Source organism: Larimichthys crocea, chromosome III, assembly GCF_000972845.2.
Source record: "Larimichthys crocea isolate SSNF chromosome III, L_crocea_2.0, whole genome shotgun sequence".
Taxonomy (NCBI): Eukaryota; Metazoa; Chordata; class Actinopteri; family Sciaenidae; genus Larimichthys; species Larimichthys crocea.
In genome coordinates, this window is record NC_040013.1 from 43784032 (window position 1) to 43928210 (window position 144179).

General features: G+C 41.3%; 2 protein-coding genes across 4 annotated transcripts; one reads left to right on the plus strand and one right to left on the minus strand.

Annotated features, from left to right (window-relative positions):
* The first annotated feature begins 9082 nt into the window (after window positions 1-9082).
* LOC104928963 (serine/threonine-protein kinase VRK1) lies at window positions 9083-30036 on the plus strand. The gene is made up of 14 exons (XM_010743370.3): window positions 9083-9285; window positions 12387-12521; window positions 12886-12941; window positions 14232-14301; window positions 15113-15200; window positions 16021-16129; window positions 16313-16405; window positions 16549-16681; window positions 21808-21928; window positions 22713-22771; window positions 26959-27137; window positions 28208-28354; window positions 28893-29069; window positions 29324-30036. The coding sequence occupies exons 2-14, from the start codon at window positions 12392-12394 to the stop codon at window positions 29597-29599; spliced, it is 1638 nt and encodes a 545-aa protein (XP_010741672.2). The 5' UTR covers window positions 9083-9285; window positions 12387-12391; the 3' UTR covers window positions 29600-30036.
* Window positions 29592-56814, minus strand: fancl (FA complementation group L). Of its 3 annotated transcripts, none has more exons than XM_027277714.1 (14): window positions 56399-56773; window positions 55756-55814; window positions 55541-55601; window positions 55049-55105; window positions 54643-54740; window positions 46590-46686; window positions 44437-44505; window positions 37377-37527; window positions 37176-37259; window positions 34799-34844; window positions 32988-33069; window positions 32026-32142; window positions 30106-30177; window positions 29592-29726 (listed from the first exon to the last, which is right to left on the minus strand). In XM_027277714.1, exons 1-14 carry the CDS (start codon window positions 56498-56500, stop codon window positions 29691-29693), a joined length of 1131 nt encoding a protein of 376 aa, XP_027133515.1. In that variant the 5' UTR covers window positions 56501-56773; the 3' UTR covers window positions 29592-29690. The 3 variants fall into 3 exon arrangements, with proteins under 3 accessions (XP_027133515.1, XP_027133514.1, XP_027133513.1); XM_027277713.1 differs by lacking the exon at window positions 29592-29726 and having other exon boundaries at window positions 30041-30177; window positions 56399-56546; window positions 56691-56814; XM_027277712.1 differs by lacking the exon at window positions 29592-29726 and having other exon boundaries at window positions 30041-30177; window positions 56399-56774.
* Between the last annotated feature and the right edge of the window lie 87365 nt (window positions 56815-144179).

A 144179-nucleotide genomic window follows, 5' to 3' on the forward strand; every position in this document is an offset into this window, starting at 1 on the left:
TGATATTCACCACGATAGAATGACACTGTAAAACTACATGAAACCCAATGCTGTGAGAAACGGAGACGACTGTAAGAGTCGAGCAGAGAGCACAGTTACAGCAGCTCAAATGACAATCGGTCTGACAAAACACTCAATACAGTGAGTGACAGAAAAACCACAGACAGACAATAACAATATATGAAAGAGCAGGAGGACTTCAAAATTACAGTGGTTATAATTAGAATTAAAATAAGTGATACAGTATATGGCACTGAATTGTGTCTTTGAGCTTCTGATTTCAATAGAATTATTGTTTTTATCAGGCAGTAACAACTAATAAAAAATGTAACAGTGGCATAATTTACATGTCTGTTAATATATCCTGAATAATAGAAGAACAGTTCATGTTTATTACAATATTATTTCCACAGTGTCTTTAAAGGTTAACCAGGTAACTTGTGTTACTCAGTTAAGCACTGAAATCTATTTATATCTTGTAAACCTGCGTTGTGCTGAATAATATCTGAATCATGTCTTCTAAGACCCCCTTAGGAGCAATTAAAACACGAGTGATGACACATGGTTAAAATTACTTAAAGACAAAATTAGCCTTGCTTGATGTTGTTTACTGCTTGATTTATGGCTCTTAAATTCCCTGTGGACCAATAAAGGGTAATGTTAATAAGCTGCTTGAAGAGACTTTCAAACACAAGAAAAAATAGAAAGTTTTATGTTTAATGTTCTTCAACAACTGATATAATATTTCAAAATGTATAAACAAATACTGTGTCAGACTTGTGTCTGTTAACAGGATATTGACACTGCCTGTTTGCTTTAAACAAGTCAGCAGAAGGTAAACATCATCATACTAATGATCCACTAAAACTAAATAATTAGAGCCACTATAAATATTCTAACTGCTCACTACAAAACAAATGTGATATATTCTAACAGGGCTGTGAAAGAGGAATATTTATTTTTTATTATTATAATTTATTTATTTATTTTTTCAGTTTCATATTATAAGAGTTCTATTGCCTTTTGGAACAGTGTTAGTACAGTGTAATACATAAATGTTTGACACTACTGTCTGTTCAGTAGTAAGTAAGTCACTGTATCAAACTCACACAGAACCATGATTTTGTAATTACTCCAAAATACCTAAAGTACAGTTCAGATTGTTTTTTGCATTACGTGCTTCTAAATTCTTGTTCGTCTCAGAATGTCCTTGCAATGTCCTTTTATCTGCTGTTTGCAGATTTGATTGATATATTGTCTAGGTTTTTCTTTTGAAAAATTTCCTAATTCTCCCCCCTTTTCTATTCTTGTTTCATCAATACTAGAAATGCAACTGTATGAAATTTCTCAGTATCCTCTATTTGTATCAAAATATATACAAATCAAACTTCATACATCTCCTAAAAAGCCTGAAATGTCAGAGATAAGAACAAAAGTATAGAGAACTGTATGTCATCACTTTGTAGACTATATGAATTGAATATTTCAGTTTGTCTTGGAGCGATTCTTTGGTGGTCTGAACTAGCCTTAAAAATATATTGCACAGGTATATTGTAGTGTCAGTTCTACAGAGAAAAAGTAAACTTCAGGCCAAGATGAAGAAGCTTCAGTGTTAATACATAGTCATAAAACATTGGAATTTTCCTCAGTTTGATTACTTTAGTTAACTCTCAACTAAGACTCTGAAGGTACAAAGAGGGTATTGATGTTATGTATGAATGCTTTGTTGAATAAAATGCAGCGGTGACCACAGTCCATGAACTGACAGACAAAGCCACATAGAAGAGTGAAGAGAGGCATGGTCTAGCCATGGTTTTAAATCATATCCAGTCAATGTTGCTAAGGTGAGATAGGGTAGTGATCAATGAAAAATTACTTTCATATTTTCTTATCTTCTTTCTTTCGTTCTCTCTTTTTATTACTCCACTGGTTAACACTGGACATGGTGTTGCCTTGACCAAGGTCCTCCAAGTGAATGAATTGAGCTGTGTATCTGTCAAGTGATACAGCACTCTGCTTTTTATAACACGCAACAAAGGCAGCCAGGCCAGTACTCGGACCTCCTCATGCAACAAGACAATTATTAATTATTATATCATGATTAAATTTGTTCAGTCTTTTCAATTTCACTGTGGGCTTTCCATATGAACAAGAAGCGTCCCTTGAAGAGCCAGTGGTATTATATCAACCATTGTCAAAAAAGGTAATTATTGGGTGTTTAGCTGTTGGAGGGTACTGTAAGGAAGACCCTGAACAATAAGGCCATGAAGTGAAAATGCTTTAATTTCTGAAATGTCTATATCTGTCTAATAATGTGAATGAATAAAGTTAAAAATAACTTGCTGCTGAGAAAAAAAAAGAAAAGGTTAAACACAAGGTGAGTATAAGAAATTATTTTATCAACAGAATAACGCTAAAAGCTATGTTATTGTACACCATGTTCCCTTAGTTTATTTTGTTAGTGTATAGCAAATATATTGCAGCTTGAAGGTATTTTCTGAGAAACCAATGTTGGACAAATAAAATCTTTGACCTGAAGGTAGCGTTATGCGTCATGATGGGGCTAGAAGAAAAATAAATTTCACCAATCGAACTACAATCGTAGAAATTTTGATATTTCATGGGATAATTAAAAACTTTGACCTGGTGGGTGACACTGGAGGAAAGGTCAGGGGAAAGATAAGAGCATACATCACCTGGGAACTATGAGAGTCCATACAAAATTTCAAGGCAACCTTTCTAATAATTGTCAAGATATTTTATGTCCTGTGTCAATCTGGCTCTAGAGAAAAAGCCAGGGGACCGCCATGGTTGGTAGAATTCAACCCTTGGAACATGCCAGTCTATTTGTGGTTGAGCAATTTCATGCAGCATCATGTGGTCTATTTTTCAGACAAATGGCATTGACATGTTTCAGAGCTGCTGTGTGGTCTTCTACAATCAGCAACTATTGTGTCATGTGTGTGTTTGTGCCTGTACTGAAATTATCTGACTCATTCACTCCAATGACAGTTGCACTCCCAGCACACGCACTACAAAAACACTCAAACCAACCTCAGAAACTTTGAACTATAAGATATAATATACATAAGATTAGCACGTCAAGCCTGTAGAATGGTTTTACAAATAAGGCTGGTAGAACCACTGGACCACAGTCAACTGTAATCTATTGACCAGTGTATTGATTAGCTGATATGTTAGGCTAATAACATTGGTCTGATGTCTAGTCCAGTGTGAATTTTACACCTCTGATATGATGGATATGATGCATTATGATTTTAATGCAGAATTGATCCACACTTGTTGTTTATGACAAGCCTGGAAGCTAAATTGCAACATTGTAATTAATCGACACATATTACTATGATGACCACTATGCAGTGGTGGAAGAAATATGCACATATTTTACTGAGGCAAAACTAGGTAGCAGTGGATTCTGGAGGCAGACCCCTTCTCTTCTTCTCTTTCTCCATCCGTACACACTCATGTTCCAGCATTACATGTTACTAACCTAGCTTCTTTACCAGAGATTTTCTGCTTTCTCGTCTTGCAGGTTCTCATGGATCACAGCTTTGCTTAGATCAGCGATTCAGGCCTGCTGCTGTTCACTGCAGATGACTGCCCACCATGACCCAGGTTCTGCTCGAAGTTTCTGAGGAAGTTTTTTCCCTTTCCACTATACCAAATGCTTGCTCATGGGGGGCATTGTTATGTCTCTGTAAATTATATTATAAAGAGAGCAGCCTAGACCTGCTTTGCATTGAAAGTATCACGAGATAACCTTTATTATGATATGGCAATATATGAATAAAATTGAGCTGAATTGAATTGAACCTGTAATAATACATCACATTGATTATATTTTGTATTATTTGTCCAAACCTGTAACCTGTAACTAAAGTTATCACATACATGTAGTGGAGTAAAGTAGCAGAAAATGAAAACACTCAAGTAAAGAGTAAGTAAAGTAAGCTACCTCATATTTTTACTTAGGTACAGTACTGGAGTTAATGTACTAAAGAAATTAAGGAAAAATAATTCATTCAGAATCAGGTTTAGACTATTCACGTATTTTCAAACCTTCTTTGGGTCATTGGTCTAATGCACACCAGAGGAAAAAACTCACATGTGCTTGTACTGTTGAGTGGAAGGAGGTCTCTGAGAAATGCAGATTAACAGAAATAGCCAGTCATAGCATTGCAATGCAAATCCAGATGTGCGTCGTTCTTCTTGTAACACAGCCTCTTAAATGCAATGTTTGCACGAAAGAAAGCAAATTACAATTAAACAGCTACATGTCCAATTTCCTCTTACTGGGCCACATCAAGAAACGTAACGGACTAAATGATGTTTGGTTTGGGATTTTACATTTCAATTTAGCCCCAGGTCTGGAAGCCATTAAGGCCTAATCTGAATCCTGGTCAGTGCTTGCTCCCTGGAGCAGAAAGTATGGTTTTATTAGCATCAAATCATACACAGCATTGAAAATGCACACACACACACACACACACACACACACACACACACACTACTGGCATAGACCCAGCCCACGTCCAATAATGGCGAAACAGCATCTCATTACTGCCCATTAGATTTGTATTACTTTCATTTGAACTGGCAATACATCTCATATTCATAAACGGAACAAAGTCACAACATGAAATAGTGACACAGCTGCATGATGGGAGCTGAGAGACAAGGCCAGGAACAAATGATTCGTAAAATGAAACAGTTTGAAAATGTCATTTATGATACGAGGGCCAGAATGTTACTGACAAAATGTAACGCCCACTAATGTGCTGACAGGTATGACTACTGTAGGTAATTAAGCACATAAATACATCAGGGTTTTGAGTGTATTTCATCCAATCTTTTATTGGAGCCAAAATGTAAATGTATGTGTGTTTGAGTGAGCGAGAGGGAGGAAATAGAAAAGAGGGCAAAGAGAGTAAAACCTCCTCCATCTCTTTGGCACAACGTCCATACTGAGTATCTCTTACTGATGGACACAGCACATTAACTGGCTCATTATCAGCCTCCCACCATATGGACTCGGGTCGGGGTGGGTCAGAGCCGTGGCCGCCCGATCCGCACCCCCCTAATTAGGACAATTATGCCATCTCCATCATGAGGGCCAGTTACACAAAATGGTGTCACGCCCTCGCCGAGATTGGTGTCACCGAGCTCAGACTATGAGAGGCGGCAAGAGGAAACCGCGGTGTCATTCAGGCAGCCATCGCCGAGCTCACAGAGCAATTACCCCAGGTGAGAGGTGGCAGAGTCAGGGGGCGGGAGTGGGGGGAGAGAGAGGAGAGAGCAAGGGAGGTAGAGGGCAAGTGAAAAGAGAGAACAGAAGAGAGAGAAAATGGACGAGAGATGGAGGAAGGCGGGGGTTAAAACCTGGACCACAGCGAGAGGTTACAGTATCAATGAAGTTAACACTGGTGACTTTTGGATGGATTGGATGTGAGGCTGTACCACGGTTCCTGCTGGACAAGGACAATGACTTTATTTATTGGGTCATTTAACCTCTATTGATCCAATTGAAGTTAAATCTCTTTTAGTGGACTGCTAAAGGAATAGTTAAACATTTAGGAAGCTATGCTGCAGGACCAAACTGACTGGATAGCTGACAAAGTTCAAAAATACACCTACTAACAGCTTTAAAGCTCACTAATTAACACTTCATCATACACATAGGAGCCTCTTTTCAAAAGGGGGAATGCGCAGGATCAGCGTGCATATGGGAGCTAACAGTCATGCACATATTAATATTTAGAATTATTAACTGTCAGATGTTGTATCATGTTACAGTTAATCTGAAACTTCTGTGCAGCACCTCCAGCTACACTCAGGTTGCCAAATACAGTTAATGAGCACAACTTTCAGTAATGCACAGTTGTACACTTAATGGAATGTCTTACATTGGAATAGCTTTGGGAAGAGAGCTCTTCATGGCCAGTATGAACTGCAGGAACTCTTTCAATGTACAGATGGGCATGTGAGTATTGTCAAGGACAGCCTTAAAAAAATGGATCCTTCTGTGGTTTTATGTTCAATAATGATTGCAAGAGGTTAAAGTACTTTATTAATCTGTTACTTTTTGCACTGTGGTTGTTGTGTACAGCCCAATATTGTCAGCATTCCAAGCAGTTTGGAGTTCAGCCTCAAAGGCACCTTGACGGTACCCATAAGGTGACCTGCATCTCTCCAGCTACCAGTCTACATTCTGTGTCCATACTGGACTTGAGCAGACCACCCTCCATACAGTCTGAGCTACCCCAGGAGATGAGTAAACGTAAGAATACCTAAATCAAGCCATCAGACACCGAGATATCCTGAATTTCTTCTCTATCATCCAGTAATCTCCAAATTCCTGGATCATACATTTCCCATAAGGCATCAACTTGTGTTTGCTTCAGAGATGGAACTGTTACAAATAGAAAAAATAAGAAAAGGGGACTGACAATCCACCTCTTTACTAATTTCTGTAATCAGGATTGCCAAGATGGCAACGGCCTGTTGCCACAACAGTCACCACACTGAACTTCACAATGTTTCTTCACAAAACTCTGTGAGGACCATATTAAAAATGTATTAACACCACACTGAATTGATGATGCACACATTTGTAAAAACATGTTAGGAAAGGACGATGCAATTAAAATTATTCCTGAGCCAATTAGATATGAGCTCAGTTAATAGCAGGTATTCAGCCGCACCATAGGCTCTGTGCAATAATTAGGCCACATTCATTGTAAGTGTTGTCCCATTGATCTTCAGACAAACGGCACACATGACTTAGAGCTCATCTTCAATCCAAAGCAGACCCAGTTTCTCCCCAGTTTTCCTCATGACTACCTGACGTTCAACCAGTGATGTTTTATTTTCTTCCTTTCATAGCCAGAATCCTTGAGTCTTAAATTAGGCCCTGAGGATGCGTGTAGATCGATAGGCTCACTGCAGGTGCACGCCGACAGGAACAACAAGAGAAGGCATTTTCCCCTCTCCTTTCATCGGAATAAAACAAGCCTGATTAGGAGCGATGAGTGGAGGGAGAAATGTGTGAGTTTCTGTCCAGCAGTTCCAGCGTTACATTTGTTCCTGCAACCTGTGTTCATTAGCCAGGCGTGGTATTGACCATGTTGTACAGCAAAACGGAGATCAAGCTGGGTTACAACAGGGACGCCTGAATTCCTGAAAACAAACTGTTATTGATTTGTGAAAGTAAGTTGAATAAGCAGCGTACAAGAGGCTGCTTTGAAGGCCCAATCCCATGTCACAATCCAGCACCACCTCTTCTTCCATTTTACCCCATGTTGCTGCTAACACTGCCTGCCCTTATTGACCATTTGGAGTATTCATGAATAGGTGGAGTCCACTTTAGTACTGAGTGTAACAAGACCTGTGTGAAACTGGAATTTATGGATGACACCCTCAGCACCAGCTGCACTGACTGTTTTTTACACGCAGTGGGATGTCTTACCTATAACATCGATATCAGTACTCTCTAACCATTCCTCTGAGCAGAGTGGATTTCTTGGAATCATCTCCTCTGTAAAGCAGGATGACCCACAGCTGTTCAATAACAGTGATTCCTTCGAAAGCAGTTAGGCCTTTAAATGGAAATTTAATGTTGAATGCTCCGTGACTCCTTTCATGCAATGGCACACTTGCATCATATTGTAAGTGAAGGACACAGTCTGGCTAAATAAAAGCACAGACTCTGGAGCTTTGACTTGTTTAATATTCAAATGAGGTCATTTGAGATTTCTTTAAATGATTTATTTGTACTTGGTTGATATGTTTATGAAAATAATTTAATTGAATAGTGTTGAATCAATGTAAAGTCTTTTCAGAGCTGCCTTTGTGCTTTTGAAAACACTGTATAAAACAGAACCCAACACTTTACATGATACTTATTGAATTTAGGGATCATGACATTGGAAAAAAATATACTATTCCGATAATCTTCATGTTTGTAATAATGTTAGCAACAGTGTTCATATGACTTTACAGAAATAAAGGGGCAAAGAATGCTCACCACCCTCAACATAACTCCAGGTATTTAATTTATACAGAATAAAGTCGTATCTTATACTGTTAATTGCACAGTGAAACGCTGTCATATTTCATAGCAAACACATGATTTATACAGCATTCATATGGAATTTTTATGTCAATTAACACTGTTTCTTTCAATGAAAAAAAAGGTAAAATATATAATAAAATGTGAAATTAACAGTACTATTATCAGTAATAAAGTTATACTGTATCTATTATGGTAGAATTCTGGCAACCACAGCTGCTAGTGTCTTACCATGAAAACAACAAGTCTAGTTATATCTAGCTCATACTGTATGCTTGAGCTGGAACGATGTGGCAATATAGACAGAGAACTTCCAGCACACAAACGTCTGGACCGTCTTCATTTGTATTTACAAATCTGAGTGAACATTGCAGATTGCAGCAGGTCCACTGAGCACATGAGCAGCAACAGTGTGATGTGCCAATAATCAATAATCAAATACACACCACATGACCAAAAACACTGACAGTTCATCAGTTCGTCATACATTTCTCAATACATGATCCATATCTGACCCCTCAGATGAGTCAATGTCTACCAAAGGTTGGACAAGTTAGAAAAACATCACATGATCTTTTTTTTTTTTTACTTCTACCTTTAATAACCTGTGATTCATTTTGTAATAGCCTGGATGTCATGATTTTCCATACCATCACATGAATCCCCTTTGTTTCACAGTCTGCCTGCATATGCATGCTGATAAAATGAACGTTGTAAATCTATTATGAAACATATAGTTTATGACTCTTTGTGTAAACAGTTCTCAGGCTACAGATGTGTATGTTGCTCTTATACATAGATCATACGGTCTGTATAAGAATGTTCAACCTTTCAAGAGTTTGTACAAGTCAAACATCTGTATGTGTATGTGTATCTAATCTGTAGTGAGAGTTTTTGTTTCAGATTAGAAATGAAATGACATGTTCAGCGTCTATCCCCGCCTCCACTGCTTCTCTATTGGACGTTGTCTTTATGAGAAACTTTTCGTTGCACGCCATTGGCTGTTTGGCGTAAACGGGAGGGACAACTTTCAGGAAGCGCTTTGGTTTGTTTGTCGCCGGGTAGTCGAGGAACAGTTTATGAAAACAGGCTGAACATTTTAGCAAGTGAAATATTATTTACCACATCTCGGCGACATGTTTCCGTACGGGAAGCTCAACTGACGACGCACGTCTTGGACTCTCGACGAATATCTTGTGAGTCATATTAAACAGCTACTAGCTAGGTTAGCCGCTAGTCTGATGCTACATTGTCCAAACGCTTTTATTCAGGATGAATTTTAACTAGTGTTCGTCAGTAAACAGCGTGTTTGACGGACTCCGGATGATTTATATGATTTATCAACTGTCCCGTGTTTTAGTGTGTGTTGTGTTTCATGCCACTGTAACGGTTTCATATAACAGACTCACTTCCCTTCAGAGTTTCCCTAAAAGTCCCTAAACCAGCTGAAAATACACGAAGCCTGAGGAGCTAAGCTACAGCCAGGGTTATAACAAGTTATAACGTCCTTATTAGTGTGTGTCACACGGGACAGGAGCCTGACTTCTCCCCCAAAAGGCACTTCCATGTTTGAAAACGTTTCCTTTAACATGTCCGTGATAGTACAGTGTCACAGTAAGGCAGTGTATCAACACGCTGATGAACCTGGATGAATCAAAGTGTCACCAAACTGAAACTCACTGCAGTGTTGTATGAGTGTTGAGCAGCAGGGGCGTAGCCGTCGTTTTAGAAGTGAGGGGGACAAACTGTTCAGAGGTCTGTTGAGTGATTCGTCATCCTCTCGCTTTCAGTTGCATCTCTCCTTAGCAGCTAAAGAACCACATGACCACAAACAGCACAGCACCAGGGAACCGACTTTAGTTCTTTTAAAATGATATACTATCAAAATCTCAAATCTAAAGCTGCCAAACTCTGGCTGACACAGAATGACCCTGGAGCATCGACAGGGTGAGTAGCCACATAATTAAACGTGAAATGACAGCACTGAACACGAGGGATGGGCGATATGGACTAAAAGATGTATCCCGATAATTATTATCACGGTAACGATAGAAACGACGATAAATAAACACCAGTTCAGCCTAATCTTTTTGACTATAAATCTATCACCAAAATAATAATAATAAAGGCTAGGGGGAGCTGGTGGTGGGCGTGTCTATACCTGCTGAATGTGACCTGTGAAACAATCAGGAAATAACTTTTTATTTCTCTGATTAATAACAGCTTTATCAAGGCCGGTGCTCGCTCTCTGTTATTGTTGTCTGTCTGTCTGTCTGTCTGTCTGTCTGTCTGTCTGTCTGTCTGTCTCTCCAGCTCGATCACTGTCTAATCATCAAATCAAATTAAACTTCTTCGTGTCATTATATTTTGCTGCGTAAACTGTGAGTCGGATCAGATTTAGAAGTTGGTACATGAAATAAACAAAGTGAGAACACACACAGGTAGATGATCAGAGTTTAGTCCATGAGTCCACCTGGATAGTCTCTGCTTCAGAGACATTTCAGGCTGTCTGTGGAGGTTCGACCCAGTGTCTGATTGGCGGCCGGAGCGTGAGGAAAGAACTCACTGCCCGGCGTATCTGCTCCGCCTTCCACCATGTTTGTCAATATGCATGTTGGGCTGCGAGTGTGTCGAGCACATACATACGTCATTAATGGGAATTTATCGTTTTTATTGTGGCATGACATATTCTTACCGTGGGGAATGCTTTTGACGATATATCGTAAACGATGACATATCGCACATTCCTACTGAACACCAAAAGTTCTGTAAAACGCCATTCCTGTTTAAAATGATCAGCACCAAAATTGAATTGAAGTGACAAGCTAACAGGGTAATAAGCCACATCATTTAATTTAATGGCAAGAAGTGACAAGTGGAAGTGACACAACAATAGACATATCAACATTAAGATGTAGCTATTTTATCATCAACTATGACAGCACAGATGTTAAAAATTAATCAATTAAAAAAATGGTATGACCTATGCCTGAAATGACAAAGAAACAAAGTAATTCCCTTTTGAACTAAGGGTCTCAAAGGCTACAGGCTCTCCTGATGAACTATATTACAAAATAATATCATCACTTCTAGATTTCTTTTAGACCCAAGTAGAAACAATAATATAATCAAAATAAAATAACAGTTAATAAGTTAAAAGTTAATAAGTAAAAAGTAACTAAATCTCTTATCCTCTACAGTTAAATAACTATGATGTTAATGTTTGTGTGGGGGCTAGACCTACATGAATTTAAAAAAAAAAAGAATGAAATATACATATCATCTGTGATAGGCCAATGTATAACATTAATGCAATCATTCAATCAAAATTATAATCAGCAATCAGCAAATTCATGTACTTTAAACTTTAACTACCACAAAGATAAATCTTTACAAAAATAACAGTGAAAGGAATACAAATACATTTCTATTCTTATTTTCTACCCAGAAGTGAGTAATCTTAGAGTAACCAAAATAGTAACGTGACTCAAGTAAGAGTATTGGTACTTTAGAATAATATTACACATGTTTATACAGAATCACTGCTCATATCTGAATCACACCAAAGATACTCAATACAATATTTAATAAACCTTCTCTGATCACACAGACAGCAGCGTTTGTTCATGATGCCTTTAGAGGTGGCTCGGAAAAACACTTTTCCACACGTTATAAATAAATTTAGTGGTTGTAATGGCTGTAAAAAGTGCGGGGGACAGAGGGCACAGATATGTGAAGTGCCCCGTGTCTGCTACGCCCATGTTCAGTAGTGTTGTTGATTGATCCAGGTCAAATGTCATTGTGCTATAAACTTTCTGTAGTGACTGAAATCACTATAGGCTGATCTGGAGGAAGGTGGCAGCTTTCATCACCAACCGACTGCTCCATTCTTTCCCCCTCCTGTTAAATCAGTTCTTCCCACTGTGCAGATAGTAGCTGCACTGACACACTCTCTGAGCTGCTAGCTCAGCTAACGTTACAACACTGATACTGCACAGAAACTTTAAGAACGGCACTGAATAGGCCTATTCATAAAATAATAACAATTTTCACAACACTGATGATAAGATACCCATGAGTCCTTGTCAAGCTCCAGGCATAGTGCCGGTGTAGGTACCAGATGTGCTCAGGGTCCATGATTGGCTGTATGTTGGAAAAAAGATGAGAAGGAAACTAAGCGATCATCAGATTTGTAAAAAGTGATTCTTTTTTTAATGTAAAAGACTTGTCAGTGTAAGATAATGTTAATACCTTGTCTATATTTTGTATACTTTTTTCTGTACTTTCTAAAACTCAGTTACCATGGCGCCGCCTAAAAAGAGGGCATTACCCAAACCCCTCCCAGAGGGCTTCATACTGACCGACACAGACAAGAAGGAATGGAGGCTGGGAAAGATCATTGGTCAAGGCGGCTTTGGACTGATCTATCTTGGTACACACACACCCTGTACATTCACACTCTGTCACTGTGCAGCATGCATGCAGACTAGTAGAATGACTCCATGTGTTTTTCTGCTAGATACACACTGATCTGATCTTGTGGAAGTCGTTGGAACAGATCAGATTTATACAAGAATGTCAGATATTTAACTTGTCATGTTCTTTGTAACAGTTCCCGACTGTAATCTATGAAGACCTGTCAACATTTACAACACTATTAATGAACAATATTGTGTTTGGTTCATTTCTTCCTGAAAGAATCTAATCAGAGAGTACAGGGTTCACATCATGTATCACAACTCTGTAGGCTGCATTTTGTTCCTCATCTTTCCTCACTGTCTCCTGTTATCTCAAAGCCTCCCACAGTGTTGACAGACCTGTTGCAGGAGACACTGACTTTGTCATAAAATTGGTGAGTACACACATACACACAGACAGCCTATCCATCTTCAGAGTAATAATAAAACCTATTGAAATATTAGTATATACTTCGAGATGCCTTTACTCCCTATGTTTTGTTTTTCTTAATAATTTGCTGTCAGAATTTACAAGTCTGGAAAGTTATCAATAGCAGTTTTCTTTTTAATCACAACTACCAGACAACGAGTCACACATTTGAGTGAACTACCAGTAATGTGACCTTAAACGTATTTCACCTTGCTGGATGATGCTGTATTGCATTGTGAGCAAGCAACAACCTCCATGGCTGTGAAATGAAGCCAATGCAGAAGTGCCAAAAACTGTAATTCCTCGAGCGGCCACTGGAGGCTGGCTGCAGAACATTTCAACTTCACAGCAGAAATAAACATGTTTACAGCCTGGTACAAAAAACAGTTTTGGTCTCTATAGCTAATTTCCCCTTTCATGACAACTGTACTGAGGGTGAATCTTTATACAACACCTGTTCAAATGATATTAAATTACGCAGCATTAACAGCATGGCCACTTTGATTGACAGGTATGTGCTCTTACAGATGGTTTGTTTGAGCAACCAGGTGTAATTCAGCCCAGCTCAGGTCTGCTGATGATCCACGTTTTTGCCGATTGTTAGATTAGCCGGGTGGTGGAATAGGTAGGACAGCCAACATGGTGGCAGCATATTTCGAGCTTTTTGAAACCTGTGGGTGACGTCACTCATACTCTGTTCATTCTTTATACTGTCATTGGAATAAGGTAGCTGCATTTTTTTCAGTTGGAATGCAGCTTAAAATCTGACCTCAAACTCATAACTGTGAGCTACTGTAAATGACCTAAAAAACCATTGCATGTCAAGTTATTAATGGCCCCTAACTCACAGAATAACACATAAATGTACAAGTAGTTACATAATAGACGAAGAGATGTAAAAGAAAAGTTCCTCCATCTCATTCTCTTCTTCCTTTGTTCCCGGGCCTCTGTGTTCTCTCCTCTTTGTATGTGTTTGTCCACCAGTGTGCCAGTTTATCCTGTGGCCCATCTCGCCTGTTGTTAGACATTGTGATTAAAAGAATCAAAATGCAATAAAACTTATTTGTTTATCAAAGCGTGATGTTGTTTTTGTCATATTCCAATTTCCAAACCCTCCAAAAGGCTTCATTTGTGTATTAAAATCATTACAATTGCCTTCCCCGCCCTGCAGCCTAATTTTACTTTACTATGTCGCCACCCTCTTTGACTGCTCTCGAGTTTGCAGGTGTGTATTAATGTGCCCTTTCACGTGCAGGAGTACCACGAGAATGGCCCCCTGTTCTCTGAGCTCAAGTTCTACCAGAGGGCAGCCAAAGCGGAGAGCAGTGAGTAGCACCGCCCGTCCAGCATCCCGGCAGGTCGCTGGAGCATGAGTGTGTGTTTGACTGATGAAGTGGCCGCAGACACAGAGGCTTTGCTGCCTGCCGCACAGTAATTAATAATAAGCCAAAGCAAACATGCACCTCAGTGGCAGTTAGCCCCCTCTCCGCGCTTGTCTGAGCTCTCCAACGCCTTCGTTTGGAGAGGAGCAAGAGGGAGGAAGCCACTCACACGTAATGATAGCTGGGCCTCCGCTGAGCCCCTAACCACCTGCCAGCCTGGTTGAGCGCCAGTCAGGCCAGCCGCCATAGAGCTCTGAGCCAGACCCACTGCTTTGTCTGGAGCCTCTGTGTGTGTGTGTGTGTGTGTGTGTCTGTTTGCTGTTGTGTGTTTGTACCCTCAAAACACTAAGATTGATATTTGCATGCATGCATTATTACACTTACAAGGACAAATTGGAGTTGTGGATAAAACATTTGCTTACTTTTCATAGAGTTTTGGGGCCTTTGACCACATTCCTCTTTGAAAAGTATAGAGCTGTTAGACTGGGGTTTAGGTCAAGGTTAGGTAATCATTAGACTCTCATCAAAAGTTTTGTAGAAACCAACCATTCCCTTTAGACTCATTGTCGGTATAAATATGTGATCCAAGGCATCAGGGTTTCTGCTTTCTCAATACAGCCATTGTGGTTTTGAGTTTTAATTAAGTTGGTGGCTTGACTCCTGTAATTCCGTATTTTCAGACTGTAACTAGGTTTGTGAAAATAGCATTGTGCGTACACACATTGAAATAATTATTCCTTTGCTTTTGTTCCAGTGGAAAAATGGAAGAGTCGCAGGAAACTGGACTTCCTGGGCATTCCAACGTACTGGGGTTCAGGTCTTGCTGAATACAATGACCTCAGGTACTGATGTAACACTCATGACAACACGTTATCAGATCATTAGATGATGTCTATGTCACATGTCTCCTCCTTCTTACAGGCTAAAAACAGCATTTCCCTGCATTCTACTGTATTACTGTGGGTTAGATTCTAATATATTGCACCTGCAACAGATCCCACACCAGCTGCTCACAATACACAAGGTGGATCAGACAGATACTCATTAATAAATAAATAGGGGTGCCCTGGTGGCTCAACTGGTAGAGTGGGCTACCCACGTATGAAAGGCTGAGTCCTTCCTGCAGCGACCCGCTTCAGACTCCGGCCTGTGGTCCACTGACTTTTCCCTTACTGCGTGTCGTTTCCCGTAGCTCTTCCATCTTATTGATGAGAGATCTTACGTTCCCCATGATAACAGATGGTTTGTACCGTCTTATATCCATTATGCATATAAATTATTTCGATTTCTGCAATATTCTGTGTTTCTTATTAGCACAAGTTAGAATTTTATCCAAATCTCTTATTTGAGATTTTTTATTTTTTTATTGTTGCCTTCCAAATAGGTTCAAACTCCAGTATTTATTTCCAGTATACTATCCCCTCACTACAGTGTCTGACTTCTTCCATATCTTACTACTTACGGTGTTAGGAGTTGCAGTTTTTGGTGAAATTCCACCGTATAGTTTATTTCAATGTCATTTAAAGACCTGTCTGATCAGTCTGATTCAGACCTCCTTCTTCCGTTCAGTTTTTTATTTTTATAACTTTTTTTTCGAATTCAGAGATGGGATTTTATTCAGAATCAGGAACAAAGGTATTGATCTGCTCTTTTCCCACTCAGGTATCGCTTCATGGTCATGGACCGACTGGGCAGTGACCTTCAGAAAATCTGTGCGCACAAGGGAGGTCGAATGAAGAAGGCCACTGTGCTCCAGCTTGGTCAAACACTGGTGAGAAAAAGACAGACTCATGTTCATTGATTGTTGAAAACACGTAATGACTCATTTTAACCCTGAGATGAACAGAACATACCTCTGACGTTGTGCAGTTACTTCTATTTCATCACAGCCTGTTTATCATAACTTTCATTCTTGTTCTTGTTTGTACATGTTATGTTTTTGGCCTGTGTCCAGGTGTCTGTACTGGAGTATATTCATGAGAACGAGTATGTCCATGCAGACATTAAAGCTGCCAACCTCATGCTGGGTTACAGAAACTCTGAACAGGTTAGTAAGACGCTGCTCAATGTCTTTGTGAAGACGAGATAAATTAATTTGATTTGTTGAATGGCTTTGTAATTGGTAATGTGTGTGTGTCTGTGTGTCTGTGTGTCTGTGTGTCTTGTTGTGTGCCTTGTTGTGTGCTTTAGGTCTACCTAGCAGATTACGGGCTGTCCTACAGATACTGTCCTGACGGGGTCCACAAAGAGTACAAGGAGAACCCCAAGAAGGGCCACAATGGAACCATCGAATACACCAGCCTTGATGCACACAAAGGATGTGGTAAGCCTTTATCCATGAACATGAGGTAAAAAAAGCAGAAACTGTTCATGTCCATCAATCAGTGGCATAAATAAATGGCATCTACAAAACTTGTTTCTAGATTGTTACCATAGTAACCATAGCATTTGCATAAGCTTTTCTCTGACTTCACATAAAGCCGGGACCTGTGCGTCATGACGCGGCTCAAGGGGCTGACAGCTATATTTAAGAGCCAAGACGAGCAGTTTTACTTTTATTCTAGTATTTAAAACAATCTCCCAGATTCTCCACATTCACAACTACAACAAGCTGATACTGTTAAATATATCACAGTTATTTCATGCAGATTTAGACCGTACTCTTTATTAATTAATATTATCGACAGAGACTCAACAATACCACCATGAAAAAGCACTTGGCGACATTTAAGGGGCAGAAACCTTGAGTAGAACCAAGCTCATTGGTGTGGGCCATCGTAACAATGACAACCATAATAATAGTAAATGTAGTGGACATAATGCAGGACCACAGCAGCAGGCTCGACCAATCGCTGATCTCTGTGTAGGCACGATCCATGAGAACCTGCAAGAACGCTCTGGCTCCCAATCTACTTTTGGAGACTATAGGAACCACAAGGAACCCAGCGTCCTGAGAGCGTAGTGTTCTAAAGGGGTAGTAAGGTACTATGAGCTCTTTTAGATATGATGGTGCCTGACCATGAAGAGCTTTGTAGGTGAAGAGAAGGATTTTACAGCATGAAATGAAAAAATGTCAGGAACTTGTAGGGGTCCACCGTCCTTGTTCCGTCCTACATAAATGCGTTCTAAAGTTCAGCCAGAGAACATGTGAAACGTCAGCAGTCTGTTAGCCAAATCGAGTGGGTAACTTCCAAAGTTCATTTTTATCTCCACTTTCGTCCTTTGTTTTCTGGTACAGTGTTTCCTTGCTGTTGTGGCTGATGTTCTGCTTGGTGCATTGTTGGGACAAAACACCAGCAATAGACCTACACAAGACATAGATTCCCCTTGATTTACCTACCTCAGACTGTTCATGTTAGTGATTTTACTACTTTTTTATTGCTTGGTGTGGCAAGAATGTCAAATATTCAGGTATTTTTACAGTATCTATATTAACCCTACTATAAGCTCTGACCTTTTTGTTTGTAGTCTTTGCTTGTCAATACATGTAAAATAGTCTCTCCACCCCGCCACCCCCTGCCTCCCTCTGCTGATATTGGGAACACATTAACTGGCAAATTGCCTACATGCTCCCTCTCTTCATTGACCATCGATTCTCCATCCACGGCCCCCTCTGAATTCCCTGGTACCGTCTCTGTTTAACAATTCCCTAATTAGCTGAAGTCATAACCTGCATCGTGTATTCATCCCACATTAATTAAGGGCTTTGATGTTTGGTTAGAGCGAGGCCCGAGACACAAGATAACCTCTGCGAGCTCCACACCGACCAACTCCACTCCCCTCCAGTTCGATACTGTGAGTTAGCATGGCTCAGACTGCCTAATCGCTACAGGTACTGTTTCTATCAACGCGATCGATAAGTAAAAGAGGGCCAGAAAATGTCCTGTCAGCAATAACTATCAAATGGAAGTCGTGTCAATTTTAATCTGATTTGGAAAGGGGGAGGGAAAGAGTTGAGCTATAAAAAATGTGATGCACCTTTTTGCTATTCTACATGAAAGCACACAATGTAAAAGTAAGCATCCATTTCCACCAAGTGCTCTTGTTGGAGCTGCAAGAGTGCTGCAAGCCTGGCAGAGATAATCATTGTTTATATTGCCTATATTACACCAGTCATCCAAAGACCTGAAGAAAGCTCCACCTGTGAGAAGAATACCTATATATGTTTGTCGCCTGCTTAAAAAACAGACAAGCATTAGAGTGTTTTCTGCCTCACATGGAGATTATGACCGAGGACCCGGACCCTTATCTGCCCTCCCCTGACCCGATGGCACGGCTCCCCACAAAGATGTTGACAGGTTGCCATGGTGAGGGTTTGGCGAACGCAGCTGCCGACTGGCAGGCCTTTGAACCTCGAGCTAAACGGTGTAATTACCGGCATTCAGTGGGCGTCCAGCGGACAGAAGACCGTCTCCAAACGACAAGACTGTGAAGCAGAAGGGTTAAGAGTGTGACACTGCAGCATGCTTTAGGGAATCTGAATAACAATAGGAGATAATTAGCAACAACACCATCGCCGCCTCACCTCCCTGTCTAAAGCATGTAGAGAACATGTGAGTGGTGTGTATATGTGTGTGTGTATTTATGCTGCGGCTCTGTATTTATGTGTCGTGCATGCGTGTGCATGCCCAACATCCCTTTGAGAGCTGTTTTATGTGTGTACTTGTACGCGCACACACATATCTCAGCAGTGTCCTGTGTCATCTCTCATATGAGGGCAAAATGCATTAAATACAGGAGAGCGGACGCACAAAGCGCTATTATGAGCTTCGATAACACACCCAGAGCACGTCCAGAGGGCAGCAACGCTTAATGTAGTTGTTGATCTTTTTAATTGTTAATCTATTATGGTGCTCTGGGAGTTGCACACACTTTTTCCAGTGTCAGTATCACGTGCATTTTTCATCTTTATTCTCCTTTAACAGGCTCTCAGTAGAAATGAAGTGTTGGGTAATTATTTACAACAATAGGAAGCCATGCTGTAATGCTGACTTACTGCATATGTTATACCCACAAGGGCAAGCAGGCCGAACTCTTATTATCAGAGTTGTTGAGATGTAGTGGTGGTGGTGTTACAGTCACATACATGCACCACCCACTACCCTAATGATGGAATCAGACGACAGTCTGAAATGATTACTGAGCAGATGAGGGCGTTAGGCAATCGTAGATTCAAATTTGCCCAAATGACAGAGGTGATTGGTAAGGTTGCAGGGACCGACTTCACTGTTCCACCTGACAACACTAACGATGGATGTTCATGTATGTAATCAGCTTCATGAATGAAAGTGCACCTGGAAGCATTCATCACCACTTGACAGCTGTGTCAGTGTACACCAATTGGTCGGATTAGTTTGGTATGTTGCTCCTGACCTGAAGATGATGGTCACTGAAATGAATAAAACATAATTTTTGCTTAAGCTACAGCTGTGCACGCAAGGGTGCTTTGCGCTCCTATTGGTCACGTCATGTGTCAGTGTTGAACTTGTCAAACTATACGAGAGAAGGCGTCAGGCTATTGTAGCTGCATTGATGATTTTCCAGGTACAAGGAAAGAACTCGGCTGCAGGGACCAGGGTCTAAAGTTCTGGGGACAACAATCCCTGCTCGAAGGGGATAGCACTTTCCAATAGTACAGGATGACTAATTTGTCTAATCATCACAGGTCTTTATACTCTGGTGGAAACTTAGACAACGGGCTAAAGGAACCTTTTAGTTCCTCAAGAAGTAGTTCTTTAGAGAGCAGTTTTTTCCTCTGGAGTTTTCCTTTTATTCAAAATTCAACTCATTTATTTTTATTCATTTTTGGCTCTCTGCTCATCAACACATCCCTACAGCTTCATATTCTGTACCTACATTAAATGAAACCCTACCCACTTACCTTTCATAAACCACATATTTGTTGACATGTAATCAGATTACTGCCCAGTATCCACCCATTCCATGTAATCTGGTCCTTTGTGGCAGTGACCATGCTTCCTCTTTAGACCAGCCTGTTGGCTGGGGAGGATCAATGCCGTCCGTGGCTCAGGGAGGAGATTTCTCCCCTCTGATGGAGCCAGTCGATAGGTAATTTCTCCAGAGATGTGTGGCGGCCGTTACAGTATTGAGTTGCTAAAACTCCCCGGCCTCGACCCTTCTGGATGGAGTCTGTCGACAAGTATTGATAGACCTCACACATTAATGTAGACCCATGCAATCACACACGCTCACAATACGATGCAAACACACTCCAGACTTGTACTTAAGACAGTCAGACTGGTACACAAACAGTTTCTCATGCCTTCAAAGTCTGAATTCTCCAATATTACATTTTGTTGTTCCTGATCAAACTCCTGAAGGATTCTTGGCTCTTGTTATGTCCCAGCTCGTGTGGGTAAGTAACATAAACCAGTTATATTTGGTAAAAATAAAGTAATTTTTTTATTTGAAATTTGGATTAATTATACAAGAAAAAAATGTAAGGCAACTACAAGAGGAACAAAGGCCGAGCGGATGATGTTCAAACCAACAAAATAAATAGAACCAAAAGATCTTGCTGTCTAAACTATTTTCTAATAACCAAAAACTCAAAACAGAAACAGCCCCCCGAGTGCTTCTAACACAAATATTTCCAAGTGTAAACCTAGCCCAGTCCCCAGGTAGCGAACATGATTCCTCTACAGAGATGAGTAAAGAAAGTGGTTAGTATTCACAAGCGATGTACAGTTTAAGTTCAAACGAGGCCACCTCAAAACTTAAATCGGATTAGACTGACTCAGATTGGAGACCAGGGGATAGGTGGATCGTAGCATGTGCCACTTCAGTCATCTTTGACCAGGTCTTCAGGAGGCGGTGACATTGGCAGCTACACCTCCTCAGCTGAGACCAATCAGGGCACATGCTGTACATACACGCTAAACACGTCACACAACATTATACGAGTGTTATAAAAATTATCTGTTACCTTTAGGAGACATTTAAAGTTCAGATACACAGCGGTTATCAGTGCTCTTAATAATTAAATACTTGAAACATCAGCACAGTAGTTCCTTTGTGCTGTTGAACGCTGTCCACACAGCAACAACAGACTGTAAATCAAACACAGTGCTGTGTTTTAGCTTCAGTTTAGTCATCAGTCTCCATCTTGATGGGTGAAGCAGACATGTCCTGTTGACAGGTGACAGGGTATAAGTGTGAATTAGTATCAATGCTGCAGAGTTTTGGATTTATTCTTTGGGAATCATAAATATGCCTCAACTTTCCAGAGCTGTGAATGTCCAACCTTGACTTCTCTGGAGAACAATCCATTGTCTGAAACACCACACAGTCACTCTGTAATATGAGAGAAACTGCTGCTGACATTTATTTTCTTTTAGTCTTTGTGGAGATCTGAATCTGATCTTAATATTAATGCCAGCCAAATATCAGACGTCTTCTTTTTTTCTGACAAACTTTCTGTCTCTATAGCTCCATCTAGACGTGGCGACCTCCAGATTTTGGGTTTTTGTCTTCTTCACTGGTTATGCGGATTTCTGCCTTGGGACAATGTTAACAACAACCCACCTCAGGTCCAGGAGGCCAAGGCCAGGTAGGTGCTCTTTTTACAAGCAGAGGCTTCACATAAAGAAATGTGTGAGCATTCTTTTAATAACACCAAAATGTCCAGTTTCATGAGATACAGTAGAAACACAAGGCGTGACATGACGCCTAAACCTCACAGGCTCTTCAAAGTTCAGGCTGTGGTCGCTCTATATCATCCCAGCAACAATCCTCCACTGTGTTTCACAGTATAAGAAATATCACCTGGTTGTCCATTAACTTTGCTACTTTCAGAAATGATTAATGACATAGAGCTATGTAGAGGTTCATGTCCGTGGCTGGTGGTAGACACTTACAGGATTTTCTATTTCTCTTTGATTTTCCCTGGATAATTACTGTATGTCTGAGGTATGCCTACAGTCGGAATCAATTGTACAGAACACTAAAAGCCTGCCAAATATCTGCTGAGAAACTGAAAAGCAAACCCACTGGGTGGACACAATATCCAAGATTTATACAATCTAATACTAGTCGTGCAATAAAATACCTTGTGAGGCTTACAACCTTCAATTTTAGGGACTGTTGGAAGAGATGTTGATTTGACTCAACATCTACTAGAGAGCTAGCACCAGAGCTGCGATACGCGAACACTAATAATTACAACAAATAAATGGCTGTCAATGTTTTAGCGTTAACGTCCCGTAGGACAGTTTGCCTCGACTTGGATTCAGCTCGTTCTCCCGCGTTCCACCCACCCTGAACTCTGTCTCTCGTGATGTTTCTGTTCTCACTTCCTCACTGTTTTTTTATCCTCCTTTTTGCTCCTCTATCAGGCTGATGGATAATCTGCCAGACTCGGTCCAGCAGCTGTCAGTGAGCGGAGCCAGCACAGGTAAGCCAGGTCTGCGGGGCATCTTCAGGTTACAGGACAGGATCATTTACTCCCCTCAGGTTCAGCTGACAGTTTGGAAACAAGACGACACGCCTGTAAATGAAAGGGGAAGAATCTGCGTCTAATCTTCTGTTCTTTTAATGGAGATCCAGCACCGGGACTTTAAGATTTAGAGACCGGGCTGACATGCACGCCTATATAATAGCTGTTGTGCACCAGTATTCCTGTATGCACAGACAGCATATCTTAAACAAGATTTCCGTCATAAAAAGATCACGTGAGACATGAAAAATGGTCAGATGTTCTAGAACCTGTCCTCTGTGAGAATATTCCATAATCTATCATATCTTTCATTTTACAGTGTCCTCACAACAGCTGGCAGCTAAAATTAAGACACGTGGCAACAAGCAACAACTGAAATTACCAAAGTGCATGGAGCTTTTCAACACATGTGAATCACACACAAGCGGCAACCTCAGTGGCTGGAAAATTAAGCCGATGCAGAATTGTTAAAAACTGTAATTCCTCAAGCGTCCACTTGAGGCTGGCTCCAGAAGTGAGTCAGTCTGTTCAAATGTCCAACTTCACAGCAGAAATAAACATGTTTACAGCCTGGTACAAAAAACAGTTTTGGTCTCTGTAGCTAATTTCCCCGTTCATGACAACTGTACTGAGGGTGAATTTATATACAACTCACCTGATCAAGTGATATTAAGACTTACAGTTATAAATAGTTAACAGTGTGGTTGCTTTGATTGACAGGTGGTTGCTGTTACCGATGTCTTGTTTGAGCACGCAGGCGTCATTTGGGTCACCTCAGGCCCGCCAGTGATCCACATCTTTGCCGATATTTAGATTAGCTGGGAGGCAAAAGAGGAAAAACAGGCAACATGACAGCAGCTAGAGCCGCAAATTTTGAGCTTTAAAGTGGCGCTTCGGAAACCTGTCTGGGTGACATCACACATATGCTGTCCATTCTTTATACTGTCATTGGTCAGACCCTGTTTGAAGAAGGTTCTACTGCATGTTTGCCTTGTTCTGCTGTCTGAATCAGGACTTAAGTGGTATAATGAACAAAATCAGGAAATGTTTCTTTGACGCATCACGCATCATCAGTTCTCCTGGAAGCACAGTGCAGTTGTAGTTGTATAGTAATGGTATGGCTCTTTTGGGCATCATGGTGCATTTAGGTGTTCATACTGTAGTTGTTAAAACAAAATTAAGGATTAAAGTCTCTGGAAATGTGGCTTGGAATAGTAAAAATGCAGATCAGATGCCGTCAGAAGGCTCTCAATGATGAACTGAAGCCACCTGAGCAGACTCCTTTAGTAACAAACCAGAGTTGGTGTGAAAGTGTGTTTTACAATGAGTTACAAGGACATTAAGCTGATCTCATTTCAGTAAGAGAGAAACTTGAATTCAGGTGTTTGGTTGTATTTTTCAGTTTAATAATGAAAACAGCTGTGAGAATATTTCTTTGAAACTTTGTGAGTTTATCACACTAAACGCAGTGAAGTCTTTTCCTTCAGCTCGGCTGGCTTTGAGGCAGATTTAGTGAGAGCAGAGGGGTTTTGTTTTGTTGGTCGACGGTGTTGGATTTTTTAGTATTGGTTCACAGAATTAACTCAGTCAGACAACTCGCGATTGGAATGTTTTATTGAAGCGTCAGAATACAGTTGGAGTTTGGCGTCTAGACCTCATAGAAAATCCACATAGATGCTGAGGAGTGATAAGAGATATTTTGATTTTACAATCATGACTTGCAGGAAATCTATCTTTTCTAAAGATGTCTTGCTATAAAAGTCTAATATTTGAAAAAGTTTGATTAAAAAACAGAACTGCAATAACTGAATATAAAATGTCTGATAGGATCCCTTTATATTTATTAGTATAACACTAACTACTGTATGAGGTGCATAAAACAACTACTGCCGTCCACACAGAATCATGTGATGCTGTGTTTGTCAGCGTATGATCACAGGGTTGACCTGAGGATACGCTGCGTGCAGTGGCAGGGAAAGAATCTCTAAACACACGTAGCGCTTTCTTTCTGTTATTTCAGGCGTTCATTTGTAACATTCGAGTGATTTTCTGCACTCAGTCGAACGCTGCGCCACATCTGCCCCCGCTCCTCTGACTCACCTACTCATGTAGGTCTGCATATGTGATTAAGCCAGGTGTTAACGGTGTGCATACTTCATATGTACCTCACAACATATTGTTCCACACAGCCGAACTGTTAACTACCATTTTAAGCGCAGGTTATTGTTTTTGCACGACCGTGCTGCAGATGAAAAGTTGGTCAGATTGGATCATATCTGTCAGCAGTTTGGCAGTGTTCGGAGAAGCCGTCACTGTTTTAATACATATGATATATTCTTCACTGTGTGAACGTGAACATGCAGTCGAACGCCGGCACACAAGTCCCAGCATGCCTCAGGTTTTATTTTCTTAAGAAATCGGACCAGATGTTGGTCACCAAAAGTGGTTTGTAAAATAATTTCTATCACGAGAATGATGTTGATGTTACAAAATATTCTAAAACTGTTAAGTCGCATTAAATTCATCATTCGTCACATCATTATAAATAAATATAATCATAGTGACATCTGTGAGCTCCTACAATGCATTCTTAATGGAACTAAATAAGTAACAATGATAATATAATAACAGTAATGCTAATGAGAGAATAACAAGTCTTAACATTTGATTGCAGCCACCTCACCTCACCCTCTGCTTCCTAACATGAAACAGAAACCACAGTAGCTGTGGAAAATCAAAACTCCGTGTCTATCATCACAGCAGACTCCACCACCATTGGTGCCTGTACATATAAAAGACTCATTGCAAGGTGATTATGAAGTGCTTAAATATATATATATAATAGTAATTAAAATATGCAGTGCTGGCAGCAGGTGTAACAACACCCACCTGTCAAAGTGGCCACACTGTTAATTCTGCATAACTTTAAGCCTTAATATCTGAACAGGTGAGTTGTATATAAATTCACCCTCAGTACAGTTGTCATGAACGGGGAAATTAAATATAGAGACCTAGACCTATAGAGGCTTCTGCTGTGAAGTTGGACATTTGAACATGGGGACTTATGGAGACTGACTCACTTCTGGAGCCAGCCTCAAGTGGACGCTTGAGGAATTAGTTTTTGGTACTTCAGCATCAGCTTCATTTCCCAACCACAGAGGTTGTTGCTTGATCATGTGTCCATGAATGAAAACATAATTCTAATTGTCATATTTCATTTCTGAGCACTCTAAACCTCACACACTGGACCTTCAGTTGTAGTCCTTTGTGTAGGTGCTAACTCTGGTTTAAACATGACCTAACAACATACATGATGTGAACAGGACCTTTTTAAAAATAGATTTCATCCAAGAGTCTGTGGAAACAAGACGAAACAACAGTCCACACCACATCAGGATCAAATCGTCACTGCCGGAGTCACAGAACTGAAGCTCCCCACCCCGAATAAAACACTCCATCTCCCCCTCAGTTACCTGAAGCTCCAGAATAACTTTGTACCAATTTAACAGCTGTCCCATTGACATGCCTTTCAAAGTTTGTCGTGTTTTATCTCTCCTCTTTATAAGGAGAGGTCACACCTGTGTGAGGGCTTAGTGTGTGTGATGTATGGTTGGGACCGGGTGCTCCTTTGCTGACAAGGCCCGGCTGGCCGTCTCAGATAAGAGCCAGGGTATGCATCAACTCTGTGTGTGTGTGAATGTGTGTGTGTGAGAGAGAGATGCAAGTTCTACTGCAGTATGTGTCATACACGTCGTCTGGCCAGTGTGTGATGCATTGCAGCTCGCTGTGTGTGACACCTCCACACATACACACAGAATGCATATCCATAGCTGTGTGCATGTCTAATCTACTCTCTGTGGGGAGATCCATTGCCAGCCAGTGTATTATCTGGACTGTGAGACCTTCAGGTTCATCCTGTGTCTGCTGCTGCATGACTCAAGTCTCCTAGGAATTCATATTGAGGACAGAGAAGCTTGTGCTAAAAAAATAGTCTCCAAAAGTCAAATCAAACCAACGTCTGATAATAGTTGTGCTACAGATGACACGTTTTATCAAACACTCTGATGGATCTGGCTTGATCTTTCATTTTCTCAGAGGCCACACAAACATTCTGACTTTGTCGGTCACTCTGTTCCCGTCTACAGATGAAGTGGCCGCGTTCCTCCTCTACGTGAAAACTCTGGGCTACCAAGACAAGCCGGACTACCAGCGTCTCAAAGCGGTGTTGGCCACTTCGGTCATGGGAAGGCTGGACTTTTCCGCACCTCAAGGACCCACAGGGGTGTCGACCACCAAGGTTCAAGATCAACCCACCAGAGAAAAGGTGAGAACGTGATGAAAGACTGAAGTCTACGTGAAGATGTCTGAACTCTGAAACAGTTTTCGTAGAACAGAGTTCACACACACCTCCTGCTCTCTGTGGTCACTCTGTTTAAGCACAACCAACTTCATCATAGTTCTCCTTATTGAGAACTTTTCGGTTGTCAGGACAACTGAGCGAGTATAAAACACTTGATGTTCACAAGCCAAGTCGTTGCCAAGCTTATGAATCCTTATTTCATAATGACGAGCAGCTCTGAGTAGTAACCAATCAGAGTTTGACATTTATGTGCTCTTGCTGCAAAACGTCTGATCACTTATTAGTAGTTAGATTATTTTGTATTTTAAATTAATGAAACGGTTCAGCCAGTGGAGAATATTCAGTGAACGTTCAACAACTTGATCGCCGGTCACAAAGCTTGCCATTTCCTCTGTCGAGTATCTTGTGGAGAAACGTGACAGCGGTGAAGGGGGAGGGTTAATCTGACCCCACAAATGAGCGTGTCAGCGCGGGGCGGACAGGTCTGCAGTTGGAGGAGGACCGTTTGATTCTCCTCAAATTCATCAGAATCACTCCTTGACCTCTCCGGGTGCAGCGAGCGGCCCAATTTGAAGAAGCTGATGATGCACGCTTTTTCCACGGCACAGCTCGTCTCCAATTATGCTCCTGATTTGCTCTCCTCTCCTTGTGTCATTTCATCTCCATGCTAAAGTGCTGGCCAGTTTGATAAACAGAAGTGGCCATTTAGTGAGGAGCGAATGTCAGCCGAGACAAAGGCCACTCGCTCAGTCGTTTGCCCCTAGTGTCGTCTAATGTGTGATTATTTTCTGGATGATTGTAGCGAGGCGAAATAAACTTTAAAAACGTACATTTTATCAAGTGTCACGCTCTACAAAAGCATCTCGTTCAGTTTTATCTGGATATTTCAAACACGCAGTGACAAAGCAGCACCTGATACTCGATGTGAGAGTCCAGTGGTTAAAGCAGCAGGCATGCTGAGAGAAAACGAAGCTCCAACTGCAGCGAGGCTGTGAAAATATGCAGAACAACTCATCCGACCGCTGTCTCCACAGAAAGCAGGACGAGCCAGAGGGGCCGGCAAAGCCAAGGCTGTGCCCGCCGAGGTGGATGATGAAGAGGAAGAGGAGATGAAGAAGCCTAAAGCAGTGGCAGCTCACTACAGGAGAGTACCACCGCTCACTAAACCTCAGTCACAACAGGTAAGGACTGAAAGCACACAGAGTATCTGCTCTGTATGTCAGTTTCCCTTGACTACAGTTAAAGGCAACATGTGAATGTGAGTGATGTTCTATCTGATACAGGTCATTCATCTTGGGGAAAAGACCTTGAGATGGTTTTAGATGAAAATATGAGGATAAACATGAAATGAAGGAAGACAATTTGAAGTCCATGCATACATTTTAGTTAACTCCTGTAAAAATGCAGAGGCCAGACTGTTGTAGTGAACTAAAGAAGGAGCGTTTTTGGAAATGGAATTTGACACAAACCCTGATTATTTCTCTTTTGGCTGTTTTTAATGAGCAACACTTTGCACAGGGTGTCTTATTTTGAAAAGCCGCTGATTCTCTTTGCCCTCTCTGCTTCTGATCCGGATTGTGGCGGTTCTGCTTGAAACACTGATGTGTTCCATCAGTGCCCGGTGGATTTGAGCTGTTTGACGGTGTCCATACAGTCACGTGTTCATCAGATAATCAGGAAACCAAATAATCATTAACGAATGCTGCTGATCACTTACAGGAGCCTGCTGCCACCAGATCACTGAGGCCGAGGCGTGAACCTGTGATGTATAATGAAGATGACAGTGATGATGATGAGGAGGAGGAGGAGGAGGAGGAGGAGGCGGCCAGACCCAGACCCATACCTGCATGCTATTTGAGAGGCCCTCCTATTGGTGCCAGAGCTCAGCCTAAACAGGTGTGAGGACCACACACTGGAGCGTCCAGGCTCCCTTTATTTATACGACTGTGTTCACGAGCACTGTTTGTTTTGAAGCTGTTTCACATATATATCTTTTATTGTCAGTTAACATTTATAAAGATGTTTGAAACCATTCAGACTTCTGGTTGTGACTCAGCAAAGAAACACAAACACTCACTTTACAGATTATTGAAGTATTTCTTCACACGTGCTGCAGCATCATGTTCCACTTGAATCACCTTCTTCAACAGAAACCTGAATCTGAATGGACGGGCAGGAGAACAGACGACCTTGCCATGACCTCGGTCAGACAGGAAGGACCGCTCCATCAGCAGAGGCGAACACACACGGAGCGCTGGGACAGACGGGATGAAAGGCAGCTCAGCCGTGCATGGTGGTGGGATGGAGAAGAGCAGGAAGCCGTTCCCTCACCGGGGAAAGAACGCTTCTCCTGGTTCTCCTACGTGGTCGTCTTCATTCTCCTGGGTGCTGTCGTTGCAGTTTGCCAAAGTGAACTGAAATTTTAACCCCTCTCGATCAGACCAGATTGAACTGGTCTGAGCATCGTATTTCTACGCTTCTTCGTGGAGATGGAGCCGACAGGAACACAGCCACTTCTCAGGACTTGTGGGCTGCCATTTTCACAGTGATGGGCTGCAACAGAAGAAGAATCCGGAGTTTATTCTGCATATTAAATGTTCATTATAGTTTAATGTGGCGTGAAGGATCGCTTTGTGGAAAAATGAAGTGGGCTCTCATTTCTGATTGGACTGCAACATGAAGGACTCCCCAAATACACACAAGACCTGAGCGTCTGTGACTTTGAGTCGCCGCGTTCACACAGATCCACTATCACACGAGCAGCTCCAGGGAAACTGACTTGAATGCGACGCATTGTCACGAGCAGCCTTTCAGCAAGAGAGAAGGCTACGTGATGTATGGAGCCACGCTAATTAAGTATGCTGAACGTCTATTGACTCTGCCATGAAGGCCTTTATGAAGCACTGTGCGGGCGGCTGTCAGTCACACGTACCTTGCTGCAGTAAGGACACTCTCCAAAAACAATGCTGAAGCTCTGCCTGCTGGAGGGGAGCGCTCGCAGCCACTGGAGGAAGAGAGAAAAAAGACTACTTCATCAAATCACTACCTTGGATCTGACGTGTCAGTGTCAAGTGATAATAAGTGTGTGTGTGTGTTTCAATGCACACTTAATACCGCACACTTTAAAGATATATTCAAGATTAACCAACGCTAAAGTATTCTAAGAACTTTTATGTGGAACTTTTCAGTGTCCCCCCTGCCACTTCTACTTCTTTTAAAAAGATGTGTGGTTGGTCTCATGAATACAGAGCACAGAAATGCCCTGCTCAGGCAGATTTCTTCTCAACACTTCCACAATCCCAAGCAGAAGTGTGTGTGTGACTCAGTCAGGGAACTCCATAACCCCGGATACAGATCCTGATAACCCAAACCGAGGATATCAGCCAATATGGAGTCTATATTTTCATTAAGGTGAGTCTAAGAACAACTCTAGAACAATGAACGCTGCTGCAAACACACAGCAGAGGCTTCTTTACCAGCAGGTTGTGCGGCAGGGTGGGCTGCTGAACCTGACCATGGTGAAACAATCTTTTTATTTCTCTAATTAACCGGCTTTAACGAGGCCAGTGCTTGCTCACTCTTTCACTGTCCATGTCTCTCAACCACTGCTCTCTCAAAGCACAAATCAAATGAAACTTCTTCACGTCACTATTTTACACTGGAAATGGTGAGCCAGACAGATTTGAAATCTGAGTACATAAAATAAACTTTTTTTTTTTTTTTTTTTGGCGGACACCACAGCCAAAACGGATGAGCTCCATTCAAATGAATGGAAGAACCAGCGTTTTCACCACAGCGCATCTGCTCTGAATGTGGCCTAAAAGTCTCATTCTAACCATAATGATTCTTATGTTCACTAATAAAAACATAGTTATGAATAATATATCCTGCTAGCAGATCTTCCTGAATGTTACACAGTTGACCTTTAAGTTACAGAACTTAACTGTTTCCAGCATCTGTTTTCTAACGGTAAAGTGAACATGCTTTGAATGTTACAGGAACAGGAGTTCATGTGTTCACCTGCTGGTTAACAGCTTAAAAAAACTACTGATAGATGTCAGTGAAGGAAAACTTTCCTCACAGTTCTTTATCTTTTGCACTCCTTGTATTTATATTATTTTGACATTGATTTTCGCCCGGCCTTCATGCTCATTCTGTTTTCAGATGCAACTCTATTTGTCTTATTATTATGACATTCTAGCACTGTGAGCTGTGTTGTTTCTTGTATGACGGATTCCATACAAATAAAGTCTATTGTATATGTATATTGACTTTTATGCAGTTATGTTCATGAAAGAACTTTGAATACATTTCTCAGAAAGTGTGAGCAGACATTTTCTGACAAATCCATTATATATATATATATATAAAAAAAGAAAGGACCCCCTGATGAGTTGTTGCAGCCTTGACTTGTGTAACATGTTAGACATGCACAGCACATATGGTTTATTGTTGGTGATAGACTGATGAAGTTTGCCAGCGAGCAAATACATAAAAATGTATAACCGGTGTGTGTCTGTCAACTGTGAGAAGATGAACTGAGGCTACAATTCAGAACAGCAAGCAAGCCACACGTGTGGAGAATGACAAAATCCATCCATGGCCATTGGTTGCATTCTGGGAAATGTAGGGTCAAGTGTTTGGGGTTAGGAGTCAGGATGACTCTAACTCTGTGCTTTCATTTCATGTGTTTCTCCTGTGAGGTCCCTGAACACGATGGAAGTCGATCATGTTGAACTGAAGCGTTCCAACTTTTGGTTTTTGAGCTCTCTGGAAGCTCGGGTGTGTGTGTGTGTGTGTGTGTGTGTGTGTGTGTGTGTGTGTGTGTGTGTGTGTGTGTGTGTGTACGTACCTCATATAGACACGCCTGGTGGAAGGGCTGGCCACAGCGAGGGTCATTACACACCTGATCGGGGATTGCAGCTTCAAGACGGTACGAGTAACAGATCCCACACTCAACGCTGAAGCTCTTCACACACACACACACACACACACACACACACACACACACACACACACACACACACACACACACACACAAATAATAAATAATAAATGCCTTCTCACAAGCACCATGGCTACAGACTCTTAAGACATGGGCCTCGGTAACCACTTCATGTTAAACAGCCTTGGAGTTAGAACTCCAGTGCTAACACTCCTCTCTCTCTCTCTTCCTCTCTCGTCCCATCATCACACACTCAACACACACTTCCCTCTCTGCTCTCGTTTGCATTCTGGCGTAATGAGAAGCTCCTGTTTTTCTGGGGCTATCCATTAAGAGAGGATGGCAGGTAAAAAAAAAAGAAAAAATCAACATCTGGTCAACTCAACTTTTTTGCACTCCTCTGAATGTTAATGAAGCTGAGGCATTAATCACCGCGGCGACAGTGAATAAACACGACGCCCTTTTAACCCATCCACGGAGAGGGGAGGGGAAAAGAACGAGTGTTAAAAAAGAGAGAGATAAATGGTTTTGCGTGATTAAAGCGATTTGATAGTGCAGAGAATTCTGCCATCTTTGTTATTCTAATGATCTTTTCTGTAAACAACCCAATTAAAGGAGATTTTGTGCCCACCTCATGGAAAAACAAAACACAGAGAGGAAGAAAAATATGGAAAAATAGGCAATAGCGTATGTCCGCCCCCTTATAACTTGAAGCTCAAACAGACACACAAACAGGAGGATGCATGCATAGATATAAAAACACACACACACACACACACACACACACACACGCACACGTAGCTCCTTGAGGTAATCATGATGGGAACGGACATGTTTGAAATGGAAAGGGGGCAACTTGCGTGACATACAGATTTTTCGTGGGTGGCAGGTGACGGGAATTCGATCTCCAAAACATCCCGGAGGTTGTGCAAGACGCTGGAGTCCGGGTTCCTGCCAGCAGACCACAGACAGCTCCTTCACACACTAATTAACCACATGCAAATGAGCCTGCAAAGACACTGGGGGATGATTAGGAGACTTTCACCATTGGTATAAAAAAAAAAAAAAAAAAAAAAAAAAAGGAGCGTTTCTGCTGCTTTACACTGAACAGTGGCGGAGGAGACTTTGCTACGACGTGTCATGCAGCGAGGTTAATGTTAAAACCTGCGGTGAAATTAAAATCTGTGCTTTAAAATGAAGTCTAATTGTGTGGGGGTTTTTTTGGGCATGGTTTGACTCGTCAGACACTGATAATAATGAAAAAAAAAAAACTGGATGTTATGCAGAGTCGACAAACCCCTGTAAAAGACCAAACTGAACTGATCCCGAGTCTGCTTTTATTCCACAGGCCATCAGATGTATGAACACACACAGAGTACAAACAGTCACCTCGTTCACACACTGATTAATGCACCTCAGCTTATGACCTTTTACATCTCTTTTTGTGGTGTTGGATATTGTTGGATTGATCTTTGTGTATTCATTTACAACATATTTGTCTGTGTGTAAATGAATTGTGTACTTGTGAATCTCCCTTCAGGGACGAATGAAATATTTTCTATTGTATTAGTATTGTGTGTCTATCAAAGGCCCTGTGCCCCACTGTTGTCCAGAAACTACTAAAAACACGTCAATAAGCCTCACTGTTGCTCCAGGTGACATGTAAAGAACCAATGACAGTATAAAGAATGGACAACTATGAGTGACGTCACCCATTAGTTTCCGAAGCGCTGTTTTGAAGCTCAACATACGTTGGTTGCTGCCATGTTGTCTGTCCTACGTCTTCTGCCTCCCGGCTAATCTAAAAATGGGATCATCAGCAGACCTGAGGTGGGCTGAATGACGCCTGGGTGCTCAAACAAACAATATGTGACAGCACCCACCTGTCAATCAAAGCACCACGCTCTTAATTCTGCATAACTTTAAGCCTTAATATCATCTGAACAGGTGAGTTGTATATAAATTCACCCTCAGTACAGTTGTCATGAACGGGGAAATTAGCTACAGAAGACCAAAACAGTTTTTTGTACCAGGCTGTAAACATGTTTATTTCTGCTGTGAAGTTGGACATTTGAACATTGAGGTTGAAATGTTCTGCAGCCAGCCTCAAGTGGACACTCGAGGAATTACAGTTTTTGGCACTTCTGCATTGGCTTCATTTTGGGGAAAACACACACTGTAGTTTATTCTGACTCAGTCCCCCCCCACAATGCCCTTCTGATGGAAACACTCACTAGTGTTCCAAAGTTGAATCGGCAGCTGAAAATTGATTGATTTATTAGTTTGATAAAGATCAGTGGGTTTCAGACAGAGCTAAAGACATTGTGGGAACTTTTGAGAGATGAATTATCACATTGTTGTTTTTGGTATTTTTATGGGATTTGTTGATGGTGATGCCAAATCACAACACCGATTTACAAGTATGTCATACATAAAACACCAAATACCAAACTGGAATTAAATATGTAAAACACAACATTAAATTAATTTTTGTCGAGCTGTAACTCAAAATGAACAAATCTAGACTAAAAAAAAATACATTATTTGCAATAATAGAAAGAAAATACTCATATAATATACTCATATAAATCATATATTATTGTGATACCACTCTTCTGAAAGTCACTAAAAATGATTAGGTTGTATTCACTCGGTCCAAACCTTTGGTGACGAACCTTACCACAAGTGCATGTTGGCGTTCAGCTTATTCCTCAGAGGAGTCACCGCTGCAACAACACAGGAAAAGGAATTATGAGGTATTGGATGCAAACTGCGGCACTAATAAAAGCCTTAAATTTGATTCCTTTTTTTCATACATACACATGCGCATATTATTGTACATAAGCCCTCAGAAAATTAGACTGTCTTATAAAAAATACTCTGCATATCTTCAATCGCCGTCTGTTATTTGACAACAGCCCAGTCCGGCACAGACAGCCTCATCACCGCTGAGCCATCATTGCTTCCTCTGTTCCACAGGGGAGCTTTGTCTCCGTGCAGCACTCATCACTTTCACTATTTGTTATTCCTACATGCAAAAAGCAATATTTCTGCGCGACCCCCTCGTATTTGAGGGTCGCCGCCTGCCTCTCCGTCTGGGTGGCTGAAGTGTGTATGTGTTTAATATCTTTTGAGTTGCATTGCTAGGCAACAGGCTAGGAGTCGCATGACCTTGGGTTTACAGAAACAATGGCCGACAACTGATAGGAACTTAAATAGGAGCCGAAGCTCGGTGGCTGGCCCGCGGTGTTGGCGTGGTGAGAATGAAAACGTTCCATTCTGGAAGCAAGTCCTTTGACACGACGACAGACAACAGTCAACACGACCACTCTGGTTGAAGTCGAGACGTGTGGCAATGACTGAGAAAGCAGCGCTACTCCTTTTTCATTCACACCTGATGGCTTCTGCCTGATCTGATCTGAATAACGGTGAGCACGGGCAGAATTCGTATTTTATTGCCTGTGTTGATCTTCAGCTGAAAGATTCCAACGGGTGCCTGACTGCGGCGACACAGGCCTCACGAAGAAGCTCAGGAGAGCAGCTCATATTAGTGCTAAAAAAACTCATTGATCTATCGATTATTGTGATGAATTGATTAAAAACATCCGCATGTTGTTGAGGATTTACTGCTTCTTGCTCGCTTTTCCCTTTTGACTATGTAGGTGGAATATTTTGTGGAGATTTAATTGGATAAAACAAAGAATTCAAAGATGTATTTGTGCTTTGTGCTCTGGGAAATGCATTTTCTGACATTTTAAAAATGACACAATTAGTCAGAGAGATAATCATTTGGTTTAAGAACAGCAAAATTTAAAATCTAAATTCTTTTTTTCAACTGTCTCATTTTTTGGTGAACTTTGGTGAAACTGTCTTGATAGCGTGGTTCTGCAAGGGAAAACAGAAATTTTTGGAATACCAATTTTGTCCCTCTACTTTTACAGCTTCACTCTGATTTTCTCTTGATAATCTCACCGAACACTGACCTCTGACCTTTAAGATGACAAAATCCAGATAAAGAAACGTTCATTTGAGTTGCCTATCGGCATGTGTTCTCGGTCCAGTGTGGAAGATTTAGGCACATGTATTGGTAGAATATGGCAGCGAATTCAATCTAAAGTTATTAGTGTGTGATCGCCTGAAAATAAGAAATGTTGTGTTTTCGTGACCTTAGAATGAGCCGTCTTTATCGTCTACAGAGTACGCCATGTTGCACCACTATATTTCTACAGTAGCCAGGAATGGACAAACTAAACAACAGCTCTAGACTGTGAGTTTTGTTACCACTGTGGTTTCTACTTGGTGCTTAAAAAAAGGAGGGTGAGGTGAGCGGTGTTCAATTTGCAATCTTAAACTTCAAAGCTAGATGGCGCTAAGTCTTACACACTGGTCCTTTCAGGACAATGACGCTTTGTGACTTTTTCTTTTGCCTCTCAGGTCACATAGACCGCAGACCAAAAGCCGCAACATCCTCTGCTTAGGTTTGAAAAAAATACAAATGAAGTTAAATCACTTAATCACTTCTGATGTACAGGTGACGGATACTTTTATAACAATAAAAGTAAATCAAAAAAATGAAAAACAATTGAATGTTAATCAAATCTGAGGCAGCAGCGTCACTGAGACGAGAACAGATGTTTGTTGTTTATTTAATCTCCGTCTCAGTTCTCCATCATTAAAATTAAATAGAATTTGCAGTGTTAATAAGACAGAAGTCACAAAGACCAATCTCACTCTAATGTATCACATGCCAACATGAATACAGATGTTTGTAATCTGCATTTTATTTTATTTTTGTTTTTGATCTGGCTGAGTCTCGCTTTGACTCGTTATGTCAACTTTTCATTGGTGGCTGTCACCTGAAACGTCCTTAACAAACAAATTTACACACAAACTTCATGGGCACCTGACAACTAAATGATAATGAGGAGAGGATTTCACATGCTGTAATACAGTGTGCCAGTTTTGGGTGTGTATTAGTGCAGATACACATCTTGTGCTCTTGAACTCGCCTGAAAACACACTTTCAAGTGTTGCCATGTCTCTGGGGTCCTACCCACCATGCTCGGCTCCCAGCAGGCAGCACTCTGGCAGCATCTTAGGGTGTCTGGGATCCACCTCCACTTTGATGGATACGTTGTTTCCTGCACACATGACGGGGATGGAAACAGAAATTGTCTTAGTTCATATGAACTAAGTCAGGGGCTTACTGTGGCACAAAGGTATTTGAAACACAAAGGAAGCTTTGATGTGTACAGTACCAATGGCGATCCGCCTCATGGTGTCCGAGCGGCTGGGTTTTTCTGGCTCCAGAATCCAGGTCTTACCGTCGATCTCATCAAGGACGTCCCAGAACTCAGTCAGGGACTCCAAAACCAGCAGGAACTGGCTGTGAAGCTGGTCCAGAGTACTCTAAGAAACCAAACCAGAACAAGAATAGCGGCCACTTATGAGACTATGGAATTTTGAAGTGCTCCAACAGATGTGACTCTTCATCTTTACTGTTACCAAACAACAACAAATGTCTTCATCTCAACCTACCAGCAGTCCTTTAAAATACGATGACACATAAAAATATAATATAACCTTCACTATAAAGAAAAAAGTAAAGTTGTGAAATATTGTGGAAAATACATTTGCTTTCTTTCTTGGAGTTCAATGAGAAAATTACATTATTTCATATCTGTGCATTAAAGTCTGTGTAAAGTCAGAATAAATGTGTTTTGAGTTTGTCAGACCAAAGAAGAAATTGTTATTAACCACCAAGCCAAATTTGAATGATTAAAAATATTGACAAGTTTATGAAATTAGGTGTCAAAATTAGGTCAAAATGAATACTCAGATCCAGAACGGTGGGGGCGTGTCCTCTGAATGTGCTAAAGCCACACCCACGCCCAGGAGCAGTCAAGCAGCCATTTTGAAACAACTGAAACATGTCAGATGAGTTCAGAATAACATGACTAACTTTGAAACACTGAGCGAGATGAATTCATCTCTATCTCTCTGCTCAGGGTGGCCTCAGCGTGTCATCGAGCCACCATTTAAGGACCGCCCACAAAATCCTGGACTGAAAAATGGTGAAAAACTGTTTGAACCTCCACATTTCACTAATGTATTGTTCAAAGTCTTTTCACATGTTTTCAGCAACTATTTTCCAACATACTTAATGTGTTTTGAAAGAAATCTTGGAATTGCCTTTACACAGACTTTAAGCCTGGAACTGGAGCCAAAAGAAAACAAGCTTAGCATGAAAACAGCAGATGGAAATAGTTAGCCTAGCTCTGTCTAAACTCTAAACTACCAGCACATCCATCATGTTTGATTAATCTAATGTACAATGTAAATGTAAAAATGACTTTGTCAGAGTTAAAGGCTGGAACTTTCAGCCTCTTTAGATAAGAAAAAGTGTTTCCCAAAATATTGGTTTGAATTTTAATCATTTACCTTTTTATTTGACTTTAAAACCCCAGAGATTGTGTAGAAAGACTCTTGATCAACACATACCAGTTCTAAATTTAACCCAAAGTTTAAAATCTGTAAACCTCACTGCTTGGAATCCATTTTATGTAAGAGGCCAAGAGGCCAAGGCTTACTGTGGCATTACAAATTAACTGAATACATATAGCTAACACTTAGTGAACATTAAAGGATTCACCTTTATTGTCTGGACCAACAGTTGTTAGGACATTTCACTCAAACCACCAATGTTGACCTCATGGTGGCACCAGAGGAGAATTAAAGGGATCAACAACATAATTAGGATTCATCATCTGGGAAGCATGAATGTCTGTACCACATATCATGTTCATCCATCCCATAGTTAAAAGATACACGGTATCAATGTGTAGTGAAATTCTTACTGTAGGTACCGAGCTCCAAGTCTAAAAAGTGAATATGAGAGCATTGTGCATTTGTACCCGTTCAGAACTGTTGCGAAGCAGTGGTATAGAGTGCAGTGGTCTGCTGGCATTTCCATGCTTAACTTAAAGGGGCAGCTGTGTCCACCTGTGCTGAAATGTAGACGACACTGAATACCTCTGTGGTGAACTCACAGAGAAGATAGAACAGGTGACATTAGATGGTCAAGAACTTCAGGAACAGAAGCTTGTGAGAGATGAGATGTTCCTGCTGACCAGTTATTATTATAGTCCAATGCTCTGTGGTGGACTCAGAAATGAACTGAGAGTGCAGCTAGCAACTGACCAATTGGTAAAATCTAACAACTTAAAGACACACACATACACCTACACACACACACACACAGAAGAGAAAGGAAGGCTGATAGAGGTGTCGGAGAGCAATACAGATGGAATGAGAGGGAAAAAATTAGGGGAAAAAATGAACCAAAAATTATGGGTCATTGTGCCAGCACAGTGCACACAATTAAGCATCGTCCAGGTGCTGAGAGCCTCAGCAATTACAGCCCAATTAATGCCAGTGGCATGATTATGGTTACAGCTCAGGATAACTACGCTAGGCCCAGTTCAGAAAGGAGAGAGAGAAAGAAAAAAATGAAGAAGAGCTGGTAATTGAATTCCTGCTGTATCTGTGAGAAGAATATGAGTGAGAGCGGAAGGCTGTAAGAAAGTATGAAAGAGACTGAATCTGAGCTGAGATATTATCTATTTATGCTATCTCCGACTGACCTCAATTTAGCTCTTAAAAGCAGCCAGGCTGCAAGAATTCACTCCTCTTTACACGGACGCTATTAAACTCGACTGTTTTTAACCTATTTTCTATCGCTTCTCTTTTCACTGAGCAGCTTCACATTCATAATGGCATCAAGAATTATTCATTCATTATTGCCAAATATAATAGCGATGAATCCTGCCGCTCCTAAAAAGACACTTGAAACACTGTTGCCTTATGTATGTAAGGCATGTGTTCTAATCTACTGTACTCTCTCCAAGTGCAGAACACAATGAGGTAAGTGATCATTGAGTATTCAGTGAGTGAATGCACCGTTTGACTGTAGAAAAGTCTGTTCTCATTCGTCTTTGCAAAAGACATGAGCAGATCACAGGTCAGAGAACAAGCAGGGCCGCTGAAGTTAACATGATCAGTGTTTCAAACAGCCTGCACAAGGATTTGAAGATGACTTCATAGATTTGTCACAGTCAACAGTATATTTATGTCGAATATTGTCACCTCTGATATGACATCTGTTTTTTCTTTTTTAAGAGGGAGCTGGTTTTAAATGCTGGTGTCAAAATGAGAGGCTTTGACTGTGACTGACAGTGTGTGTGTTTGTGTGTGTGTGTGTGTGTGTGTGCATAAAGTATGTGCTCCTCATTTTATGTTCTTATTTAATGTTCTCCTTTTCAGTTTGGCATACACACACACACACACACACACACACACACACACACACACAAAAAAAAACTTTAGATGGTCATTATTAAAAGTTGTATATGATTATGGATATTAGAAAATATACACCTATTTTTTTTCTCATCTTTTAGTTATCATGTCCTCTGAAATAGCTCTGTTAGCCTGGGCTGAATGTTCGGTGGGATATGTCTAAATTATGTATTTGTTTGTTTTTATGTTTTATTAAATGCATCAGGATCAGAATTGTATTCAGTTATATCAACTACCTAACAAGATTAATAATGACAATGACAGATTAAATAAGCAGTGAAACCTGCCTTACATAGCTTTGATGAACTCACACATAATAACATAAACAAATTAGTTTGGTCAGTACATACTGACTTGTAAATAAACTAAACATTTTTGCACATTAATAAATATAAAATAAATAATAAAATAACAACTGAAAATATTGTCTACTAATTATTTGATTTTTAAAAACTATTCTGACAATGACAAATTTGATAAGTTTGTCGTCGTACAGTTGAATCATTTATGCAGTTTGTAGTTGCAGCTTCTCAAATGTGAGTTTTGCTTCTTATCAGTGTCAAGTAAAAACTTTTGGATATTTGTGGAGTGTCAATCACACAAAATAAAATATTATGTAACATTCATTTCTCCAAAGCAGCTGACAACATCTTTTTCAAATATATGGAGCAATTTGAGGTTCAGCATGTTACTCATGGATACTTTGAGCTTCATCCAAAATAAGAAAAAAACCCCAGAAATAATTATACTCATAATCAGAAAACGTGTTTAATCACTGCTAACTTTGAATGTTCATCAGACAGAACTAAATGAATCAGCGCATTAACTGATTGATCAGTAATGATAATGACACTGCAAGTAGCAGCCATGACCTTCAAAAAGACTTGATAAAACATATGTGGTGCTTACACACACACACACACACACACACACACACACACACACACACACACGGTCGTTGAGTAAAGCTCTGATGCGTTCAGAGTTCTGCTGTCCACATTCACATTCACCTTTTTATTCACACTTCATTTCTTAATTCATGCCGATTTTGGTTGTTAAAAATCACCTTTGTGTAGTCTGCGAGCACAAAAGGACACGGACTGTGCACACACATACACACACAGGTTTATTTCTCTTCCCTTTCTAGTTCCACACAAACGCACAGAGTGGCATGTCTTGGCCCTGCAACAGAGCAGGCAATAATTACTCATTCAAATGAACATGTCAGGACTGCCGACAAACAGGCCCTTCCCCCCGCCACACACACACACACACACGCACACATCCGTCACACATCAGACAAAAAACACACTTGGCACAGATGCAAGCACATACACAAACGTATACACACACACACACACACACACACACTTCATGTTGCAGTGTAGGAGAGATCCATCAACGACCCAGCAGGCAGACAGGCTCCATACGGTAGCGCTGTTCTAAGCTGGTCCTCACTGTACGCCTGCCATGTATCAGCTCAACAGTACACACACACACACACACACACACACACACACACACACACACACACACACACACACACACACACACACACACACGGTTATATACTGTATTTGAAACACTAGAAGAATGGTCCAGTGCATTGCAGAGATTTGGAGCATTCGTTTTTATGATACACACCCCCAAAACAAAGATATGTGTGTGTGAGAGTGACACCCAGACTCAGAGGCAGCGACAGAGATGACAAGCGGAGTCGGTGGGTAAAAGAAGCAAGGCGGCAAACAACAATAACGAGGAAGCAAAGAGATGCAAAGAGCGCACAGCTGGTTTTACATCAAAACAGTTTCTTGCCAATTATAGTGGACTGCTGAAAGAAAACGTCTTCATACGGCAGGTGGAGAAGTGTTTTGTCAAATTATGCAATAGGCAGCACGGTATGAGTCAAGTGTATTTGTGTAGCCCTTAATCACAGTTTGAGTCTCAGAGGGCCTGCAAGCCTCGCACCGCAAAACATTCAAATGGAAACATCAAACGTCCACGTCTGAGGCTCTTTCAAAAATATCAAATACTTCTGACAAATAAATAACGTGACAGACTCGGAATAATAGATTCTCACGATGGAGCAGCTGGAAATCTGTGGCCTTGAAATGTCTATTCACCGTGACCTTCTACAAATGAAGGATGTGACGGCGGCCGAATTTGGCATCTTTATTTACTGACATGAAACAGACAACACATAAAGGATAATAAAGGACAAGTTGTGTGATTATTGAAAAATAAATCATGAAGCAGGTTACGGTTATGGTTTATGTCACTGGTGCAAGGGCATCACTGGTTTGCACTGCCTTCCACTCTGACAGTTGAATGCAGTATTGATTCATTCATTGGAATAATCCTGCCATGAGGTTGACAGCAACAAAAACTCAAGTGCACGTGGAATATATTTGCCTTATGTTTCACCTCTCAGGCTCCATGTTGAAGAAGAATGGGGTGGCTAGCGATTGGCTGAGTCCATCCTGAGATCATATTTGGCTAAGTTGCAGATTGCAACCAAATGAATACTCTCCCACGTCTCACCCTCTCCTTCCAAGCATGTAGCAAAGACTATGGCTGTGAAATTCACATCAAAAGCAAAAGGCCACATGTAGATCCATGTTTGGTTTGTCTCTTCTGGGCAACTGTAGAAAAATATGGTTCAACATTGCAGACCCCATGGAAGAGGACCCGCTCTCACTGTACATATGGTGATTGTTGTAACAGTGGAAAGACTAACCAGGAGGTTTTGTTGAGTTTTATCATTTGAAGTGTATTTTACCAAGAGTTACAAGAAAATTAAGCTGATCTTAGTTCGGTAAAAGAGATGTGTATGAATATTTCCTTTCTTGATGTTTTGTGAGTTTATTTTGTTTTTTAAATGAAACGTAGCAAATCTGACACTCATCCACCTCTCCCAACCTTCCGTTGGGGAGGGAGGGGACGGTTGAAATTTCCTCCTACAAGTTTTTGATGCAGGAAACAAACAGCAAAGCATTTCCCTTTGTAAACCTTCTGCTGCACAGCTGTAGTTTCCCACTGAGTAATGAGACAAGGTCAAACAAGTTACCTGGTTGTAACTCAGCTTCTACTAAGTACACGCCCACCATCGTTCAATATCACACAGTGACTGAAAGAATGGAATCTTTCCAAAAAATCTGAAATCTGATGCTGAACTATAAATCAGAATGCACTAGCTATCCATGGTGCTCCATGTATGAATCCAGCCCTCTGGCCTGTTACACATGATGGAATTAAATGTGAACTATGTAGGGGCAATGTTTTTGGTCGTACTGCTATTATTATCAAATCAAATCAAATCAAATCAATTATGGAAAGTACAATAACCAGTTTCATCATCATTTGCTGTTTTTCAGGTTGCAGCATTCATATTTACTGCCGAGGTCAAGGATGAACTCTGAACCTCAGCTTTTATTTAAATCTTTCAAATAATAATAAATGGACAAGACTGTGTGATATGATCGAGCTCCTGAACAGATTGTTTTCTAAGCTGCACTCACATAGTTCCAGGGAAACTTTTTAAAGTAACATTTTAATTAAATGTTGCATTATTAACTTTTTATAATGAGGAACTAGTACTTAACCCAACGTTTTATAAGGTAGTGTATAAAATAAAGAACTCCAGGAGCTTTACCAGCTAAGGATGACAGTTAAATATGTGGCATTTCATTGAAAAATGTTGTCCATTATTGTGTAACATTTTTAGGGACGGTGTCTGAAATGATGGGAAATTCTGTGCGATTGCAGAATGCATGGACACAACAATTCTTGTAGTAGCCACGTTTGCACAGACTTTTGGTTCAGTTTTATATCTGATTTGATTTGTAAGAAACAATTTTATGTTTTTAAGTGTCATGAGTTTGAACATAGGTACTTCTTTGTTTCTATCAACCCTGCTAGTAATTGTACTGGTAGATGTTGTATCTGTGCACATGTACGTACCTGTAGTGTCCAGGTTAGGGCCAGAGGCACTGGCAGGTCGGCTGAGCATTCAGGAGCCTCTGCAGGGTGCTGTGGGTGCAGAAGATATAACTGTTTATGTAGAACTTATATAATGTAAAAGCTAATTGATCTTCTAAACAGTAAGCAAGCACCAGATCCTTGATTTTCTGTGATAAAGTGTGACTAAGAAACCCAAACTGTTTTCATCTGTCTTCTTGTGCTTCCTTCTCACATGATCTTCCTACGACCTGAGTTTCAGTGATCTACAGAAGTTAGTTTCAGATTTCTTCTCTCTGTTCACCTTCAACGTCAAGCTACTTTCCGTCCTTTCCCTGTGCTCTTCCTCTCTCGCTCCCCCGCCATCCAAGCCTCCGTGTGTCCGTGCCAGTGCTGCCTCCTCCCTAACTGTGCCTGGCGAGGGATGACCCGTCGCTGGATCTGGTGGGAGCAGCTGGAACGCGAAGGGGACTCCATGCTATTTTTACCTGGTGCCAGAGGGGTGAGGAGGGCCAGGTGGGCAGGTGGGCACAGAGTGGGGTACCACCACCCTCCCTTGTCTCCGGTGGATGTCATCTGGGCTTAGGCAAGCACCACCTCGCCATGCCACTCACCCACTATGCCTGGAATACGCAACCCTACTGTGAGATACTCACAGTCATGCCAGCTGCTAGACGCTCCGTTCTGACTGAGCCTTTAAGAAAAGACTTTCAGGCACAGAGACCTGGACTTTATATTACTGCTGCTGCTACTGCTACTACTGCTACAGCAACTGCTACTACTGCTAGCATTACTAGCATTTTCCCATGAATCAGCATTATAGAAATATATAAAGAGACGCCTGTAAAACTGTTAACAGGACACGTTGAACTGCGAACAAGGTCAATTATTTTTACTTTAAATACAGAAAGGTTTTGATCAGATAGGACATTCCACCAACAGAAGATAAAAGTTTGGATTGCTCTGAGTGTACAGGTGGCAGAGCCAGGGATCGTTCATACTGTAGGTGGTTGTAAGTTCCAGTAACATATGCCTGAATAAGAGCATTCAAGTAGGTGGGTGCAGAACCAGAGACTACTTTGTAGTCAGAATTAGAGATTTGAATTTAATGTGGGCTGCTACAGGTAGCCAGTGGAGCTCGATAAGCATTGTTCTGGATTATAGAAAAAGGCTGGGAGGCCTGGCAGAAGGATGTTACAGTAATCTAGTCATGAGATGATCAGTCTGTATTGGGATTTGAGTAACATGTTGAGTTAGGTAAGGCCTGATTTTAGTGAACTTTGAAAACTGATACCATGTTGCAGTAAATTGGAATCATCCTTTAAGGTTAAGACAAGGCAATAATATCTGACTGTATTGCAGTTTTTATTATTAACATTCTTTTAGAGTAGAGGTTTTTATAATGGGGCCCGGGCACTCGTGTGGATCGTTGAGCCTATTAGATACCACCAACATGGGGAGCACTTTAATGTCACAAAAACTGAATCCATACAGAATTATCAGATTTGAGAATGAGAATATGGAAGTATATTGTAGTCCACTCTGACCACTAGAGAGTCACGTTTAGATGCATCTACAATTCAATACTAAAATCAACCAAAACTGTTTCAATATGTCATTAAACACACTCTGTCACCTCTTGTCTGACAATTTGGAGAACTGTGGCATTCAAACCTTTCAAACTCCCTGAATTACCGCTTTTTCAGCAGCCTACATTTACCTTTACTTACAGCAGGTAAAGGTTTTGTGTACTTCTCTCTCGATAGTGGCGAGCAGAGGCAGCAGCTATGCAGATGAGCGTGGGTGTATTGGTTTTCTCTATGCATGGAGGAAGGTTTTCTATCACGCTGAGGTCTATGTGGAGATGTTTTATCTGTGCTACATCTCAGTCACAGCGGGTTATCATGCCTCTCCACACCCTCTCCAGCTTGACCTAGATTTAGGGGTGCAGATGTAAATCACTGATTTGCTATCAGCAAATTGAACATCCCATATGCGTTTGGTGAAGTCGGCCTGTTTGGATTTGGATTGGCTACAGGTCAACATCAAGCTGTAGTATTCCATTTGATGATGCATAATTTTGGGTCGGAAAATGATCCAGTCCTTACAGTAAACTGTGTGTGTGCTTTCTGTGTGTAGAGGAGAGAGTGTGTTACCTTAGACTTGAGTTTAATAGTGAGGATGTGCTGCCTTCCAGAGGAGTCCTCTGCCTTCAGCTTCAAGATTTGGAACTCCGTGTCAATGAAGAGCAGCCTGAAGATCAGACGCACACAATACAGACACGATAAATCAACATCTATTCACAGAGAAGGGTACACATAACTCTGTAAACTGACAACAGCCATCATCCGCCGTTAATCACGGCTGCAGAGAGCAATATTGAGACATCAGCTCTCCTTTTAGATTTATCACTGCGGGCACCAACGCAGTGACATTACATCAGGGTACGGCTCCACATTCACACGCATGACGTTAACCACAGGCTTTTCTTCTCTGAATTATAATTTGCATTTTTCTCCTGCAAGTGCCTCTTTAATGCTCTAATGGAGGAATACAACAAATCACACGAAACAAATCCAATCGCATTGAGGCTGAGAGCCTTATTTTCCCGCTGAGTAACCACAGAAACATCCTGGATTTTATGCTTTCTAATAAAACTGTAAGCAAACACGCTGGCTGTATGTATACTGTTAATTGCACAATGGTACCCAGTGCGCTTTCTCATCACCTGACTGATGCAGAACAATGGTGAGTGAGTACATATTTCATGATGCATTAAAGTCAGGCTGCTTTTCTTACACTAATACACAGATGCAGTCACAGAATGGTTGTGATAAACGGAGGGATATTTGATTAAACCAACCCGTACAAATTCTAACTCATTTCAATTTTCTCCCACAGTTTCCTAGTACTGTACAGGTCAGTGGCTACCCTGGCATCAAGAGCTAGTTACCCTTAATGTTGCTTTCATGTGGCCGAATGACGCCTGGGTGCTCAAACAAACAATTTGTAATGGCACCCACCTGTCAATCAAAACGTCCATGCTGTTAATTCTGCATAACTTTAAGTCTTAATATCATTTGAACAGGTGAGTTGTATATAAATTCTCCCTCAGTACAGTTGTCATGAACGGGGAAATTAGCTATAGAGACCAAAACTGTTTTTTGTACCAGGCTGTACAATGTTTATTTCTGCTGTGAAGTTGGACATTTGAACAATGGGACTTATGGAGGTTGAAATGTTCTGCAGCCAGCCTCAAGTGGACACTCGAGGAATTACAGTTTTTGGCACCTCCACACTGGCTTCACTTCCTGGCCTTAGAGGTTGCTGCTTAATCCTACATAGCTTCCTAATGCGTATGATGTTTGTTAACAAGTCTGACAGCTCAACCTACATAATTAGCAATTTTGAAATGTAATCCTAAAGCAAACAGAACAGTTAATAGTGAAATTTGTTCAGTGTTTAGAGTTTGCTTAGAGACACTCTGACAGAACACATGACTGAGCAACAAACTGCTGATAGGAACAAACCTCAGTCAACATCACTCACTGCTATTTGAGTCGAAACAGATGTAATACTATCACTACAAGGACTTGAGCAGTTACAGGAGTCGGATTTAAGTGTGTCCCTGTGACCTTACGATGGGTTCATATTTTCAAGCTTGAGTCAACCTGTAAATCAGACCCCCTCCTTCCTGAGCTAATTATAACCTATTGAGGCTGAGGACAAAACACTGTCAGATTTACTGCTGCTCAGGCACACTCTGAAGGAGTCAGTTCCTCCCCCTTTCAAGTCCCTCGCTAGCCTGCTGAGACCTGAAGACTAAAGACTGATCTGAGACAAAGGATTTGGACGGTCCTCCTTCAGATTTACAGTACATTACGATGCACGCTCTGTGCCGGGGCTGATGTGGCTGTATATCTGCTGAGGATTTATGGAGTGTGTTAGAGAGGAGTGATGTGAACAGTGTGCTCAGGAACGACACACACACACACACACACACACACACTTAGGAAAGTGACGGAATGATGGGAGACAGTGTCCAACGTGGCCGATTCATAAAAGTGTCTGCTCGCTCAAACACTTGCAATCAAACGCGGGCGAAGGGTCATATACACACTCATATCTACACATACAAACACACAATATCATCATCACGCCAGTTTAGCTCCGTGTCCTTTTCTTCCATGATGTCCTGATAAATTTCTCACTTTCTCCTCCCCTCATTGCTCTATCTCCAAACCATCTGCACATTAGGATCTTTAAAATACACCAGCATATCTGCTGTATGCAACACACTCCCCTCACTATGCCACATTAAAGGGACGCGACAATACCAATATGGCCTCTCTCTCTCTCTCTCTCTCGCTCTCTCTCTCTCTCTCTCTCTCTCTCTCTCTCTATATATATATATATATATATATATATATATATATATATAATATATTATATTATATATATATATATAATTAAACGAAATGTCTCTAGCATTAGGTGAGAACAGACAGGTTACTTTATTCCTCAGGTTCACATTACAAGAGTACAGCCACATAAAATACCCATTAGTGCTAACAGCAAATAATACACAAACTGTCAAGCGAGACCGGTTAATAGACCTACGGTGAGGAAGTGACAACCTCCAAATGAACAAATCAATAAATAAGAAGTTGAATCGTTGAAATGAAGTGCGGTAATTTGCAGTGCATGAATCAAGAATGTCGTTCTCACAAAAGGAAATTTGTTTCTCTTTATCTCACTTCAGTCATGACACCTGAGTAAATCACTGCAGATCCTTTGTACTTCTGCATTTTCCAGACTGTTAGGCCCAATGAGCGCACACACCCCAACAGTACGAGGTTTTTAAAAAGCCACACTATAACATCTTTAAAAAGGAATGCGGAAATTAATCTTTTACTTCCCACTGTTCTACCGGCAGGATGTTAGCTCATTGTCGACTGCAGCAGAACAAAAGATAAGCATTAAGACATCTTAACGTTCTCTGTTGTTATTGTAATATCGATTTATTCATTAATTGTTAGTTGATTGACCTTATCGATCGATTAACGATTAACTGTAAGCGGCTTTTTTCCTGAGAACATACATTTTTCACGGTGTCTTTAACATAAAGCAAAATATTGCTTATATACTGAATAAAAAAATGCATGTTATATTCCTCAACTAATGTTTTATTGTACCAGTTGGGATATGGTACAGATATGGCATTTAACCAAAATAAATTCTGCACAGAAAATTGAAATACATAAAAAAAAATAATTGTGCACTGGCTCACCTGTTGCATGTGAAACATTAACAAACAAAATATTTTTAAAGCTATACAATATGGGCTTAGCCTACACAATATTAAGCGTACATATCATTATCTGGTAAAGTACTTAGATGAAAAACTTGAAACATTAGCAGCACCACTTATAATCTCCCTTGTTCTGAGAAAGGTAACAGTAGGATTACTAGCCCTGGAAACTTACAGTAACATGTAGTACTGAACACAGCTTCAATCATCCCTGAGGAAGGTGACAGTAAAATTAGAGGGCCTCTATTAAACAATTTCCCGCAGAAATGTTGAGAGTGACGAGTGGGCTGAGCATGTTTATTTACACACAGGAGCAGCTAGCGATGACGCGCTAGCAATTAGCATTAGCATGTTAGCAATCAGCATGCATTTAATTCTTAGTGGCTAATGCTAATTGCTAGCGCGTCAGCACGGCTGCAGGTTTTGAAGGTGGTATCTTAGTGAACTCGTAGAGCTGCTGAACTTTACACTGAGCGTCTTTGTCATCATTGCTTAGTTTGAAATGCTCCATACTCCGCTCCGGGTCTGTCGCCGCGTTACGTTCAGGTACGTTCGTTGTGGCCTAGATTAAGCAATGGCGCCCTCAACTGGCGACACCATGAAATCTCACTGAAAAAAACTCCTGTGGAAAATGGCCCTAGATTCAGTTAACCCGATTAATTTAATTTAATCGATTAAATTCTTTTCAACAGTTAACCGATTAATCGATTAACTGTTTACATCCCTAATATATACAAGTTAGGGTAAAATAAAGAGGTAGGCCTGACATGATAGTCTATTTCCAAGTGGCTATTGAAGTTGTGAAACAATTAATGTGTAGAATATCAAATATCTTCTGTAATGTATCTTCCAACTTTCAAGGTTTAGTTCTTTACAAAGAGTATCTGCAGTGAAAAAGTTGGTGCCTCCGTAACACACATTTCCATCTCCTCTCCTCTCCTCTCGAGGTCTCACACCCGGGATGGCAGGGACGAGCTGCCGCCCCTACTTGGCCATGATGGAAACAGCGTGACAGTCAGACGTCCTGCTGGGAAGACTGATGAGAGCATCCCATTTGCAAACTCCACAGCCAAGTGAGCCGCTTCCAGACAGCGCGCACCATGCACATTTTTGCTCGCGAGTGTGTGTGCGTGCGTGCGTGCACATGTCGCTGATTTGTGTGTGTGTGTGTGTGTGTGTGTGTGTGTGTGTCGACAAAGTGATTAATGAACGGTGAGATCAACACATATGTACTGCTCGTGTGTGTTGCATGAGAAATTCACATGTAAAACTAGGTATGGTGGAGGAAACAGAGGACAATGTAAGTCACATGCACACAAACGTATGTATATGCATATCAAGTACACAAAAAAAAAACAAGTACACTAATCTCATAAAACACAGAGGCACCCATTTATTAATTAGCTTGGTTTGCGGTGTTAACCAGGACATTTCCATTACTTACTGGACGTAACTGCATAAATCCCGATACCATTTCTCATTGCTTTTACATCATATGATCATAGGAGTCATTTATTAGCTGGCCTATTAATGTAACAAAACAAAAAATAAATAAATAAAGATGCTAGAAACCATCTAATCCCTCAGCCCTGGGCCTGGTTGGCCCTGTGAAGCCCTGCCGCCATAGAGCCAATATAACTGGCCTCAGAATAGCGGCAGCGCGGCGTGACAGAGTGATAACACTGTGAGAAGAGATGACACACTCTGTACATACGTACGTGCACCGAGAGGCCGCGAACACGAAGCTCTGCCAGCTGTGCCCGTAATGAGCCCTGGAGCTTCCAGGGCCACATTTTCTGGGGCCACCGAGTGATGGCGGCTGACCTACTTGACCTCATTTTTCCATTAATTAACACATGGTACGCCATCTCCAGCCAATTAAGAGATGACCACACTCTCAAATGCAGAAATGGAGAGAGAGAGAGAGAGAGAGAGAGAGAGAGAGAGAGAGACTCACTTACCTGGTCCAATCAGCAGACAGAATTACAGCTGAAAACCCCTGGTGGCTATTAGCACGGCCCATACCAATTAAGACGCTAAGCGAATCTCGAGTGCTTTGGAGATTGAGGCCCACTGTGTATAATGCCTCCTAACCGTAACACGACACTGAAAATGACGTTGGTCCCATTTCCAGCATAAAGCATACCTTCACCCCCACCCCACTCCTATTACAACCTGAGAGTCTTCAATTAGAGCCATTTGCATTTTGCTAATATCATAATTGTAGCCACGGTCATTAATAGGAAAGTGGAAAATGAGTGTAGTAGTCAAGGCTTAATCCGAGCTGGGGGAGAATAGCTGTCTTCCTACTAACCACCACCCCTCCTCCTCCTCCTCCTCCTCCTCCTCTCCTGACGAGTGGAGACAACGGTATTAGCTGGGCCTGTCATCGCACGTGGGCTGAGAGTTATTAAATGTGACCTGGATTTAACTATAACTCAATAACTAAAAATAAGGAAGTCATTAAGAGCCATTTGTTAAGGTGGAGCTGTGTTGTTTCAGGCTCTCCAATCACTTTAGACTGCTGGGTAAAAAAAACAAAAAAAAACAAGCATGCTCCATATAGCTGTTTTAAACAGCAGTTTCTAGCCGTATATACAGCTCGGTATGTTAATCTCATCTCTGGGGAAAATACACAAAAAGAAAAAAAAAATCTATATCAATAACTGAGTTTCAATAATAACTTCTCCTTCTGTCTGGCTTATGAGTCGGTTACAACTGGCTATTCTTGGCCTACAAACTCTGAGGTGTGCAGTAGAAGCTACAAAGCTACCCATCTATCTATGCAATGGAGAAAGGAGAACCACGGAACTGATATCTAGTTCACTGTGAAACCAGTTCCGTCAGACAGAAGCTCGCTCTGCACGCAGATTACTTCCAGAGCATCCAGGGACCATGTAAGAGGGGGCGGGAGCAGGAGCATCAAGAGGAAATAATTATTTGATGATCACTTGATTCTCCCTGTAAGCCAATTTAAAAGCAACTGTTTATATTTTGTGGCGATTCACTCAGTAAGATTACAGCTTTCCTCAATTCATCGATGAGTTCTTTGAGAATATTGTCAAAGTTCAACAACAGCCGTGTGGGAAGAGTTCCCAACCAAACTCAGCCTAAGAGAGAGAGGGATTTACAGTGATGTCCGGGCAATCGAGAAATAATAATTTAATAATCATAACAGGAGCTACAATGGCTACTGGGGGCTGGATAACTACAGTAGCTAACTATTCAGTTTCACAAAATCACTGAAGGAGGCAGAGGATCAGTTGAACAATAGCAAGCCAAGCAAGGGAGGGACAGGTCAAAGCCATCGCTAACAACTGAGCTAAAGCACCATCAATCACCAATCAGACCATACACCTACCACGTCACGTCTTTGGGTCAATACATGGCATAGTTATGTCTTGTTATATCATAAAAAAATAGATATGGAATATCTATTATTTGATCAAATGATATTTTTGGACAATATTGACAGCACTACATTAAGGACTGAAGCTGAAATCAGATGATTTGGATATGTATGTCAAAAAAAGACTTAAAATAGTTATTGATCGGGATTCACTGAATAGTTGATAACTAATCGATGAATCACCTGAACGTTGCAGGTCTGATTGCAGCAGTAGTTTACTGTTGAAACACTGCTGTTAGTTACGTCTTTGAACACCGACTTGAAGCACAGATGATAAACTTAGTGAGATAAATAATACAAGCCTGCAACTTTGTTTCTTGCCAGGCCTGCAATAAGGGAAGGTAAACATGCCTGATATTTGCATTCCAACCACTTAACGTTCAGCGCTGTGTAGAACGGTAAATCTGAGTGCTGCTGGAAGTTTTAGCATCGTTCCCAAAATAAAGAACAAAAAAAAAAAAAAAAAAAACCCACTAAGTTTGTTTGTTTAGTTTCACTTTCCCGCTCGGTGACTCTCCTGTGTGCTCTCCTTCTCTTTTTCTCTCATGTGCCCTCCCCTCGTTTGAGCTGAGGGCTGGGGAAGAAAAAGACAGATCACGTCTGAACCGAACTACACATGATTTATGAACATGCGTGTGGAACATTTAGTTAACTAAAGACTCAAACAAGTGCAGATTAGCTGTTATTGGTGCTCACTGCCTAATAAAATCAAATCAAAATAATTTCAGCCACAAACGGGTCGGCCAGTCGCCGACAGACAGACAGAGCTGAGTGGCAGCTGGAGCTGAAGGAACGTCTTTGTCAGATATGTGAAGCAGAGCTGAAACGATTAGCCGATTAAACAATTTGTCCATTTGAAGATTAGAAAATGAATCTCCAATCATTTTTGATTATTAGTTAATCGTGCTCTTACCTCCCAACAAGTAGAAAACTGTCTATGATGGATGGATAGTCAGATAATAGGTCATATGTAAGATAATGTTCTGCAGCAGAATGATTCCAGCTTCTCCAATGTTCACATTTCTCTGTAAACTGAAATGTTCATGTTTTCGGACAAAGAAAGACATCTAAAAATGTCACATTCTGCTCTGCAGTACTCTTATGGCTTATATTTCCAAATTTTCTGACGTGTTACACAAAATGATGAATCACTTATCAAGAAAATAATCTGCAGATGAATCAATAAAAAAACATCATTTGTTGCACCCCTAATGTGAAAGTAATGGAGGGTGTCTTCAGACAGCTTAACACGATGCTTTAGTTCTAAACATAAAACAAATAGCTTGATGATTTTTCATGAACCCATTTGGCCCATAATCATCGTAAAATCAGGACGGCAATCATCTCTTTGCCTGTCAATAGTCAAAAACCAACACAAACACAACAGGTCAGCCATGTATAGCTGGATAAGCCAACTTTTCCAATGTTTGATAGCTTACTTTAAAACCTGACTTCACATACACAGTTAGTGCCCTTAGTAGTCACTTACTTGCCCCACCCAAGGGTCTCCATCTCAGAGATGAGCTGAGAGTAATACTGCGGAGGCGGGATGGAGCGGCAATCTGGACTGCTCTTCAGACACACTTCCTGCAAAGAGAGAGAGAACGCTTCTTATTTTAAGCTCAGATTGCTTGCACATCTCATCGCAGCACCATTATCTTCCAGCTGAAGTAAATACAGCAAAACTGAAGCAGGGCCAATACGTCTTCTGTTTTTGTTTGGTGGCTCAGCACACGGACTGTTACACTTTTCATTAATCTAACAAAATATACATGTACATGTGTGCCTCACAATCAAGGCTATTGATAGTGGCTGAAGGTTCCCATTTGCTTCCTATTCATAAAGCAACAAGGTAAAAGTGACCATGCCAACCACTGTGTCATTCTGCTCCTTACCAAGACAGTCTTCAGCTCCAGAACGAAACTGACAAGATCAGCCGACTGCTGCAGCCTCTGTGAGAAGTCAAACAAGAGAGAAAAGACATCCTTGAATGGGAGGATAATGAAGTGACAGTGTCTATTTTTTTCCTCTAGCCAGCCATTCAAATCAAACACAGCGTTTGTGATTAATGGGGGCTGCCACCAGCTTTAATAATTAATGATAGCTTAAAGGCTGTGAAAATAATGAACTTTGCAGCCCGGGGTGAAATATCAATCTCATCCAAATAACCCTAAGGGGCCACATAACAAATAGGGACATTTTCCAGGCGATGTTAATTAAACAGTGAAAAATATTTTTCTCTGCTTGTGAGTGAGGCAAGCCTGATGGGTGACAGAGAGTACAAGACCGACACCGGGGCACGATGCACGCAACACAAAAAGGAGCCGAAATGAAGTGACAAAAAAAAAAGAAACCGAACAATCAAGGTTAGAGAGATTAGAGTTTACCTGCTTCACTATGTGCTCGTGCCCACGCAACAGGTGCTTTAACCTCGAGCAGCAGTGCAGCCTATAAGAACAAACAAAAATAGTACATCACATCGGGTACACTCATGTCATGTTTTGGGAATTTAGTTTGTAAAAGGAGTGTGATTTCTGACATGATCAATATATCTGGGCTCTTGTGATATCTTGTGGAAACAGGGTGAGATGATGATGTATACCTGGCTCGTGTGAGTTGGCGATCTGGTGGTAGAAGTATCCTCATCCTGAAGTCTCGCTCCTGTGAGAATCATAGCATGACACATGCCATAACACAATGTTATAGTTCAGTCTGACCAGTGGCACAGTCAGGAGTGCTGACATTAGCCGGCTGTCTTATTTAATAACATCTGAAAGTGACTCAGGAACACGAGCCGTGCCAAAATCCACTGAGAAATTCAACTATTTAAAGTTTCTGCGCTCACAGGCAAAGGTACACTTTGGCATAACATAAGGTTACACCGCATCTGATTCACCAATATCTAATCATTTCAGCATTGATCATAGAGAACATAACAGAACATAACACACTTTATATTCTAAAATATTACAGCTGCTCCGCACAGCACTGCTAACATTACACTCAACTAACGCTGCTACGTTACGTTGTAATGAGTCCTTAATGAATGCAAATTAATCATTAAAGTTGACTTTTTTTAAAGTATGCTGAATTTACCAGCGCTTAGTGGATGTTCGTCAAATGTCTCAAGTTACTGTACTACACATGTAAATTTGTCCAAAGCGAGTAATAATTATATTGACCTTTTTTTCAATGCGGTTTGGAAAATGGTTGTTTTAACTGGGAAGGCTGACGCATTAACGTACCTGGACTGTGATGAATCCGTCATAGACAGTTTTGTCTTTGTTCAGAGGTAGAAGCAGAGGGTTTTCTTTGACCAGTGAGCTCTCCATGGCACTCACGTTCATCTGCAGGTCAGCTGCCTTCAGTCAGCTGTCAAACCTCCTTCCTTAGCTAGCGTTAGCAAGCCGGACAGAAACACAATATTGAATAGCAGATGTTTTAGGATTTTTAAATTCTTCTTAGGCCCGGACCAAACATTTGAACGTAGACATTTGAACTGGGGCTGTTAAATCGCAGAGTTTACGGAGAAGTCACCTTCTCTCAGAGGACGCAGTTTGAAAAGTTGACGCTCAAACTCCAGCTCGCTCCCGCCATGAAAACCAAAATAGAAGACGTCACGCGGCTGCCTTCAGGGACTCACAAAAATGTCGGAACACTTGTTGGTGTGACGTTTACGTGTCATCGTGTGCAAAATAATGTGGGCTATCATAATGTCGCATAACTACTTATTTAGACATTTTTTGCAGTGTGTGATTTAGAACTGCTGAAGAATATTGTGTTTCTGTCATGAAGCATTATCTGCCAAAAAAAACAAACAAACTATAGAGCGTTTGACACTCACTCAGAGCTGAACAAAGCTTTCTTTTCTCTTCTGACTTGTACCAGGCTGACATCATTGTGTCCTTCTGGCCTTCACCGTCCCCTCCTCAACTTATTACTGCCACGGTTGACACACAGGTTGTTTGTGAAAGAAGAAGTTTGGACTGTTACTGAAAATTGTCTGAAAGATTAATCACCACAGCACCTTCTAGTTATTCTGCTAAAATATGTTGTAAAATATGATTTCAGGTCAGGCCTAAAAATATGAAATTACAATGAAGCTAAGATATTGGTAGGATAGTGCACTTTTTTAGCATATCAAAGTTGACAACACACTGCCATTGATTAAAATAAAAGATGTCTTCAAAAAATGTTGAACAGAAAACCAGGAGACAAACATCCCAGACTGGGATTGTCTCTTTGTCCCCAAACTCTGATAATATGCACTGTCCTATACTTTTTAATAGGAAGCAGCCAGGACAGTCCCATTCACCATAGACATATATACATAGACGCCGCATTGAGCGCTGAATTGTACGTAAACGGCGCCGCCATATTGGTTCGGGCAGATCTGCCCGTAAACTAATACAAGGAAATGGACTGAACTTCATAAAGCACCTTTCTACAAAGTTCTTTAAGTTAATGTCTCTTATACACCCATTCACACACACACACTAATATATCTGGGAAACAAACAGGCACCAAAAACAACGTATGTAACTTTTAAAGTGATTTGAATGAAGACCAGATCCTGAAATGTAGATGTGACATGAGGGTTTTCTGAATAAAGAGCACACACACACACACACACACACAGATATGTGTGTGTGTGTGTGTGTGTGTGTGTGTGTGTATGTATATATGTATATGTGTGTGTGTGTGTGTGTGTGTGTGTGTGTATATATCTATGTGTGTGTGTGTGTGTGTGTGCTCTTTATTCAGAAAACCCTCATGTCACATCTACATTTCAGGATCTGGTTATTATAGACACAGATTAAATGTTAAATATAAATATTTCAATATTTATCATCACAGTAACAGTGTTACACACATTAGTAGCTGTAAACACTCAGCATTAGAAAAATACATACGTTGGTTTGGTGCTTACATAAGGAGTAAACATTTATAATCATCACTTTAAAAGTTACATACGTTGTTTTTGGTGCCTGTTTGTTTCCCAGATATATTAGTGTGTGTGTGAATGGGTGTATAAGAGACATTAACTTAAAGAACTTTGTAGAAAGGCGCTTTATGAAGTTCAGTCCATTTCCTTGTATTAGTTTACGGGCAGATCTGCCCGAACCAATATGGCGGCGCCGTTTATGTATCGCGACCAACGACCAACCCGCTCAATGCGGCGTCTATGTATATATGTCTATGCCATTCACTGCATGGGAGCTGGGAGACAGGCAGGAAGGATGTTGCAGAGCTCTCTCTCTCTCTCTCTAGGTGGGTCTGCCTCATCACATGACATGGCTATGATGAAGACAGCAAATGTGCTTATGAAGGAGAATGGGTGCATCTTACTGTAACATACACCATGGGCTATGGGAGTTATGGGGAAATTGTTGGCAATATGACTTGATTAATACAGCGAGCTGATAACTAATATCATAAATATCGTTTGTTGGCACAGATTGATTATTCAACATTAAGGCTGATGTTGCTCCAGGATGATAATTAATATGTTTTTTCACAAGTGAAGAGATGTACACATTACTCTTGGAACTCAAATGTTTTCTTTGGTTTCTTTAATTGAATAATTTCAAAATCAATATGAACCCAGACAGCAGGAGCAAATAGCTGTGTGCATTCACAAGAGCTGCCGCTTTGAACACCACTGTGGCAACTGGACATCTGAAAGCACCTTAAAGCTTCATTATTTTTGTGGTCAGTTGAGGATGGCTACAAAAGCCCGAAAACTAAACTTTTCCCCAATTCCGGTGTTCTGTTTGCTCTGTTTTTGGTCTCAACCAACTCCTTGCTTTAGCTGCTAAATACACTACCTAGTAGCTAACTTAGTCTGTCGTTTGGTGCTGTGTGGGTAGTCTACAGTGGTTTCATCAGAGCTTTTTTGCTGAAAAAACTTTCTAAACCTAAACCTAAAGCTAAGGATGCTAAAATAATCTGTAAAGCTAAAAGGAACTGCAGATGATGATAGACAATAATTCTCTGTGGGTTCATAACCAAGAACAATGCCTTACACATCACATGTAGTCAATTTTTCTTTGAGAAGGGTTAACTATGGGGCAACTGGACATATTGGACTGAAGAAGCCTCCTCTCAAAGAAAGATGACCTGGACCACTGAGAACCTTTACGGTAATTTTTTTTATTGTTGATAAGAACTATTGATGGGTGCAGCTTTAAGACAAATATGAATAATACTGAATGGACATTCTTTTGCTTTTTGTTCTTGATCCAGACCCAGACGGTCTGCATGACTACAGCCCTGCTATTTGGTGTTAACCACAAGTTTCTTGTTTGGGCTAGAGAGAACCTTTGCATGCACAAAAGCATAATTACGCCACAAGTTGATTAAAAGACGGGAAACAATCAAATGTACACCTTCTGATCCTGGCTTACTGCTAACCTGCAATCCATCACCCAAAGTCCTCCCTTAACCAGTGTGCATAAAATTGCCTCAACATATGGCAAATGGAACTCTGGAGATACAGCAAATTCCCATTCTAATCCAATCAAAACATGATTACAACAAAAGCACACTCCAACAATGCACACTTGTCCTTCAGTTTCCTTTTGAGCCCATATTCATTCGCCGAGCTGTGAGGAGAGAATAGGAATGTGTGATTATACTGTATAGAGCTGGTGAGGGGAGTGTGTCAAAGTGTGCATGCCACACAATGTGCCTGGAGAGATTGATGTTTTTGTCATCCACCTGCTTCAAAGCTGTAAAAAAAGCCGGGCTGATGCAAATAGAGAAACCTAGCCAGGCAGGCTCACAAACAAAAGAGGGAGAACCTCACTGCTCCTCTTTGCACATCTGTTTTGGAGGAATATCTGAGGTTTCTGTTGTGACGCACACTGGGCTCAAATGAACACTGAATCTGAGTCTGGGAGTGGGTAAGTGTTGAATGCCTTTTTTTTGTTCTCTTAGGGAAATGGGAACAATTTAACGCTTCTTTTTCTTTTGTTTTATTGAATACGAAGCATCGGCACAGTGGCAGTGGGAGAAGGAAGCAGCAGCAGCACTCTTCCCTCCCTCTTTCTCCCTTTCTCTCTCTCTCCCTCTCTCTCTCTTGTCTTTCTCTTTGGCTCGCTCTCTCTTGTTCTTGTCATGAAGAGCATGCAGCACGGCTGGCTTTTAATGGCATTCCAGTTTGCAAAAAGGGCGTCAAAATGTAGCATCAGAGGATAGCAGAGGGGCAGATGCATATAGGCGGTGAGCTCTCTGTCGTCTTCTGTCTCTGTCTGCTTCTCCTTCCCTCTCTCTCTCTCTCTCTCTCTCTGTCTGTCTGACCGCTCTACCTTCCGCTGCCTCCAGCGCCGGGCTCCGTCTGGGAGAGGAATGATCTATGGTGCTTTGTTTATCACTGGCCATGGTCACTTCTCTGGAATGCAATTGGCTGGAACTACACCGTGTGGGTCCTGCACCCTGCGTCTCTCTCTCTCTCTCTTGCTCGCTCGCTCCCTCTCCCTCTCCCTTTCTCTCTCTCTCTCTCTCTCTCTCTCTCTCTCTCTCTCTCTGTCTCTCTCTCTCTTTGAAGCAAGACATGAGCAGGGGTGCCTTGTCCGACGTGCCTTTTTATCTCTCTTGCGTTCTTTTTTTCCTCTCTCTCTCTCTCTCTCTCTCTCTCTCTCTCTCTTTTCTCCCTTCGTGGTGTTTTGCATGTATCTGAATGATAATGGGACATATTGTTCCGTGGACTAGTGATTGATTGAATGGCTTGACAGCAAAATGTGTTGAAGGCATTCAGGAATTTGTGCATGCCTAGATTATCTTGTGTTTTGTCCCTTTTTTTGAGCACCATTTTGAAGACTTTGTCTTTATTTTGTTTGTTTTTTTGGTAGATTTTTTAAAAATGTTTAATCAGAGTAATACATTGAATGATTTCTAGCCACAGGGAGAGGTTTGGAGCTTTTATTTTCTTTTATATCAAGAAATGGATTTACACAAGTCAGATTTTTGTGTCTAAAAATATATCTATTTGATTTGATTTGATTTGATTGTGAGGAAACATTTGTAATATGTCAGCACATTTGTCAAAAAAATTGCACATGACAACTGCAATAGTCATGTCAAAATAATAAATGATGTACAATAGTAACATCTTCTTTCTTTCTTTCTTTCTTTCTTTCTTTCTTTCTTTCTTTCTTTCTTTCTTTCTTTCTTTAATAATAATAACACAGTAAAAGTGATACCCCCCTTTTTTTGCCTTTATTGTCCATGTTAGAATTGATCTATTTTTATTACAAATCTTTTTCTTTTTTTTTTTGGATCATATATATATATAATGCATGCATGAGTGTGTGTGTGTGTGTGTGTGGCACGAGCTGAAACCATAAAGCATGCTCATTATCTTATACACACGAGCACACACTGACATGACAACATGTTTACGTGTTGCTGACTCTTCTTTCATATACATATACAGTAGAATATCATGTCTTTGTACAAAAGACAGACTGAGTGAAGAAGCAACCGAGTATCACTTTTCTTTCCAAGTATGTTGTTGAGTGTGTGTGTGTGTTTTCAGATAAGTGGGAGCCCGGTGTGTGAAGTCTTAGCCGTGGATTACAGGCCTCACAGATAGGCTTGTATCCAGACTGCTGTCTGACATGAGTTGATGGGATTACAGGAGGCGGGTGTCTGTCCTCTGCCGTCCCCACCCCATGTCTCGATGGGTGGAGGGAGGCGCTAGGTGGAAGTTGGGGGTCATTGTGTGTGTTTGTTGCAAATAAACACTACAGGCTGATGCTGGTGTTCATTTTAAAAAAATATAAATATCTGATAGTTTGTGCAACTTTGTGTGTGACCACATTTACTGTAGGTACAAAGAGAAAATCACACACGTACATTTTCTCTTAATTTGACACAATCTATTTCAATGACTTTAACATCTTAATTTATGGAATGAACTTAACTGCAGGTTTAGTTCACAGAAAATTGATTGAATTAATTTAATTGGTCATTTTTCTATGACCTTTCTAAGAGCCTCTCTCGTCTCAGCCTCTTACATGTGCTGCTTTGGTTTAGTTTATACTATGTTAAATTAAATATTTCAGGGTGTTGGATCGTTGGTCAGACATTTGAAGACATCACCTTGCACTATACAAACTTGTGACATGCATCTTTTTCCCCCACATTTTATAGATTAAACCATACATTGGAATCAATCAGCAGATTCATGCATGAGGAGTTATAGCTTCTGCAGCCTTCATGTTGAGTCTCATTATTTATATCTCCATAGATCAGTCTCAGCCTCATTTGTGTGTATTATTGTGTTTAACATGTTGCATTCGAGGCCTAAAAGAAGATCAATACAGGTGACGTCTGACCCTCACTTTGCATCCAGCACTTTATTTTATCACTAAACACCACAGGAACCATCCCTCTCCATTATACCTCCATGTTCTCATTACACTGAGCAAATCACAGATAACCTTATCTATTGATACTATCAGGATCATTTTCATAATCTAAGCCAGGAATGGTCTCTGTGAGCCAAAACGGAAATGATGTGGATGCAACGCAAGTCCACTTGAGCTGATTAGTGTGTGAAGTGTGCTTGTTAGGCATACTGTGAAGTGTGCTTGTTATATATCCAGCCCTCACGCTTGATTACTGCTGGCGCTTTACTACCGACGGCTGTGTACAGAGACACTGCTGGGATCTGGTGTGTCCGGTGACTAATGGAAATGGAGAAATATTAGCGGCCCCTGTTTTGAAAACAAGAAATTTCAAGAAAAATTGGCTGAAATTAAAAGAGATGACGGCCAAAATTAATCTTTGGCCGTTGAGTCTAATCTCTGAGTTGCTCTTATAAACCAAATAACAGTGAGTGGAAATGTCCTCAAATAATCTGAGATATTCTAAAAAAAAAAAAAAAAAAAAAAATCTAACACCTCATTTTTTCCCTCACATGTCGTTCAGTTCTTTTTTCCTCGCCTTCTTTGTACTTGGCAAATCTTAAGTAGTGCCAATTAAATATGTTATTCCATATGCTGCATTATTGGACGTGCTGCTCCATAATGCATGCATTTCAACAGAGAATCTCTCCGTAATTGTGCGACTGAATCTAATACAGGTTTGAAATATAATGTGAATATTTGAAGGTGGGTGGGGTGGGGGTGCAATATCCTGCTGTGATTCTCCATCTGGCCTGCACAGTATTGGAATGGACCATCCTCCTTTACCATGCTGTCCCAGAATAAGCTTCACTTTAAAGGATCAATGCTTTTATTATTGAAGTCGGTCTCTGTAGTGCAGGCTAATACATTCTGCATTGATCCCCCCCCACTCGCCCCAATGCCCCCCCACACCCCCACCTCCCCAAAACCTTTATTGCCATTCCTTCCAGCGAGGCTCACATTTAAAAAGATATCTTCGGCCGAATAAAGATTTTACAAAGTGACTGGAGGATAAATAAGCCTATAAACTGGGGTATTCACATCTTAGTGGGAAGGAAAGACAGGGGAGAATAAGGAGTCGGAGTTGCCAGCAGGCATTTTGAATATCATTACTAGCTTTGCAGGGAGAAATTGAAATCATAAGCATAAGGAAAGTACCTGGTAATTAAAACTGTCTCGCTGCGCCAAGGCTTTGATACCTGCTCGAGAAAGTATACGCAAGTGTGTTTCTGCCTGGATGTAGATATTGCAGCTGCAAGGTTTGACATAAAGCAGAGGATGTAAGAGTGTGTTTTGCTCTTTTTTTCCCTTCTGTCAGGAGGACGTCTATTGATGACAAGCTGTATAGTGTGGTGTGTGTGTGTGTGAGTGAGTGTGTGTGAATACAGCCATGGATTGCTGTGGGTTGTGGCTCCGGGCGATGTTTTGCCATGAGTGGTTAGGCTGAGTAGGAGTAACGTGTGTTCAAATTCATTAATCATTTTGCCACTTTCTGAAATCATATGCATCAGCACCGTTTATTAAACGGAATTTATTGTGAGACTCGTAAAAAAAAAGAAGAAACACACATGCGACTGTCGTGTCGTAACCAAATGTCTGTCAGGTTTTTGTGGCCTGTGGAGCGGCCACAAACACTTTGACGTGGCTGTATCAAAATCAAACCCTGAAGCATGCGTGCCAGACCCTTATTGAACAAATTTGCGCCAGTGAAGCCAGCAGTTGAGGACATTAATGATCTGGACCCACTGGGGTCTGGTGCTCCGCGCCCACAGGCTAGCTGCTCGATCCCCAATCAATAGCTTTTTATTAAAATTGTTTGCGAGGCAACACAAATCCATATTGTTTTGCCTCAGACAGGGGTGCCTATGTGAAATATGTCGGACATATTTATATATTTTTTTCCAGATGAATGCGGAAAATGACTGGTTGATATGCATGAGAAAAAAACAGAGGGGGCAGTGGTTTGGCATTATTGGAATATCCATTTCAACATTGATTTTCATAAGAGATGCATTTGTGATTATCTTATTCTCTTTTCCCTCAACAGGGTTGAATTACATATCATATTATCCCTGGTATTAAGGCAAAATTAATAACACAAGTAATTATAATACTTATGTCTAATGATATGCTGCGAGGGCCCTATTGATTCAGTCGAGATGCATCTAGGGGAAATGGCTTGGAGCTTTGCCTGACGACAGGCGCTGCCAGCATGCTCGGCTCTGCGCGTGGTGGAGTGGCAAAATAAGATCAACAGCAGAACACAAGCTTCAATCCATCACCAGCGCTCAGTGTCATTTCATACTTAAAATCCAATCTGTGGCCAATCATTAGGCTTTGATACAGTATCTGTTTTCACCTGCTTTCCCGTAACGTGCCTCAAATGTAACCCTCTGACGCGAGTTACTCCGGGCGCTGATTGTGTTTGAAGTTTCTTGATTTATTCAACAGTGTGCCCCCCTGAGCTGTGCCGCTTCATTTCTTCTTTTCTTTTTGAGTCGTATGAAGACGGGACAGACGTGTATTTATTTATTTACTGATTTATTTATTTGGGGGGAAATTGCAGAGTGACAAAAATAAAAAAACTGAGACATCACAATAAATTCTCCAGCATCTTTTATACTATGATTTTGTGCTCTTCATGAATGCACCTGCCCAGAGCTAAAAAAAACAGTGGGTGGTTATCCAGCACGATTGCTATTGCTGAGTGGCTTTCACACCCGTATGTGTCCAGTGGTTGATGTCTATATATAAATCTCTCTCTGGGCTGCGTCCTTCTTATTGTGCACATATTGTACATGCACAGAGAGTGAGTTCTCGTGGTGTTCTACAGATGTTGGTTCTCTGAATGAGGCCTGAGTTTGGAACAAAGTGCAGGAAGGGCTTCACTTCTTCACTTGGAGTCCATTTTACAGGGTTGATAAAACACTGTATCACTCTTTACCTCATTAGAGAGTTCCAGAAATGTGTGCCCGTGTAACTGAATATTATTAATACTCTGTTGTAACACGTGGCAGTCAGTTTATGTTGTCTGTATATTTTTCATGTTCTTAAGCTGCCTCCTTGGTCACATCTCTCTTGGTAAAAAGACATTTTAATGAGTCTTTTACTGGCTTGAGTAGAAGGTGAAACCGAAGAGAGGTGAGGAAAAGAAGGCAGAGAGGCGTGAAAGAAGATGAATTTTGCACATTTTTGTCCAGATTGCGTCCACTTTAGTCAAACGCGGCTCTCCGTGCTCTATATTCACAACATACCCGCACGTTTAATATAAAGATCATTCAGACGATGTCAATGAGTTGGTGGCTGCTCAGCGTTTTTGTTCATAAAAGGGGAAGACGGGCTGAGATGTTGCCTTTGAGGTGAGAGGACAGTGAGGTGCAGTTGTAAACACCCACCAAAAGAGGGCAACATGATGTCAGAATTGTCCCCCCCAACTGCTGCTACCTCCTTCCGTAGCTGAGTGCAAGGAAGCCCAGTGAGCAGGGAAGAGGGTGGGGTGAGGTGTGTACGTGTGTGTGTGTGTGTGTGTGTGTGTGTGTGTGTGTGTGTTGGGGGGGTGTTGTAGGTGCTGGGTTAAACGTGTAAGTAATAGTAATTTACATTTACGCCTGGCACGGCTTCCCCTGCGCTGTCAGTCTGCGGTTCAAAGCTCTCTTCCACTCTCCTGGCAACAAAGCCAGCCGTCTTGTTACGCAGGCACCAGATAGCACGGCGGAGTGGATGAAGTTCTTCACAGTCAAGGTGTCATTATGGAAGACCTTGCCTCAGTGCGGCGGCCCTGCTTAAAAAAAAAACACACACAAAAAAAAACCCCAGAAGGGATAGTGGTGCAATGGGGTAGAGGGGTGGAGGAGGGTGGAGGAGGGCGGGAAATTAAACATGCCACTCTCCCTTCACTCACGCTTCGTCCTCGCTTGGAAGCGGGACTTCCAGGCCCCCTAAAAAAAAACGTGTCTCCAGCCAAGGACGTTCAGACTTCAGCTCCATGACGCTCAGTTGATTTGGATTTTTTTTATTTCGACAGATGTGCATTCACTCCATCACTTTGTAACCATTCCCATCATCCTCTCTTCCCGCCCTTTGATGAGGTGAGGCACGATGGCCGACACTTATTGAGAATGGCACACTCGAAGCCCGTGGATCACGTGCTAACTCGTACCTTTTGCCATCCCTTGTTTTTGGGCTGTAAAAATCCCACAGCCCATTTGTTCTATGATGTGACAGCATTGATGATAGGATGACAGATGTCTTACCAGCCCACCCCCTCGGTGCCAACAACCACCACCCACACACACACACACACACACACACACACACACACACACATGCTAAAACAGTTTGCCCCCGTTCGGCTGGGAGTCGACCGCAGAGCACAGCTGCATTGCTCCAGTATGGCGGAGCCCCCTTTAACCCTGCCCTCCCCTCTCTCTGGAAACCTTCCTCCCTCTCCTCCCCTCTGAGGGAGAGAGTGATAGGCCTCTTTGGCACTGCGCTGCCTCTTTGTTTCCTGCCAGGTCGGCTCCAGGAGGCAGGGTCAGCTGTAATTCACTCACTGGCCAGTAGAGGACGACGTGCTCTGCACAGCAACAGGGGCACGGGGCCTGGAGGAGAGGCAGGAGAAGCCTTGGTGAGGGGGGACGTTTTTTATTAAAAGCAGCTGCTTATATCTAACACTAGTATTAGTTAGCAGTTATTAATAGGCACAGGGCCTAATTAAATGTATTGTAATTGGTTTCACATGCATACACAACTCTGTAGTGGTAACAACTGTAATTCTTAATACTGTAGTGCATGCCTGTAGAACAATTCAATTACACTGGACATGCTGTACAATTAGACTTGTGGAATTCAGCAGGAAATGACTTGCACGCACGCGGAGCTCCAGAGATGAAGCAATCAGCTGAATAATCAATTAGACGATCGACAGAAAGTCAATCAGGGACTGTTGTCAGAGTGGATGAATCATTTTAGTCACTGGTTCTTAGACTGCGGTACGTGTGCCACTGGAGGTACACAACCTCCCTGAAGTGGTCCTTGAAATATATCTGAAATCTTGAACTCCATATGGTGCAGCAATGATTTTAAATCTGATAAAACACATATAATACTATGGAAATATTATCTATTCGCTGGTATGTAACTTAAGATATCTAGTTTCGATATCAGCCTGATACGCCGTCACGTTCATGCACATATATCTGTGATTGGCTACGAGCTTAAATGTGACGTGAGGTGGTGCAATCGTGGCTCCAAACAGGAAATATTAGGAAGAAGTACGCGGAGTACGGATCAGGAGTACATGTCTTCCACCAAATTAGCTCTGGTTCCATTCACGACTTAACAACAGTCAACATAAAATGATCTTTTTATTAAGAATAAAGCTCCTGCGTAAACTTTCTATAGCTTAATGGCTTACACTGGTGTATTTGAATGTGTGTCATAATGATGGTGCTTGGACAGTCTGATATTTTCTGTGGTGTAAGAAGTTTAGAAACACTAATTGAAGTCATTTTTAAAGCATAAATTCAGAACTTTCTCTGTTTTCTGCGTCTTGCATGTGCACTCTTGCAGCTTTATGTCATTATAATGTATAATAATCTGTGAGTTTTGGACAATTGAACAAATAAAATGAGTGTCCAAGCTGCTGCAGGCCACACACTAAAGTGATTAATATAGAAAATAATTGTTAGATTAATCAATGATGAAAATAATCGCTGGTGGCAGTCCTACATTTTAATTTTCATTCTGTGTGTGCATGTTTGTGAGCGTTATAAATTGAATATCTTTGGTGCTTTGAATGTGTCACTTTGGGCTTTTGGAAATGGTGATGGTTATTTTTCATTATTTTCTGACGCTAAATTAAGAAAAAATCATTCTCAGATCAATCTGTGATGAAAACAATCGTCAGCCGCAGCCTTTACGGAGATGATTTTCACTCTGTTTGTGCGCCTGTCTTCAAAGGCCACAGAGTGCAGCGCTCAAACATTTAGTATCCTACCATCACTGTGATTTGATGATTTCAATTAGTTTCTCTGAAAAAATGGACTTGCGTCGTGCCGGGTCTCATCCTGACACTCGTCTGACTGCCTCGACTGTCACACACACACACACACACACACACACACACACACACACACACACACACACACACACAGTGTTTGTTTCCGCAGCTCCACTCCATCTGCACTATCTGCATCTTCTCCTGTAATATTCTTAATCCCACGCACACTTACGCAGGCAACAGCAGGTGCGTTTAGGCACACTGTATGTAAAACAAACTCTTTCTCATTGTACGAACACTCGAAACAAACAAACTCATTAGAAATACACATCCTGCTCCCTTTTTGTTCTTTGTGATATTTTATCTAGGCTAATGTGGTATGGATATTCCACGCAGACTTCTGCTGAAGTCGTCATTTCGCTTCACCAACATGCGCTCTGTGTGTGTGTGTTTGTGCATATTTATTATTTTTCGCCTTGATTCCTTCTTGCCAGGTTTTTGTAGAACATTTAGCTAATTGATTATCACATAACTTGGCCTTATCAGCAAACCGTTATTTTGTAAATGAATATTCAAGAGAGATTTTGCCTCTCTTCGCCTTTGTAGTACATTATTTGTGGACAAAATATGCAAACAGAAAGAAAGGCAGCTTGCTTTTCTGCCTCACTGCCTAATTACATTTTGCGCATGCACCTATACAGAGACACGGCGTGTATTTATAGTGGAGGAGAATGAATTCACACACTCCCCCGGCTGCAATCGTATGCCAGGCATCTGCTTATGAAGTGGCTCTTCCTCTGGTATGGTTCTGCAACTGCCCCCCCCAAACACACACACACACACACACACACACACACACACACACACATACTCCCCAACAGGGGGAAAGAGAGAGATCGAGGCTTGAGAGAAAAAGAAGAGAGAGAAAGGAGCTTAATCGCTCCTGTCTGTTTCACCCCCCACCCACCACCCCTCCCCACCCCAAACTGGCTCATCTTCTATGGGATCAATTTGACTTGTTTATGTTTATGCGCCGCCGCCGCCACCGTTCTTGTCGCCGTCGCCATCTTTTGCGAGGAGCCTTGTCGTGGGGAGGAGAGGAAATGGATGGCGGTGACAGAGAGGAAGAGAGAGAGAGAGAGAGAGAGAGAGAGAGAGAGAGAAAGAAAAGAGGAAAAGGAGGGAAGGATGGACTGACAGGTGGAGGAAGATGGGTAGGGGTAGGGGTGGTGGGGGGGACGGGGGGCAGAGAGTGAGGGATGGAGTGACAGAGGGGATCTGACAGACAAGAAAGCAAGGAAGAAAGAGGGGGATGCAGATGGGGAGGTTGTTTTTGGGAGGGTGGGGGGTTTATTTGCAACATCCCTTGTCATCATATATGTAGATGTCTTTTGAAGTTTGCAGTGTGTTCCTGTGCTCGGTAATGCAGGCGTGCACTGTGGCACGCACTAGATTGACTAAAAAACCCTGAGCACCTTACTGCGCCCAGTTAGGCTGCGGCGGCTAATCGTTCTTGGCAGAACACACTCCGCTTTAATTTTAGCCATAATGACGATGAGAGGGGCGAAATGATACTTTAAAGAGCAGAGGAGAGTGGAGGCAAAAAAAAGAGAGAAGAAGAAGAGAGGGAGAGAGGGGGGTGGGGGGGGATGAAAAGAGTGAGAAAAAAAAGGACGAGGAGAGGAGAGGAGAGAGAAGGAGAGAGTGAGAGAAGCTGTGAAGGTGATTAGTTGTACTGGCGGATCTTGGCGGTGGAGGAGGTTGGAACACTAATCCTTGCTTTGGTTGGAGACATTTTCGCGCAGTAGGTCCCTTCTTCCCGCCCCCTCTCAATTTTAAGCCCCGTGTCAAGCTCAAGCCCTTCTTTTCCAGCGCTCACTTGCTCTCATTTCCTCTGCCTTCTGGCAAGCCCTGCTATTTATAAGAAAAAATCATTTTTCTTTCCCTCTCCCTCTCTCCCTCTCTTTCTCCTTTAATTCTTTCCTGGCGTGTTTGATTTTCTGCCCTGCTTAGAGAAGGTGCCCAGATGAGTGGCAGCCAGCCAGGGCTCGTCTCTTCTCCGCTCTCTTCCTACCTCCTCCCCCCCCCCCCCCCCCCCCCCCCCCCCCCGCACATGTGGCTTTTAACGGGGGCTACCGTAAACACACAAACACATATCAAATTTACATCGAATAACGGTAGTGGGCTGCCGCTGCTGTTGTATATTGATGACTAGCTGCACGTTCGGAGCATTCCTGCCGTTTTGCATAACCGGTGTAGCAATGTGAATTGGCCCTCTGCCCAGACAATAAGCCATAGATTTTACAGTATGACATCATTTATCCAGCGCATTATTTGATTGTTTTGGCTGCTTTCTAATTTGATGGATCTCACTGTTGTCTCTTAAAATCATCAGCATCAGCTGCTTAATCCGTTCAGCTGAAAAAGGAAGGAAATATATGTATTTAGCACACCGCAGAAGCTGGAAGCTACACCGCTACTACAAGTGCTTCAAATGCACGTATCGAGCAGCGTTAATCAGGACAAAATAGCATATATTGTAGCTTTGGCCTGCCTCGCTGCATATAAAGAAAACTGCACTTTTCACATTTACATTCATGCCAAACACTCCAGGGCCTGTCAATGCTTGGGGCCAGATATCATCCAAACTGCCATTGATTTGTTTGTCCTTTGGCCCTTTTTCATGGTTTGGGAAATGAATCATGGCTCCTTTTTTTGTTGTTTGCCTTGGCATCATCTGTTTAATCCATACACTCCTCGTTTTCCATAAATAACAGGGCAGAACTCGGCTTGGACCAGCTTGTAACGCTGAGTGCTTTTGTTCTCAAAAGGATGACAGCAGTGCTCGAGGTGCTTCACACACACACACACACACACACACACACACACACACACACACACACACATGTTCACACACACACACATGTTCACACACACATACAAAGACGCATCCTTAACCACGCTTTTAGAGGTAAATTGAATTTAGAGAAAGCTGAAAAGATACACTTCCATATCTGCGAGGCTACAAGTTCAAATTTCACAATGTATGCACGGCAATGAGCGAAGAACACACGGACGTTTGAATCATGGAACTAACTCATCAACTGTTGAATAACGCACTTCCAAAGATTCAAGTTACACAGGATGTCTCATTGTATTCATAACCTTTCTGGCCTTCTCCATTTCCTACTCCTTTTTCTCCAGCTCTCCCCTGAAACACTGGGCAAAATTAATTTCCCTGACCTTTGCGCGGCCCGAACAGCATGGGGTCAAATTCCAACGTTCATTACCCTGCCGTTTTATTTCACTATAAAATATGTGCAACTGGATAACGAGAGCTCAGGGAATCCGAGTATAGATTTTTATTTCATGATCCTGGGAAAAAAAAAAGAAGAAGATAATTAAAGGAGGATAAACAGCCACCTGATCAGATGGGGGGTTGAAACAGGAACTTTAAAAAAATGACTGAAGTGGTTGGATTTTTCTAATGTGCGTGTGGGGGGAGATGAGAGATTTACCATATGGAGTTTGTGTGATGGCGGAGCTTTGTCATTAAACGATATGTATGTTTTTTTGTGTACATGCTTGAATGTATATGCAGATGCACACATTATGCAGACACTTTGCATGCACTCAAGATTCTTTTTTTCTGAGAATCTCATTACCTGCAGGCTTTGAGGCTGTTTCAGCAGTGGGATCTAAATGTTTCTCTTCGTAATCTCTTTTTAATTTGAAGCTAGCTGCTATATGTCTTAAATTTAAGCTTAAATTGTTCCTTACTTTTTTTTTATTTTATGGAGGGGGTTGGGAGGCTCGTATGCATTTTCTAAAGGTTGGTTTATACCGTAATGCACACCGAGGCGATCGTGCCAGGTGTGTGCCATGAACGTAAACACTGTGTAAGCACGATAATTGTGGCACTTAGCAAGCAAAGCTGTGTGGGTTTACCTCCAAATAACCTTCCCTAGCCATGGAACCTGTGACCAACAGCTGCCACGTAGCAGTGTCAGGACTCAGAGCTTTGTGTTTAATGTGCTGTAGGTGGAGGGGGGAATTTGCAATGTTTAGGTTTAGGTTTGGATTGGACCTTTGGATGCTTTTCTCTTAGGGTAGAATTGTTAAACTCAGTGGCTGAACTGTGGACACCATGCTAGAACCGCTGACAGTATAAAGAATGGACACCGTATGCGTGATGTCAGAAATTTTGAAGCTTAAAATCTGTGGCTCTGGCCACCGCCATGTTGGCTGTCCCACCTTTTCTGACAAAGACCAGCAAAGATCAAGACATTGACTTCTGCAGCCAGCCCCAAGTGGCTGTTTGAGGAACTGCAGTTTTTGGCACCTCCACATTGGCTTCCCTTCATGGTCATGGAGGTTGCCACTTGGCTAGAACATTAGCTCCGATATACTTGAATGAAACTTGGGAACTGTAATGGCGGCAGTTTCATTTCTTTTTTTTTTTTATGTTGTGTTAAGATGCTAACAGTTTTCAAATACACTTTATTTGGAACTAAAAACCTAATAATGTTAAATTAATTACTTAAATAGAGTAATAATGCTGCTAATAATTCTTTGTTGCAGTGGTAAAGTACGGCAAGTTACAGCAGGTCTAAAGTGAAGCTGGACAGCAGTCTTTAAACTGTGATTTGTGTTCACAACAGACAGTCTGGATAATAATCTCACTGTTCGCCATTGTCTTCTTCTTTGGCTAACCTGGAGGTTGGTTTGAAACCTGTCCATCTGCTCATGCTGTTCCCAGATCTAAATAAATGTAAAGATGCTCAACAACACAACCGTAATAAACTGATTTATCTTGAATTAAACCTGATTGACATTTTCTTAGTAGCAGAGTGCCTCTTTGACAACATCTCACTTGCCCATAAAGATGGATGTCAAAACTATATGAATGGAAACATTATGGATCATGAGCAAAAAGCTCAGCCTTCGAATGAAGTCACACTGGCCTTTGAGTAATGTTTGTGTAATGAAGTCTGCTACAATATGAAGGCTATTAAAGAGGTGATGACTGAATTATGATTGACTGAGAGCCCAGTGTGTTACATATACACAGTGTGTTGCATACAGTATACAGCTAATTACACAAGATTTAACAATGATATAGGCCCTGCTTTGAGGTACACAGGAACACACACACACACACACACACACACACACACACACACACAGGCACGCCCTACACATTATCATTGCCTAAAAGACCCGAACAAGAACATCCTTTCAGATTTGTCAAAATGTCAGTCTCGCCAGTCAGTAATGGACTCCATAGGTGTCACATACTGTTTGATTGATAACCCTCCATTCACCTCACCGGGCCAGAAATTGCAAACTGTCCCTTTCCTCGAGTAACTTTAAACATCAAAAAAAAAGAAAAAAGAAAAGGAAAGAGAAAAAAGAGGAACAAATCTCTCTTAATCCTCTCACCTTTGCATGTCTGGAAATGGTAATGGCGCAAAGTGAGTAATGTGCTCAGCCTGCCTGAAAAGAAGTCATCCGATCCAGGACTCACCCCCCCTTTTTTTTTTCTTGCTCTTTTTTTTTCTCGTCTGGAGTGACCACTGGCCTCTTAAAGTCATCGTCTAGGCAGCGTCCTTGCCAGCCACCAAACTCCATCAAGGTTGGTCCGACAGCTTCGGGCCTGAAGAGCGCTGGACGATAAATGGAGTGAAACTTTTAGAGGTGTATGCGTGTGTGCGCGTGTGTCAAAGGAGGTGAAGGGAGACGGAGGCATGGTGAAGAAGAGGGAGAGAAGGAGGAGGAGGAGGAGGAAGAGAGGGGAGGGGGGTCGGTCTTCATCTTTTAATGGCAGCGGGACGTGGAAGGAAGAAGGTGGAGGGAGCGTTTAGTTCTGATAGATATTGATAGAGATTGTAATGAATGTGGTGAGGGCATGGCACCCTAAAGCGCTGCAGTGGTAATGCAGGGTGACAGTGTATTTGTACTAATAACCCTTAAAAGTGGTGATAAAATACTCCACTCCCCTACTGGAGCCCCTGATGGATGTGCTGGGAGTGATTAAACTACATTAGGCTGCAGGTCCACTTACCCTGCATCTATATGTGTGTGTGTGTGTGTGTGTGTGTGTGTGTGTGTGTGTGAGAGAGAGAGAGAGAGAGAGAGAGAGAGAGAGAGAGTTTGAATGTCTTAAAACACTACTCCCCTCAGGGATCAGGCTATTCCAGGTAGAAGGGCAAGTGTACAGCCATTGTCTGTGTGTGTGTGTGTGTGAGTGTGTGTGGGCTCTGTTTGTGTGTAGCAAAGCATATGTTAGAGAAGGCTGCAGAATGACACATACTGTACATCATTTGGATCTGTGATGCTGAGTATACACCGGCTCTTCACTTCAGTGTATTCCCAAAGGTTGGGAGTGCAGTGTCAGTGTCATTGTCATCCAACACGTTGCTGTATTTTGCTGTTGACAGCGAAGCGCACTCCGCTACTATTTTTTTTTTTTTTTTACCACAGGAGATGTTTTGACTCAACATTGAGCCAGGGGAGAAGCCTGCGGCAAGACCACTGTACGAGGCTCACTGGGAATAGCACCAGTCCTGCATCTATCGTCATGTTTTCACTTGGCACTCAACCACACACACACACACACACACACACACACACACACACACAGAAACACAAATGCATTTGTACACACGCGAGCAGCAAACACGTGCACATACATTCTAATCGAATCTTAACGTGAAGCGACGCAAAGCGGTGGGGGAAAAACTTCATGTAATACGACTAACACACACACACCTTGTAGTGTAGAGAGCAGAAACACACCAGTTTTCACCGCATTTGATTTCTCGAGGCCTCACATCACTGCTGGCACCCAGGCAGGTTCCGATCTGCTTTTTAATGACCCTCCTGGGAACCCTTACCTGATGGGCAAGCTTAGCCAACGTGTCCAGGTGCAGCAACATAAGCATTTCATTAAAAATTGAAGCCAACGTTTTGTAGAAGAGCTCTCAGTCGGCGCAGGGGTGAAAGGAGGAGGGGAAGGGACGGCTGATAAAAAAAAGAAAAAAAGAAAAGAAAAAGGAGACGTTCTGGCACGGGTCCAAAACTATCTTCTTCTTTTGCTTTCTTCTTCTCCTCCTCCCTCCTCTCCTCTCTCACTTCCCTCTCAGTCTCCTCCCCTCTCTAATCACACTCTGACTTTACTTGACCTTTCTGTGGCTAATTAGTCGGCTTGTGGAAAAAGGATTGTGTAGTATATCTGCGGCAAAGATGATGATGGTGATGCTCTGGTCTTTCTACGACTTGTGCCAGTGATTAATTCAGGGAGGCCATTTTTTAAATTTAATCCCTTAAAACACACAAAACTATGAAACACAGCGGGGTGCGGTGACCCTGGTGTCAGCTGGTGGTGGCACTCGAATACGACCTCCTTATTATTTATATTTTTTTGAAAGCAAAGGGGTACATTAAGTTCAAACTATTTTTGCTTAATCCATTTCTATAATCACACTCTATTGGATAATTCCAGTAATTTGGTATCAGTTCAGTAGCTATGAACACATGCTTTATTAAAACTGTGTATGTGTATGAGGCTGCTGTTTAGCCTTAGAAATAATTAAACTAATGCCAGTTATTACTCTCGTGGGGGAACTCACAGTTGTAGTTAGTTAGTAAGGAGTGGGTGGAATAGCTGGGGAAAAAAATATTTTGTTATTACTTTATGCACATACACAAAATACTTAACTGTGTGTGTGTGTGTGTGTGTGAACAGCTGGATGTGACTCAAGTCCTGAGCTGATGGCTGTTCTTGGCGTGTTGACGTGTGCCTTCAGGTGCATAGTGTTCTCCATTTCACGCATAAAAGAGTTAGCTCGCTCTCACATACACATATGGTGCATACACGCACAGGGACAAGGTAAATGCATGCAAAACATCCGCCCACACACACACACACATACACACACACACACACACACACACACACACACACACAGACACACACACACACACAGACACACCGGGGGAAAGGAGAGGTAAAAGCAGGTGTGTGTGTGTGTGTGTGTGTCAGACGCTCAAAGTGAATCCCGCGTGATTGACTGTGTGTCGGATGTTTCAGCGTCTGCCGCCTCATTATTACAACTTACATGTGCTGTTTTTTGAGATTAATAATTGACTGAAAAGAAATGTTTGGGAAATGTTTAAATCATGTTCCAGAGGATCAGAATTTACAGAGTTAATAATAATCATGTCTTGGAAAAAAGCTCATATTAAAATTAGAGTGATTATTAATGGTAGTATTATACAGTACATATGTGTTCCATGCATTTGAATACATTACTATTAAATGAATGTGTTATCAGCCACCCGTATGATGCATTATAATGCATCACTGTTACATGAATGTGTTAGCAGCCCGGCATATAATGCACTGTAATACATTAGAACTGCATGTGAGCAGCCACACGCTGCACAGCGTATATATTTATAATCAATCGCTTATAGAGGGAGTTTACACGCCACAATTAAAAACACACAATTTAATTACAGGATTTTTGGACTCATTGTGTTTAAATGTGATTATTTATAGGCCACAATAATCATAAATAAATAAAGATTTGTGCCGAGGAGTGGCACAGATTTCATGTGGGGAAATATGTTAAGTATCATCGAGCAGATAAGTGTTCGAATAAAATGGAAAAAGTACCAGTTAGTCGTACATCTGAGGTTTTTGGTCAAAATCTGTGGTGCAGGGGCCACTGGAGGGACTCTAGACTTGCTATTTGATGAAGGTATTTCTAAAAAATAAAAATATTTCTATTGTATTTTCACAATATTCTGATTGGGTCATTGATTAGGCGCAAAATAAATAATGACCACTACTAGTCGCTTTTTTTCCCCCCATCACTGTCATTCCTTTAACATTTCAGTTGATATTGGAGCAGCATCTTTATTACAGGATTACTCTCTCTTCATCATCCTTTTTAGAAATGTTAAAAATAAAATAAAAACATGCTCTTAATTGTAGTTCTAATCCTCTTTCGCACTACAGCAAATGGACATGTTTCAACATTATTTTGTGACGATAAAAATATGCATTACCTACAGCTCTGTTTTTTGCTTGGATCCCATTAAAACGTAGCAAGTCCTTTGTGTGACCCCGAAGGCTTAATATGTTCATCTCAATGAAACAGTTTGTGACAGATATTTTGTAATATTAAGAAAAAAAAATACCCCTAATTTGAGTAGAAATATGTTTTTGATTCTCTCATATCCCATTGTGACCCCTTGAATAAGAGCAGATCCCACTGACCACGCACTACATATATAAATATTTATAAATATTCTATATAATAGTGGGGATTTTTTTCAGTGATGTTTTCAGTCGTATCTTAGTGCCATTGTTTGCAGCTTTAATTCGCTCGGCTCCTTCATCACATGCATTGATCATTCACCATACTGCACTTTCCATTCCAGCGGTGGTGCACTCTGTTCCATCAAATCACAATTCATCTCTTCACAGCCTCAAACAAAACAGAATGCATTTTTAGTTTCTCATCCCACCACTCAAGGAAATACCTGCTACTCTCCATCAAACATGCATCAATTAAGCGTTGATGTGAGGAGAAAGGACAATCTATAGTTTGGAGGATTTATTCAATTTGCATTCGTAATTGCGTGCAATTTACAAACTCATTATTTTACAATTTAGTGCATTTAACAGCAGCTGGAGGGCAGATAATGGTGGGGCTATAGGGGGCTAACATGGGCCCCAGATGGACCCCCAAACATCGCAGCACTGTGTATGGAAGAAACAAGAACAAATTTATGGCTTGGTGTAACTTTCCGGCTCGGTCCAGCGTTTCTGTGAAACCACTTTAGTCACTGATACTTTGAAGGTGACATAGTCATACAGCCTAACAGCCTTTGTGCTTTTATTACATTTGGCATGTCCACAAGAGCCCATGAAAGAGGCTTTTTTTGTGCAGCAAAGGTGGGCGGCTCGCTGCTTTTCAGGCGCTTTCGGATTTGGGCTTGATCTTGGGGGCAAGATGGCCTTGTTAAGCTCTAATAAAGTCTGCGGATTTTCAATGTATGATGCTGTACTTAAAATTGGATCGTGTGTGCCCCAGTGTGTCACACAAGTGAAGTGTGTGTGTGTGTGTGTGTGTGTGTGATGGCCTCTCCCTTCTTCTCCTCTCATAACTGATTGTTTACTGAGTGCTTTCCACCTTTTTTTCCTGAGCCTGTAAGTATAAAATTTTAATTAGGAACACTGACAGGTCTGGCGCATGATCCACAGCCTTGCATCCATCACAGAAAAAGGGGAGAGAGAGAGAGAGAGAGAGAGAGAGAGAGACACTTTCTTTCTCATCTCTCTACTTCCACATCTCTACCCTCCCCTCCCTCCCTCCCTCCCCGGTCTCCCCTCTCCTGACGCGAGCGCCGGACTTGAGCAGCAGGTGCCATATTACTGTGTACAGAAAAGCAATTAGGCAGCATATTGGATGAATGAGGAGTGCATTAATATTAGCAAGTGCATTTGTCAGTGGCGTTTGATGCAAGTCCTTTTCTTTTCTTTCTGCAACATTAAGATTGTGGCGCTCATAAATTCACTGCTTAAACCACCATCTGCTGCACTGTCAGCCCACACCGAGGAGAGAGGAGAGGAGAGGGGAGCCATTTATTCCCTTCTGTCTCTCTCACTGGGGAAAGAGAGTGAAAGACAGATAGATAAGAAGAAAATGCATTCATTCCCCCCCTTTCTTTGCCTTTCTTTCTTTCTTTTTTTTTTTTTTTGTTTTGTTCCACAGGGAACGACTATGTATTAGGATTTATGGAGATGCTTGGCTCACACCGAGCGACAATGCTCTTAAATCTGGCTCTTTTCCTATTGTCTGGAGTGCTACCTTCTGCTTACCGACACATGCGTAGACACATTGCTCCTCATTGTGCTCAACAAGGAGATAAATTCTTATGTGTGTGCCAATTTAAACAAGCATAGAGAATAACTTACAATAAACAGGTGGTTTTGCGATCATAACTCAGCGCCGTGTGTGGCTGGAGGTTGAGCCTCTCCATGACCTCCACCTCGATCCCGGGTTTTCCCTCGTTTGCTACGTGCGTTCTCAGTTTTCGCGCAGCAGAGCTCATATTTAAAGGATAAGGTCGAGGATACCGAATGCTTTTCTTCCAAAATTAAAAGACCAAAAGCAACAATGAACTGATCCGATACTAAAAGGTATTGACACACCATTGCAGCAGGTGTTTCTTCATTACCCACACCTTTTAGTGTATTTTGGGTCAGTCCCGTATATATTTACATCTTGATACAGTAATTCACCAAATGTGTATGAATGTGAACGACACAGTAGCGTTGAAACGTTAAAGTCTGTTTGCACTATAAAAGGCTGCAAATCAATCAGCGTACGCTCCGGTCCCTTTTTTTCCTCATGGTGGTGGTGGTGGGTGATGTTGGGGTGGATGCATTACCATGCGCCGGTGCATCATTGCATAAACCTATTATCAGATGCATTGTGTGGAAGTATTTTTAGAGGCAGGGGAGGGAAGGCATCTCTGTGCTCCTGGCTGGCTGGCTGAGCTGAGCCGGTGCCGGCAAACACTCGGCATTGTGCCGCCGAGTTGTCGCCTTCTCTGGGGACAATCGTCTCGAGTGTCATGGTATCTCTGGGTTTGGTGGGGTGTTGTTGTGTGTGGAGGTGGGGGTGGGGGGTGGGAGTTGGCAATGCCACCCACCCCCTCCCCACCAGCCCCCTCTTCATTCCCCCTCTCAGCCCCCCTCCCCCCATTAAAAAATAAAAAAAGAAAGAAAAGAAAAAACAGAAAAGTGTCACTGGAAGATTACTGTCACACCGCTGTCACCGTGACGGTGCCCTGCGGGCAGTACGGGGGCGGGATTGGCGGGGGTCGGATGGTTGGATGGGGAGGTGGGGGGCAGTTGAACACCACTCCCCTTCATTCTCTCTCTCTCTCTCTCACTCCCCCCCCCCACACCCCTTGCTTTCCTCGGTGATTAGCTCACCCCGTGGTGAGCGCTAAGCGGCCTAATCTGCAACTGTGAGGTGGTGGGTGTAGGGAAGCAGAGAGGCAGAAAGACCCAGAGACAGTAACAATACACAATCTAGGGTGACAACAAACACACACATATAGAAACTGACATACAGCACACATACAATAATAATTGTTGTGGATTGTTCTTGCTTTTAAACAATAGCGATTCTCAGTGCTGCAGCTGTGTATTACTGTACAATAAATGTGTTCAGACCAAATGATCTTGAATTTTACTTACTATCTTAACTCTTAAGGGCCACTTGCTAGCTTTTTTCCCTGTGCTTTCAGTCGCACCTTTGGTCTAATGATTCCTTCAGGAGTAATAACATTGGACTCACTAAGTTAAGTATCAAATAGAAGTTTGGTAACCCTAACATTAGCAGTCAGGCACTGCAGCTTTTAAAGAAATCCAAAGATTTGTCAAACGTATTCAAAGGAGAAAATTAAGGAGATCTGTGAAGTTATAACTCAAACTGTGTAAACAGTTTTTTTTTCTTTTCCTGTGCAGTGAGCATGCCCAGATTAAGTGAGGGGCTCCCAGAGCAAACATTAGCCACTGGACCTCTGCATATCCCCCAGTTCCCTCACTACTTCTAAACTGGAATAATACTAATAATTTATGTTTTAGCATTATTTCTTAGCTAACATGAATCATGTGAGACCAGTGTCAGTTAAAATAGTAAAGGCAGGGTCATACAATTTACTTCTTTAGTTGATAATGTATTTTAGTGGAACTAATTCCCCAACAAATCTCCAAAGGCTAGTGATACTGAGGCTTTTGGGGCCTATTGGCGCCATTTGGGACCATTTGGGTGTTGGGACCCACCAGGGCAGTTGCTCACTTTGCCTGGTTGGTAAATGAGCCTTGGCAATGAAGGATTGATATATCAGCATTTTAATGGCTCACTTTTGGTTTGTTAAATTCTGAATAAATTGTTCAGGAAATCAGGATACAAAATGTCTGTCATCTGATTGTACCCAGCAATCCACAATGCTTTCAAAAGTAAGTGCCTATTTATAATAAACTGAAATGAGAAGTAGGGGAGAGTGTATAGCAGAGGTTGGCTGACCATCCTCAAAAGTTCGTCATTTAGAATCTTTCTGGGTGTCCAGTGTGTAAGAAATATTCCTGATCCTGACCGAAGTGAGCCACCTCTCAGTGGGTTAATCAAACCAAACCTGGCTCCTTGCCATGTATTTACGGTTATTTGACTCATTTGGATGCCATCACGGGCATATGGGCACTATATTGTGTTTGATAGTGGTGACTGGTGGCGTATGGTTTTGTCATGTAGAAGCGGTAGCTCTTGAAGTGCTGTGAATTCAGTGTTTTGCAAGTGTAGACTGTTTGTCTGCAAAAGTCCCTATGGGCCGCGTACCACTGACACCCTCTTATGTACACAGATTGTGTAGTCAGCCTTAAACAGCCACACATGCAGTTACAAATGTACTTGCTACACATACACAGACACACTGGTGCACATACACACACTTTTATAAACCTAAATCAGCCATGCGAGAGCTCTACATCTGCCTTAAATCATAACTGATCAGTCTCCCCAATCAACCATTTTGGCCCCGTCCAAAACACTCCATTTCCTGACCCAGCTCCTCATTTCTCTTCTTGCTATTAGTCAAAAACCCCTCTCTGTTTCTTTTTTAACAATCCTTTCCTAAACACTGCTACCGCCAGGTTTGTCAGCCGGCGTAGATTTAGCTGCCTTGTCAGTAACGCTCCTGTCCTAATCTCTATCACAGCCTCAACTCTGGCCTCGAGGAATGATCAGACACAGAAGGAGAGAAAAAGGGAAAGAAGCAGATTTTGTGCCAGAATTGCTTTTTTTTTTTCTTCAAATAAGCAAATGTGTAACGTGGCAAAGGCCCACTGCAGACCTACCCGTGAGGGTTGGGTGGGAGTAGGGGGTTAGAGAGGGGAGGCAGACTTGGCACGATGCTCTGTCTAGTGTTCTGAATTAGCCAGGGTCCCTTTCACCCCCTACTCCCACCCCTCTGTTCCTTCCCTCTATTTTCTTTGTCTTTTTATCTTTGATACACTTTTTTTTCCTTTTTTTTTTAGAAACTTCCTTCTAATAGCTAGTGGATTGACATAAAGTAGGCTAATTTATGAAAGCTCTACTGTGCTGGCCTGTGACTTCGAGGATCACATTAAGAGCATGTGCTTGCTTTGGGTAGTGGAAAAGTATGAGTGATTATGTGCATGTGATTATTTCCACAGCTTCAGGTCAGTGTTGTGCTGCTTTATTTTCTGTGCATGAAGGTCTCGTTTCTAAGGACACAAAGATGCTGAAAAAAAATGAGACCACCTTTGAATCACGATTCCGTGCAACAGGTGAACCTGTCCTGTCATTTAGACATCGCTGCAGTGTTTTAACTTTGAATATGCTAAACACACTCCTATCAGGGATTTCATTATGCTCTTGGGCGGTTGAACTGTACTGTCGAAGGTACAAAGGTATCTAGAGTTCATTTAGCTATATAGGTTTTGAATTTATTTGCTGCAGGTGGAGCTATTGTACGATTATTGAACATCAACCGTCCAATAACAAACAAACTTTAACTTTCAAATGAAAGAGTTTGACAGCAACCTTTGACACTGTACCCAAAATATATCTTACAAAAAGAATTCAAATCTAGATTTAAAATGGTCGGCCTACAGAGACATCAGAGCTGAGATAAGACTGATCTGAAAATGTTTTTAATTTGGTTTTATCATGATAAAACAACCACATATTTGAGATCTAAATTATTAATATCTTGCCCCAAAAAGCATGAAAATGTTTGCAAAAGTTTGACAGTATGTTTGGCTCATGCACTTCACCATCACTGTTGGTAAACTTACATTGTTACAGTAAACTTTATGCTTATGTACAAACTTGGCTAACCCAAGCAACATCTTTGATAATATAGGTGGAGTAAAAACAACATTGAAGCATTTTGACTGTTCTGGGTTAAATGTTGACTTTGAATCAGGAATGTTCTTCAGCCATGAAGTGACAATAAGCACAGACACAAATGCAAGTTTTGATGTTTTATTGATCAATCTATCTTTCCTAAATCCCCAATCTGTCTTTCTGGACTCCCGTCATAACTACAGCCACTAAAGGGCTTTAGCACTTGAACGTGAACCGATGTTCTTTTAGAGTTCTGATGTTGTCTATTGAGTTCCCCATACACATGGTGAGTTAGTTAACAAACTAACTCCCTAAACTTAACGTTGGGAATTTGAGATTTTGAGAAGCACGCAATAGAACTGACCTCATTGTTTCAACTCGTACACAGCACTCAGCTTACACACCAGCCTGTAGGGGACGCTACGTTTCTGACTGAAATCTGATAGCCATTTAACGAAGCTGCATTGTGTTTTACGTTCACATAAACTTCAATGTAAATCTTCAGAGATATTTTCAGTTTGGCATGAACTCAAAAACAACAGGGATTTAAAGAACAGACTTAAAGGGAGCAGAGGAGCAGGTTGTTGGTGTATACACTAAAGTCCCAGTAACAGAAATAACAGTGGCATGTGCTGCAGAGAATATGGGTTATATTACAATAATAGGTCCAGGGAGCAGTGAGTAGTATGTGGGTTAAATTATACTGTAAGCAGGGACCGCTGGACTGTATGTGGGTCATATTATACACTTTAAATGGGGACTGGTGCACATTATGTGGGCTATCTCACAGTTCAATCCAATCAAATGAATTCAGATTTTAGCCTCCTATACACAGTTATGGAACCTCAGAGATTCTGCCTTTGTTGGTGAAGCTTTTTGTGTGTACGCATATACCACCATACACACTCACACAATGAAAATTCTCGTAGTCCACCAAACAGCAAGGTCATTGCTAAAACGTGTTTCACATATCTTGAGTCTTACTCAGACATACATACACTCACACGCAGAAGCAGCTCATCCACACCCTGGTGGCCCGTAAGCCCTCAGATATATAATTTTCTTTAAATGCACCTTTTTAGTTTGTCGGTATCCTCAGTGCCCTTTTTCAATCTGAGCTGCCGACTCATCCTGTCGCGTCCCATCTTTCACAAATCACACAGCGGCAGGGCCATGATCGGAGAGGGACAATTTGTCAGCTGTATGCATGAGTAAGCAACAGATTCACCATCCATTACACTGACCGGACAGAGGAAGGTAGAAAAAGTGGGGTTGGAGGGATGTGCGTGTGTGTGTGTGTGTGTGCGTGTGTGTTCATGCTTGCCAATCCTTGTGAGAATGATTTTAAATTTTAGACCTTCAGAGGGAGGGCATTTTTGCAAAGTGAGGACATTTTGGCTGTTTGTCATTTACACATTCAGTTTGGTGGTGGAGTTACAGTTTCAGGTTCAAGGATTTCAGATTTTGGGAAATTGGTCCAATGGTAAACTTACATGTTCAGTAAAATAAAGAAAACATAGATATTAAAATCATCTTTGGTAGACCACACCAGGGAGGCCATCATGCTTTTGCATTGTCGGCTTGTCTTGCAGCATTACTGGTTGCTGCTACTACTAAGTTTTCTACTGGTGAACCTGCTGACTGGTATTGTGAGACAACTATACTGGAAGATGTCAAGAGTTAGTCAACAGGTTTGTAGTTTCCTGTAGATTACTAATTCCTGGTGTGTAAAAAATGTCTACATCTAGATCTGAACAATTTTTTGCAGTTTATTAAAGATGCATGCCAGTGTGAATTATAGCTTTAGATAAAGACTTCTGCTCATCGCACAAACTTTAAAGAGGCTGTAAGAAATATGAGTGTTTTTGCTAACTTCCTATCTGTTCTTACAGACTCTCCTCCTTCCTCCACTCCACCACCTCATCACATGAACGTGCAGCGGTGTTCACCACAGCACCTGCAATATTACCCAAGCATCAAAATGAAGATCAGACTCCTATCTGGATTGAGTAAGTACAATAAAACCAAACTTTGGAACTAAATCTTCATCTATGAAGTCACAGGCAGACAATAGATTACATCCATAGTAGCTACTATCTTACTGACTAGATCGTAGGTAGTAATGGCTGGGTAAAGCGCAGCTGGCTAATAGACAATTCTAAAAGAGTTTTAACATAATTTGTAAACATGAATAGAGCAACTGGGAATTGTTCATAGTGTTATAGCCACTTATGATAATGCCAACTTGCAATTTGTAACATAAGTCATCCTCTGTCAATATAACCTTATACACTATATCGTCCTGCAATATGACCACGACAAAGATTCATGTGACCGGTATCAATATTTCATGACTGTGTCCTCTCAGGAAGCGCAGCACACATCTGCCTAAACAATGACCTTAGCTTCATGTAACGTCCACATTGGTGCATCTGTCAGAAGTGTGTTGAGATGACATCAGACCCAGAGAATGTGCACTGTATTTAGTAGGCCACCTGGTGCATGTCCATGCTGACCCTCATGGACAGCATGTACATGGCCAGGGGGGAATTTTGAGCTCTTTTGGACTACAACACTAAATAGTTGTAGAGACTTTTTTTTTTTTTGTATATTTGAGCAAATTAGGATCTTGCCCTACTTTCTGTAGACAGATTTGTCTGCCAGTGACTCTAACCCCAAGGTCCCTGTTTGCCTAACTCTAAAAAATCCATCAGTTTTTTACATTTCATATATTCAGTTTTATGTTTTAAGGCAAGTTGCATAACTAACCTCTTCCTCTGCTGACTTGTGTCTGCAACAACTTTTCCTTTGGGTTGTGCTGGAATACCACACAGAATGTCTGGACATCATCAGGCCTCCTTGACCTCAGTGATGGCTTACCCGCACAACATGATGGCCTCTTCTGTTATATATTTTCAGATAATCTTTTCAAGCTTCAACAAACACTACTAGAATACTTCATTTTGAAATATTATTGATCAGAGACTACCTACGCATAAATTACACGTCTAAAGGAAAAATATTGCCTCATGTTGAACTTATTCAGATGATCCATTTGCTTTTTTCTCAGGCAGTCTGCCATGGTTGTGGTAGTAGTCCAGGGCAGATAGGAAGAAGCTCCATTTGCAGGGGCGGAGAATCCAGAGCACTTACCAGCACAGATCAGATTATGATTGTGGAAAGACTCCAGTTCAGTGTCAAAACCTATTACAAACCAAACAACAAAGCAAAATAATAGCTCCCACACAGAAGGACAGACCTGAAAGTCAAGTACTTGTGGACAGGCTTCAGCCAGCATTCATTCACGATGACCTCTGCAAGTTTCAAATGAGCTTTGGCATTCACAGCTTGAATCTGTTCTCCCTACCACATGGTCCCCAGTCTACATATCCTACATAATAAGCTATTATAACCAATAATAACCAATTCAGGATAACAGACAGGATAGGGACATCACAAAACATCACACTAAAGAACATGATCCATTTGCAAAGAACCATTTGTCAGTGGTGGATAAGCTTCACCAGCCATGCACATCGCTAGATCAATAAGAATGGTCACTGAGCATCAGTCTTTATATGACAGTAACTTGGTGGTTTGTTTGTATGGGCAATGCCCCTTAAAACAATGTTGGTTACAGCACATAGCTTATCGTGACAGTAGTCACAGTATGCACTAGAATCCGTAAAAAAAATGTTGTTGACATTTACAGTACACATTTATTACCACTCAAAGAGGCTTGTGCAGTCCTTCTGGTGACCTGACTGCAAATAAACAGAACACGGCCAGAGTGTGGATAGTCCGTTTACCAGAGAGAAACTCAGCTCAATGCAAAACCATTGCAGCTTGCAGGATTTCTGGCTGTGCCACACTAAACTCTGGTACAAGAGTACAGAGAATTTTCATGTCAAGGACCCCTGTTCAGCATATTCGGAATTGAACACCAGCAGCTTACAGTTTTTTGAATTTGTGAATAAATATAATAAGTACACATTCCCTGACAGATTACAAGTATAAATTCAAACAAAAGGTCTGCACACCACAGTGTGACTGGACTTAAGTTTCCATGACTGAAATTGCACAAATGCAGTTTCTGGCTATACTCCACTGCCCACTTACTGCACTTACTGCATGTATCTTTCTGCTGATATTTATAGCTAGATGTACATGCAGAGTGAGTGATGAATTCTGATGTCAAAATAAAAAAAGCATAACAATATTGGTATTAATAACATCTGGAAACCCATTTCCTGGCTTTAATCTAAAACAGTTTAATTTATGTCTGATGAAACTTTGGGACCTACTGCACTTTACTAGCAAGAGAACCAGCAACAAATGAACAATATAAGAATACCAAAATGAGATGCAATTTGGACATGGTGCATCCATGCAGAATTCTGACAGCTTCAGTTCTTCACGCATCCTGTCAAAAGTGTGGATGAATGCCTCCGTCTCCATAATGATGGAATTCCTCCCAGTTTCTCTCTTGTCCATGTTGAGCATGCTGATCAATTCTTTAGTGTTGTTATCAATGGTGGAAGCAGTGCAGCGCTTTTAACTGTCAACAGAAAATAAGCAAGACAAGAAAGAGTTAGCCTACTCATTATTCTTTAGCTATTATTCAGCCTTGCCAAATTCATTCCACAACTCATAAAATTTCAGTTCATTTGTAATCACAAAAATAATCTCTGCTAGACCCTTTAACATAATCCAGGGGTCTCCAAACTACGGCCCGCAGGCCACATCCGGCCCGCCTAAACAATTGGAGTGGCCCACTTAACGATCCCAAACAATCCCTCTAAACATGGCCTATTTTTCAAAATTGCATTTTCCTACTATAAAATATCCACACTTAATGATTAAGCTTGGCATTCTAATTAAAATCTACCTTATTTATGAACTATTTACAGTACTAGCTAATTTTCATCCCCTCACACAATGGTATATTCCAACATGACTTTGCTTGTGATCAACTTCCGCGCAGTCTGCACTGTTCGCCGGGTGCATTTCCTTCGCAGCGGTGCGCCGCGACCGGCTCTGGGTCAGCTTGGAAAGGCTCAGGGGCGAAGGTGGCTCACAGCTCCGGCCGCGAGCTTTACAGCGCTCTCCTGCCTGGACCTCGCTGCTGAGTGATTGCAACGTAACGCAACTTTCACTTCCTCCCGCAACAAAATCGCAACAAAAATATAAAAAGCACCGCAACTTTAACCGCAATTTTTTTGAAAACCTCATGCAACATCAGGGATTTTAGGCCGATATCATTTCCGTTTATAGACCCCTCATCACAGAAAGGCAAGTTGATGTGGCCCGCACCGAAAAAAGTTTGGGGACCCCTGACATAATCAGACCAGACCCTGATAGCACAACATTGTACATATTACTTTGGACTGTGTAATGTGTGAGACACAGACACTTACGCACAAGATTGATTTTGGTTTGGAGTTGAGTGATTAGCTCACTCCTCTTTGTTGTCTTATTGTCCATTCATTGATCGTGTCAACAGCAGTGCTCTTGGATCTTGTGGAGTGCGGTCTCGTTCACCATGCCCATATTCATGAACTTGAATAGGAAAGTAAGAAATAGTTTTTTTTTTTTCCCGATGTGTCTCCACCCAGCAATCTATAAATCAGAGAAGGCTGAGACATCCACAAGCACACATCTTCAAATCACATATACACAGACATGCAATAAGTAAATAGACACCTTTAATTTGAATTTGAATGAAGGTGTCTATTTACTTCTTGCATGTCTGTGTATAGTGTATAGTTGTTATCGAAAGCTGTACACACATGCTCTGGTAACTCGGAAGGTCCAGTCATTGTAGAGACGTTTGTGTGCAATAGAAATACACTCTTCCTCATCAAACACGGCAGCTTGGTCAGTGGCTCTATGCTTTAGAATGGGATGCTGTAGGTACCCCGGTAGCATTAGCTTGGCACATGCAGTTCAAGTTAGCAACGATTAATATGTAATGTCCAGTCAAATTAGTTTCTTTAAATATGCAAAGTCTGGTTAGACCTTTAAAATAAAGCTTACAAGAAACATTTTATAAGTTCAAGCAGTCGCTGTTTGCTTTGTCATTGTTGACTTGTGGTCAACAATGACATCAACTGTGATTTCATAGGTCTCTGGGTATTAGGACTTACTTCCACAGTTCAAAGACGGGCAGGTGAATTGGTGACTCTGCTTTGCCCATAGGTGTGAATATTTGTTTGTCTCCATGTCTTGTGATGAACTGTCGCCAGTTCATCACATAACAGTTGGCGACCCTCTAAACTGTAACTTTACATCCTGCCTTTGTTTTTTCCCTCAGTGTTGTCTCTTCCATCCTGATTAGTTTCCACTTGTGTCTTGTTATCCTGTTTTCACTTTTTTTACTGTGTTCTTTGATTTCAGTGTTGGTTTGTCATCGTATGTGTCAAGACATCACCCCTGTGTTTTGCCCTTGTGTTTTTGGATCTTTGTTTTTCTGCACCTTGCCTTTGGACTTTTTTAATTCATTATTTTTGGACTGCACAAGCTCTGCCTCCACATTCCACTTGCACAAACGTCACAGAAACATTTAGTGTAGGTTATGGGTAGGTAAGATGCTAAAAAAAAAAAAAAAAAAAAAAAAAATGTAATCCCCGTTTTACAGACACTTCTGTCACAATGTAAGCATAAGTGGGAAAAGTGTTTCGGGGTCATCACATGCAGAGATGGCTTTGCCTTTTCCAGGGCATATATAGCAAATAGCACCATTTTTAAGTTCTTCCTTGAACAGTGTATTTCTGAGGTGGCAATCTGAATCACTCTCAAGGCACCACTCTTCACCCAACACTATTGTCGGGCCTGCAATTGCATTGCAACAGCACTGCCTGCACTATATTTACGCCACGCTACAGCACAACTCTGGACATTAGCTGGCTCTGGATCTGGACTGGAATCCGGGCCGTCTCCACCCTTATCGTGTACGGTATCATCAACACTGATAACTGGAATCATCAATCATCAATGCGCATACTTGTGTTCGCAAGCGACACCAGAACTAAGGAACACATGAGAGGACGTGGACGCGAACAGTACTGCTCGCCTCGCAGTCATCCGCCGACACATTAAAATGCATGTGAGCACTTTTGAATAGATGGACAACGGGGTGTTGAAAAAAAAGAGCGCTGAAGGAGGCCACAACTTTTTGTTGCTTTGACATCTCTCTGCTGTTTTATGAATAAGAAAGCAGCCTGCATACATACATGCCTTTCTGTGAAGGCGATGCATGTGTATGTATGAGGTGGTGTGTGTGTGTGTGTGTGAGAGAGAGAGAGTTAGGGGACTCCAGGAGGACTTCTTCTATATGTGTGTGTGTGTGTGTGTGTGGTATACTTTTACTATATTTTGACTGCCTGTCTTAGATCCTGCTGAAACCACCCCTCCTGTTTCACACACTTGTATATGGATGTGTATATAGGTGTGAGCGTGTTTGTGTCGAATCTCCATATGAAGGTCGTTTGATGGCAGCCCTCTGAGGCCCTGAATACACTAACAGACACATCTGCTTTTGTTAGCACGGGAGAAACTTCGACGTGCACGCCTGTGTGTGTGTGTGTGTGTATTTCTGTGTGTGTGTATAGTATGTCAGAGATATTAGCAGAGTAGCAGCCAAGTTTTGTAGTTTTACAGAACATGAAAAACCACGACAAGTCCCACACTGCCATTGAAGGAGCACCTCTCTCTGCTTGTAAAGCTCACATCTGAACTCTTGAGTCGTCTAACGGCACCACAAAGACCACTCGGAGACTTGTTAGAACATTGTGAGGTCATGATTGAATGGCTGTTAAAAAAAGGAACTAAGGGGTGTCGTTTAGCTCAGTTGGTAGAGCAGCCACCCCATGTGTGAAGGCTCAGTCCTTGCTGTGGCAGTCCAGGGTTCGAATCTGACCTGTAGCTCTTTTCCGCATGTCTCTCCCCACATAACTGTCTCTATCAGAAATAAAGCTTGAAAAGGCCAAAAAACTTTTTTTTAAAAAGGAACTATTAGCTAACTGTGATCTTCTCTGCCATGTCAGGGACAGATTGGTTTTGTGCTTTGTGCCAGCAGGTTATCATCAAGAGGCTACAACCACATTTAAGATCACACATAATTCTGAACTTTATGATTTTTAACCCAGATATTATATTATCATTGAGTTCATAGCTACATATCATTAATGACAAATAGTCTTATGTTATCTTACAAAAACATACATTTCTATTTATTGATGTTACTGTAGCAGTTACAGGATGTTTTTTTGGCAACAATTATCCAGTATCAGTATGATTGTTTACAGTACTGTAGGCATACTCAACAGATATAATATATATGTTACATATATGCAAATCCTGCAAATATATATTTTTATATATTTCAAATATGAGTATTAAAGTAAAATACATTTGTGAATAAAGTTGTAAAGTACTATTAGCAGAAAAATCTGAATATTTCAAGACCAAAGACAATTTTAGAAAAACCATAACCAGGTGTGCTTTTCAACTAATCTTAGTTTTTAATCCTACTCTCATTACACTTCATATTAAAGGAGGTAACTGTCAACTTGTAACTTACGTATTATTTTAATTTAATACATTTAAAATAGAGATTATTTCCATTCACTTTATTCAATTCCACATATATATATATATATTATATTATCTATAGAGAGAGAGAGAGAGAGAGGAGAGAGATAAAGGAATATTCAGATATTTACCTGGGTAAAGTAGCAATACTAAGTAATCCATGCTGACTTAATGTGCAGAATGGCCTATTTCAGACTCATATATACAGTAATACTGGATTACAATAGTGCTATGATTACACAGTATCGGGAGTTAGGGGCCAGTGTGCTTTGGAGGTTGCGTTAGCTGCTAATGCTAACATTATTTGCCTTGGGTTCACTATGCGTGCCTGCCTCCAAATCAGAATCAGTTTTATTGAACAGGTGACGCTGGTTTTGTGGGTTAGACATCGATACAGCGGAACAAAGACAACAAGCTTGACAATGTAAACATGAACATTAAGCTACTATGTACAGATAGAAATATATAATATATAAATATAAATATAGGCAACAATAACAAAGGATGCAAAAATAATTCAGATTTATGTATATGAGGTAGATCTATATGGATGATATATAGAGTATGAGCAGCATATGTTGATTGTGTATCACTGATATTCACATGTTTTAAGGAACAAAACTGATAAAAAAAATATATAATGAAAAATATATAAGGAACCTGCAAATTTCATTATAAATATATAAATATAAATATGGCTGTGCTTGTGTATTGATGAAGCTATGACTATTGGTTAATACATTACCTGCGATGAGGAGACAAGCTCAGCTGTGAGACAAACTCGTGCACTAAAACAGTCTGCTCAGCGGCACTGAACGACTTCACATGCTACACAGCAGCACTGTAGTCTATTCATAAACACGAGCGCAGAAATACACCCAGACACACACACATGGACCTACACACTTTCTCACACTGACATATGCACTCCTCTGTCCGTACACAAAGCTCCCCCCCTCCACACACACACCTCTCGTGTGAATGGCCCTTGGCCACAGGCAGAGTTTTCACAGTAAACTAACCTTGATCAATAACCTGCTATGGACCTCAGCAAAACCCACTGTTCTCCCTACTGCTGGATTTCAATATCACGCCTGTTTGAACACTCTAGCCACGGGCCAACTGTGTGTGTGTGTGCACATGTGTGTGCGTGCACATGTGTGTGTGTGTGTGTGTGTGTGAGTGTGTGTGTGTGTGTGTGTGTGTGTGTGTGTATGCATGTACAACTGCTGCCGCTGCTTGAATTTACGAGAGCCTCTGAGCATGTGTGAATGTGTGTGTTTGGCCTCGTGTGTCTGTGCTCAAAGAAATCTTTGTGCATGAATTTGTGTATGTGTGTGTGTGTGTGTGTGTGTGTGTGTGTGTGTGTGTGCATGCGCATTTGAGTGAGGCCTCAGGGTCCGCTGTGAACGGTGCTAACTGGCCCTCTGAACTCTTCCCTGTGAAGAGAAAGAGAAAGCCACCGGGCATGTGCAAAGGACAGCATGCCATTTACCTGGGCTACGGATGGTTTTTAAAACTGGCATGAGGGACTTCCACACACACAACCATGCTCTCTCTCTCTCTCTCTCTCTCTCTCTCTCTCTCTCTCTCACACACACACACACACACACACACAAACACACACTGAAGATACTCCTGCCTTTTGCCTCAAACTCTAAAGCACACCTTTGCTCCTTTGCCTCAAACACAAACACACTTCAAAAGTTTTTTTTCTTCAATTTTTTTATTTTTTATTTTTGGAAGCGATACAGTCAGTACTACCCCTGCATTTAAAGAGCCTAACCGCTCCCTTCATGTGCCCTTTTCCTCGCTTCCTGCCTCTGCAAAAAGGCCCCACCGCGCCAAAAAAAAAAGCTAGTTTACATCCAGCGCTACAACTAGCGAGACAACCTTTTGGCTCTCCAAGGTGCTCGTCTCGCAGTGCTCTTTATATACGGTGAAGTGTGAAGTGTATGCGGCCCCTGCTCCAGCTCGAGAACAGCATTAGAAGGTATTTCAACCTGGGTAAACGCTCGGAAAAACAACAACTGGTGAACTCTGAATGCTGTGATGTGGATGTCCAACGATTGCTGGAGTTTATCATATAACAGCGTGCGTCGCAGATGCACTGCTTTCTCAGTAATGAGCAATGAAACAGCCATAACTTTTATATTTCCATCATAGCTCATGAAAATAAAATAAAAAAACAACAAAAAGAAAATTGTGCCCATCTGCCTTATCTGAACCTGTGAGTGTGTGTGTTCATTTGTCTTAATGTACCTGTCGGCACGTGTGTATGAGTTGGTGGTTGAATACAGCTGACCCAGATGTGTTAAGTGGGTCATGGGAACACCACCGCCCACACACTGGGGGTTATGGGTAGGCAGTGCAGTGCGTGCATGTGTGTGTAGATGGGGTTAGGACACTGGGGCAGTGCCCTGATTATACTCAGATTAGTTTTGGGAATTCATCGCTCCTCCTCCTGAGCTTTACCCCCCTCCACCCCCACCTCCCAGTTATTCCTCTCTCTCTCTCTCTCTCTCTCTCTCTCTCTTCATCCCTGTCTTCCTAGCTTTGGCACAATATCATTTATGTGTAGTTTTTTTTTGTGTGTGATGGTGGTTGCATATTTTCCCATTTTTATCACAATAAAGTTATTTGATGAGAATGAAGTTTTCCCCTGAGTGGCTTCAGGTCCAAATCAGAGTCTGTTCCAGCTCTTCATTCATTCATTTGCTCTTCAAAGTTATGACTCGTGAGTATTGCAGTAAACTTATTCACTCCATCCATTTGTTCTTTTTTATTATTTCGACTGTCTTTTTCTCTTATGGAATTCCTCTTTTTCTGATTCCTGAGGAGTGAACTTGTTTTTTTCATGGGTCAGGGGGAAAAATGGTCCTTTCCCATTGCTTCAGATCAGAGTTAAACTGAACAAAAATATAAATGCAACACTTTTGTTTTTGCTCCCATTTTTCATTAACTGAACTCAAAAATTGTTCACTCTTTAATAATCCATCCCACCTCACAGGTGTGGCATATCAACATGCTAAACAGACAGCATGAGTATTGCACAGATGTGCCTTAGGCTGGGCACAATAAAAGGCCACTCTGAAATGTTCAGTTTTGTTTTATTTGGGGGCTCTGGAAGCGGGGGTCTGAAAACCAGTCAGTCTCACGCAGTGCAACACATCTCCTTTGCGTACAGTACAGGTTCAGATCAGGTTGTTGATTGTGGCCTGTGGAAGGTTGGTCCACTCCTCTTCAATAGCTGTGTGAAGTTGCTGGATATTGGGAAGAACTGGAACCCACTGTCGTATACGCCGATCCAGAGCATCCCAAACATGCTCGGTGGGTGACATGTCCGGTGAGTATGCTGGCCATGCAAGAACTGGGATGTTTTCAGCTTTCAGGAATTGTGTACAGATTCTTGCAACATGGGGCCGTGCGTTACCATGCTGCAACATGAGGTGATGGTCGTGGATGAATGGCACAACAATGGGCCTCAGGATCTCGTCACGGTATCTCTGTGCATTCACAATGCCATCAAAGGAGAAGTGCTCACTATCACAGATTTAGACAGATTTGTGAACAATATTTGAGAGAAATGGTTATTTTGTGTATATAGAAAATGTTTTAGATCTTTGAGTTCATCTCATGAAAAATGAGAGCAAAAACAAAAGTGTTGCATTTATGTTTTTGTTCAGTGTGAATCATTTTTTATATCATAAGTTATAAAGCAGTCAAGACACACTTTTATCTGGGACCTTTTATAACCTCAAAGCTTCAAATGATCACTTATTTTGCCTTCAGGAATTGTGACAAACAAAGAGTATTAATTATGTTTTATTGAAGTATTACTATTGGCTGATGTTGAAAAGTTGAGAAAGATAAGATCTGATAAAAGCTGATTAACATGATTTACAGGTCCTTTGTTTTACTACAGATCCTTCTTCACCATAGTTGCTGAGACAACAATGAAGAGTTAGTGTCCTTTTTGAATGTATTCACATTAATGAAGTTTAGAGAAACCTGCAATACTTCATATTTTATTTTAGAGGTTGCCAAAGCAATTTAACAGAAACAAAGCTCGAGTCAGTGTTTTTGTCCTTTCACTTCCAACAGTCCCACAAATCAACTTTACTACTGTTTCCCATGGAAGCTGGCTCACTTTGTCATCAGCCGAGACACTTATTATGATTGGAATGGATGAGGCAGGGTGTCATTTTTGTATAATTCAACATAAATTGTGTTGTTTCGATGAGACCAGAGCCAAATTAAAAAAGTTATTCCTAAAATTGCACTATTTGGTCATTTGTAAATGTAACTACAAGAGGCTTAAAGCATTCTTTGTTTGATCTGGTAACTACCTGATTAGTGACTGGTTGTCCTCTCATCTCTTTGTGGTGCTTTTCTGGTCGTGTCCCCAGCGTGAGTGGAAGTGGGGCATGGAGCCTGGGCGGGACGGCTGGGAGGAGAGATGGCAGCCAGGGTGGCACGCTGACTGGAGGAGTGCCAAATGGTCTCAACCAGGTAGGGATCCATGCCAACTCTGCCTCCATCTCTCTCTCTGTCTTTCTGAACCAGTGGCCGTCATGCTCGCTGACATTCAAAGTTTGTTACCCGCAGTAAAGATTCACTACTTTTTCCATTACTTTCTCGGTCACCCCTCCAGTGGTGAATATGATACTGCACCACTATTATTGTCCTTATTGCCTCAGTTTATGTGTTTCTCACTAACCTCTGATTTCAGAAAATCACCATCATGTTACATGGTTCTTTATTGTCAGTCACTGGGGATCCCTCCAACAATAATCATACAAATTGTTGTGGAGAAATTGCTGAAGTCAAAGGTCGATGGTGAGGTCAGGAAGGAAGAAAGTGTTCAGGAGCCTCTGATGTCTTATGCTGTATTATCTATTGACGCTTGGATAAGGAGAATTAGAAACACTCTCAAAGTACGTCTTGGATGCTTGAGTCGGTCTCACATTCTGCTGAACTCGTGCTGGTGGATAAACTTTAAACGCAAAGATCACACCCCAAATACTATACGCCCCAGAATTAGTCAAAGAGAATGTATTTACCCATGCAGGTGTTATTGTCAGCATATTCTAGTCTGGAGACACAGATGTCTGTTTACGCAGATTGGAACGTCAACAACAAGCTATCTATTATGTCTACGAAGGCAGCAACAGGCCTCTTCGACCCTGGCCACCACAGTGTTGAGATCTGGTGGCACCTAGTCAAAGACAAGCAACTAATACTGCCGAGGACCACAAGGCTCACACGTGACCTTGTGTTACCTAAGGATAGAAAATTCTGTAACACAAATATGTAAAAAAAATAAAAAATAAAAAATCTACAAATTAACAGTATTTTGACTTGGTGTTTATCTCAGTGTGTATCTGATCCACCAATCAGCACTTATTTTAGTGAGAAGTCACTGAAAGGGTTAGGGTTCTGGAAATCTTGAAACAGTTTTCTAACGTTATTTCAGTACAAAGTGTAATGTTTGTACAGAAATACAGTTTATCTTTTTTGATTACATTGATGCCGAATTCATAAGACTGTTGGCACATGGTGTCCTTTACCTTGTATTTCCAGAGTGATGTCTTTTTACCGATACACAAGGATTTGTTAAAATGTCATGTTTCTTAAAGTGAGTTTGGTGTCATATTTTGACAGGGCAGGGAGGTTTAGTTCATTAATTCATGTTCATTTTTGCCGTTTCTATTATATGTATATACTAAAAAAAGAACATGTGGAGTCATTTAAAGTGTGACATTTGTTTATCAGTGTCGTGTGAGTAAAGTGACACAGTGATGATTTTGAGAGCTCAAGAGTTCAACAGTCTTATGACCACAGGAATGAAGCTGTCCTTGAGCCGGGTGGTGCAGGACTGGATGCATAACAGTTTGTGTCTCAGGTGACTGGGGACTTTGGTGATCCTGTTGACCTTCTTCTTGAACTGTTCTCCATGGATGGCAGCTCCATCCTGGTGCTGTGCTGGTTTTCATCACCCTGTGCAGCACCTTGAGGGAGAGGCAACCAGTCAGGATACTCTCGATGGTGCACCTGCAGAGGTTGCAGAATATCCTAGAGTCCAGGTTGAACTTCCTCACCTTCTTTGTCTCTTCCCCAGAGAGGAAGACTCTCTGACTACAGCCAAAGCTAGACCAATGGTAACATGAAGAAGGGACAAATGTTTGTGATGGGACAAAGCAGGGTATAGTTTTTACACTGGATATCTCAACTTTTGCGATTTGAAGTATAAATATATTATTATTATATTATAAGTATATTTGCAGTATAGTAGTTGGTTAATTGCTTTCATTGTTGCCCTTTCTTGACATTCTTTTTGGGGGTTTTGCTCTAAGAAGTAGCTTAAAGTTTCATCTATTCAGCAGTTCAGACAACAGTTTGACAGCACTGAGGCACACTATCTGATAACACTGTCAGGTTGCTTTTGTAGAGATCTCCACACTGGAACGACTGAACAATGTTAAAATATATCTTTATCTGAATCTTTACTTCTCTTTTGGTTGAGAAATAAGAAATCGTCTGTTAAAGAGTGCCACAGATACAGCCTCTATGACAAAACCTTATTGTGTGATCATCTGTATTAACATTTCAACTGATCACAGAGATTTAGAGGCAATAGAGAGAGTTCTGCAGGAATACAGCATTGTTTCCCTCTCTATAACACAAGGCCGACTTTTTCAGTGTTATCCACTCTGGAGGAAGCTCACACAGTGCCTGTAATTCATCGCTGTTCTTTATGGTTGAGTTGGTTATGAAGCACTTTACGTGCATTTTCTTGTTTCCATAAATGCACTCAGCGTATAGCACTATCACTTAATGTTACAATCCACATGCTGTCTGCTATAAGCCCACACTGCCAAAGGACGGTGGCTGTAACTGGCTCAGAGACAGATTGAGAACATCAGGTGTTTTAATTCAACCGGTGTCAGCCTGTGAAACACGGCTGCTCGGGCCAAACTGGCCCTCGGCTACACACTCTAATGTTTATATGTCTAAGTATGAGCCAAATGCCTCCCCTCAACACACAGGTCAAAAGCTATGAACTCAGAGTGGGTGTGTGCCAGAGACATGGCAGTCCTGCCAATTGCTACAGGCCTGTGGCCAGACGGTGAGTGTACAGGGGTCAGGAGCAGCCAAGTGGAGTCCAGTGAGGGATACCCTGGTTTAGTGTTGGCCAAACAACGCCCCCAGGCTGGCTGGACTGAGTCAACATGGCTGCAGTGTGTGCAGACAGACTGAGACAGAGAATACTAAGCCTGTACTCTGAGGGTTTGTTTGCTGTTTACTGGCCAGAGTGGGTGAAGAGAGGTCTGATCCTGATAACAGCTCCATAAACATCCAAGATGTTAACATTTTGCTATTCTACACTGGATGTTGCATCTCCACAGGTTATACACGTTTAGATGGTTGATTCTCTGTTACTGATATTTTGGTCTTGATAACCAACTTTTTTTTTCTGTGCCCTGTGTTTTTCTAGTATAATAGTTTAGAATAACTGATTAATTCATTTGGATACTTTCTATCTGAATTTCTTTCTATTTCTATCTTTTTGTCTAAATTTATATTTTCTATTATAATGATCTTTTTTTATTGATTATATTTATTTATTTTTGGTTTTATATTTATTGATGGTCTGATTAAGTCATTCGGTCTGAGTCTGATCTGAATCCTGTAACGTTGTGAACCTGAACAAACTGAACAGGAAGCCTGGCTCTGTGCTGGGCACTGTCTCTGGGGCCCCTGGAGCTGGTTGCAGAGAGAAGGGTGTTCCATAAACTTCTCAACATTATGGACTATAGCTCACATCCCCTGCATGTGTAAAGAACCGCCTCAGGAAGTCATTCCTGCCCACATCACACTTTATAATGACTCTGCTCTGTGCAGGGAGACTCTGTGACAGTTGATTTTTGGATATGGACATTAAGACATAACTTCCACTAACCCATTTTCTGACTCACAAAGTTACTGTACAGAGTTTGTGTATATTTTTCTTTTGTATATTTTGTATATTTTTACTTGGCTAAAACTATATGTTCTTCCTTCCCTTAGACATTTCATTATATTGTATATAGTGATATAGTGAACATGCTGCTCTTATCGGCATAAAGACGAACATCATCATATATTTACACAAACACACACTTTCTCACTATGGATATCCCTTTTCTGTTGACAGATATTGAGGCCACGTACATATTGTAGATAAAACACGGCTGAACCCCCCCCCCTCCCTCAGGGTGGTCAGTTGGCACATCTCTCCTTGGTGTAAGTCCAGAGTCCTTGAGGTAAGATGGCACAGGCACACTGGCAGTGCAGTGGCTAGTGTGTATACTAGCCTTTGCACACAGTACAGGTGCCACTAAGCTAAACACACACACAAACAGGCTCAGGAAAGCCAAAGCTGAATCTACCGCCAAGCACACAAACAGGCTCAGGAAAGCCAAAGCTGAATCTACCGCCAAGCCCGCTTATAGGCCATGGGAGGATAAACACACACTTTGGCCAAATACACACACACACACACACACACACACACACACACACACACACACACACAGGCCAAAACCAACCCGGACCAGTCTGTGGCCAAAGGCATTTGCAGCACAGTCCCACTCAGCAGGGAATCCCAGCATTTGGCTCTCCATCTCTCTGGGAAAATCCATCTAAGAGGGTGAGAGGGAGGGAGGGGAGGGATGGAGAGAGGGAGGGATGGAGAGGGGGAGGGAGGGGGGGTTGTGGTAAGAAAAGCTGGACAATCAAATATTACACAGTGTTTAACACTTCATTTTCAATCCCAGCCGATTCCATTCCCCGCCAGTGTTAATTGCTGCTGTGCTACCTGCCACCAGTGGTCCTTTATGAAATGACTTCTGAATTGAAGCATATGGACGAGGAACCGCAACGGGAGCCTGGAATGACTTGAGGAAGGGTCCCATTAAATAAGAGCCGGCTAATTACTTTGTCCTCCCTTTTGTCCTGCGCTATCCGGGCTCTCGCCGCCGTTCATATATCTTACTGTAATGAGTAAAGCCAGGGCCCGGCACCTGCGTTCAGTAATTAAACATATAAATTCTCCCCACACAGAAATATGTGTACTCACCAGGATTGATTTATAAGGGTCTCTAAATTGCACTGTTGAGCTTATTTTCATTGGCTGTTTTTTTCAGAGGGACTGGGAAGGAGAGAGTCGTTCATCAGCTCAGTGGTGGAAAGCTCGATCTTTTAAAACACTTGTCTTCTCCGAGTCAGGTTTCCTTCTTTCCATTGTTACTGTTTGTGTTGTGGGTGAGGGTGGTGAAGGGGGACAGGCGGGCCTCTCTTTTTTTTTTTGGATACTGAAATGAGCTGTTACATATTTGGAGCCAAGAACTCAGATGAAAAATGTACTCATAAAAGCAGACCATGATCAAATATGGATCCAAACCAAACAGGTCTGTGACTCATTTATAGCTCCTCCTGCTATTAACTATGAATATGCATGGCAAGTCTCATTTGATGGCTTCCACACAAAGCACTGTTTCCACATTATGGATGAAGATACATGTCTTAAGGTAGCTGTTAACAAATCATTTTCATCATCACTTTCATTGTGTATTATATCAAATGTTTTTTTCCCCTCGTAGATTAAATATGATATATGGATTATCTGATATATGGAGCTCATGTCAGGCTCTTAAAAATATGTTGGTCAGTGTCTTCTGTCCGTGACATGATGCAGTTTGACAACATATTTATTTTGTAATTTGTTGGCCTCATCTTGGGTTTTATTAAATGGGTGTTTTTGGCTCTCATTCCAGACTATAAAAGATCCACAATAGCTTTTTCCAAAAGTTTCAACCCCCATCTCACGGAGATGACATCCAAGCAAATTCCATCTGTGTCTGAAAAAATGAGATGCGGTTAGAAGCTTTGGAAAAAGAACCAAAGTTGACCTTTGAAAGATTTAAGAATTTTGTAGGCAAAAAGCCTCTAGTAAAAGATGCTCTCAAGTTGCAGCATGGGAAGTGTAGGATCCAGTATGCAGTTTTACTTGTATCAGGGACTGAATGTCAGTGTTGTGGAGAAATTGCTGAAGTCAAAGGTCAATGGTGAGGTCAGGAGGAAAGAAAGTGTTCAGGAGCCTCTGATGTCTTATGCTGTATTATTCATTGACGCTTGATCAAAGAGAATTAGAGACACTCTCAAAGTTCATCAGAAGTGCCTGAGTCGGTCTCACATTCTGCCCAACTCGTGCTGGTGGATAGACTTTAAACCCAAAGATAACACACAAATACTATGTGCCCAGAATTAGTCAAAGAGAATGTCTTTACCCATGCAGGTGTTATTGTCAGCATATTCTAGTCTGAAGACACAGATGTCTGTTTACGCAGATTGGAACGTCAACGGTAAGCTATCTATTATGTCTAGGAATGCAGCAACAGGTCTCTGTGACCCTGGCCACCACCGTGTTGAGATATGGTGGCACCCAGTCAAAGACAAACAATTAATACTGCAGAGGACCACAAGGCTCACACGTGACCTTGTGTAGCCTAAGGATAGAAAATTCCATAACAGTCAGGATATGTAAGGCCGCATTCAGACCAAATCAGGTGCTGCATTTTCCATTCATTTCAATAGGGGCAGTGCTGCAGGTTGAGAAGTTGAGCTGGTTTTAGAGAAATTATGCCACGCTGCAGACACCAATCAGATAATGAGGCCTTCACAGTCAGCCTGAAATGTCTCTGAGATTGAGACTATCCAGGTGGATTCATGGACTGAACTCTGATACTCTACCTGTTTGGTTCTGGCTTTGTTTATTTCATGTACCTAGCTTCTAAATCTGTGTGACAGTGAATGAGAGTGAGGGAGAACCCCGGTTAATTGGCTATGCAGCCCCATATGCCACAAACGGTGCTACACTGTGTCATCTGACTCCTTTCTATCACAACCAGTATTACCTTTTTCAGTAGCTCATTTGTTGGTTTGGACCACACGGGCCAATCTTTGCTCTGAACCATGCGTCAATCAGCCCTGGCCATTCATGACCTTGTCTCTGGTGGCCACTCTTGATAGATACTGACCACTGTAGACCAGGAAAACCAGACAAGAGCTGCAGTTTTGGAGATGCTCTTATCCAGTCGTCTAGCCATCACAATTTGTCAAAGTTGCTCACACTTGCCCATTTTTCCTGCTTCTAACAGCAAATTTGAGGACAAAATGTTCACTTGCTGCCTAATACAGTATATCCCACCCACTGACAGGTGCCATGAGATAATCAGTGTTATTCACTTGACCTGTCAGTGGTCCTGATGTCAGGGCTGATTGGGGTACATTGCACGTGCATTCGTGGGTCTCTGTTATAGAGACATGGCATAAGCACAGGGCTGTATTTTTTTAATATGTTTGTTTTCATTTAAGAAGACAATAGATGTGCTGTAACTGAAGGCAGATGTTTTTCTATTAGTATATACTGCTACATATTATAAATGATGGCTGAGCAGCTTATGGTACTACTTTGGCAAAAAATGACTCATATATGACACACACACACACACACACACACACACACACACACACACATACACAAACAGTGACTGCAACTTACCTCTTTACACATGTGGCATTGAGTTCATACTTGTTGGGATTTCCCTTATCTTTGTATTTCCATCATTATCTACAGTAGACTAATGAGAAATCATATAAAGGGTTCACTGTAGACTGGAATTAGGGGCCAAATATTTGACTATCACCGGGTTCGCTCCTCTAGAGTAATTCATGGACAGAATAAAATGAACACGTGCCAAAGAGGACGGCCTCACAATCTGATGAATGAGATGAAACTTTCAAACAACAGCGGCAACAACGGGCCTAAAGGTCAGAGAAGCGAGCTTATGATCGCAAGGTTGTTGGTTCAATCCCCAGGAAAGGCGGGGTGAATAAAGGCAAAGGTGCCCTTGAGCGAGACCCTTAACCCCCAAGCGCCCCCAGCGGAGCTGCTCTGTGGTCAGCAGATCAGACTGTGATCCGGGCGTTCCTGAAACGCCCCCAGAATGAATAAAAACGCACCAACAATTTATTTGAGAGCAGATGATGTCGGTGGCTGTACTCTGCTGCGGGACTTCTCTGCTAATGGTGTTTTTTTTTTTTTTTTTTAATTCCACATATGCAAACTCTGTGAGGCAGCATATAAAACCATATGAGCCTCATTCTCTTCCATGGCTGATGGAATTCCCTATTAGCCGACTGGAGAATGTTTCCCAGCTGGGAGTCTCAGTTTGAATGTGCTGTGTTAAAACCTAATGAATGTCATAATTAACTGGATATACTTTACATTCAGAATGGGGATCAGCCGTTAAAACCGTCTACCTTTTAACCCCTTGCTCACCCCTCTCTTAGCCTCTCTTTTAGCTCCCTTTGATTCATTTCTAAAGATGACATTTCTTTATTTGGTTTGCATTATGTTTTTTTTTCTTTCTCTCTCCTCTGTTTCTTGTTCAATTTTTCTTTTCTTTTTTTTTCTTTTTGGGTTTTGGCAGAGGCCTGTAGCTTTCACAGCATTCCAGACACTTTTGTTAATAAATCATTGGGAAGTTAATGAAAACGGCATTCAGGCATATCCAAAATGATTGTGTTCTTTGTCATGCTAATAAAGTGAAAGATGTTCGTCCAATGGGTGAATGCCTGCACATTACCAGCAACTTCTGATTACGTGCGTGCCTGTTGCACCTCCTTCTTTCTCCCTCACCCGATCCCTGTTTTCTCTCACCCTCTCCTTCCCACAGACGAATGTTTTAGCATATTTATCTCATAGGTTATCAACATGAATCCAATAGGTTCCCGAAGCAGACATTTGTGTCACTCTAAATTGCTCGCAGGGAAATGGAAGGAGATGGTCGCCTTGACTTGTTGATGACCTCTCTTTTTTCTCCTTTACACCCTCCCCCGTATCCATTTGGCACCTTTGTGTCTGGGCTTTACACGCAAGGAGAACAGAACTTAATTTACCTCAGAACTTAGGAGTGAATCAGAAGTTGGCAGCTTCTGTCGGCGCTTTGATAGGCGGTGACATTCAGGAGGTGGCTGAGGTCACCATCTATCCACTCGAGCAAATTTTTAGAATACATTTAGGCATGATGGGAAAAAGATATCATATTAAAGCAGAACAGAACACAACAGTTTGCATCTCCTGATTTTGTTTTCTATACTTTCATCATGCAGCCTCCTTTATTTGCTCCTGAAATGAGTCTATACTACTGTTTGTGTAACAAATCCGTCAAATTACAGATAAGGTAAATATGTGTAAGTGCGTGTTTTATTGCAAAATATAAAAAGTAAAAGCTGACACTGCATTGAGAAAGTGTAAAAACATTTCATTTGAGATGAAATTATCTGTAATAATAGGCTGTTTTGTATGAATACAGTGCAACTATAACAGCACACACACAATTTTCCTTTCGCTTATGTTTCTGTTCAAATCTTCATTGACATAAACACATGAAAGTATTTCACAGCAACATAATTGCTCGTCATTAAAATGCGTTTCTGTCTTCGTAATGCTTTGGCAAACTGTTGTGGTTTACAGCTTTATGCTTTTCAGCTTTATTTTTTAGCGCAAACTTACAAGTGATTAGATTAAATATCTAATGTTTGTAGTCAGACACAAGCATATGTTTAAAGACGTAAACAGTAAATAATTACACCAGCGATCATCATTTCGTATAGATTTACACTTTTTACTGTGGTGAAGTCAGACCCTGGGAGCGATATTTTACAGTACATGGCTCCGTCTACACAACAGAACTTTTCTAATTCTGGATCTTAATAGCTCACATAGCATGCAATGACAACATCTGCATCAAATTAGGTATGCATGCATGAAGTAATTAGATCATGCATCACATTTATCAGGGCATTTTAACATTGTATATGTTCATAATTAAATCCTGATTATTATTGCATTTTATAAGAGGATGGTCATTGTCAAATAATGCTGTCAAATAGTAACTGTGAGTCATTTCCTCATGAAACTAATACAATTATAAGTCAGAAAGACTCAAAACTTTAATTTAAATGATTGCATTTACTGTATTACTGTATACAGATGATATAATCTGCAGTCTTTTACATTACACTGCTGTAAATCAACATTTCATACGACAAAATTAACAGACTTTTCAGGCTTTGCTCATAATTAATATTGACATACACATTAAACACTTGCAATCATCAAAATACAGTAAACTGCAGTTCTGTAGTAACCAGAGTTTACTCTGTGACAGGAAGACACTTCATTTCAACGTTCTGACAGTAAACTGAACAAAAGCAACACATTATAGTAGAAATGATTTTTCCTGGTTATGCAGTTACAATATGACATGTTTATGCTGTGTTCTAATGAAAAAACTTGCATGTGCTGATTTGAGGCATCTGTATTGTGAACACTGATTAGCTGATCGACATGTCATATGAAAGGACAGAAACGTTTAGATTTTTACATTTATCTGTCAAATACTGTGAATTAAAATGAGGTTTCACTTAAATTAAAGTTGCACATTTTTTTCTGTTTTTTTAGGAATGAATGATCCTGATAATTAATATATTTTAACAACTCTTTTTTAATTGGAAGAGTTTCTTCAAAAATTCACAAATGACTAAAATGTAATGACTATCGACAGTCTTGATAGGGCTCTTTTCATTTTACAGGCTTTGATAGTTCTTTTGACTTGTGACCCTTGTTTATATATGTCACCAGTTTCACATATTTAATAAAAAATAACAAATATAATAAATATGTTTTTCTGCTTCCTGTCTTGTTATTTATCTCATGACCAGATTTTGAGAATCATTCTTCGATCGGAAAGATGAGACAGGTGATTTTTTTTTCACATTAAAATTCTTGTAAGAAAGGAGCCAAAGCAATCAGAAAATATAAAAGAATTTGTGATTTCCTTTAAAAATAAGAGTCAAAGGCACAGACTGAGACTAAATGATTGTTTGTTGCTGTTTATTTAAAACTACAGAGCTTCGCTTCATCTTTTTTCTCACCACCTACACTACCCTCCACCTACATGTACACCCCGTCTCTTTCCTCTTTTCAGTCTCTTCCATAGATTGGTCAGGCCTGAATGCCTGCAGCTCCAGGTACATTTCTTTTTTTTTTCATAAAGCCTGAATGTGAAAAAGGGAATGGAATATTTGATGGGAACGGGCTCCTATAATCAAGCTGAAATCTCCGTCATTATCCTGTATCAGCCGATCCCTTTTTAAAAAGCACCACGAGTTACTGGTGTTTTACATGAATTTTGGGGCTCTGCTGTGCTACTGGGAGCCGAATACATTTGTCAGGTCGAGCCTCTCTTACAAATGCACTGCGTGCAGTCCCTCTCTTTCACACACACGCTCACACACACACACATAAACCCTTCAGTAATGGCAAAATCACAAATGAAGCGGGGTTAGCTGAGCAAGTGTGATGATGTCTGTGTGTGTGTGCTACAGACGTAGAAAGAGAGGGAAAATGCATGTATCTGAACATAGAGGCATAGAAAATTTGAGTAGGTGGTAGGTTTTATTTTTAATTTTTTTAAAAAGTAGGTTTAAACATATTTTGTAATTTCTTACAGTAATCCTAAAAAGAAACACAGTCTGTCTCACATCATTGTGAATTGACAGACAGATGTTGAAAAGACACATGTGCAGGGAGTGAAAACCTTTCAGGTCTTGTCTGGTTTTGACAGAGAGTATCTGCAAAAATCATTTCTTACTCTGTTTTTGTGTGCCGTTGCTGTTTTTGTTCTTTTGCCTGCTAATGCTGGCATGCACACGTAAATTGTGGTGTATTTTTTGTCAGATTTAGTTATTGTTCCTGCAAACGTGAGATTTTGCGTGGTGTATTTGTGGGGGGTGGCAGACACAAACACAGCGGAGCCCAAATGGCAGCGCCGACAGTTTGTTCTGGTGCAGGTAACTGCAGGTGAGGACGAGGGGAGGTGTGGGTTTGAAGACAACAACAACACTTCACGTAGGCCCTAATTAGGAAGGCGACAGGGTCAGAGTCTGAGCAATATGTTGCACATATGCCTCTGTGGTTACACAGAGTGGATTATGGGATACTTGGGTGGAAGCTGCAGTGCTGAAGCGAGGAAACTCTACAGAATGCACAGATGCACACCAAAAAAAAAAAAAATCTTGCAAAAATGTTGTAATCTAATGAAATGTGCTGGTATCAAACAAAGCAGCCCTGCACCAAACCTGAAAACCTCCCGTTACATAATAAAAACTGCTGCCTCTTAAAAAAATGAGAATTTTTTTTCTATAATCAAGTCAATTTTTTTCTCCTTTGTCTTGACTTAACAACTTCTTATTTCCCCCCCAAATTGGCCAATGATTCCTGTCATTTTAATGGACAGATTAGTATAATGTAACTCAGGAAGATTATTAAATATCTCACTTCAATCCCATGCCTGGATTGGCTTATCAGATCTTTTCTCTCTTTGTGTGTCTGCTGATGGTGTCTCTCTGTACCTAACTCTAACACAGTGATCTGCCTAAAGTCTGAGATTATTGTGCTGCTTACGTTTTGCACTGAAGATTATGCTTCAGTTAATTCATTTTCAAATTTATGAAATCCAATTTTATAAGAATCACAAATGTCTGGGATATGTGACAACATTGCAATCTGCCTGAAAAAAAGATTTAATATAGTTTAATATAAGTTTAATTATCTATCCTAAAATCCAAACTGGACACGTCTTCAAGTAATTTTGGTCAGAAAACAAAGTATCAAAAACACGTCAGTGTGGGTTGATTATATCAAATTGTTTCCAGTATTAAATTGTTTCAATAGTTTTCTGCAGTCAGTCGTCATTTCATAAATTCTGTCACTTCTTCATTCTGGTTTGGTTTAAGATTTCAGCACAGACTTACCTTTAACAAACTTAACACATTGATTTCACAGGCTACACAAACAAAAAATAATAAATGAAATACAAATTTTAAAAAAAGGAGCACAAGCATCAAACAGAAGTCATGTGAACAGAGTGTAGTGCTCCTGTCCTGGGGCAGGATTTCCTGTGAGCACCTTGGACCGCATTCTCAAAGTTGCGTGCCAAGAACCCCCCCTCCTCCCCTCTCCTCTACCCATCCCCCCTCGTCCATGGCGTCGACCGGATTGACCACCATGCATCCCAGGAGGGGAGGTCAGGGTGCTGGGATGCTGAGATGAAGGTTGGGGCTGCCCCTGAGCGCTGAGATTCAGGCCAGTTTTCTTCCTCAACTTCCTCACCCCTGCGCTGCTTTAAGTTTTAAGCCAGGGTTAGGGGAGAAGCTGCTGAGAGCTGCCGGCGAGGGCACTGTGCACCTCCCAAGGCGTTTAAAAAGGCATTCTCCCTCCGTGAGACACCTCCATAGTCAGACGCCAGGGCAGGAAAGGCAGTAACTGGCCAACATTTAGCTTCCTGCCGCTGAGAAAGGAAGTGGAAAAAGGTCCTCGAAAGTTCCACCAACTGACTACAAACGAGGTAGACATTGCCCCGAACCACTCATGAGAGGTCAGCTATTTTTCTTCCTCCCTTCCTCCACGCGGCTGAGGTTACAGCAAGGAAAGGTGAGCCTGAGCTGATCCCGCGCTGGGGAGGGCAGCCGTCACCTCGAGCGTCGGGCTAACACTAACATCCACAAGCATCCAGTATAGCCAGGATGAAAGGCAGTTGGAGGGGAGCGGACTGTACCAGGCTCCGCAGTATTGATGTCGGAGAAAATGAACCGATCGATCTGCAGAGGGAAAATGTAGAAATAGAAACGGTAAATCTGGCTCTCTTGACTAACAGCTTAACAGCGGCCATCTTTTTCCCCCCCTTTCTTTTTTTGTTGCCTTCTATGTAAACCAGGCCAATATTCCTGCATTGATGTTTTCTAGAGGGCAGTAAAGCATTTGAAAGCTATATTGGCTTGTTTTGTTCTCCTCTAGATGAAGGATGCTGTATTTTCATGATCAATAGAGCAGGCCTGAGTTACTGTTCAAAGTTACTGTTATTAGAGACAGTAGAGCAGTCACACAGGTTCTGACGGGCGTAGCTGTCATCTCATCAGACGTCCGGGGAAAGGATTTTGACTCGGTCCAGCAGCGGTGCCTATGGAAACATATGGTGAAATGGAATAATTCAAACATGCTTGATGCCTCCATATGCTTAACTGTTGTGTATCAGTGATGTGGTGGTAAATAAAATGAGAGAAAAACATGACCTCCATTTGGTAATTGCCGTGAGAAAAAGAGGAGCTTTGTAACTGCGGACCACTTCAAAATATCACTCACTAATTGTGGTATACACAGCACTGAGCAGAATAATGAAACCAGGCAGAGGAAAGAAGATGACAGATTTGTTGGCAAAAACAAGGCTAAGTTAGTAGATAGAGGTGATCCTAAAACTGGCAGCACTTCAGAGACAAATGAGGATGGCGGCTATCGTGACATTGAATTCTACAGTGGACAATGAAAATCAATACAGCCCTATCTGGTTTAAAGTCTTCGAGAGAGGAGGCCACACAATTGTACAAGAAATGGATTGAGAGTTGAAAAAAAGCGGTATGCTAACCTAGCATTGGAAGGCTAAGATCGATGACCTCCAGTTGACAGAACATTCTTAATCACTGGAATCAAAGAGAGAACTGAGGATGGTAAACTTTGTGGCTAAACTTATACCTGAGAATTCAGGAGAGGGAGATTTTAATGTGGATGTGGATAAACATCCCGGAAGTCTTGAACCAGCCCAGGAAGAGTCCAGACAGGCTGCGCAACTGCATAGTCAAGCAACTTGGCGAGAATTGTTGGCATACCTATAATGGTGCCTATCTTCTCAGACGAAGTGTAAGGAAAGGTCAAGACCAAGTAGACCAAGTAAGGATTTTATCGTTATCATGGGTTTATACCAACAAGCCTGAAAAGTTTTCATTGCTCAAGTACTTCTATATTTCATGAGCATGTGTTCGACAGATGAACTGTGGAGAAATTGCTAATCAATGGTCAAATCAGGAGGGAGAAAATGTTCAGGAGCCTCTGAAGTCTTATGGTGTAATGTTTATTGAAGCTTTGCCAAGGAGAATTTGAGACACTCTCAAGTACATCATGTAGGTGCATGAGTCGGTCTCCGATTCTGGCAACTCATGCTGGTGGTCAGACTTTAAACCCCTACAGGTAACGCCGCAAATATTATACGCCCAGAAATGGTCACCCATGTTAGTTCAGATCAGGTTTTGTTCACTGTCAGCAGATTCTAGTCTGGGGCCACTGTTGTCTGACTATGTTAATGGTATATCAGCGGCTAGCTATCAGTGATGTCTAAGAAGCCAGCATTCAGTTCCTTCAACCTTGGTTATCGGGCAACGTTGAGATAGGCTGGCACCTGCCGTCCTCAAGCAACCCAAACAGCTGCCTCGCATACCAAGGTGTCTATGACCTCAAGGCCCATGCCTGATCTTGTGTGGAGAATTCCGTAATAAAAGTTAATGACATTGTAATAAACAAGCAAGCAGCTCAGTTCAGGTCAGTGATGGCGAGCAAGCAAGCCCAAGATAGTTTATGTATGTTATTAGCACTGCAGCTTCCATCAGAGTCAGTCTAAAGTTTGTTGTTTGTTGCTGATAGGACTCCATGATATCTGCTGTGAAACAATTTTGTTTATGCAAAAATGCACAGATGGGACAAGAAGTGGTGGAATGGTTGGAATGTAAACTTGTGCAATATTATTGTAGGATTTATTTACAGATGTTATCTCTAAGGATAAGGATCTTGTAGATGTCAACTAATGCAAGTATATAATGAATGTAGATAATGGAATCAGTGATGCGTATGAAAGAAAAGGTGATGGTGACCTTTCTATGATATCGTACAGTCTGACATCACTCAATCCAACTGAAAGAAACTAACTTATTTTTCTCTTCTCAAGACAGATTTTTTTTGGATGAATTCAAGGTTGTTATCAAGTTGTACTTTCACAACATTCTTATATCAGACCATGCCTCTGCTTCTTGAACTTGAATGTTGTGTTCTCCTTTGAAAGCAAATTTCAGTGTTTATGAGCACTAATGGTAAGAATGATGTAAATGACTATGCTTTTCTTAGAGGCCATATAACGTCATACGAGGTGGCAAAGGAGAAACATTCTGGAATATCTGAAGCTGAAACAGAAAAAGAGCAGACATTATTAAAAAATAAAGACAGACAAACTGAAATATCCTTTCTCTAAAATATGAATAACCATAATTCTAAAGAAAGTTGAAAAGTTACTCACACAAGTTAGACAAAACTTTGAACTGGGAGACAAACAATATTAGATACCAGCCAGACAGCTAAGACAGACACAAGACTCGGGGGTCATTCTGGGAGCACCCAGGAATGGCAGCATCTTGACAGACCATCTGAAATTCAACGAGGGCTTGTAGTTTTTTATGCATTGGTAGACCAAACATAAGGTGAGCTGATTAGCGTAAAGAATGTTTTCACTCGTTTAGTTCTGCCAAAACATTCTGAAGAAGCTCTGAAGGCCATGGATGATTTTTTACTTTAAAGGAGATGAATAGCACTATCTCCTCCTTTCTAAATAAAAAGGTCCTGATTGCATTGGCGTTGATTTTTTTGTCTCTCTACATGTTATTATGAAGCATACTATAGATTTGCCACATAAACACTCCTGTTTGCCAAAAACACTAACTTACCCTCTACCACTTCCCTCCTTTCACACACGGGTTATGAGGTTAAAAAGCTTCAATTTTACCGTTCAGACCCAATCAAAAAGGAGCTGAAGGAGCCAGAACATTGCTCGAGCACCAGGTGCAATTTTGCTGTCCTGCATAGTACAAAAACCATCGCATCTGCAATGGAAGAGCATTCTTGATCGATTCTGATTATTTTGCCAGTTGTTGAGATTTCGGGCTCTCCTGTTCCAGCCTGTTTATGAATAAAAACTTGTGACTTATGAGCAAACCGATAAACATATTTCACTAAAACACTTCAAAACAAGTTTCCATATACACACAAAAGGAAAAGAGGTGTTATGTTACAGTCATTTGCATCAGAACACAAATCTATGTATTTCTTCCTCAATGTCGTGGGCTGTTTGCTACCTACAGCACTGTGTACAGTATTTTAGCTTTTGAGTTCTTTTCTATTTCCTGCTTTATTTTGTAATTTTCCCTGCTGTGTATGCCTGTGTATTTCTACTTCCTGTCTTTGCTGCATTTAGGACAATCACACTCACCTGCACTCACCTGTTTTTTAATAGCTCCAGTCACCATTTAAACCTCCACTCTGTCACATTGTTAGGTCATGCTTCCACGTGTCTCTTGTCTTGTCTTTAGTCTCACTCTGTTTACCTGACAACCTATTCTCTGCTGCTGGTTCCTGCCCACCTGCACCTGAACCCGTGGTTGGAATTAAAGTACACCATGAACTGTACTCTACTGTCTGGGTGTTACATCTAGGTCTGCCTCCCATCAGTTACAAGTATAACCCAATAATCTCGCTGCTTTATGTATTCATCCAGCCTCATGTTGTGTTCATGGTAACCAATATCTCATCAGGAGGTTTCATTGATTTGGTTTGTTTTGGCCCAACCAACCAGTATTGAGAGATATAGCCATCCTGCCGATGAGAAGGAGAAATGATCAGTGTGTTAAAGGGCACCAAAATATGTTACAATGATTATTAAACCTCAGGGGAAGACTGCATAAGTACAAAAGATGAAATGGAGTGAGTTCAGGCTTCAGAAATGTATAAGTCATAATCAATATCTATACTAAACAACAGTATTTAACTTAAATTCAACTCGGGGTACCATCTTTATGAAAAGACAAACAATAATTAATGATTTCAGCATCAAAGTTCTTGACTGAACAGTCACTATAATATTTCATACACATACATAACCAAGTTCTTCATAAATGAAAGGACTACTAAACTACTAACTGGACACACAAGTAAATAAATGCAATGAGTACAGTAATGATCAATTCAATATGAGACCAGATAAAGCAATGAATGATGAATGATTGTGAGATTTTGTATTCGACATTAAATCACCTTCAGCAGCTGAGAGCTCGTTAGGAAGCACAGAGAAAATACCTGAAGCCAGTGGATGGAGTTCCTTTATTGATCAGGAATCCTTCTGACCTATCGCTTCTTAATTACTCTTATGCTGCTTTAGATGGCAGGAGGTTGCACTGGAAGTGGAGGGTGCAGAGGACGGTTGACTCTCATGTGGCGACTTGGTTCTCTCTGTTAGCAGGATGATGATATCTTTGCACGCCTGGGTTTGATGGACGCGGTTCGGAGTTTATTGAATTCCAAATCCTTTCTGTAAAAAAGTTTACTGGGTGCCGGGTCTTCAGTTCTTGGCGGATCCTGTTAAGTTCTGGCTCTCAGGAGTTTGGCGATTGATCGAAATAATAAAAAACAATCAACACTGAGATGGACAGGACCCCTGAGGTGCCCAGCACCCATGGGACTATAGACACAATTGTTGAAGCATCACAGGGAGCAAAGTCACCACTGATCAACACGCACAATGATAATCAAACTTAATGTGAGAGTATTAGTTCTGAATCATATTTTAATAGTAATGACATATACACAGACATGCAAGAAGTAAATAGACACCTTCATTCAAATTCAAATTAAAGGTGTCTATTTACTTCTTGCATGTCTGTGTACATCTTATACTTGGTACTTCATTCACAGTGCATGTTAATGCAGTTTATATGTATATAAATGAAATAACACACATTTATCTTACCTTACATTATTTTATTTGAAGAGATTTATAATATATTTCACTCCTGGGCCCCAGCATTATACAGCTTGATAAATTCCAACATGTGTCCAGATTATGTTTGATTGATTATGACAGAAGTCAATAATGACCCACTATTTTTCTACAGGTCGAAACAAAGACATGATGATGTGAGGAATATGCAAATTAGCGTTAGTTTTCAAGCTCACCAGCCAAGATGATGGCGAGATCTTGTACTTTAACTGTCAGACCTGACTTATCATTTCAATATTATTTTGTAGCACTGGTGTATAGTTTCCACAATATTCTTTTTATTGTTCTCTGGAGGATTAACCTCACTAGAACATGGACCTGTGTGCTGGATGATTCGGGGCTCAAACACTTCTTTCCATATCTCACACAGGTATGAAGTGATTCAAACAATCTGTGCTGACAAATTACACTCATGGTTAAATATACTTTTAGGGTTTAAATACATTTTAAAAATGAATTTTGCTGTTGTGCAGTGAGGTAAAAACAGGAGTTTGTACACAGATGAGGCTCTGTTCCACTCCGCTGTGTTGTTGAGTGGGAAAAAAAAAGGCTGAATCTCATCTTTTTCTTCCTCTGCTACAGAAAGCTCAGAGCAGAGTGCCCTTAGTATTTTCATCTCGCACATCATGTTTTTAATTATGGGACATATTGAGCAGCGTGTCCAATGCACAATAGCTCTGCTGGAATATTCATGTCCAAAGTTGGAGGAAAGTGGAAAGGGGAGGGAAGTGAGATGTAATTGTAATTAGTGAAGAACCCGGTGCTGCCAATTCTCAAAGGAGCATCTGAGTCACCTGCTGTGTGTATGCTTGTGTGTGTGTGTGTGTGTGTGTGTGTGTGTGTGTGTATGTGCATCTGTCCTCCTGGCTTAGTGTACCTGGACACACCAGGGAGTGTGAGAAGCTCTCTTGGCTTAACTAGGAGATGTACCTGTCTGTCTCCTCGCTCCGGGCTGAAGTGGCTAGTTAGCATATGCGCCGCCATGCGTGCACGTTTACCCTACATGTGTGTGTGTGTGTGTGCGCGCGCGTGTGTGTGGGCATGCGCATGTGTGTACGAGTGCACGTGCGTAGGCCTCATCTCAAGTCTCACCGGAGTCTTGTTGTCTAAGATTAATGAAGGTCACCAGAATCCTCCAAAGTATTCCGATAATTAAGGCTTTGTTTATCAAAAACAAGTTATATTAAGAGCAAAAAGATTCATGGTAATTATTCATAATCTTAACAATTCAAGTGTAGCCACCTCATTTGTGCCTTTAATTCTTCTTGTTAATGTTTTGCATAAATCTGCATAATTACTTGAGATGCCTGTTGTATTTTTGACAGCTACTCAGTTCGTGTGCACTAAAGGGTATCGAATGTGCCGCGCGCTGCATACTTAAAAAGTGCCTGTATGGCTGGAGCCCGACGAGCATATTTGAACCGTCAAGCCGGCTGTGCAGGGCGGCAGTGCACGCAGAGAAGAGGGGTGTTTTCTATCAAATGGAGTAAATGAATGCTTCTGCTCGTGGTGGTTAGAATGGCGTACCCACCCCAACATGAAATCACACCACTAAACGGGGACATCAGTGAATAAATCGCCCGCTCTAAACAAACAGGAGCTGCTGAGAGTTTGCTTTTATTCTGAAGATCAAGTCGCCTCTCTAATATGCACTCCTGACATCAGTGTGAGTGTGTTGAGTTGAGGCAGCTCCCTGTACATAACTCTGATGTAATAATCACATGTAAATGACCACTGCTTGGTTTACATAATCATGTAATGACCTCTTGTAACACACTGTGATATCGCCTCTAATAGATTGTTTTTTTTTCTTTTTTTTTACCCAACTTTTTTTTTTCGGCACCGGTCTCTGGAATTACATGTAAAGTGCGGCCGGCCTATTAGCACCGTGACATGAGTGATTTAATTTCCCCTCACTTTCTCTCTCCCTCTCTTTGTTACTCTGTCTCTCTTTCTTATTTAGCATGCGACAGGCGTGGACGGTAATGCCTGTGTGATTGGGCTGCGCCGGGTGATGATTTTAATAAACACGCGCGCGTCGAGGGGGCTGCAGGTCAACAGTGTTTGGATTCATCCACCCCACAGGTAGGATAGAGCTGTGAATGATTCAAGAGCATACTACACACACACACACTTTCAGCAGATGCACTTAAAGGACCGGCCATGTGAAGGAAAAACATTGACTCTTTGTGTTTTCCCTTTTCTCTGCTTGTTCGCTGATGTTTGTGGTATTTGTACACAAACTCTGCATATTTGCATGCTAAGCGTAGGCTAAGGCTTTCTGTGCATCCTCTGTGTGTGTGTGTGTGCCATCACTGTCCACTGCGTCACACTCCTCTGTGTGCCCAGTCCTCCGTGCAGGCCTCGTGCTCCTCCTCAGAGAAACATGTGGCTCTGATGTTAATTGAAATTTGTCTAATGAAGTAAAGTTAAGGAAGAGAGAGGCAGCCTCGTAGGTAGACAAAGAGAGGGCAAGGAAGAGGAGAAGTAAGAAAACAAAAAAGAAAGCTTCAACTTTCTTTAATTATGTTTACCCAACAGGCTTTGCTTCCTCATTTAAATAGCATAAACATCTGGCCGTGGCGCGCCACTAGCATGACGGCAGTAGTCAAGCAAATCTTGTGGAAAATAATGAAATTAGATCCCTGGTGCTGTGACAGTGGAAGGGCAGAAGACATCCGCTCCATGTTAATAAAATTGCCATGAATGAGTGAATACAATTAGGAAATTGTCAGTGGTGGCAGTGAACTTTTGTAACTCACCGATGTTTGCATCATTCGATTAAAGCAGCAATTTGGACTTATTATTTGCGGCTGTTGTGGCTTTTATTAATTGTGACCCAGCAGTGATTGGCCTGCGATTAAACCAGTCACATATGATGTGGCTGAGGGTGAGGGATGGATTGGTGGGCAGGCTGATGGAGGACATTTTTTATTGTTGTTTATCTCCTGTGACTGCAGTGTGAGGAAGATGGTGTGCGTCTGTGTGTGTGTGTGTGTGTGTGGCACTCAACCCTTGAATTGAGGCAGTGAGGATCGTCTGGTTTTAATTATGCCATCATTTTTTATTTTTTTGCCAAATAGACGATCAGTTTATGTTTGGAAATCAATGTCATATTTGTGTTTGAGCTTAAACGTACTATAATTTACTGAAACATCAATGGGACGCTGTTTTCTCTACACTCTCCCAGTTCTCCTCATGAAGCCCTTTTATACTGTCATGACTTCATGTAACATCATGTGACATGTGGCCGCAGTCGTGGATTCTGCGCTCATTTCCACTGTGCTTCACTGTAGTTTGCCTCTGCTGCTTCCAGGTACTTTGAAAGTTTTCTTTACACTGCTGCCAATCACAAATGGTCAAGATGTGCCGTCACATCACAAGCATCTACAACAAGCTGCTGCCACCTGGCAAAAATTGGAATAAATCGCACATCCAAACAATGCATAGGGAAAAATGAGCAAACGAATAACTGATTTTGTTAAAGACCCCAGTTAAAGAACAGATAGTTTGGGCAAACTGTCTGTTCTTGTATTATGTGCGTGTTTAAAGTTAATTCCAATTTCATGCTGAAAAGACCGAGAGGAATGAAAGAAAAACTATTTGATAAAGTGAATAATTGTTTGTCATACTGAGCTAAAAAAGAGTCTTTGAATGAATTTGAAGACATTCTTAAGTTTTACGGCATTTTATAGATGACACACTTTATAGATTGTAATAAAATAAATAATAGAGATATAAATAATCACAAAGACATGCTACAACACCTTTCTATCCAATCTTCCATTAATTGCAGGAGCATCTTGAAACAAGGCAAAGAAAAGGACACTCAACTACTCAAAGTCTAACTCCCAGGTTTGTGTGGCTATAAAGATAAATTTGTTGAAAAGTGACGTCTTCACTGCAACATTCCTTGTTAGATTGACACGGTAAAAGTCTTTTCACATCATCACATCCAGTACTACCTTCCCTTTCCCAGCACACATACTGTATTTACTATATATATCTTTACAGACTGCGGCGCTTTGGAATAAATCCCTTCAAATGCTCTCAGTCTTTATCATCTTCACTCCTTGGGTCTGGTGTTCACTATTCCGAGTTCCCCTTTGCAAATTTGAAGTAGTCCCTACCATCATTGCTCTGCGCTTTCTACGGAGAGGACTGTGTTTACTTTACAGCCTCACGCAGGCAAGGGAAGGGATTACATTTGTGGAAATGAGTTGTCATTTCAGGAGGTAATAATGGATTTAGTCCTGAGAGCTTGACAAACACAACATGGGGAGAGAGTAGAGGATGAAACATGGGCGCTGAGGTAGAGTGTGTGCGTGTGTGTATGTGTGTGTACATAGTGGATTTGTGCGCACACAGGAAGGATGGGAGAGACACACAAAAGCACACACAGACACACGCACTATTTGGCTGGACATCTGTACAAATGAGAGAGTAGTGGTGGATTCTGCTGGGGTGCCTGGTTGGGGGGTGGATATATCCCACCACAAGATTCCTCCAATCTTCAAAGCTCCAGTCCGGTTGGAAGTAATGGTTTCCATCCCTGGAGCCAGATTGGGTTCGTCCTGTCATCACCGCTGTATTTACTGACAACCATGTTTTATCTTTTGTCTTGGCCGCCCTCAGAATTGCCTCCGTAGTATTTTATGCTGCCTTGAAACGTCTCTTTTGTCTTTGGCAGGAACTTTGGAAGTTCCATTCGTGCCTGCCAAAGGAAACAGGCCCTCTTGGTTTTACCCTCCTGTCTGTAACCGTGACCTTTGGACTGCACAGTAGTATGCCAGTCACATTAAGTCCATCATCATCACATAGACCCTCTTATTCCAACCCACATCCCATATGCAACCATGCCTAATATATCCGTCTGCTGTCATGTCGTCACTGCTGACGGTTCGCCAAAAACAAAAATGGATCCATGAAGCGTTCTATTGACCTGAAATGATTTTGGACTGCCTCGTCATCAATGAGTGTTTCAAGGACTCAAGTCAAAGATCTTTACAGGTCTACTTAGCTTACCATGGCCATCTTGGACCAGGTCCAGATTATACGGTCTGATTGTCAATACTTATACCCAAGTGGATCACTATCAACATGTGGTGCGTCACAGACATCACAGGAGAAAGGTGTGTTTTTTTGGACACAAGACGGGGAGCGTTAACTTTGAAGTGCACAAAAAACAGCATGTGCCGTTGCTCCATTCAACCGTGGTAGCTCATTAATTTGCGGCAAATAATGTGGCGTGTTTCCTTTCTAATGGGGTCTGTCTGGGTCGACCATATTTTGGATCAGGTCTAATTATCCTCAGGTCTATTTGGATTGAGACTGTCCTTGAAAGAAGTTGTGAAGAGCCACTCGCCACTTTTACTGCCTCTTAACGGCAACAATAAAGAAACTCCTTGAGTTTTCGCCGTGTTTAGGTTTAGGTTGGAGCACTCAAGGAAAACTCTTTGCGTTTTATAAATTCTTTGATCTGCCTCCTACCAAGTATCATTTTGAGTTCCTTGGATACATTCATAAGGTTTTAGCCGTTTTTTTGTCGCGGCTGCTTGTTATTTGTTAAAAAGCAAGAATCTGTGCATTTCTAATGAACTGAACTGGTTTGTACACCTCCAGCATAGTGAGGCCAAACGTGTCAAAAACCATCCGTAACAAAGTTGCAAAAAAAAACAAAACAAGAAATGTGGGTCATACCTACCATTAGGGGTCCCAGACAGATTTTTTTTTACAGGCTTTGTATGTACTTTATACTTAATGATGGAACCATATGCTTGAGCTGTTGAGAATGTATGCGCCTTGATGTGTGTAAAATGATTGTTTCAGGTTATGCAGAGGTCATGGGCAAAGGGGTTTGGTTCTAATATGACTGGCTTTGTTAAATAAGCTCATAATACATTTTGTCACATACAGCTGCAAAATCACAGCTCTTTTTTTTTTCTTCTGCTATTAATGATACATAAGGTAAGCCACAGGATGTATAGTATACAGATTTTTATAGAAAATATCAATGGGGTCTCTTATGTGGGGACTTTCTGTAGGTAAGCTGACGGGGTATGTATCCATTTGTATATGTGCATAAGAATGTGTGCACGCTTATGTGTGTGTGTGTGTGTGTGTGCATTTGCATCTGTAGAAAATGAATTTGTGTACAAGTATCTACTTGTGCATTTTTGTGTGCTTGCATGCTTGCACGAATACACATGTGTATCTGTGTGTGTGTGTGTGTGTGTGTGTGTGTGTGTGTGTGTGTCATGAGACAGATGGGTAATAGCCCCTGTGCTGAAAGCGGGGCCCTGTGTAACGTGCAGCCCTGATTGCAGACCTGATTACCTGCCATATGCTAGCTGAAGGGTTGAGGGCCGGACCAAATGAGAACAGTATGCAAACGTTAAGGCAGCGTTTTTATAGCGCAGTCATTATGCCCCCGCTCTGGCAAATGAAAACGAGCGTGGCAGGGAGGGAAAATAATGAAGTCATAAAAAAACGGACGGGTCACGGTGCGTGGTCGGCGCCGCCGCCACCTCCCAGCTGTAATCCCATTGGCTGGAGGAGATGGGAAGGGTCCCCTGCTAAGATGATGGTAAAGCATTGGTTAGACTGCAGGGTGGCCCTGTTCGATTGAAAAGGGAAGATGGCAGTTAAAGATCAAACTCTCTTCTTCCTGGATACATCACCTTTAGTTGGGGGTATGAGTACCAAACACCAGTTTGTGTGTGTGTCAGTGTGTGTGCCTGTGTGATGTGATTATGTCCCTATTAGCCTTTGCGTTCTCCATTATGCATGCCGCGTACAGGGCTAAACTGACCTTGTAAGATGATCATTGACTCTCCTTGGAAAACACTTGTTATCCCAGGATTAACACGCACACCAATTACTACCTGCTTGCCACATGAGCTCAGGAAATAAAATATTTCCTATCTGTGTTTCTAAGAAAAGAGGATCTCCAGGCCCTGTGTGTACACACAATAATATGGGGTCGCGCAAATGCATCTTCCCTTTTGGAGTATCTGTTGTTGGACTATGAATGTATTAGATAAATGCAGACTATATTATCTCAATTGCAGCGAACTGGATTACTGACTGGGCACTTTATGCTACTGTTACAAGCCATAATTGTGATTGTACAACATGTTTTAAAATCATGTATGTTCATGTTTCATAGGTTTGTACATGTCCCAGAAGTTTTTTCATGAATGATGTTGTGTATTACCACTCACAGTAATTGGTAGGTCTCCTTTCGAAAATATCATACGTCCATTTTTATAGAGAGGAAGAGCGTGATAGGAACTGTTAATGGAGGTAATGAATGATATCAGTTTTTCAAATGATGTCACACTGTAGAGTCGACTGTAGAGAAGCACGCACACTGATTTTGAGGGGTTTTCGTGACACAAAGTGTGGCAGCAGCCGCATGCAGAACACGTAAAAACATTATTTAGTTGTAGGACAAGCAGCCAGAACAAAACATCTGTTCCCATTTTTGCAAATCACTTTCAGAAGAATACCTGGAGTTGAAGTCATTCCTACACAGCTTCTATGCAAGTATGGAAAATATTTGGAAGCCAGAAATCCAAGGAGTTGGAGTTGACCATAATCTTTCCCCAATCGTGTTTTGAGTCAACTAAATATAACTATCAAAACATTAATGGTGTTTTATTCACCAGAAGGAGGATTTAGAAGGGAAAACAAGAAGCACCGACATTGTCTGTTGGTAGTGAACAGTGTGCAGGTAGGCTCAGTACAAATACGTTTCATTATGTTGATAAAAATTGAAAACAGGCGTCGTTATGTTTCCTACAAAACATAGCAGATGCAAATTAATTGTATATCTCAGTAACTTTTAGGAGGTGTGGGTTAATGGGGCACTAACAATATCACACCTACTGCCTACCATCACCTCCGAAGCTCACTAATTAACTCATTGGATCTTATTTGTTTCAAAGAGGTGTAAAAAAGAAGAAGAAGAAAAAAAAATTGTGATTTTGGGGGAGGGGTTCTGTGCAAGAACTCTTTCTTGACAAGTTACAGTGAATTTAACCAATCAGTGCACAGTCTATGGTCAGGGTACACAACCTCACTCTAACAGCATAGCTTCTGTTGTACGCTTATAGATTGTCTTGTTTTAATTTCTGGTTGAGTACAAACAAATGAGATGCAATATATTGAATAGTGTGCATTAGATGTGTTGCACAGATTAACGCTAGCTGTTTCTTCCTGCGTTCATGCTAAGCTAGGCTTAGCCCCTGCTTCAGACCTAACACACATGAGATTGATATCGATCATCGCACTCTTGGATAGGAAAGTCATTGAGAGCATTTCACAAACTTTCTAACAGTTTTTTTCAAGATTCGATTGCAAAGATTTGTCTACATCCTCTAAAAGATTGAGTACCTTTTTCATGCCATTGAAAATGACATCAAGATTTGTCTATTCTGTTTGATGTGGTTCCAAAAGGAGATTTCTATTCTGCTCTGATCACGTTGTTAATGGAATACTGGGCTCTATATGAAGCCAGGATTATGAGATTGTCCACGTACCCCATCTTTTCTACTTCAGCAAAGAAAACTGATTCCCGTTTAACAAGCTGAGGCTCCCACCTTTTTCGACAAACCTGTTAGCTGTGTGTAAGGAATGACTCTTGCCAGGGGCTCCCCATCACTTTTCCCATTTCCATCCATCAGGAGAAAAGAGGAACTTGTGCATAATCCTGAAGCCCATTGTGGCCTACTTAGTAGGAAGGGAACATGTCTTTCCGACTGGTTGTGCCTTTGTATGTGGGTCAGCTTCATTCAAATTCTCTTTCATTCCAGCTCTTCTTCCGACACTGTGGCCCATCATTAGCTGTAATATAGGTCACCCCAGGCTTTGTGAGGCTCCAGCCCCATTTGCATTCTTGATTCAGATGTAGCAGTCATAGAGTGACTCTAGGTAGGGAGGTGGGAAGCTAAGGGGGAAGGTGGCATCAGAAGTAAAGGCAAAGCTTTTATCACTTTTGATGAAAGGATGGGGTCAGTCTGGATACATGCTTAAAAGGATCAGGGTGTTTTCCCAGTGGTGGGAAGATGAAACTCCTATAGATGCAGGTTGAAATGTGCAGTAGGTACTCTGTCTCTCCTTTTCTTCATGGAGAAAAGATGAAGAACTGCATTTACACTTAGTCTTACATGTCACACTGCGAGAAATAATTATATGTCAAGGTAAGTATCATAGATAGATTATTTAATGAAATCCAAACAATGGCTCAGGAAAGATCTGTTAAACTCTGCGCTTGCAATTTCATTAAGTTCTTATAAAGGCAATAGCCACTCTACTGCCACATTCAACTCAACTTAATAAGTAACCTTTATTTGAGTTTTTAATTGAGAAATGTGAAGATGCACTTACCCTACACACCCCCACGCTCAAACACATGTGTAGTCATAGAATAAAAAGCTTTCCTGTGAAAACTAAGTGGAGGCTTCCGTCGGTCATCTGAGAACAAATACAGCTATTCTAGCGCTCAGTGTTGCGAGTTGAACGAGTTGTGAGACATGAGCGATGTGTTATGTCATGATGTGTTGTTGGTGAGTTTTGATCTGTAAAGAGAACGTTGTCAAAAAAACAGTTGGCATTGAAGGTAGGAGGTTTCTGAACGCAGAATCATCCAATATCGATGCTACTGTCTGGTGACGGCAGTCAAAGAGCAGAAAACTTCAGTTTTGACCCAAATCAAACAAGCTGTTCTGTGTCTCTAACAATATCTCTTTTGTAGTATTCTGTTTGGGGGCTAACGATTCATCCCAGTGCTAAAGTCTTCAGCAGCTCCAGCCTCTGTGTTTAGTATGCAAAGGCATCAGAGACTATTGACAGCTTTTTTTTCTCTTCTTGGCAAATTACACGTTTCCACTTTAATTGTTATTGGAGATGTTATCATGAAGCGGATGCAGCCTTTGCTTCTGAACCGTCAGTGGTGTGAAGGGGGCAGAGGAGAGGAGAGAGTTATGCAAAATACAGCCTATGTATAATTAATGACCCCCCCCCCACACACTCCCACCACCACCACACACATACACACACATGCACACACAACCCCTTTATCCTCTTTAGGATGGACAGCTGGTGCCTGGGTGTCTTTTTGACCTCTAAGGGCCACAGTGTTAAATGGAGATAGTGAGGGCAAGGAGGGAATGGGAATTGGTGAAGGGTGGATGCTGAAAAGAAGACACACACACAGACAGAGAACTAAAGCGGCGCTAATTTTATTTGTATGATTTCCTTTTAGTACAATTCTTTGAATCTTTAAGCTCAGCCTAAAGCAGCACGGCTGCAAACTTGTTGCCTTTTAGTCACATTTGCAATTTTGAACGAAACATTCGGCAACGACATGAATCATGTAGAGCTGAGTTTTTTTTGGGGGGGTGGACACCTGCTTAGGTGAGGTAGATGTTATCTGTTGCTGCTACTTGAAATGTTCCTGTTGAACTACGTCACCTTGTAAGAAGTGAGCTGATTTTAGCTTTGTCACAACACATCACAAACACAAGAGCAACGTCTCCACACGTTTGGTGTTGCTGCCGGCTTCAGGTGTAACTGAGAAGAGGGAAACCAACCACCTCAACTCATTCTCTACCTTAAAGGGCCAGTGTGTAGTATTTAGTTGTGCCTAGTGTCAAGAACAGTGGCAAGACATGCAAAAGGCTCAACTTAGAGTCAGTGTTTAGTTAGTCTGTTCTGGGCTACTGGAGAAACATGGTGTTTCAACATGGCGGATGCCGTGGAAGAGGACCCGCTCCCATTCATTTTAAAGTTACAAAAAGGTTCTTATTTTCAGGTTGTTATACACTAATGAAAACATAGTTATGCATAATATATTCCATGTCTGCCCTATTTCGAAAAATCGAGCCAGTGGACCTTTAACTCGACCACTAGACCCACTCCTGACCTGAGGAGTGCGCCCTGAACAGGTAAAGATCGAGCAAATCACATCATGGTTGATTTTACTCACCTTTCCATCCCTGTGGGGACATTTGTTCACCCACACACAACACACACACTCTGACTTTTGCACACTCCTTTCAGTTTACTTACTGTACTATCTCTCCATTAATTGATCCAAACAGGCTCAGATTATCTCGGCTCTTATGCAAAAAGAAAAAAAGAACGAGCCGGAGTCACTGCCAACTCTTTCAAGATAGCAGAAGGCGAGACAGACAGAACTTTGGCTGAAACTCCTTCTGCGTCTTAATTCCTGACGGGAAACACATTAATATCACACCAAGCCACCGCCCGCCCCGCCTCCTCCTCACCGCACAACCCCTCCACCACCACCCCTCTCCCCTTATCTCCACCCTGAGCCTCTTTTGATGTCCCAACTCTAATCAACTCGTCCGGGCCGACGGATGTGCGGTTGACATGGGACAATCGTCGGGATCTAAATCGTTACATCTCCCCTGACATTACCGTGGCATTTTTGTCGTGGCAGAGGTAAGAGAGAGTGAGGATCGGTTCACGGGGACCATAATTCTTTCCACTGGGGGTGGGTGGGAGGGATAGAGGCGGGTGGCATATTCATATTAGTGTGGAATTAGGCTCCTTTTTAGATGTGCAGGAAATCCAGTGCTGGCGAGGAGAGTGTCGGAGTCCACACGCATCCTTATCAGGGACGGCGTAGGCCCTATTCATACCGACTGCTATCAGCATAATTCTTTTTGACATTTCAGATAAGCATCTTAACGGAAAGCTCCCAACTATGCAGACGGGGGAGTCGTCAAATAATGAAGGAATCCTACATGTTTACTACTAAAATATCAACCTTTTAAATAGGTGTCTGGATTTGACTGTTATCAGTGAACCCTCATCCTACCGCTTCCTGTATCTCTGTGAGGGACAGGGGTTACAGTGTGTGTGTGTGTTTCTGCTGATGATTTGCATCAACATATGCAGACTCTGCACTGTGTGTGTGTGTGTGTGTGTGTCTCCACTGTATCAGAACAGGCCATAATACCATACATTAATCCTATCTGCTTCTAATCTGCTAATATTTCCTGGAGAATTATCCGAGGACACTGTTTCATATGCAAATACGCCGGAGGAACGGGGTAAACACGGCGCTCACCGTCTGCTGATGAAACATCTACTGTATCCAGTGTTAGTTGGACAGATTAGGCATCTGCTGCATCGCCTCTTTGTGTTGGGTTGTTGGATGGGAGTAAACACAAACAAATTATCCTTGGATTATGGATCAACCTCTAATCACCGGTCAGCAAGGACAAAGACCTCGTACTTTAGATTAGCTGGCGGTTACAGCAGAAGTCAATACAGAAGTTTAACATGATGCATTTACTGTATGGAGCAATGTGGAACACGTCTTACTCATCTAAGATCACAAATCAAACATGCTTTACCAGTTAATAAAGCTTTAAAACAAAGAGGGGCAATGAGGGAATTTACATACAGGGGTCTGATTAGTTCCTTATAACTGATACCCGACCAGCGACCCAAATCAAACCAGTCCATATATCTTCAGTTGATCCATGTCAGGATGTCTCAGGTCTGTGTGTCAATGATTCCCAAAGTGGATATGAGTGGACTCACTATCTGCTCTGATTATTTAATGTCACAAAAGGTGAGTTTGAAGTGCAAAGTGAAGGAAGGACGACGTCTAACGCAACTCTTTCCAGTACTGATGGCTTGTAAAGTGGAATTCTGTCTCTTTGTGGTATGTTTAGGTCAAAGTCCCTTCATCTTCAGGTTTATTGGCTCACATTATCTCTGTTACCCCCTGGTCTCTGTGCACTGGTTCAGTTTTTGCATGGGACATTTAAGACTGGATTTGTGATAAACTCATATATTCATTTATTTAGTTGTTCAGAATAAAATGTGTCTATCCACTTTCTGCTAAACAATATAGAAACTTTTAGAATCTTGTTCTGTAAATAGCTTTGAAGCTCAAACCTGATGCTGATTTCTAAATAGTTTTATAACAGCAACTTGTGATTGACCTGAATCAATTTCAGGCTTGAATTAGCAACTTGTGATTAGTCCCACCCACATCCTATCTAAGCCCTGCCCTTTCATGACACTGATGTAAATGAATCATTTAATTGGTTGAAAAGCCACAGACACAGAAAACTGTGTCCTCACTTATCCCTAACATAGCGGTTATATTAATATGTAAAATGTGAAGTGTGATTAAAAGACAACAAATTAAATGATAAAACAAGGACAATAAAATAACAAATCTAGATGATAAACCTGAGGAAACATGTTAATATTTATAAATGCTTTCTGATAGAGAAACATATTAAGCCATTTCACAGCACTAAGAGATCTACATCCAAACTGCTTTCACTGTTTTTACATATTACAACAAACTGACGATCAAATACTACTCGTGCAGCACAGCACCAACCATCAGCACCACCATCTTGTATTCAAACCTCTGGCCTGACAAACAAGCGTTTGTCTGTTTGGCTTTGTTGTCCTTTCCTGACTGAACATCCCAAATGAACCGGCAGTTCTATACACTGCTGCCTCTGCCTGAACCTTCTACAGTTGGATCTAAAAATGCAAAGAATTTGGTCTGTCTTTGTGAATTCAAATAATCGCAGCAGACAGAGAACTCTCTGTTCTGACTGCTGCTGTTTTGTGTCTAAATTACAGTTTGGGATCGATGCAGATTTCTTGTTTTTATGGCTTCAGACAACTCTTGGGTTGTTTTAAGGTTCCATTTAGGTTGTTTTTGACACTTGATTTTGTAATTAAGTATATCTGTGACTCAGTTATTGCTGCCTGCTTTGGTTATTTTAAATCTCGCTTAGGCTTTCCTCGATTATGTTCACCAGCTAACAGCTTGCTGTCTGTATAGCCTACTGTATGCTTGTTACCTGCACTGTGTATAATTGTAGTGAGAGCTTAAATACCTTGTGGCAACTTAATTGGCTTACAAAGGTGATTCTGATCAATACTTTTACAGGCAATCCTGGAGTAGACAGGAAGTGATGTGTTCCACATGTCCAGTTTCTTTTAAGTCAATCGCAGAACAGGAGCAGAGAAAAACAACCAGCCACAGAAACCATAAACTTCAAACAAGAACATGTCACAACACTAACCATAGACCCAAAGACGATGCCAAAATTAATAATAGAATCAAATCAAAGCAGTCAGAATGACACTTTGGAGAGGCAGCAAAAGTGATTTTTATTCTCTGCGAAACACAAACAGGTTTTGTATGAAAGCAGACAAACAGCGGAGTGTCAAGGTAAAGAGTATTTATTCTGTTTGAGCACAGACGGAAAAAGAAAAAGAAGGAGTGACTGAAGGAGAATGTCACTAATAGGACAAAAATAATCAACAGCGGCGCCTGAAGAAAGCCGCCACACATGCACGTTCATATGTTAGAGGGCTGTGGCCAGTCAGCCACATAATAGAACAATCACTCCGTCACTCATCCTCTTCTATTCCTGTGGCTGGTACTCCGTTTAAAAATTACATGAAAAAAAAAAAAAAAACATGTTTCATCCTCTTTTGTCCTTTCTCTCCTCCTGTCATTTTCGTCTTCCTCCTCTGTCCTGCTCTTTGTTTCCTCTGTTCCTCTCTCAGATCCGTCCTTGGTCACCATTTCCCATTATTCCTCCATCATGATGCATTGTACATCTTTGGCAACCAACTATTTTAATGCATCTTTCTCACTCCCAGGCACATTTTGTCCTGTGGGCACTTACATGAAAAGAATCAGCTTTGATTTGTCAAAAAAAAAAAAAAAAATGATAATAATTGCACGGCAGTGATGAAGCAGATGTGTCTTTGTGAAATTGTTTCAGTTGATATGAACAGATTTTAGTGTAAGGGAAGAGAGAGTGAACATTGCTTTTATAGAGTCAACATTTGGCGCTTTTTCTGCATCCAGTTTTGGTGTTGAGGTGAGTTCTCTGGGAAAAGCTGATGAGTTTGCTGGTGATGTGGGTGGATGAATGTGTGTCCTTTATGAACCCTGTTTGGTTTGGATGGATCAGTGTAGATATGGTGATACTGATGGTGATTCTAAACATCTGACTGCTGCTTTATTATTTCCATAATTATTTCCCCAGTTATCAGGCTAACAGGTCTGTAAGACTATGTGTAATGTGAAAGGAGTTGCTGTTCTCTTAATGACAAACCCACAGAGACTTATCACCAGAAAGCAGTTTGCTGTCGACTGAATATGTCTGCAGCTTGTTGTGCTGCCCCCAAGTGGCCAAAAATATATTGAACGCAGATCAAAGCGAATTTGAAAGAACTGAAGTACAGTGGTCCCTCGTTTATCGCAGGGGATGTGTTCTAAAAATAACCCGCAATAAACGAAATCCGCGAAGTAAGTTTTACAATTATTATACATGTTTTAAGGCCGTAAAACCCCTAACCACACACTTTTATACACCTTTTTACACGCATTTTGTACAGTACTCCCTTAAACAGGACGCAGAACACATGTGCGGTTCTCCCTTAGCCAATTTAGGACGCAGAACACAATGCGTGTTCATACTGTACAGTACACTGTAAAAAAAAGGCATGCAAAATTACACTGAAAAAAATCCGCGAAACAGCGAATCCGCGAAAAGTGAACCGCGATATAGCGAGGGACGACTGTAGTGCAAATTTACCATAAGTTGGCAGGATGTATGAATGAATGAAGAACGCTGCTTTGTATGAAGGTAGGTTGTCTGGTTTAGATCTTGTGAACCAACCTAAACCAACACCATTTCAAAGTGCAGCCCTCAGATTGATCAAGATCCATGTAAAGAAAAGAAAAAACTCCAATCAACCATACATCAGAATATGTACTTGTTGTACTGTGACATAGTGATGAACAGCAATAATCCTGTTTCAGTAAAGTCACTAATGATCTTATTGCTTAGACTTTAGCTGCAAAGCTGTTCTCATGAATACAGTACCACACCTTCTTTCTTTCTGTAGTCTTGTGTTGGTCCAAATATCATCCCAATATTTTATTTTGTTTTTTTCTGACAAGCCCAGCTGTTTTTTTTGGCCGTAGGATGCAACTATGTTCAGGTCGGCTTTGTGAAGATGACCCGAGCGTGCAGGAAGTGAAAGTTTCAGGTTAACTCTCTTTTTATTTCATGTCATGAGGAAGCTTAGTCACAGTTTTTTGTGTTTTGTCTCACCTCCGTCAGAGAAAAAGGTCACTGACAAAAAAAAAAAGCTGAAATTAACACACACATTTTCATTCAAGGTGTGATCTTTGTGAAATGCAAAGAGTCCCGCACAGATCACCCAACCAGGCGTGGAAAAAAAAAAAAAAGCTTTATGCATTCCTGTATTTTTTCATACGTATACCTCCTCACTGTGGTGGCATATTTTCAATCATTATTAGAATGCCGGCAGCTCAAGGCTAGCAGGCTTTAACCTCTGGTATGTTTGGTGTGTGATAAAAGGCGAAAGCACTATCAATCTTTATTGTCTGGCCCGCACTCTGTAATTGCATTCAATAGTCCACTGATTCTCTTGTCTGCGCTAATGTAGGGAAGCAGAGAGGAGCCAGATGCTCTGACTTGCATCACACACACATGCATATAGACACACAGGTGCGTAAATGTACAGTTCAGGCTTTTATACAAAAAGAAAAAACAAGACCCACACAAGAGTCCTCATACTGAAGAACACAGGACATACACAGAAGCACATACACGACACATGAGCAAGCGCCACTTGGCCTCTTGGTTGATGAATTGTTGACGGTATGGATTGTGAGCAGCTGTGCATCTTTCTTCTTCTGAGTGTATAGAAGAAGATTCATCCTCTGGGTTCCCGGTCAGATTGTTTACATGTATGTACAGTATATTTGAGTGTGCATACGTGTGTGTGTGTGTGTGTGTGTGTGCGCGCGCGTGCTGGTGATGTCACCGCTAGGCCAGGTTATGTATTATTCAAATTTAAGCGAGCCGAAGGAGGGAAGAGAGGAGGGGTGGAAGAGCTGGAGGAGTGCCAAACACTCGATTGGATCTCAATGAATAGTAAAGAGGCTGACAGAGGTGACAGAGGGAGAGAGAGAGAGACAGAGAGAATCAGCATGAGCATGGTGGCATGAAAGAGAGTGAAAGAGGTAAAAAAAAACATATATATATTTATATGACTTAGTCGAAGGAGTTATTTGGATAGCCTCTTGTAATACTTCATCCACACTCTAATGAAATCCAACTGCTGCCTTTCTTTTGTTATTCTACATAAGCCAGTGGAGTTTACCGGAGTATGAAGTGTGTTTGTGAGCTTTGTTTGTGCATATGTCCGCCCAGTGAAGTGCATGCACGTGTGTGCACGTGAGAGCAGTTTTGATTCCATATTACCAATCCTCGGCGAGCGCCTTTCCAAGTCGGGCGGCGGTGCATATTGCAGAGCCTCACACTGTTGGCAGCCTTGATAAGACAGACACGCCGAGCTCCAGGTAATAGATTTGGGGCTTGTTGTCATATCCACACAGAGCGCACAAAGCCTCCAACCCCGAGGATCAAGCCAGATGAAAAGCTGGCCTTTGATATTGGTTATGCCAAGACCACTCGTACGTTATTTTGTTGAAATCTGAATGACACACGGCCGCACTGATATGATTTTTGTCCTCTCCTCTCCGCTGATCTGTCAGAACTTGTGTGAGAGGATTCACAGCTGCGGCTCACGTGTTTGGGGTTGTTTTGCAGTAATGCAATGCACTGAATGAGTTATATGTGGTGCTAATTAATGCTTTCAGTGGTACTGTTTTTGTTGCACTTTTAAGTGGGCCAAGGCTAACAGGCTAACTAGCATCAAATCCCAGCTGAATATAACTGAGGCTCTGGTCTTTCCTCTGACCTACAACCATGCAGTCATACATTAAAGGTTGATTATTTTGTGGCTGGCGAGGCGAGCAGTCTTGGCACAGATGTGCTGCTTTTACCATAAGATGATGATCATACAGCATTACGTCCACTCTTTATAATGTTGTTTACCGCTGCTTCTTTGTGTGGCTGCCTGTGCACGCATACATTTGCATGTTACACACACACATTTGCACATGCACTCAGAGTCAGTGGGGCATGCAGCTTGCACACTACATACAGTAATACATTGCTGAATATCAAAGGAAATTACCCTTCACCTTGGTGCATGGATCTTAGCGCGTTCCTTAACCAGAGGAATGGGCTTTGAACCAGGCAGATTCCCCCAGGGCCCGTATCCCGGCCCCTCCCCGGAACACCGCGCCGGATAAGGGCCGTAATTCCCACTTTTAGGTTTCCATTAATCTGATCCTGACACAGGGGAGACGGGCTGCTTTGCATATCGCCTTCCCAAGATGGAGGGCTATTTACATGATCGCCTCCAGATTGAATATGATCAGTAGCCCACCTCCTCCACCGTCCTCTGCTGCTGAGACAGAAAAAAAATGCAGATTTTTTTTTTTCAGCGGGTATTTGCTGCATTATCATGGGTGAAATATTATTCACCAAGGTATATTCAGTATAGCGTTTCGATATGTCTCAAGTTAGACTTGATGGATACGTGTTGCGGATATTACAGCGTCGTGCTTGATTCCCTTGACGAAGGCCAAATTTCTTTTATGAATGTGACAGCAGAGATGGATAGATCAGCCCATTTATCATCGCTCACTGATAGCACTAATGTGAAGAGAACTACCCCCCACCCCGCCCCGACACCTCCGTCTCAACAAATGTGAGGAACACCAGTGAACAGTGCTCCATTTGAAACCATGAAGGCAAACCCCCATGTAAATGTATCTGTAATGAACGCCGCGTACAGGAGGTGCATTATTCTCTTTCTGCTACATTTATTTCTGAATATCAAATGAATATGATAAATGTGGAGCGAGGGGGCGGCGACGACGGCGGCGGGGGAAGCAAAGTAAGCCGAGGATATGAGATGAGTGATATTGTTATTACACCGCAGACGATGAGCAGCAGAAGTTGAGATGGTGTGAGACTGTAGCGTAGGGGGTGAACATACACACACTCCACCTCGCACACACACTCTCTTGCTCTTTCCCATGCAAACATGTCGCCTCCTTGTCTGTCCGTCATTATCCATCCCTTGAACTCCCTTCATTTTTCTTTCTATTTTATTTTTCCGGCACGTCAAGCTGAGACACAATTCCACACTCATGTGAGTCCCAGTTGTGAGCTGATACGCAGTGAGACAACAACAATGGGATGTGGAGGGAAAAAAATAGAATATCACTGTACAAACACCACCGCTGTTTAGTGTGATGAAAGAGCAAATCTGCGCTCACATGGCGCCGGTGAAATATTGGTGACAATGCTGAGGAAATGTGCATGCTATTTTGTTACTTCAAAGTATCTCCAGTGTTGGCAGGAAACTAGTAGTCGGCTGTAATCAAACCAGAGGTGCAGCAACTTTTTGTTCCAGACAATAGGTATAAGCGCACTTCTGTTGCATTTTATAAGATCATGCAATGTATGAAGTGAACTCGATAATCACCCACCGAGAACTCGCACGCGGTGCTAACTGTCACTCCGGCACGTGCCGTCGTACGTTCTCACTCATTTTGTCTCTTTCGGGCATAGGGAAAACATCGGAGCTTCCCCCCTAAGTGTATTTCATGCTTTTAATTGACACCGTTGCATGTTAATTCGAAGCATGTCACGGATGTGTCACACCAGTAAGCCGGCAGTGTCCGACCTCATGTAATGTCGAATTACATTCCTGCTGCTCATCGCCGTGACAATAGATAAGCTTCTCCTAGGCAACGGCAAGCGGTTCAAACAGTCGTGTCGCTGAGGTGTTTTATTTATTTCATTACTTGTTTATTTCTCCTTGCCTGCTGTCCTATTCACTTAGGAGGTGACCAATGAGCAGGCTGCATAGTGTTGTTGTCTTCCTCTGATGACTTTCTACGACTATGTCTGAATCTAATACTTCTCATGGACTATATCTTGTCACAGCAGGTATGGTTCAGGTAGGCACTGAAATGATGTCCTCAAAATCTGCCAACAACTGTAAAAGAGGTTCTATAGATGAGCAGAAAGCGCTTCTGCAGCCCTAACCTCTTTTATTTCTACTGTGCTCAAGACATGTCAGATTTCCTTTACCTAGGGGAAAGGCCCATGCCAGACAAAGCACCCATGAGGAGATACATATGTCATTTAGAGTAAAACAAATGCCTTTGTGTTCTGATTGTCTTTTGGAGAGGCCACTTTAATACCCAAGACAAAGTCGAGCAATGACATGCTTCAAATGCTAGAACCAGCAGAATTAAAAGAAACCAAACCGTACCATTTAATTTATTTAGTACCAATTTAGTTTCATTTGAACTCATTATTTTATTTTGCCACTTCCTAAATAATTACTGATGCTATACTAACTGACTCTTTTGTGTTTGTGGTAAAGCAGACTTTTTACAGATAATCATTACTGTAAGACATGAGGAAAAACTGAAAGCATGTGTTTTTTCGAGACAGACAGAGATGTAAGATCTCTAAGTTGAGATGGGACCATGTCGATGTCCATGAGGATCTTTGTGGACACTCATGTGCTGCCCAAAATGTATACATTCTATACATGGCATGTCTGTGTCCAATGACCAGAGTATATCTGGACCTTTGGAGTGGCTTTAGCTTGGATATTACAGAGAAGGACCACACCGTACACATACTACAGTTCCACATTTGAAGGCCCACTCCAGCAGATGACTGTTGCACTTTCATAACGTTGAAGAACCCAAATGACATAAAAAAGACAAGTTGCAGAGTTGTGTGTGGCTAATACAAACTAATGATTGATACTTAAACTGATTTAATCCAAAACATCACACATTTTACAGAACATTGGTCAAATCTATTAAAAACATCAGTATGACTTAATGATAATTGAAATAAATGGATAAACATCCATCTTGCTCTGTGTTACCACTTGTTTTCAGGGGTTATATAATTATGACCTTGATCTCATTTGCACCATTTTACAGTCCCAGGGGAATCAATACCAATTCAAAATGGCCACCTCAAAATGGCTGCAAGATGGAAAGTGTAAAAGCAGATGATTGTCTTTGACACCTTCTGGCCTGTGTGTCTCACACTGCTGTATCTGGTCGAAGAGTGATAGCACTGGCCCCAAGAATAGCTCCAAATTATTCATAGCGAGGTATGACAAGCTCCGGCTGAAAAATATGACTGTGTCTGAGTCCATTGCTGCAGGCCAGGGGAGATTAAATATAAAGCTGTTAACTGGTAAGTAATACACTATCAGATCAAAAGACAAAAACTTATCAGTGGACAGCAACTCTGGGACACTGGGACAATATCTCATGAATGTATGGTCATCACATGCCTCCAGTCCACTGATAGATCACTTCTGAATGCTTTCATCAAGACATAAAAGTACAATAAGGATGAGTGTGTAAGCTTCTAACAAGAATACTCTTTAGAACTTGAAAATCAAGACGCATTACTAAAAGAAGGCACAAACTGCAAAGGTAACAATATCTAGAGTGTTTTTAGGATTGCTTGTAGTGTTCAAACTTTCAACTCTGTGTTTCCTCTTAGCTCTGCAGAACTTTTTTGTTTCTCAGCACTCAGATGCTTTCAACAACATCATTTCCAGCTGTACAAAGCAGACGTTTATTTTCAAGATTAACCCCTAGATTTCACCAGACACAGCTATGAGCATTGCAGCCATTCTGCTCTGTTCTCCATGTGGCTTCTGTCAAAAAAAATCTGTGAATGATCCGATGGCTGACTGAGCTTCCCATCTTGTCACAGCTCGTCAGAGGGTGAGCGGGGTTATCTTAGATAACGTCGATCTTGTCCTTTATCTTCTCTCCACCACTGACTCCACATCGTCCAGTTTCAGCCCAACAACACAGCTGTCTTGCAACTTGTTGAGTCTGTCGGCCTCACTAGCTTTGATACCGTTACCCCAGAAAAGGACAGACCACTGGTTTAATTGGAGTTGTAGAACATCTACAGGAGCCTTTTGCACGCACTGAAGAAACAGAGTCTACTGAGTAAGAACTGTCTTCTCTGTCCCTTCCTGAAGAGAGTGTCAGTGTTGTGTGTGAAGTCCAGTTTTTATTAATTTAGACCCCAAAAGAACTTGAGTCCACCGTCTCCACCTCCTCTCCCTGCGTGATAACTGGTCCTGTTCTTCTGACAGTCCACCACCAACCTGAGACTGAGACTGTTAGTCCCCTGTACTCATCCTCAAAGTCTATGTTGATGCATCTGACAATGGAAGCGTTGTCAGAATATTTGACTTTTGTAAGGTGTGAAGACAAATGGTGCCAGAACAGTCCCTTGAGGCGCACCGGTAGTTCTTCTCACAACCTCAGGAGTCATAGCCCTCCACTCATAATGTAGCCAGCCAGTGAGGTAGTCCGTGATCAGGCATGCAGTGTCAGGGTGACACTGATGATGGAGTTAAGGGATCCACATTTACATTAATCCTGAGAGGGACATGAATGTGTGGATCAGATTTCATGACATATTCTTGTTAAGACATTTAAACTAAAATCAAGAAACGTCAACTTCATGCTGTTTTCAGGAGATTCGTCTATGGGAATGATTCAGTGTCTGTACAAAACTCTCGCCTAACAATTTTCTTAAAACAAGTAAAACACGTTAGTGTATCAGTGCAGGAGCATTTCAGCCTGTTTTGAATCTATTTGAACCTGTCAACATTCGTCTGTATCTTGAGGAGTGTCACTGCACTCTAATTACGGTTTTAGAAAACTACTTGAAACAAATTGTTGAGAGCTGTACGAGAGGAGGTTGAAATTTTCTTACTGCACTTGTTTTTCTTTTCACATGTTCTAAAGAAATTTTCAAAGATTTGAGGACTCAATTATAGACTAAAGGAAGGCTTTATAAAAAGAAAATTTTTAGGTGATATTTTTGGTAGTAACTAAATCTTCAATAAATAATTGTAGTCTGATCAGAATCATAAAATGGAAATGCTCTAATGAAGTAAAAGTACCACAAAGTTGTAAATGTACTAAGTGACAGCTCAATTTAAGACAGGCTTTTTTTCGAACTGTGCCTGAAAATCGGCGGTACGGCACCAACACGCCATCAACACAGCTTCAACACAGCACCAACACGGGATGATGTACCTGCAGTAGCTCTATTCCCTTCTCTGATGGCCAGTTCGATTGCCTTTAACTTAAAAGCTGCATCATATGCATTTCTTCGTGTTTTCCATGATGAGGGTGTGTGCATGATGTGCAAAATGACGTGTTCAACATCAAAATCAAAACTAGTGTCATCTTCCGCGCATGATCTTTCCCCACATGTCTGTCTCACTTTTGCATTTACTGCTAGAGAGTGCCCCCCGGTGGCCGTTAAACCAGGAAATTAGCCGCACCGTTGTATAGGCCGCAGGGTTCAAAGCGTGTGAAAAAAGTAGCGGCTTATAGTCCGAAAATTACGGTAAGTAAAGACAGCGAAGGACAGAAGCAAACATTTTCTAGTCCCCGTGCCCTTGCTTATTATTTGGGTGCCCTGTTGTTGTTTTTGTTGTTGACACTGCTGTTATCTATCAAATATTTAACCTGTTTGTGAGTGCTTGTTATAAATCATCAGGTACTATGATTATCATGGCTGTGCACAAATTCACCACTTCATTTTACCAGCTTTATTTCTTAGCCATAAGCTTTACGCTTTCTATTTGAGCACTTGAGGACTACACACACACACACACACACACACACACACACACATACACACACACACACATATTATATATATATATCTTATATATATATATATATATATATATATATATACATACACATATATATGCAGAGAGAAATGTGCTACACAACAGGCTTGGACACACACACACACACACACACACACAGTCTCACACCCACCCACACACAGCTCACTTTTAGCCCTGAGGCGTCGCATTTGAGAGTTTCATTTACTTGATTAAATCATATTTGCATATGGAAATTGTTTGAAAATGATATTAATTTGTTATATTCAAAGGAGAATTACTTTCTCATATTAAAGCGAAATCAGACAAAGGCTGCGAGAGTGACAGGTGATGATATTGAACTTTGTCAGTTGGGGCGTGTCGCCTCACATACGCACACACACACACGCACACACACACACACACACACACACACACACACACAGAATGCATGTATGTCAATCAGTTTACAGCTCCTCGTCTCTGTCACAAATCCTCCTCTTCCTCCGTTTCAATAAAGGAGGTCACCTCCTCGGCAGTGAGAGTCAGGTTTTGGCTCAACTCATGCATGTAGTGTCCAGGTGTGTGTGACTGATGTAGCTCTGCGAGACGCCACCATGCGACGGATCTCCTCCTGAGCCAACTTAACTTATCAGGAACATGGACCAAAAAAATCAGGCTAATTAATTAAGAACAGTATTAGAAGTAATGGGATATTATAATATAAATTGCTACATTCTGGAACCAATTTAATCCAATTACTGGAACCCCTCATGAATATAATACCTCCAAAATCACTCCGTCAGAGTCCAAAGGGAGATGTGTCTGACTACTAAGACTGAAAGAAAAGAAAAGGGGGGAAAAAAAGATCTGCTCCCTTTTTAAGTGGCGAACACCAATGATGATTTAAATGCTTGAGAGGAACTGTTAATTTGAGTAATAAACCTAATGATGACTTTTTTTTTTCTAATTGACATTTCGACCATTTACAACCTGAGTAGCTTTTTTGTTTGAGCTCCCCTGTGTTTGATAGAGACGAATGACTGGTAATCCTGATCGCTGCTTTTTCTCTTAATGGCCCCTTCCACAATTTGAAAAGAAAAAAAAAATGTCTTAAAAGAGACAAAAGAATAATATTCCTCACCGTTATTTCGAGGAGGAGTGGATTGAGATAAATTGACATGAAGAATCACAGCAACTTGAGAGGCTCAGAAATCATTTCATGAGGGACAAATCCACATTATAACGTATAAACATTACACGAGTGCTTTGGAGATGATTTAGAGTCAGGTGACAGGACTGTTACCGAGCGTTTTAGAGACGGAGACAGATTGCAAAGCAATTTTTAAAGTAAAATTTCTGTGTGAGTAAAAGAAGCACATCTACGTCAACAGTTCCTATATGCGGTAGTGGAAGTAGCTTTCTGGTACATACATCATTTAATTGAGAGTAGCAATATCACAATCAAAACATGAAGAGTGCCAGTACAAGTAAAAGTCCTGCATTCAAAGCAAATATTTAAAGTACTAATGTACACTGTAGTGTGACGCACGGACGTGCCCAATGATGTGTGCCCTGATACAGATTGCGTGTGACGTAATACGAGGGGGGGAGTTAACACAAGTGATGCTACGAGACACGGTCAAGTTCGCTCTGTACTGTTGAGTTCAGTAATAAATAAATATCCACGATTGGAAACACAAACGTGTATGTGTTATCGTGACATACACATTTAATACAGACGGAATCATCCATACATCTATCCATGGGGTACACCCTGGACAAGTAATCACTTCATCCCAGGACACATAGAGACAAACAACCATTTACACTCACACTCAGCCAGGTCAGAGTCACTCAATAACTGCATGTCTTTGTGAAGGAAGCTGCAGTACCCAGAGAGAACCTTCTTCAGGAACCTTCTTGCTGTGAGGTGACAGTGCTAAACGCTGAACCACCGCGCTGCTCCTCAACAGAATTTTCATTATTGACAATGGTGGAATGTAACTGAGTACATTCACTCAAGTACTCTACATTTGAGTTGCTCTCAAGTCATGCTTTGCACTTGTACTCCATTACTTAGAGGCAAATATTGTTTTTGTCATACTATGTTGATGTGGTGATGAGGTGTCAGTTGTGAAATAGTTGCATTTAGCGGCAATTCGATCAACTACAACAGTCAAGTTCTACTTACACATCAGTAATAATAATAATAATAATAATAAAAATAATAATAATAATAACAACAACCCTATAATATAATATGACTGTTGATACTTTAAGCAACATTTTCAATTCAGGACAACACAGAACTTGTTTTGGCGTATTTTTTACAGTGTGCCGTCGTCACTTCTGGTAAAGCTGCACTAATCAATATTTTTATAATTGCAATGGATTAAATGTGTAATGTGAATGAGAGTGAGAAAGAAAACAGATGATGAAAGAGAGAGAAATATCATGACACGTGGGTTTAATGTAGGAGCAGTAGAACCAGGTCACACACATACACACACACACCTCCTGTGTATCACTGACCGTTTGTGTTTTCTGATACATGTGTAACCTGAAAACCCTTCACTGGCAGTGTCACTTAAGTTCATTTGACCTGATTGTTTCAGGAGGCAGTTATTAGATATTTTAGAAATCTAGACGCTAACTTCCACAGGCGGAGAATAAAGTGACTATAAAACTTTTCTGAAGAAGAAATGAAATTATTTCACAGTGAGAAACAACACTCGGATGCTCTTTTAATCAGCGACAAATTCAACCATGCCTTAATGTATATTTAATTACATCAACTTTCCCTTCTTCTTTTTCTTTTTTTCCTTTTTGTTTCATCAAGGCGGGAGGGAAGATCTAGTTAAACGGAGCCATATGGACGTTAGTGTGAAATATTGAGAAGTATATGAAAGAGGAATCCTGTATTCCCCGGTGTATCCCTCAGACAATCACAGCAAAAAAAAAAGAAAAAAGGATGCAGTGGAATGAATTGAGGTGCTTGTTGTTGCTGTTGTTGTTGTTGAGAAAATCCTCAGCTCCCCAGTAAAGCTATTATCCCATACTACCCAATACAATAAAATTTGAGTCAATTCGGTTTTATTGATACTCTCATGAGCAATTTAGCAGGTAGCATTTGTAGTCGCAGCCCCACCTTATTCACATCAGCAAACAACAGATAATGCAATAACACACCACGTAATTGTAATGGTAGACACAGTGGAGAAACCCCATCCACCAGCGCTGCTGTGGTGGTGTTATCGTGTGCTTTTTCTTTCCAGTAGATGAAGTCGTCTTTGTCACACACTTTAGTTAGAGCCGTGGGGAAAATTCAATGACTTGTTGGACCCACTGATTTTAATTTAGAGGAAAAAATACAAGAAATACTAATGTGATGCTGGTTTAAAACATTCCCTTCATTCTGAATTGTTTTTTTTACAGCAGTGTGAAGAGACAACGCACTGTTAAATGTCCAGTGTGTCAGATTTAGGGGCCTCTATTTATAGAATATGGCAGCAATGTAAAATAATATTCACAACTCTGTTCTCATTAGTGTAAAATCACCTGCAAATAAGAACTGTTATGTTTTTGTCACCTTAGAATGAGACTTTTATATCTACACACACTGTGGGTCCTCTTCCATGGAGGACGCATTTTGAACTATCATATTTCTACAGTAGCCCTGAAATGACAAACTAAACACTGGCTCTAGATGGGGCCTTTGGCATTTTTTGCACACATTAATGCCACCATAGTTTCTCCTACACGCTTAGAAGAAGAGTTACAATCAGCATCTACACCATTATATGCTTCTAAATCCTTCACACTGCTCCTTAAGCATCAGTTGTTGCTTTGTTACAGTCTCAAGCTGTATAAAAAAAGTTATTTTCTTAGTGATATTTATGAAAAACTGTGCGTGTGGTTTGATCAGATTTGTTTCAGAGTGACCAAAAAACGTTAACAACTGTCATCAGTTTCAAATTTTACTGAACTCTAATTGGTACTCAAGAGTATGTGATCACCTTTTTTCAGCTGAGAGCCAACCACTTCAAAACCAATTAAAATAACACAATGAACAGCACATAACAGAAATATCAAAAAAAGTTTAAAGTAGAAGACTGTTTTCATGTAGGAAACCATCACTTAGTTTCATTAAGACGTCATTTACTTATAGTAATAAGTGTAATTTTCAGTGCTAATAAATTGTACAGCCCAAAATATTGAGAAATGGAGCATTTGTAAAAACAGTAATTGTTAAAAATCCAAGTGAAATAAAAGTGAACTTTAGTTTCACAAGGAAACCTGGTTTCATTAGTCCAACTTCATCGCATACTCCAAGCAATGTTAATATTTGTCCACTCTATTATGCTGTGTGGAGCAACTTTAGCAACTCTGTGTAGCAACTTTATTGTTGTTATTATTACAATTACAATTAATAAGCCACAAGTGACCAAATATGTAGACAATATGAGGTATACACACTCACAAGAATATGCATTGTAAACAGATGATGTTTACATGGATACAGATTAAGACAGACTTATTGCACTTATTGCATATTGTGGAGATGAACCAAGACGATGTACGGTCGGAGGGATGAGAGATGAAGGGATGAAGGGTAGGTGGATGGAGGGGAAGGGATCAGAGGAGAAATCAGGTTTGTAGATGGATGGAGGAGTTTGGGATGGACGGGTGTTGGCTGATGGCAGGAAGACAGGTGGGAACCAGAAGGCGGAGGGGGAGGCGTTATAATTTTGCAGGCAATGCTGTGATAGAAGTGTCATTTTCTTTGTACTATAGGATTGATTTCCCCTTTCGCAACTGAAAATAGACGAGAAAAAGCTGCCAAAATCTATTTTCAGTGTAAACAAGAATTATGTTTATTTGAACGCAAGCATTAGAGGTACAGTACACCCTTAAAAATAAAGGTTTGAGTTGACACCTAAAATGATTCTCTATTGTGATGCCACAGGGGAACCTTTTTTTTCTCCCAAGGAACTTTTACCTATTGGTTCTTCAAAGAACTATTTATTATTAAGTTCTTTCAAGGATTTAGTATGAATACAGTCCTTGAGTTTATTCAAGGTGTAATATTTATGCAATATTGCAATATTTGAATTTTAAATACAACATTGGCAAATTACTTTAAAAAATGTAATTCAGGAAAGTTATTTATTACCTTGCATAAATTATCACATTATCAATTGCTCTCCCTTAGAAATGGCACAACAACAATAATTTCTACGCACAGCCACAAGTTAGTCAATAGGTTAGGCATATAGCTGCCATTGGTTAAAACCTAAGTTTGTTGGTTTTTATGAAAACCAGGTCACATTGTTACAAATGGCTTAAAGAACCTTTAAAGTTCCTGTGCGTAAGATTTAGGAGTATCTATATACACTGATGAAAACATACTAATGAATACTACATTCCATTCCTGCTTAATCACCTGAAAATATGAATCATTGCGTGTTTGTTGTCTTAAAATGAGCCCTTTGTATCTACAGTGAGAGCTATGGGGTGCCGTTTGTAAAGCGTCTCGCTCTGAAAATAACAGCAACATTTTGTCA

Excerpts from the sequence above, each read along its gene's own strand:
- fancl (XM_027277713.1), bottom strand. The coding sequence starts at position 56,500 with ATGAACGTGAGTGCCATGGAGAGCTCACTGGTCAAAGAAAACCCTCTG. Across the intron at positions 44,506-46,589 it reads CTATTAAACTCAAGTCTAAG|CACCCTGCAGAGGCTCCTGA; the intron begins GTAACACACTCT and ends CTGCACCCACAG. Across the intron at positions 33,070-34,798 it reads AACGCCAACATGCACTTGTG|GAACCCGGACTCCAGCGTCT; the intron begins GTAAGGTTCGTC and ends GTCTGCTGGCAG.
- LOC104928963 (XM_010743370.3), top strand. The coding sequence starts at position 12,392 with ATGGCGCCGCCTAAAAAGAGGGCATTACCCAAACCCCTCCCAGAGGGC. Across the intron at positions 21,929-22,712 it reads GTCCAGGAGGCCAAGGCCAG|GCTGATGGATAATCTGCCAG; the intron begins GTAGGTGCTCTT and ends CTCCTCTATCAG. Across the intron at positions 22,772-26,958 it reads AGTGAGCGGAGCCAGCACAG|ATGAAGTGGCCGCGTTCCTC; the intron begins GTAAGCCAGGTC and ends TCCCGTCTACAG.